Raw genomic sequence first — 132,051 nt, forward strand, 5'->3', positions numbered from 1 at the left:
ATACATTTACCCTGTTATGTTTTGTAGTTATGCTAGATTCCTTCAAAGAAATGCAAAAACACCGTTGGATGACACATTTACTTTGCACCTTTCTCTTGTTTAAAGTGCTTTATGGGAACTAACATGTAGGAGGGAAAAAAAGCACCTACAGTCACGTGAAAAAGTACAACCTCTTTCAATTATGCATTTTACTTATCGGGACATAAAAATCTGGTCTTAGAAGGTCTTAAATTAGGTGAATACAACCTCAGATTAACACCACATGACATCCGTCTATCCATCTGTTATCCAACTCGCTGTATCCTAACTACAGGGTCACGGGGGTCTGCTGGAGCCAATCCCAGCCAACACAGGGCTCAAGGCAGGAAACAAACCCCGGGCAGGGCGAAAGCCCACCGCAGACATCACGTGACATATTACACCATATTATTTAACAAAAACTAAGCTAAAATGCAGAAGCAGCATCTAACAAATTAAGTACCCCTTTGCTACTTCCATAGAAATTAAGGTGGTAAGTAGCAGCTAGCAGACGTTTTGACAGTTTGCTGGTTTAGAGCATTCAGGTGTTTGTTAACATAATGCCAAGGATGAAAGGCATCAGTAATGATCTTAGAGAAGCAATTGTTGCTGCCCATCGATTTGGGAAGGGTTATAAGGCCATTTCTAAACAATTGGAAGTCCACCATCCTACAGTGAAAAAGATTATTCACAAGTGGAAAACATTTAAGAAAGTTACCAATCTTCCCAGGAGTGGATGTCCCAACAGATTCACCCCAAGGTCGGACCTTATAATACTCAGAGAAATTGCAAAAAAAAAAAACTCAAGAGCTACATCTCAGACTCTACAAGACTCAGTTAGCATGTTCAATGTTCATGACAGTACAATCAGAAAAAGACAAGTATGGCTTGTTTGGAAGAGTTGCCAGGAGAAAGCCCCTTCTCTCTAAAAGGAAGATGGCAGCACAGCTTAGATTTACAAAGTTGCATCTGAACAAGCCACAACACTTCTGGAACAATGTCATTTGGTCAGACAAGACCAAAGTGAAGATGTTTGGCCAAAATGCACAGTGCCATGCTTGGTGAAAACCGAACACCTCATACCAAACTGTCAAGTATGGTGGTGGAGGGCTGATGATTTGGGCTTGTTTTGCAACCACAGGACCTGGGCACCATGTAGTCATTGAGTCAACTGTGAACTTCTCTATGTACCAAAATATTCTAGAGTTAAATGTGAGGCCATCTGTCCGACAGCTAAAGCTTGGCAAAAACTGGGTCCTGCGACAGGACAATGATCCCAAGCACACCAATAAATGTATAACAGAATGGCTGAGAAAGAAAAGAATCAAGGTGTTGCAATGGCCCTGTCAAAGTCCAGGTCTCAATCCGATTGAAATTCTGTATTGGGACATTAAGAGAGCTGTGCAGAAATGAATGTCCACAAACTGCAATGAAATAAAGCAACGTTGTAAAGAAGAGTGGGCCCAAATTCCTTCATAATGATGTGAGAGACTGATAGTTAAACAAAAAATGATTCCTTCAAGTTGTGGCTGCTAAAGGTTGCTTTGAGTCATGGGCTTTTCACACGTGGCTTCTCCATTTTGGCATAATTTTTGTTAAACATGTCTGTTTTGCATTTTACGCCTGACATTAGATTCAAGTAATTTTAGAACTTGGTAATGATAAGGGGCCTCATGTACCGGTATAATGCCTTGTGTAGAATTCCTACTAAAAAAAATGGCGTACGGACAAAACTGGAAATGTGCACACGCACAAAAGAATTCAGATGCATAAAACTGTGCGTAAGCAAAATTCTACGCACTTCACCTTTATAAATTTCTATTAATGCGAATTTTAACACATATGTATGTCCCTGTGCCCCCCCCAAACTCCTCCCAGATTTACACCTATTTGAATATGCAAATCAATATAATTTGTCCCTTCTGTTCAGTATTAAGTTAGTGGCAAAAACACATTGCAGGAGGGGAACTGAAGTATAATTTCAGCAAATGTGAAATGGAGGTCCTGCTCAGTAAAGTGTAATCAAGGAAAAAAGTCCTCTTTTGTGGCTTAAACAGTGGTGTAAGCAACAAAAGGAAAAATTGGAGTGGCACAGCATGCCAGAGGGACTCCAAAGTTCAAGTTCAGAAAGTCAGTGTCCAAAAAAAAAAATATATATATATATATCACGTGAAAAATGTAGCCCACCATCAAAATAGAAAGGTCAAAATTTCCACGTTAATCTACTAGTTTATTTTCTTATTAAAGTAGAAAGTCAAACTTAGATGTTTAGTTTACTAGAGTTTCTGAAACCCCATTGCAAGTAAAGTAGCAAGTTAAGCGCTTCTTATTCCAAGTGTTCCCTGACCCCGTCGTTAATTACTACGTGCTTCTTAAATGGACTTCCTCTTATGCTGAAAGGAGTGCTCAGGCAGTGATGGCGACAGAAAATCCATTACATTCATGATATTACAGCTCTTTGAAAATTTTAGGATACGAATATGTATACTTGATTCCATTTTCATGATGAAATGCATGGGCTCAGTGGCTCACAGTATTAGCAATATCTGGCGCCCCATCCAGGGATTTCCTGCCTCTTGTACGATGCTTGCTGGGATGGACAAACCCTGGATGGAATGATTTATTGCAGCAGTACTGTGTCTGTCAAACGTCCCAACCTCCAATTCCTGTCCTGCTGCTTTCTTTTTCCATGTAACCAACCGATCGCCACACAATAAGCGTCTGTAACAATCGTGAAACCAGCTTTAAGTTTAGAACGTCAGTACTTCAGAACTTTTAGGGAACATTCAAAAAATTTTACACGTTTAGTTATTCCATCCATGCACCCATCCAGGGTTGCGCCAATCCCAGCAAGCTTTGAGTGCGAGGCAGGAATAATCCCTGGAAAAGGGTACCAGCTCAACACAGGGTGAATACAAACACACACATACACTAGTAGTGTCAATTTAACATCACCAAATCACCTAAGCCGCATGCCTCGAGAAGGAAACCAAAGCATGTGGGGGAAGCCCACCAGGAAAACAAACTTCTGCTGCAGCACCATACTTCCACATGTTTAATTTTGAATTGTATAAATTTAATTGAAGTTAATTTCTGTAAAATGCAATATACACACTTTAAAGCATTTCATCCTAAAATGATATGAAGTATACATCCTAGTATTCTAACAGCACACAGCTCCAAGAGAATAGCTCTTGGAAATCTAAATCGACTTAAAAGCATCTTCATGGGACAGGAAATCATTATGATCTATAAATGTGCTCTCTTCTAATTCTTCCATTTGTAATGTCTTACAGTGCTATAGCAGCCATTGGAGTTGGAATAGTTTGGCCATTCTGTGCACCATTATATAGTTACAGAATGATTACAATCAAGTGAATTAAATTTATAAATGATATTTAATTAATTTCAACGTATTTAATAAAGCATGTGTTATGGATGTGAATCTAAAGGAAGGGAGGCCACACAGAAACAGTAGCACTGCTTTGACACTGGATGCTGCCCATTTGCAAAACTAAGCAAAAAACGTTCGTAGGTTTACGGCAAGTTTAGTTTTTATATATCTCGAACTGAACACGGAAATGGGCATATCCAACGTGTGTACACACCAGTAATAATAAAAAATTAGGGAATCATTTATAATGTCCTGATATGTAAAACCATAAAACTGTAAGGGGATATAGTTTTTCCACATGACTGTATTTATTCAAGAGCCCAGTGGTAAAAGTATACTGTACACGTCTCCATCCATCAAACAGGACTCAGATGCTACAAAATGCTTAACTAAAATACAAAGAAAGGAGGAGTCACCATCCTAAATTCAAACAAAGTTTTAATTAGGGTAACATATAGTAAAATGGAAAGCTGTGTCACAGTGAAACTGACATAACTACAGATCAAAATTTACAGTTGAAATGTAAAAATGTGAAAAGCTGAAACATATTTACTCATGGATTTATAAGATGGACGTCCTTAGTCCATGCTTCGTGTAACTTTGAAGATTTTGTATGAAGTCGAAAGACTCTTTGAGAAGTCCTCTTTCTGCCTGATAGCCTCTAGCCAGTCAGGCAACCAGTGTGGCAAGGAACAATGGACTAATAAGGACCTTTCAAAAACTACCATACTGACCATCAGAGAATGCCTCTGAACACTTGATCTAGAAGTGATCTCCGGTCTACAAAAAGGACAAAGCTTCACTACAGAAAGTCCAGAGAAGAGCAACTAGGCTGGTTCCAGGGCTACAGAGGAATGGATTATTAAGATTAAAAGAGCTGAGCCTTTTCGGTTTAAGCCAAAGGAAATTAACAGGAGACAAGAGCGAAGTGTTTAAAATTATAAAGGGAATCAATGCAGTGGGTCGAGATGGTGACTTTAAAATGAGTTCATCAAGAACACAGGGACATAGTTGGAAACTTAAGGGTAAATTTCACACAAACATTAGGAATTTTTTCTTTACACAGAAAACCAAAGACACTTGTAATAATCGACCAAGCAGTGTGGTACTCATAGGACTTCATCCATCCATCCATCAATTTTCCAACCTGCTATATCCTAACACAGGGTCACGGGGGTCTGCTGGAGCCAATCCCAGCCAGCACAGGACACAAGGCAGGAACACTTTAGGGACTTTCAAAATTCAACTTGATGTTATTTTTAAGAAGAATTAAGTAGATGATTTGTTGGACTGAATGGCCTGTTCTTGTCTAGATTGTTCTAATTTCAGATGATAATGGGACCATGATATTTCTTTTTAAAATATATCTTCTGGAAGCAAGGGGGCAGACAGCACAGCCTAGACCTCCTAGATTGCGAGTGTAAAGGTGTGGAGGGCTAGCAAGAGGCTGCCTTTTTTGATCAATAGGTAGCAGAATGTCACTGAGAGGAACATGCCTTTTAAATAATAACTATCAGTTATCCAGTAAATTATATAAAACAGTATATATATATATATATATATATATATATATATATATATATATATATATATATATATATATATATAAACTAGAGTATGATATTTTTATAATCCTTCTATGTCTTTTCTTATTTGCAGTGAAAATGACCTGGAAAGATGCTGTTGAAAATGTCCAGAGGATTCAGATTAAAGTCCCTCCCTATAGTTGTCCTGAGATTCGCAGTGCGTTTATTAACTCAGGAGTCCAAAAGCAGAGTGTTCGTTCAGCAAATATTGAGGATAGCTTCAACATGGCTAGTAACATAGTGACCGAGTCATCGACCATAAAAACACATCATGGACTCAACACCAAAAACAGACCTTTCAGCTGTACTGAATGTGGCAAAAAGTTCATAAGGAAACACCACCTGCAACGCCACAAGACAATCCACAGTGGAGAGAAACCCTACTGTTGTGCTGACTGTGGGGAAAGATTCATAAGGAAATATCACCTTCAACACCACCAAAGGATTCACACTGGAGAGAAGCCCTATTCTTGTCCAGAATGTGGAAAAAGATTTGTTTTTAGAAGTGATCTTCAAAATCATGGCAGAGTTCACACTGGAGAAAAGCCATATTCCTGTGGCAGGTGTGGAAAATTGTTTGCGAATAAGAGTAACCTTCAGAAACATGAACGCGTTCACACAGGAGTGAAGCCCTATTGTTGTACCCAGTGTGGAAGCAGGTTTGCACAGAAAAGTGACCTTCAGAAACACCGAAGGATTCACACTGGAGAGAAGCCCTACTGCTGCAATGAATGCGGAAAGACGTTTAACCGTAGAGCTAACCTCCATCTGCATAAACGCACTCACACTGGAGAGAAGCCATATTGTTGTCTCGAGTGTGGAAAGATGTTTGCACATAAAAGTTACCTCCAAAAACATGGAAAAGTTCACACTGGAGAAAAGCCATTCTCTTGTGCGGAATGTGGAAGGAGATTTTCTCGGAAAGATGGCCTCCAGCAACATCGTAGACTTCATGCTCATGCTGAGTTTCACACATCCTGATGTTGGATCTTTGAATCTTAGGCAAGAATGTTTGCAACTGAATATTGTTTAAAAAAAAAAAAAAAATTATGCATCATCTAGATTTGCACAGAAGACACAATTTTGTATATTCAAAAATAAGTCTTTTGGGTGCTGCATTGAAAAATTGTAATACGTCCACTCCACTACTTGCTTCAGAAATCAGACTATGGTTAGTTTACTCTGGTTTAAACAAGAGCTGTCTGGTTACTAAAGATGGTTACTTTAATGTAATACTCTTGCTAGTTGTAGCTTCATATTCCTAAGACTTATCATTGGTTACTGTGAACATTGGTTTCCTCCTCAGATATCCTTTATCTAATCATTCAAATGCAACAAATTGGCAGTCCTGTCAAATTTGAGATTCGAGGAAAACCTCAAATGATCAGGAGCTTCAGCTAATACCAAGATGACTGAACTTACTTCAGAAATGCAAAAACGATTGTCCGGAAAACTGCAATTTTTTTTTTTTTTTGGAATATTACATTACTTTACCTTGAAAGCCTTGACCACTTTAGCAGTTTGCCTTTACAAATTTGTTTAAAAAGGGAACGCTTGCCAAGGCAAAACAATGAAGATTGTTGAAAGTTTTTAATGAAAACTTTAATTTGATAGATAAGCAAAGAACGACAGAATTGTAGCAGCATTGATGACAGTTATTTGCGGTCTTGGAAGAATCGGTTTTCAATATAAACTTTTCAAACAGAACGCGTTCATAAGATTATTAGACTCAAACAGTACGTTCCTAGGATTAAAAATAAATATTTAGTTGCAACTGAATCACTGGGTTTGCTGTGATTAAGTTATACACATCAAATGCAGTTAAAGTTTTGCCAATATAAACATTAAACTGGTTTCAAAAATAAACCAAAGGCAAAACAAGAGGGGCGGCACTGTGGCGCAGTGGTAGCGCTGCTCCCTCACAGTAAGAAGACCCGGGTTCACTTCCCGGGTCCTCCCTGTGTGGAATTTGCATGTTCTCCCCTTGTCTATGTGGGTTTCCTCCCACAGTCCAAAGACATGCAGGTTAGGTGCATTGGCGATCCTAAATTGTCGTTGATGTGTGTATGTGTGTGCCCTGCGGTGGGCTGGCACCCTGCCCGGGATTTGTTCCTGCCTTGCACCCTGTGCTGGCTGGGATTCGCTCCAGCAGGCCCCCGTGACCCTGTATTAGTATATAGCGGGTTGGACAATGACTGACTGACAAAACAAGAGACGTTGGTTAATAGTATTTTACAGTTAAGACAAATAGCAAATATGCAGACATTTGTTTTTTTCAATGAATTTTCAATTCGACCCCTAGCTGTGGCTGTGCAATTTTTGCTACAAATACCATATATACTCACGTATAAGGCGGGTCTTGAAACCCGAAGAATCAATCATAAAAATCAGACCCCGACTTATACGCCCATTCAAAAATGCGACACTTAATTCTTCTTGTCTCCTCCAATCACGTATCAGTTTCTCAGACGCATTGAACTTTGTAGCAGCAGCGCCGCTTCGATGACATTTAATTTAAAACCAGCTTCATATTTTCTTCTGATCGAATGCTATTACAATTAAGGTGTATGAGGGAGTGAGATATAAAGAAACACAAATCGGTGCAAACGTTGCTTCAGAAGAGTTCAGGTATTAACGTGTGGTCACGCAGGCACAATAGAGAGAGAGAGGTTAGGAGTACACGCAGATACAGCGCATTGCCGCACCCACATAGAAAAAAGGCCGTGTGCTCCATGGTTACTCTCTCAGGTGGGCGTTAGCATATTATAATCTCTTGGACCAATAGTGTGAGTTTTCCGCATTCGACTAATACGACTGACATTTTAAAATACCAGAAATTATACAGTAAAATCAAGTCCCGACTTATCCGCGGGAGAACTTATGCATGAGTATATACGGTAACTATTTTAAATGGCATGGTGCTAGCCATTAATCAGTGTCAAAAAAAGAAAATTACTACTAAATGAACAGGTTCATCTTTACAAAAGATTCTTGTTGTTACTGTTGTGCCATTATGTTGCAGTGTTTCATTATTTTTGCTCCTGTGCTTAAAATTCCAGGCCACTAAGTGTATCCTTGAATCACCATAAAAAGATCCAGATCCAGCTGGAAGAGGGCAAAAACCCCTCCATTTTTGCTTAACAGCAAGAGTTGGATTCCAGTTAAGAAAATGGTTTCAAAGTTATAAAACTACGTCAGCCCCCCAGAAACTGACTTTCCTGTCTTTCCTATAATTGGGAAGAGGAATACTTCACAGGTATCCTTATAACTGACATCAAATATCTTACCTTGAAAACCTGAAAATCTCTTTAGATAGATACTTTATTAATCCCAAGGGGGAAATTCACATACTCCAGCAGCAGCATACTGATAAAAAAAAATTAAATATAATATACTGTATATAACCGACAATAACTTTGTATAATGTTAACGTTTACCCCCAAAGGGGTGGAATTGAAAAGTCGCATAGTGTGTGGGAGGAACGATCTCCTCAGTCTGTCAGTGGAGCAGGACGGTGACAGCAGTCTGTCGCTGAAGCAGCTCCTCTGTCTGGAGATGATCCTGCTCAGTGGATGCAGTGGATTCTCCATGACTGACAGGAGCCTGCTCAGTGCCCATCGCTCTGCCACAGATGTCAAACTGTCCAGCTGTGTGTGTACAATAGAGCCTGCCTTCCTCACCAGTTTTTCCAGGCGTGAGGCGTCCTTCATCTTTATGTTGTCTCCCCAGCACACCACTGTGTAGAAGAGGGCGTTCACCACAACCGTCTGATAGAACATCTGCAGCATCTTATTGCAGATGTTGAAGGATGCCAGCCTTCTAAGGAAGTATAGTCGGCTCTGACTTTTCTTACACAGAGCATCAGTATTGGCAGTCCAGTCCAATTTGTCATCCAGCTGCACTCCCAGGTATTTATAGGTCTGTACCCTCTGCACACAGTCTCCTCTAATGATCATGGGGTCCATGAGGGGCCTGGGTCTCCTAAAATCCTTGGTTTTGCTGGTGTTCAGGTGTAAGTGGTTTGAGTTGCACCATTTAACAAAGCCCTTGATTAGTTTTCTATACTCCTCCTCCTGCCCACTCCTGATGCAGCCCACGATAGCAGTGTCGTCAGCGAACCTTTGCACGTGGCAGGACTCTTGAGTTCTATTGGAAATCCGATGTATGTTGGCTGAACAGGACCGGAGAAAGTACAGTCCCCTTCGGCGCTCCTGACCACAATGTCAGACCTGCAGTTCCCGAGACGCACATACTGAGTGAGGTCTGTCTGTAAGATTATTAAACTACTTAACCAGCAAAATTTTCCTATTACAGTTACACTGGTAAAACTTTAGGTATTGCAAAAAAAAAAAATAACTGCATGTATTACTGATATGATCTTATGTAACAAAACTTTAACAAAGGCATCTTTTGGTGCTAATGACACAAAGCATCAATATACAGTAGAGGCCATTCATCTCCACAAAGTGACCTACTAAAAAGTTCACTTTGGAACAGTGAGAGGTAGTTTAGGTGAAACACATCTGTTGATATCATGTACTTAACGTCTGTGAATCCTTCATATTCTAAGCAACTTTAACATCATATCAAACACCAGACTCCATAGAGATGAATAACCCTTTTTATTGATGCCTTATAACCTTATTTAACACTAAGAATCCTTTAAGGTTTAGTTACATTAGAGGAAATTAGTCATAAATGTAGTTTTACACTACCTAGAGCAGGCATGTCAAACTCGCACCATTGGTGGGCCGCTTTCACTGCCATACATGCGTCAGCGGGCTGCACTGTAACAAATATTATTATACAAAGTTACTGTAGCTTTCTTTCCAATACTGAAAACTTTAAAAATGCAACACTTAAAGTTTAAAGAAAAGCAATTTATTTCCATACACTCTTCGTACAACAGCGTAAAATTATAGCTAGGACCTTATATTATTATATTCATTGCTTATAGGAGTCTTACAGTGTGAGATCTATTTCTTTTGTCCCAACACTTGGCATCCAGTTCGTCAATATCAAGCTTGAAATCTTGTGCAGCTTCAACTATTATGAGGGATGAAATGCACTCGACAGGAAGTCTTGAGCGATGTGGGGTTTTGGTAGCTTTCATGAATGAAAACAATTGCTCACAAAGGTAAGTGCTTTCGAACATAGACAGTACTCTCGATGCCAACTTACGGATCTGCACATACGAGGGTGGCAGGTAAGCATACAAGCCTGGCACACCAACTTCGTTGTATTTTGCCTTCAGAATAGAATCTGACTGCAGTTCAATCAACTCCATTTGGATATTCTCAGGCGCCTTCTCAACGTTGTAAGAGAACAGCACAAAGTCCTGTTCGTGTGAACTGAAATCACGAAAACGCTCACTGAATTAGAGTTGGAAAACAAATCCTCCAAAAATCAAATTTTACTTTACTAAGTTTACTTCAAAGTTTATATTGTAAAATAAGCCGATATGCAAAAAGCCTCCTGACCTACACTAATTTTACAAACTCAAAATCACAGAAATCTGTTAATAAACAACTCACCAACTTCTCGTGTCCACTTCAGATCTTCAGCTGTAGTCTGCACTAACTGTTCATTACAATACTAGCATAAAATTACATAAAAACTAGAGCAAAAAAACGTGAAAATATGTGAGCTATTACTTACTCGTGATGGTCAGTGCTGCCTAGTGGCCAGTCACAGAAGCCCAGCCAGTAGTATAGCCAGCGCAGGGGCGGCTCTAGGCTCGTGGCGGCACTGGGCAGAGAAAGAATTGGTGGCCCCTTCGCCCGCCAATGTCAAAATCTTATGCACGGCGGATGGCCACGTCCGTTGCGGACACTGCATAGCCGCCTTGTGCTCATGACACGCTTCTATATGCACATATCCGTAACTTGAAAACCAAGTGGCCCATGATATTATCATTACGGCAGAATGTTATAATACTACATATAGCTTACTGCTCCGACTCGAGCGACATTAGTAAATACAGTGTACTAATTAACAAGAAACACAATGTTTTTCGGCCACATTGCCATCAGCTGTGTTGTTATTTTCTCTTTCTGTTTTATATTCAATATACTGTATATTGCAAATATTATATATTATGAATATATTATGAATTTCCCCTTGGGAATAATAAAGTATCTATCTATCTATTGGCGTGGCGGCCCTGTGCAGGTGCACAGTTTGTATGTGCCTAAGGCCACCCATGCTGCAGCCTAGCACTGCAGTTGTGACGTCTCGGCTCATTAACTTTGGTCAAGGCTCGTGGCTATACTAGCAGATGACGTTTCCGGTACCGTAATGCCATGGGAAAATGCGCTTTTGTCACAAGGCAGAAGAAAGAAAAGTCAATAAGTAACGCCGAAGATGCAGAATGATTCCATCACAAACGACAGTAATCATTTTGTACAAGTTCAGTGCTAACTAGGATCTGTCATGCGCCTCACAGATTTCTGTTACGGGCCAAGTGTTTGACATGCCTGACCTAAAGTATTACTGTTCCACCTTTAAACATTAAAAAAAATAAAAATCTTCACTCACACTTTAGTTCTGTTTTTATCCACTTTATCAGGGCAACTCTCAAAATGTAAACAGAGGAGAGTTTGCATCACATGTATGAAAAGCACATACGCCATTTCAAATATTGCTCACATTGTAATGAAACATTCATTTTATTTATCGTCAATGTTGACAAATAACTGGTTTTACCTGCAGAACCATTTGAAAATGGTTCAAATTAAACATGGCTAGTTGGTTCTTCTATAATCTGCAAGTACATCACCTATGCAAAGGAGCAGTTTGTGTACCCCTCAAAGTAACTGGCACATATAAAAAGTGGGTTTTGCACAATCACGTTACTGCACAAAAGCACATCAAGGAGGTTGTAGATTTGTCAGACACTGCAGTCTAGGAGGAGTGAGCAAAGTGTTGTGGTCGGGCAATCAAAAAAGTGCACTGGGTAGCAACCTACCTGAAAACAGTCTTTGCTGCAGAAATGAATTCTTGAATAAATTCATAATTAGAATACTCTTTGTGAAATCCACTAGCAATACAAGTAGGTTTAATCCCAATGTAAAATGAGAACAGAGATCAAGAAATGAGAAATATATTTAGAGCATTCCAGTCGTTGACAAAAAACACAATGCATTTTTAGCCCAACAGCTAAAAAACTAACACCAAAAAAAGTTTAAATGGTCCAAAGAAAGATGGATTGTGAACAATATGCACGGTGGTATTCGCTGTGATCTTAAGGTTTACAGAACACAAACATACAGTCGATGAAATGCTTGTCCACATCTTGGACTCCAAGCAAGACATTCAGTTGTTTGTTTGGAAACACCAAGCATGTATAGTAGAAGCATAAGGGAAACATTGTACTGTACCTCAAGTCAATGAAATGCTCTTAACATCCAGGAATGCAAACTAACATTTAATACATTGCCAGTGCAAAGCAGCTTGTTGAATTAATCTTGTGAGAATCCTCCGAGATAAAGAACAGCTGGAGGATTTGGTTGCAGGGGAGGGATTCCAAAGTATATATGTATGTGTATGTATATATATTGTGAACCTTGCCCCGGACACAGACAGGCAGACACGCTAATGTCACCCACAAACACACGTTTATTTTCCATCTCTTTTTACAATTCAGCTCACTAATCCCCAATACCCCTCAGTCCAGGCCTCTCCAATGCCTTCTCTTTTCTTCTTCTCTTTTTCTGTCTCTCTCTCTTTTCTTCTTACCGCCTCCCTCCTTCTCCAGACGTTGCCACTCTTCCACCCGACTCTTGTCAATGACTGGAGGGAGGCAGCCCCTTAAACGGGAACCCGGATGGGCTCCAGCTGCTTCCCGGCAATCAATCCTGGCCACACCCCAGTGTGGCGGAAGTGCCGGCTGCGCATCCGGAAGCCGTCCAGGTGTCCCCTGTCGTCTTCCCCCCAGCACTTCCTACACATATACATATGTATATGTATATATATCCATCCATCCATTTTCTAACCCGCTGAATCCGAACACAGGGTCACGGGGTTCTGCTGGAGCCAATCCCAGCCAACACAGGGCACAAGGCAGGAACCAATCCTGAGCAGGGTGCCAACCCACCACAGGACACTCACAAACACACCCACACACCAGGGCCAATTTAGAATCGCCAATCCACCTAACCTGCATGTCTTTGGACTGTGGGAAGAAACCGGAGCGCCCGGAGGAAACCCACGCAGACACGGGGAGAACATGCAAACTCCACGCAGGGAGGACCCAGGAAGCAAACCTGGGTCTCCTAACTGCGAGGCTGCAGCGCTACCACTGCGCCACCGTGCCGCCTCTTATATTTATTTATATATATATATATATATATATATATATATAGAGAGAGAGAGAGAGAGAGAGAGAGAGAGAGAGAGAGAGAGAGAGAGAGAGAGAGAGAGAGAGAGGAAAAAGACCAACACAGAACCTAGGATTGTTTCAGATACAAATAAACATCCAAATATTTAGAATATGTGCAAGTCCAAAAATCACACAAGCCGTCTACTAAAGCAGCTGGCTTGGTAGTAGTTTGGGACTGACCAGGACTGAGGGTACAATAAGAGAGGCACATGTTAAAAAATAAGGTAATTTTATTATTCCACGATAGAAAAGAGAAAAAAAAAAACAGTTGCTGGTATTAAAGGATGCACAAAAATGTATAAATATTCCTGTGACAAAACAAATCTAATAATGAAAAAAAGGAAAGACGAAAAATAGAAATTACCCTAATATATATACAGTAAATTCTAGTCCATGTAAGGGCATCAGCAGCTTTAAAATAAAACAAAACTTGAATCTGTTTCATTCCAGGTCAAAAATACAACTCCTCAAAAAAAAAAAAATCTCAGGAGCAGTTTTTGGTCCTCAGGAGTCAAACCCACTCCTTTACATCAACCAGTAGCTCAGCCACCAGGCACCTCGCACTACCTAACCCTTCTTCTCAGTTCTCTCCGAACGATCGTTCCCCCTGTTGTGGCCACAACTACTGTATATTGTACTTACAAAGACTTCTCCATCTGCAGGGTCTGCTTGCCTAAACATAGGGAGATACCATTTCGGGCCTGCTGGGGAAATAATGCACTTCAAGTAATAATCAAATAAATAAAACACTAAACAACAAAAATATTTATACCTAACCTCGAGTTTACTAAAATGCAGACGGAAACATTACGGTACACGTACAATAATTTGACTCCTCCTATAGCTGCCTTTCGACCTTCCCAAGCAGCCGTGACTGCGTTTAGCTTCGGCGCCACCTTTAAAACGCTGGTCGGTAAAAGTGGAATGTTACGCGCGAGGCTTATACTAATAATAAACGGCGGAACATCCGATAAAAAAAACCGAAACAAACAACCTGACGGTAAGTCCAGAAACCTTGTTAAAGTATTTTTTTCCCTTTGTTATTTCCTGGCATTTTGCTCATTGCGGTTCATACTTAAAACTTTGAGAATCTTGCCCCAGTATCTAGCTGTACTATACAGTATTAGCGTCCCACACATCCACATTAAAGAAAGCGGTGAGCAAATAATGTTTATGATGTTCTGATATAATTATACAACATGCCCTTTTGGCTGTCAAATGGACTTAATAAGCAATACTGACAGTGGCCAACTATGAATGCGCAATGTACAGGACTTTTAGTTCACCAGGATCTGGATCTTATTTGGGGAGCAATACAAATCACATTTTTCCAAGAGTGCACTTTTCCAACAAGTGCTTTAGATTTTTGTTGTTGAAGATTAACATAAATGGTTACACAGGCTTCCATCTTCCACTGTAGGTGCTTGTGGCCATCAATGTATTTTCTTGAAATTTTTCCTCGTCTGTCCTCTGCACAAGCTTGCATTAAACTTAATTTTTTTTTTGTGCATGACTGTGTCGCACTTCTTTCCAAATTAGTCTCCAATTGTTAATGCAAGTTTTCTATTTCCAGTTCATTTTGTTTCAGGGAAGTGATTAGAGAGCATGTGGCTTTGTTAATGAAGGGATGTCCTTGGAAAAGAAAAGCTGCACATGTGAAATACTGGATTTTATCTCACTTCTCCCCAGTTCATGTGGATTAAAGTCATGTAGTTTATTTTACATTGGTAAAGCAGATCCAGATCTGACCTAAAATGGCAGAGTAATGTGTGTGTGAAATTACAAGTACCTGTACAATATTTTTGTGTACTTTTTAAAAAAAAAAAATAAATTACATGATAAACTCTAAATGAGGTAAAACTGTGTACAAACAACAAAATAACAGCTTACTAACAATTAGCTTTTGTAACCTCCATCCATCCATCCTCTAACCCGCTGAATCCGAATACAGGGTCACGGGGGTCTGCTGGAGCCAATCCCAGCCAACACAGGGACCAATCCAGGGCAGGGTGCCAACCCACCGCAGGACACACACAAACACACACTAGGGCCAATGTAGAATCGCCAATCCACCTAACCTACATGTCTTTGGATTGTGGGAGGAAACCCACGCAGACACGGGGAGAACATGCAAACTCCACGCAGGGAGGACCCGGGAAGCGAACCCGGGTCTCCTAACTGCGAGGCAGCAGCGCTACCACTGTGCCACCGTGCCACCCTTTTGTAACCTGTTTTTTTTTTTTTTCTCAACATCTAACAAAAGGTTTTAATTTGGACGACACACGTTTCTGAATGCAGATGTTTAGGAGGAGGGAAGGTTCATACATGGAAAATAGTGACCACCCAGGCGATTCCCTGAGGGGGAACCACATAGTGTATCCATGGAACGCAACCCCAGAAATAATTAATGTTATACTTCTACTGTGCTGTTTAGATTCTGGATGGCTATCCATATCTAACAGGGAAACACTATCTTAATGACTTCAGTTTTATAGCCTAATATTCCAGTGTACTCATTTAAAATAAAGGTGTATATTTTACTACACACACACAAATGTAAATGTCACAAAATGTCACGTCAGTTATGTCAAGTGATGTATTAAACACTCATTTTGTAAAATGCTCTGCTTTGAGAAGTTTTAATTTCAGTGAACTTTAATGTCAAGGAATACAATTGTTACATTGAAAAGTAACCATCCAGGAAAAGCTTGTTTCACTGCTGGAAAAGGTGTGAGCAAGACTAGCAGGGGGCACTTACCCTGCGCTCTGTGTGCGAATCCCAAAGCCCCAATTGCAGTGACACACCGCTGTAAAAATGGCGCCATCCTCTGGCCGAGTAAACCCAAGGTCCTAACTTTCTGTGGTCATATAAATTCCTTTGCATCTTTCCAAAAGTAGGATGTATCCCTATGCCCTCATCATTCTGGCCCCTTAATCATCCCCTGACTCCAATCGTCTCTCACCACTTCACCACCTAACAGCTAATGTTTGGCGAGTTTACTGGCGCAAAAATGGCTACCATCGTATCATCCCGGTGGGTGATGCATATTGGTGGTGATTTGTGTGGCTCCATACTCAGTATGCATGTGCTTTGAGAAGTGACAAAAGCATTATTTACATAAAGAATTATTATTTAATGCAAAGAATTAATTAGTTAAGTTGAGAGTGTTGTCAAAAGTTGACAAAAACTGATTAATTACATTGGCTATGAAAAAATGACTCTGCAGAAATTTTAACACTTGAATGGATACAGAACTTCCATACACAAAAAAGTGTGTCTGTATGCAAACTAGAGACTAGCATATGCAGATTTTTAAATGTTCCTCAGAATGGAGGGTCTATAAGGAGTAAATCAAACAAACAAAAAAATAATCCAAAAACTGCCATTAAGTTTCCAATGAAGACAAATGCAATCTTGCTAGCATTGAGGCCCAGGCTGAAGGAGGTTTGTCAGTGAGCTCCTGGTAGTCGGGAGCCCCCATGTAAATTCAAAACCTGCAATGAGAGGTTTGGGTGGGGAGTGGGACAGGTTCAAACTGACCAGAAACAAAGGACTCTTGGGATTTAAAATAACATTTGAGTGACAAGCAAGGAGTACTCAAGGATTGAAGATGGTTAAATAAGATAACATTAGAACAGATGAAAATGTGACCTCTACTTCAGACACTGAGTTGAAAGGAAAGTTTAGAGAGATTCTTTACTTTTAGATATCAGCCAGTGTGAGAGGTTTTATATCTATTTTGATTTAGAAATCTAGAATTACATTTCAGAGGGCAAATTTACTTCTTACTCTGAAGTAGACAAATGGGAGAGGCTCCCGGCTAAATACCATACTCTTGTACACAGTCTGTACAAGAGACTCACTTTAAACACAACTAAAAAGTTGCAGAAAGGAAAATTAGATGTGTGTTCACTAAACATCTTTTCAGTGTAGTTGGCCTTCTTAAAAAAAATGGACCTGTTACTTGAGGTCCTGCCTGTAACATTATTGGGCAATCAAACAATGACATGGATGAATGCAAGCGAGATTGTGAGTAATTGTCTTCTTAATATTAGATTATTGTCCATAACAAGCATCAATTCTGAACACAAGGCTACTCAAAGTTTACCTTGACACCAAGGTAAAGGAGAAGGTGTGCGTTTGTATCATCTCCTCTCATCTGGCCTTATATTCTAGGTGCTCCAGTAAAGGGTGGAGGGAAGCAGATCGCTGACCACTCTGACAACTGCCATGTCAGTTTGACAGGCAAGGTAAAGACTGGCAGTGACAGTGTTCTGTGAACGCCTAGCAGGTGTTCCTTTTGGGGTTCATTGATTGTTGAACTTCTGCATTGCAGAGGGTGTTACATTAGTGGAATGTGAATGAGCACTTGCCACTCCCCAGGATCTCACTTTGAGGTATCTCACGACCTAAGAATGGATGATAGAGATGGAGAACCATCTGGGCAATCACAGGCAGATGAGATTTGAAAAGAAAAGAAAAAAAAAAACACCCTACACCAGACACACACACAGTACCAGATTCAGAAAAGCCGTAAAGGTTATTAAAAATGTTGACACTGTCCTTTAACTGATCTCCTTTAAATTAACTTTCCCCTCCCCTCTTTCTGCGAGTAAGCACAATGGTGCACTTTCAACACTTCTACAGTATTTAGAAATTTGACTCTTTGCTATAGCTTTAATCGTTTAACGTTCTTATGGGTTTTCTATTAATTTGTTCCTTTGTTCTGTTGAGTCCTGTACGCTTCCTTAATTCTATTATAAAAAATTAGCAACAAGCAGAGCTGACACCTTGGGAAACAATAACAAATCCTGAAAGGTTTATGCATTAGTAAACTGACTAAATAACCAGAACACCTAGAAACGCACACTGAACGAATGGGAAATTAAAACTTATTCTCCATGTACAATTTATAAATATTTAAAAAGAAAGACATTTAAATTAACCCGGGACCAGATTAACCCATCGTTTAGCAAAACACAAAAGTGGAGAAGAAAAACGTGACAGGTTAGTGGTGGGGAGGCGGAGCACATCACGTGCAAAACATTAACATCGCAAACGAACCCGAATCGTTAAGCCCAAACGTACATACAATGAAACAAATTGCACTTTGCAGGCTACATATGGTCACACGATTACAAGACACTCAGAGGAGAGAAAGCATTCTTAAAAACATCACAGGCTGCTGTAAAGGACACAACTTGTTTTTAGGGGCTCGTCTGAAATTGGCCAGTTAGACCATGCGTGCTGAAACGTTTTTCTATAACATAAAGGACAGAACTAACTGGAGTGACATTTATTAAAGCACGATTTCACAAATAAAAAGATACGATCAGACCCAACTATTTTAGTTGATTCATCTCCTGAACTGCAGTTTTTTATTTATTTATTTTTTTTTTAATTTTGAGAACTCGTTCAATTAACTGACCTTTAATGTCTCCCATCAGACCATACACACATAGCTCAACTTTAGTACTGATTACTGAAAGAGAGATTTGCTTCTTCAGCCTGGTAAATAAACTTACAACCTTGAATGACTTCACTAATTGCAACAGTAGCTGGGCGAGTGAGGCTCTGGCCAGTTGTTTAACTGGGTGATTAAGTAGACAATTTGTGCTTTATTAGAAATAAATGTCTGTAAAGATTTTTAGATTTTAAGTTGATCAGGGTGAGGAATTCAAAACACAAAAAAGTGGATAGGAGTTATTTTAATAAGCAATCGTATAAATTCATTCTACAGAAAATCAGTTTGACATTTGCTCTTTTTCACTTTCTTTTCCAATAAGTGCTTGTCTCTTGCCTTATGTTTATCATTTAGAGCAAACCATTTTAAATCTATCTATTATATATTTTAAGGAGACAGTTTTCAGTATTAATTAAGAAACATATAAAAGAATATTTACAAGAATGAACGAGAGCGAGAATCTGAATAAATAAATATCTAGAAAGTGAACCTAGCACCGCGACCTAGACTGCGTATTACACACGTGTCTATCGATTTTTTTAAATAAAATTGCTATGCTATTATTATTGGGGTGGCACAGTGGTAGCGCTGCTGCCTTGCATCAAGGAGACCTGGGTTCACTTCCCGGGACGTCCCTGCGTGGAGTTTGCATGTACTCCCCGTGTCTGCGTGGGTTTCCTCCGGGCGCTCCGGTTTCATCCCACAGTCCAAAGACATGCAGGTTAGGTGGATTGGCGATTCTAAATTGGCCCTAGTGTGTGCTTGGTGTGTTTGTGTGTGTCCTGCGGTGAGTTGGCACCCTGCCCAGGATTGGTTCCTGTGTTGGCTGGGATTGGCTCCAGCAGACCCCCGTGACCCTGTGTTCGGATTCAGCGGGTTGGAAAATGGATGGATGGATAATTATTATTATTATTATTATAAGCACTTGAAAATGTATTGAAAAAGTTAGAAGTCTTTTTTTTGTCATAGTCATGTGCCCCCCGCCTTAAAGTACATGTAAGCCTGTGCATTAACCCAGGTATGATTGACTCCAGAACATACAATCTGGGAAATAGCAGCTTACTTAATTAGGCTAGCAGCCCAATTATAAACAAAAGTCAGTTAGAGTAAAAACCTGTGACCAGATATGTCCCTACGAATGAGTCTGAGAATCCATGCTCCAAAATTTAACATCTCAGTCCTGTGAACTTACTGAAGGGCACTTCACATTTCTAACAGCATTCCCCTGAATAATGCAACATGGTCCACAGAGGGCTCTGTCACTGCAGGTCTGAAACCAGACCCTCTCTTTATAACTGACTTGCTTTTTAAAGATTTTCAACCCTGAATTGTTGTTCCCCCCTAACTATAGCAGCCAAACAATAAAGAGATGCAAAGTTGGTCAACAGGTGATCAGTCCATTGTGGGAAAAACTCACTTTCTAGAAGACCACCATTTTCACTCCAACAAGTTCCTTAATTAGAATCCACTTAAATTTTTCTTCCTGTTAATTCATATTATTTAATTGGTGGTCTATTAGTGTTCTCATTTGGATAAAACCAGACAATTAAAAAACTACAGCGGTTTGTTTTTCTTAGAATACCATCCAAATATTTTGTTGGCCAGAGTACATCAATATTTTACAGACCTTTATGTTTTTCTTTTCAAATATTTTATTGATGCAGATGTTATATGATGTACATATGGTGCAAATGTGATCAAGTTATTTGGTTGACTTCCTTTGTATCTCATTATTACTTGGCTACAGGTTATTGAAAAAAATGGAACAATGAAGGGTTAAGAATCTTAAAAAGTAAATGAAAGCAAGTTAATTAAAATGAAGACAAAACAAGTTGGTTGCATTTGAAGCAGTAATTGTCCAAATTGGAAAGAGGTGGGAGTGAAAACCTGCAATCGCAGCAGCTCTGTGTGAAACATTACAGTAATAAGTTTATTATTATTATTACTATTAATAACAATAATAATACATTTTATTTATATAGAGCCTTTCCCATGCTCAAGGCACTTCACAGAGTTTAAGAAAGAACAGCAGAGTATACAGTATATAGCATTGTACTAAACCAGATAAATAAATAAAGATTAAGATAGTAAATTCAGAGAAAAGCCTAACAGACAACATAACTGATGGTCTCGCACACACACACACAGGTTACAAGTGCATCTTGACATGGAGGTAAACTGAAAGAAGGGTAATAAAGTCAGGTAGAGCTAAAAGCCTTCCTGAACAGATGAGTTTGGAGTTTTTTTTAAATAATTCATGGAGTCCGCTGATCTGATTAATTTCGGTAGGTCATTCCAGAGTCTGGGCGCTATACAGCTGAAGGCCCTGCTGTCACCCATGGAGTGTAGATTAGTGTGGGGTACAAGAAGATTGTCAGAATCAGAGGACCTTAGTGGGCGGGCAGGCACATAGTGATGGAGAAGGTCACTGATGTAGTTTGGCACGAGGTTATTTAAGGCTTTGTAGGTTATTAGTAGTTTAAATCCAAACACTGTGACCCAGGGAGAGGGGTGCACAGAGCAAAGAGCATGGACAGAAGATTTTGATGAATCAAGCTATTCTATATTGTTTCTTAAATTCAAAAGAACTTCATTGCAAAAATTATACAAAATAACAAATAGCATAAACATATTTAACCTAACCTGTTTCAAATTCCTATGTACAAAACAAATTAAACTACTTCACAGTAATAGTTTTTGCCCTACTCCATTTCACAGAATTAAAGTTTTTGCAAGACAGACTAATGGAGCACATATCAATTGTATTTAAATGAATGACAAATAAACAAAAAACACAATTTTTTCAACTAATTAGACTTCCTATCAATCAATACAAATTATACTTTTATATTTATATATAGTTCTTCAAAATATGGACCATATACAACTCAATTAATAATAAGTAATTACAAATGCAATTAACGTATCTTAAAACGAATTGCTTTTACAGTCCGACTATAACTAAACCACTAGGCGTTATCATGGTGTTGAGACGGCCCTCCTTAAAGTATTCGATAACATCTCTATTATTACTGACTCAGGTGGCGCTGCAGTCCTTGTCCTCCTTGACCTCCACTGCCTTTGACACTATTGACCATGAGATATTGCTGATGCGGCTTGAACATCTTGTTGGGCTTAAAGGGGCTGCTCTTAACTGGTTCAGGTCATATTTAACTGGTGGACACTTTTTTCTTCTTTTTCGTCTACTGCTCCTCTTAAATGTGGTGTTCCTCAGGTATCCATTTTGAGTCATATCTTATTCTCTATAATCCTTCACCATATTGGAGCGATTTTTTAGGAAATTTAACATTTCTTTTCACTGCTATGCTGATGATACTCAGGTTTATATTCCCGTCTGCAACTCTGCAATGAATCAACTGCTCAACTGTCTTTCTGAACTAAGATCCTGGATGGCTAATACATGTCTTAATCTGAATCAAAATAAAACAGAGGTGCTTATGGTGGGTCCATCAGTTAAAGTCCAAATTGGTCTTGGACTTTTCGGCTCTTTCTCTGTCTTTTCCAAACCTCAATTCCACAATCTTGGTGTTACTTTTGATAGTAACTTCTCTTTTGAGAAACAGGTTCATTCTGTAGTCAAGAGCTGCTTTTTCCAGCTTCTTCTATTAGGTAAGATCAAGCCTTTTTTTTATCTCCTAGGGATCTTGAGAAAGCTACTCATGCTTTTATCTTTTCTTGCATCGATTACTGCGACTCGTTGTATTCTGGGATTAGCAAATCCCTGATAAACAGGTTACAGTTGGTCCAAAATGCTGCCGCTCGCTTTCTGGTTGGGGCAAGAAAGTCTGATTCTGTTTCTCCAATATTAGCTTCTTTACGCTGGTCTCCTGGCAGTTTTCAAAATGATTTTAAAATCTTGTTGCTAGTTTTTAAATCTTTACATGGGCTCGCTCCTGCCTATTTAGCCGAATTGTGTGTTTTACACCAGCCATCCAGAGTGCTTAGATCTTCTGGTCAGTTGTCTCTTGCTGTCCCTCGTACCAAGTGTAAAACCAAGGGGGACAGACAGGGCTTTTACAGCTGCTGTCCCTCGCCTGTGGATCTCTTTACCTCATCACATAAAGGAGTCGTCTACAATTAAACTGTTCAAAACGAGATTAAAGACTCATTTCTAGTCACTTGCATTCCGTGACCTTCAGTAATACTGATGGCTTCCTTATTGTGATTATGTAACATTACTTCTATTTATTATTTATTTTATTTATGTTCATATATTTTATTTCTATTTATGTTTTTTATGTTAATTGTATGTTTTTCTTGTATTCTACTATTGTAAAGCACTTTGGCCACAGCATTCCTATGTTGTTTTAAATGGGCTATATAAATAAATTTGACATTTACACTAAAACAAAGCTCCTTGTTAAAAACAGGTTTACTGTTTAAAAATAAACTGTCATCTTTCAAACGGCAAGTTTTTATAGATAAACTACTCAACTCTAAAGGCACAACAAAATCTTCTGTCATTTGAACGCAAATGTAAAACAGGATTCGCACAACTTATTTTTGAGAAAATATTTACTTTAATAACGTGTAAGTAAACCTATAAACACGGTTTCACCTGTATAACATTCTCATTGTATCGAGTCACAAATTATTACCTACAATATAAACACGTAAAGCAAAACACTCAACGCGAAAATTAAGCCCAGCCTTTGTAACAATACGAGGAATTCCACTTGCAGAAAGAGCACGGCAATCCAGTGAAATCACACTCAGAGATTTGAACTTCCCAGAAATCAGCACGCTGTCTGAGTGAGAAAGACGCATGCGCAGTACAGCAACTTATGCGGACGGAAGAATTCTCTGAGCAGCTGGTAGTAATCTTCTGATGAAAAGGGTGAAGGACGCATTTGGCCATTTCTGATTTACAGTATTACAAATTTGTAAGTATTGATTTGTAAATATACCAAGAATACAAAATAATTCAGAGAATAATCGACAAAAAATGTTTTCTAATAAATTCTATTGTATAGCGTTGGTGGTATAGTGGTTAGCATAGCTGCCTTCCAAGCAGTTGACCCGGGTTCGATTCCCGGCCAACGCAAAAATATTTTCTTAATGTTTCCAATGTAGGTTATCTGCTGTATATACTAGCAGGAACGAATGTCAGCTAATCGAAACCCAGTATAAGGTCATGTCATTCTGAATTCTGGGTGCAAACGTGACACGCTCGCATATAATAATGCCATATTAGTGAAGCTCCAAGTTGTATCACATGTGGGCTGCAAGACAAATTAACATCTAAAGATATCTCAAAATTAACTTCTGATATATTAAAATTCACTTTACTTTTTAAGATATCTGAAACTCGCTTTGCGATATCTTAAAATACGTTCCCTTATATTTTAAGTAGGGTTGGGCAAGTTAACGCGTTATTATAGCCTTAATAATAATACAATTATTTTATCGCGCGTTAACGCAGTTTTTGTTATTATTATTATCTTGAAAGCCTCAGCCCCGCTAGCGGCCGATAGAGATCCGTGATCTTCTTTTTACAGCGCTTTTCGATACGCTTTTACCAGAAGGAAAGTTAGCTTTGTTGATTTGACCTCGATTCCCTGCGCGTGCATGAGTAGCAAAGAGCAAACAGCTTCTTAAGGATTCCCTGCGCGTGCATGAGTAGCAAAGAGCAAACAGCTTCTTAAATGCCATGTGGAGAGACACTAAATTGAACGCTCAAAGCAAAATAATCCGTGGATGACTTTTTTCGTATTATCGCTGAATCCGACTCTGATTTGTCGGCCTCCGATTTTGATGCAAGTGATCTGGAGATGTAGATCGAAAACGAATGTGAGGTACCGACATCAGCTGATCTCTCCCTAGCCGATCGTGGTGCTGAACAGATTCGTGTAGCTGATGCACCTATCGCAACTTTCGTCAGCGAGGACAGAGACATACGATGACAGGAGGTACAAACCATATTGCGTATCACACAGACAGCCAGGCAGCCTGCCCACCGTGCATTCCTGCTAACCGTCGAGCCGCCCCCCCCCGCAAAGCAGCTGCATTCGCAAACTGCAAACAGGCGCCGACAGCAGGCACAACTGGCAGCAACAGACTTTTTATCTTGATTTATGTGTGAAACCATTGCTTTGTGCACTTTTCAGAAAACTCAGTTTTTTGTAAAAAAAAAATATTAGCCTTTGCTGCTGAATAGAGACTGTTTCTGCTGCTCCCTGATAAAAGAAAATGTTTCTGCTGGTATCTGTTCAGATAAAAAATAAAACTGATTTAGAAATGTTAACTTGCTGTTGCTCGGAAGGTGCCTGTTATAATGTTGTGGTCGTGGCTTTGGACTCTGAGGGTTGTTTTTCTGCCACAAACTAGATAAAACGTTAATGCCTTAGCAGTGGCAAATACCCATGCCCGAGGAGAGGGGGATGCAGCCGGTACATCGCTCCGGGGTCTATGATGCTCAATGGGGCCCATGAAGCCCAACGCTTTCCATAATTTTTATTATAATTTGAACATTTATTTATTTAATTCATTTATTTTTTATTGTATATATATTTTTTTAATTTTGCAAGTTTGTTTAGTTTCAAAATTAAAAACTTAGTACTTAGCAGCAGTCAACAGTTTATGACGTAACATACATTCATGAAGGCCGCCATGGGAGTGAAGTCACGTGGTATACAAGTGTATTCCCCGCTCGATGGGAAGTGACGAGCAGGAGGGGATTCCGGGAGCAGTCAGAAAAAAGTCATCAGCCGGCAAACAAGTACGTCACGTAGTCGCCGATTCATCAGGGCCCACACACCTTTTTTGCACTGGGGCCCGGATTTTCTCTTGGCCTCCCTGCAGATACCTTTGGTTTTATATTTGATTTGATTACATTAATGCTGAAGTTGAGATTGTCCCTCTTCTTTATGCTGCCTCCCCAGTACACCACCGCTTAGAAGAGGGCACTTGCCACAACCATCTGGTAGAACATCTGCAGCATCTTATTGCAGATGTTGAAGGACGCCAACCTTCTAAGGAAGTATAGTCAGCTCTGACCTTTCTTACATAGAGCATCAGTATTGGCAGTCCAGTCCAATTTATCATACCATTTATAGGTCTGCACCCTCTGCACACAGTCACCTCTGATGATCACTTTAGTAAGATATCTTAAGATGAACAGGAAGTGATATCTCAAAATGGTTTTGAAATATCTTGAAATGCATTTCAGATGTCTGAAAATGTACAGCGTATCATTTCATGACAGGGATGTACGGTCAGGGTTGGCATCACCTGTCATAATGAAAAGTAAAAAAAAAACTAATAATGACAACATAACATACAATGTCTCCACTGGTCTGTGCTATAAATTTGTTTTCTGTATGATTCCAATAATTGTGATCATTTTTATAGTCAAAATTGCTGAATTGGCGCATTTCCTGTTCAAATGCATGGGGAGAATCGTGAGGTGCGGCAGCGACAAGCCTCACCTCACCTCGGACTGCGCTCTTCTCACACACTGGGTTGATACCTGCAATTGCCATGTGCCTGCTGCTGTCTCTATGTATATCGCCAATATAAGGTTTGCAGACACGTTTATTATACACACTGACTCTCCACAATCAGGCTAATGTCTTTAAACAATGTTTGTGACATATTCAGCCTTGCTGATCAGACATAAAACCGCAGTGAAAAGGCACAAAGTGAAGCAGACAGTACCGTGCCACCTTGAAGGGGGCGCATGTGAGCCAAACAGGTGCTCGTTGCTGCTGTTCTATGCAGACGCCACATAAATTAGCGATATCAGAAAGTTAAGTTCATTGAAGCGGTCTGTTTATTTATTTATTTTTTTGTTCCGACTGACTTCCAAAATAGAAGGTTAAGATTTTTAAAATTAAAGGAAAATAAGTAGGGACTTTTACAAGAAATTGACGTAGATTTTCATGGAGAAGGATAGGCGCTTGGACTTCATTTAGAAGACAATCTTATACTTAAATCTTATACTTATATTTAAAACCTAAATTCTGACCTTATATAAAATATTCTTTTGTTTTTCTTATTATCCTTTTGTTGATCAGTTTCTATTAAAATTGATTAATCAGTCTCTATTAAAATTGATTAAAGCATCAGAATAAAAAGTTTTTTAAAAAAAAAAAAACTAAATATTTCAATTAAGGTCAAAATTGAAATCCATTTTGTTTTTCATTCAATACTTTTTGTAGTTAATGAGTATGAATTGTAGAATTCCAAGGGGAAATTTAGAGCACAAGGAGGGTGTAGAGCAAATGTGCTCTCTCCCACCGCTATAAATGTAATGTTCTTTCTTAGCCAAATACTGTATGTATATATATATATATATATATATATATATATATATATATATATATATATATATATATATATATATCCAGTATATTGTCGGAGATGCCTGGGGTGGAGAACCGGCCAGGATGCCCAGGGGGACCGGAAGAGGTCTTATGTCCACCTTAGACCACGTAGGGGTGACCACCCTGGTTCCTTTGGGGACCATGGGTACAGAGCTTTGAAGCTCTACCCTTTAGGGGCCCATGGTCACTGCCAGGGGGCGTCCCTGTGCCTAGAGAGCCCTGGACCTCTGCACTTCCGCCACACCCGGAAGTGCTGGGGGGAAGAGGATCGGGGACACCCGGAGTGCTTCTGGATACACAGCCGGTGCTTCCGCCACACAGGGGCGTGTCAGCGGAAGGTCACTGGAGGACACCTGGAGCACATCCGGATGCATATAAAAGGGGCCACCTCCCTTCATATGATGGCTGGATTCGGGAGGAGAAGACAAGGTCTTGGAGGAGAGGCAAGGAGGCAGCCTGAAGAGAGTGAAGGCATTGGACTGAGTGGCCAGGACTTTGGGGACTTTTGGGGTTTGAGCACTCATTTGTAAATATGGACTTTGTTAATAAACGTGTGTGGGGTGAGTTTAATGTGTCTGCCTGTCTGTGTCCGGGTCATACTCCACAATATATATATATATATATATATATATATACATAAATTTAGATACAAGTGGTACCTTAGTATACGTCCTTAATCAGTTCCAGGTCCTTGGACTTATACCAAACAGGACGTATACCAAATGAGTTATTCCTATAAGAAATAAAGGGAAAATAATTAATCCATTCCCATGAAAATAAATCCTATTTTTATTGGCATATTATACATTGATGGGGTTGTATAAAATAACTTAAACACTGCTTAATACTAAAATACATAAATACAAAAGCAATTAGATGAAATAAATGAAATTTTAACCTCACTTTACTTTTTAATAACGTCTTTGTTTTTTTTACAATCATAGATACCGTAGTTCTCAGCATACGGTATGAAACAGCCAAGTCCTGGATACACATGCCGCCTTCATACTTTTCAACAATCAATTCAAATTTACGCGAAAAAACACAAAATCACGTGAAACTTCACAGAGAGTTATAGCACGGGTTGTTCACTCAATTCTAGCAACTGGCATACTGACGCTCGTGGGCAGTCGTGGCTTTGTCTCGAGAGAGGTAACAAGGGTAGCACATGGTGTTCTAGCACGTGAGTCGTATACCACGCAAACTTTTTTGCGCCCAAACAGGATGTATACCAAGTTGGATTTATTCCAATGTGGACGTATACCGAGGTACTACTGTATATAGAAATTTCTCACAAACCTTAGAAAGATTTTCTTCACACGGAGAACCACAGATACATGGAATAAGTGACCAAGTACAGTGAAAGACAGAATGACTATAGGTCCTTCAAAACTAGGTTTGATATTATTTTTGGAAAACTAAAGGGATAGGACTGGCGAGCGTTGGTCTGAATAACCTGTTCTAACCTAGATTATTCTAATGTTATAAAATAAAGGTGCCAGTCATTGGGCTTAATCCTCCTTTGGTGTACATCTTGGCCTTTCCATCTTGGTGCTCATCATAGTATTATTCTTGATGTTGTCGCAAAGTGGCAACAATTATGTGCAGTTTATCATAATATCCAACCTTATTATGTTTTCCTCCTGCTTCTCACAGTACTTTCAATATTATTATCATCATCTTTGTGGTGAAGCCTTTGCATTGGTATCAGAAAACCAGAAAACGCTATTATAAGTGCCAATTTGCGACTCAGGGTTCCATACAATCATGTCATCATTCACTCTAAAATGTGGCCTCCTACACCTTTCAGGAGCTGGGAGTAGGCTCTTTGTAACCACGTCTCATGTCCTACTCTGAAGTAGGACAAATTCTTATTCTAGTCAGACTTTTAGTGTAATTCCAATTACCAATTTTGACACGCTTGAAACAAATGGGTACAGAATAGGGTCTCTAGCAGTATTATTTATATCCGCTAAGAATCAATGTTTCAAACTATGTTTTACCAGAATTTCCCCCCTGCTGGCTTCACTCCCTCACACAGCCCAAAAAATTTACAGTTTAGATTAATTGGCAATTCCAAATTGGCCCCATGTCTGGTGTGAGATGAGCTCTTTCATGACTTTGCTCCAAGTGCTGTAATGACAGGCTCTGGCCCCCACAACCTTGAATTGGATTGAATGAAAAGAAGAAAGGAAACATTTTTCCACATACGACCTACTTGTTTCATGTCAACATGAAGATTGTGATGTCACTTCACCCTTGTGCTTGATCATAGATGAATCTCATTCAGTTATCTCTTAACACTTCAGTGAATGACTTCTCCAAGTAGAGCCCAGATCACGGTTGTCTTTTATTTCAGGTTGGGATTCTGTTCTAAGAGTCTCTTCAAATAATGTTCTCTGACTCTCATGCCCTGATGTTAAACTGGAAACAGATGCAGTGTAACAAGTCTCTTGTTTAATAGGGACACATTTAGAGGAACAGACCTCTTACTTAAGTGAAAGAACTTCATAGTCACAAAATTCTATTTAACCAAGGTCACAGCTGGGTTTCAAATGTCTCCTCTTTAATATGAACATTTCCTACTAGAGTTTTCTTCTTCACCTTTGATACATCTGTGCCTCATGGCCTTGTCTAGTAGACAAACAGACTTCCCTGTATCCTGCCTGTCCTCTGTAAAACAGTCGGTGTGCTCTATGCTGACATAGTCTTTCTCTTCACTTGAACTGTCCTCTGAAGATCTCTGCAGAACTGCAACCGACCCTCTGTTAAGGGTTGATATTTCATTTGCAAGGACAAAGGCAAATGGTTTTCACCTAGCCATGGAGCTACATATAAACTAAGATTCTTGTGGTTTGCTTTAATGTTTCATTTTGTATTGTTTGTTAACTTAGTTACTTCCTGACAAATATTCTTTGCTTTGTACTCCAGTAAATACAAGTTATTCCCAACTGTCCTTCATTCACTCAGAATACGAAACCAATGTAAGAAGAACTTCAAGTTAGAGAAGCTTTTATCTGTGGCACCTCTACATGATAACCACCTTTTTCTACGTATGGCATTAAATAATTTAGTTTGTAAATAACATTTTTCATCCTACAAACAATTGCACTCCAAATTTAGCTTCCCATCAACACAATTGTTCCACTATCTCCAAATGATAAACCTTGCTAAATGAAATCTGCCCTATTTTCCTCAACTCCCACCTAATTCTATTTCAGAAGAAATATTGATGAGTCTTGAGGACACAGACTGCACCTCCATAATATATAAAAACATTTTAAAGTCCCTCCCTTTCAAAGGATCCCAGAGTACAGTGGGAAAAGGATCTCTCACTCAACATCTCAGAAAAGGAGTAGAAAGCAGCAATGCAAAGAATTCACTCGCGCTCCATATGCGCAAAGCGTACAATCATCCATCCATCCATTATCCAATCCTCTATATCCTAACTACAGGGTCACAGAGATCTTCTGGAGCCAATCCCAGCCAGTGCAGGGCGCAAGGCAGGAAACAAACCCCAGGGAGGGCACCAGCCTACCACAGGGCACACACACCAAGCACACACTAGGGACAATTTAGAATCACCAATCCACCTAACCTGCATGTCTTTGGACTGTGGGAGGAAACCCACGCAGACACGGGGAGAACATGCAAACTCCACACATGGAGGACCTGGGAAGTGAACCCTGGTCTCCTAACTGTGAGGCAGCAGCATTACCACTGTGCCACGTACAATCATTCAACTCAAAATTATATATCGAGCACATCTGTCTCATTAAAATTGCTCAAAACGTTTCCAGGGCAAGATCCAATGTTGCGATCAAGTTCCAGCCTCACAGGGCCACATGTTTTGGGCCTGCACCAAATTAATTTCATTCTGGACAAACATTTTTAAATGCCTGTCAGACAGCCTTGGTGTCCCAATCCCTCCTAATCCACTAACATCTGTATTCGGTGTACTTCCAGAGGGGCTTAAAGTGGAGAAGGACAAACAAACTGTAATTGGCTTCACGTCACTATTGGCACATAGACTTATTTTGCTCATCTGGAATTATCCTTGCCCACCTATTCTAAGTCAATTGGGTAACTGATGTTATATATTATTTGAAACTGGAAAAAATCAAATTCTCACTTGGAGGATCTGTGCAAAACTTTTTCAAAACCTGGCAGGATCTCATCATCAATAACATTTCAGAATAAGCATTTAAATTGGAGAGAAGGACTGTTTTCCCTTTTTACTACTCTCAAAGTTTTACTCTGGCTGTTGGCCTTCCTTTCCTTCTCATGGGTGAGAGTTAAACTGAATTTAGCTTTGTTAAGTTTGACTTGTATTGAAAGTTAAGCTTTTAATTAATTCAATAAAGTTTTTTAAAAAAAATGGTTTCCTGACAAAAACTCAAACTCACTTTACTGATTTTTTTGCATGCTGTTTTATTGCTATATGATTGAGAGACATGGACACAATCCAGCAACCTGAGACAAAGATTGAACTCCTTTGGTATTGTGTGTGTCTCTTCGGAGAATCCTTGGGTACCGCTGGTTTGGCGTCTCCCACAGGCACGTAGCCCTTCGCAAGCACCCGAGCAAGTTCACCTGAGGAAAAGCCGGCAGCTGACCAGTAGAAATAACCGGCAGTGAGAAATTAAAGTCGATCGCTCAGCGGGTGGTGGAAACTTAAAGTGACGGTGATTCAGCTGAACACGGAAAGCGCCGAAGCACCTATAAAAACGGCAAAGATGACTTCAACACTTAATGTAAGTTCTATCTGCTCTCTGCCCATCAAGGTCACGTTTATATGTTGTGTGTCCTGCAGTATGTACAGCTCAGGTTTTCCGGCCGACAGTGCAGATAGCTTCACCTGCCAAAAATGTTTAGTTAATTTAGAGTTGGTCGGGAAAATACGCGAATTGGAGGACCGCGTTAGGAATCTGATAGCGATTAGGCAAACCGAAAATTGGATCGACTCGGTTTGTTTAGACAATTCGCTACATCTGATTCGCTTCAGTCTCTCCAGGTCCCACTGTAGTCAGTGCGGCCGAAATCAGCAGCACCAATTCAGCCACAGGGCGAGTGGGTAACAGTAAGACAGGGGTCTAAGAATCCAAAATTTAGTCCCCCAGCACCCAGGTCACCAATTCGGACCCAGAACAGGTTCTCAGCTCTCCGCAGCGCGCCTGTGGAAACTGAGAATAATAAAGTGCTCATAATTGGCGATTCCATAGTGCGGAATGTTAGAATTCCAAACTATGTTAAACCAGCAGTTAATGTTAAGTGCCTTGCAGGGGCAAAGATTTCTGGCATAGAGGCCGCATTGGACCGTGTTTCCGGTACCTTATTGCTGCATGTCGGCACTAATGATATTTATTTACAGCAATCTGAGGTATTAAAGCGAACTTCATCTCTCTATGCACCAAAGCTAAAACAAAATGTCGGAATTTAATTGTATCTGGTCCCTTACCAAGATTATATAGAGGGATGTGATTTATAGCAGATTGCATTCCTTTCACTGCTGGCTAGAAACCTGGTGTGCAAATAAAAGCATAGCATTTGTGAACAATTGGGATGATTTTTGGGAAAGGCCTGGATTTTTCAGAAGAGATGGTCTTCATCCTAACTGGAGTGGATCTTATGTATTATCCCAAAATATGGCAGCAAAACTGCCTGGTTGACTGATTAGAGCACCATCCAGGCCGCAGTCATGTGATCTTAAATCACAGGCTGTTCTTTATCCCACCTGTTATTTTCCTGAAGCTGTTACCCATAATCCCTGTTGTGGGGCATCCAGTAAATTTAGTCTTGATACAAACCATAAATTAATTGATAACCAAAAATAAGGTGTATAATTAGACCAAGGGATAAAACCAGACACTCCACCAGGGGCATCTGTAATAGAAATTTAATTCAAATTAAAACAAAAATATATCAGCAGTTCAGAAAGAACCATGCAGTTTTAAATGCTGTTTATTGAACATTCGCTCTCTTGGCACTAAAGCTGTTTTGGTAAATGATATCATATTAAGTACAAAATCTGATCTGTGTCTTCTTACTGAAACCTGGCTTAGTAAATGTGACACTGTTCCCTAGCTGAGGCGTCACCAGATGGATACTCGTTCCTTCATAAGTCTAGAGATTCTGGTCGAGGAGGAGGCCTTGGAATAATTCATTGTAACAAAATGCAAATCACTCCTAAAAATTTAGGCAACTTTACATCCTTTGAGGCATTCATTTTAAATATTAAAACAGATTCCAACACAATTATAGTGCTAGTCTACAGACCACCAGGGCCATATTCATTGTTCATGACTGAATTTAGCAACCTTCTGTCTGATTTGGCTATAAATTATGATCACGTAGTTCTGATGGGGATTTTAATGTACACATTGATGTGGAAACTGACACTTTTAGCAAATGTTTTACTTATTTGTTAAATTCAGTAGGATTTTGTCAGATTGTCAAAGGTCCAACTCATAATCATAACCATACATTAGATTTAATTATAACTTACAAAGTTGAAATTCAAAATTTAAATATTACTCCATTAAATGTAGTTATTTCCGATCACTTCTTAATTACATTTGATTTAGTTCTGCCCATGCCAGCACTCGCAGATTAAAACAAAGACAGTGCGACATCTAGATTGTAATTCTGCTTCAAAATTTATAGATACCTTGAGTAAGTCGAGTGTAATTGTGGAAAACCATTTAGATCAGTTAAAATCAAATGTAAACGTGGAAAACAATTTAGATCAGCTAATATCACATTATAATGTGACCTTGAGAGATGCTCTGGACACAGTGGCTCCCCTAAAAGCAAAAGTGATCAAAGCACATAGAAACTCTCCCTGGTTTAATGAAAATACTCGAGCTCTTAAATTAGAGTGTCGAAAACTGGAGCGCAGATGGAGAACAACAAAGCTACATGTCTTTCAAATTGCATGGACAGAGAGTGCTAATAAATATAAAAAAGCCCTCTTTAAAGCTCGCTCACAATACTATTCTACATTAATAGATAGCAATAATAAAAATCCTAGGGTACTTTTAGAGCAGTGGCTAAATTAACAAATGGGAATTCAGATCAACAGTGCAAAATACCAACAGATATTAGCAGTACAGACTTTATGAACTTCTTCAATGAGAAAATTAAAAATATAAGATCCCAGATCTCAGCATCACAGTACAAACCAAATACTAGCTTAGCAGACCCTGCCACATTGCATTCAGCACTTTAATAATTTTAATCCTGTAACTCACCAGGAAGTCTTAACTTTAATTACTAAAATGAAGCCCACTACTTGTTCCCTAGATCCAGTGCCAACAAAACTAGTAAAAGTGCAATGGATGTTCTTGCAGCCTATTCTAACATTATCAATAGTTCATTACTGCATGGCACGTACCTGATGCACTAAAAGTGTCAGTCATTAAACCTTTACTTAAAAAGTCAGACCTAGACCCACACATACTAAATAACTATAGGCCTATTTCAAATTTACCATTTCTCTCTAAAATACTAGAAAAGTAGTCGCCAGTCAGCTTCAGTCACACCTTACGCATTACAATTTATTTGAGAAATTCCAGTCTGGCTTTCGACTGGTCATAGTACAGAAACGGCACTAACACGGGTTGTAAATGACATTCTGATATCCTCTGATGAAGGAAATTCCACTGTAATTATGTTGTTGGACTTAAGTGCAGCATTTGACACCATTGACCATCCTATTTTACTGCACAGGCTAGAAAACGATGTTGGGCTTACAGGCCCGTGCTCGCTTGGTTCAGTTCTTATTTATCAAATCGATTCCAGTATGTACAGAAATGTGCTGACAGTACTCCATCATTATACACAGAAGTTCAATATGGTGTCCGCAGGGCTCAGTACTGGGACCTTTACTGTTTTCACTTTACATGCTTCCACTGGGATCTCTCATTAGGAAACATAATGTTAATTTTCACTGTATGCAGATGACACCCAGTTATACCTTTCATTTAAATCAAATGAAGTTTCTCCGATGTTGTCTTTAATTAGTTGTGTTAGTGAATTAAAGGAATGGATGAATGAGAACTACTTGTCTTTAAATACAGATAAAACAGAGATGTTAATTGTTGGAGGGAATGACGCTGATCACAGCAATATTTTGTCGTCATTTAACTCAGTTGGAATCCCAATTAATTTTACTGAATCAGCCCGCAATCTAGGAGTTATCTTTGACTCTAGCATGTCATTTAAAGCACATATTACAAAGTCGTCCAAAACATGTTTTTCCATCTTAAAAATGTTAGGAAATTAAGGCGCTTTCTAAATAAACAGGATTGTGAGAAATTAATTCATGCATTTATCTCTAGTAGGATTGACTACTGCAATGCGGTGTTCACTGGCTGTTCAAACTGTTCTCTATACAGCCTCCAGTTAATCCAAAATGCGCTGCAAGAATTATTACAAGAACAAGAAAATATGAACACATAACCCCAGTTCTTAAATCTTTACACTGGCTCCCAGTTAAGTTTAGGGCAGATTTCAAAATCCTCCTTTTAACATATAAAGCATTAAATGGCCAAGGTCCGCTTACTTGTCTGAACTTATCATGACTTACAAACCTGAGCGCACATTAAGATCTCAAGATGCCGGTCTGCTTAGGATTCCAAGGATTAATAAAATAACAGTGGGAGGTCGAGCTTTTAGTTACAGGGCCCCTAAACTGTGGAATGGTCTTCCTGCTTCCATAAGAGATGCCCTTCGTCTCAGCCTTTAAATCCCGGCTGAAGACTCACTACTTCAGTTTAGCATATCCTGACTAGAGCTGCTGATTAACTGTACATACTGCATCTCTGTTGTTAGTCATTAGCACTATAACATAAGTAACATGATAATTATATTTGAATACTAACCCTCACCTATTCTGTTTCTTTCTCGGTACCCAAATGTGGCATTGGTGCCACGCCCACCTGCCAAGTTGTTTGCCTGCCTATGGTAAAGTCATCCCTGATGGAGGATCACAGGAATCATGGGAAAGAGGGTCCTTTCATCGAGCAACGTTTCAGCCGTGGCATGGCCAAATGGGGAGGCAGCTAGATGGATGAGGTCTCCAGGACTCTAAAAATATCCAAACCTAATTATGTCATATCATCTACTGTTAAACCGTACTTCTAAAATTTTATTATTATGCTGTCTTAAGGAATTGTTCTGTTCTGTGTATTGTATTGTATTGACCCCTACTTTTGACACCCACTGCACGCCCAACCTACCTGGAAAGGGGTCTCTCTTTGAACTGCCTTTCCCAAGGTTTCTTCCATTTTCCCTACAAGGTTTTTTGGGAGTTTTTCCTTGTCTTCTCAGAGAGTCAAGGCTGGGTATTGTCAAGAGGCAGGGCCTGTTAAAGCCCAATGCGGCACTTCCTGTGTGATTTTGGGCTATACAAAAATAAACTGTATTGTATTGTGTCAGTCGGTTGCTCGTGGAGTCCCGGATGTGCCACATTACCTGCATTGTGACGGAGAGTCAGTTGCACCAGGGCCATGTGGCGCGATTCCCAGAGGGTGATCCGGATCGCAAGATCCTCATTGTTGAGGACCCGAGTGGCTGGACCAGGCCAAGGGGATGCCCACGTAACACCTAGCTGTGGCAGATAGAGGGCCATTTCTGAAGAGTGGGACTGGAATGTGTGTCTGCCTGGGGTTTCCCAAACAGGATCCAAGGCTGTTTCGTCATGTGGTGGGCGCGGCAACGTGCTGTAAATATTAAAAAGAAAAAGTTAATAAATACAATTAAAAGAATGAATTATTATCAGTCTAACACATATACTGTAAATAACTGCTCGATATAGGAATAAAATATTAGCATAAGCGTTTTTAATATTTGGGCTAATTAAAAAGAAAAAAAAAACAAAACTAGGTAACGACAGCTTAATTAAGTTAGGAAGTCCAATGAAAAGCAGAAACCGGTTGTGACAAAAAGTAGTGGCATAGCAATCCATCAAAACTGAAACTACAGAACTATACTAGACTTCATAAATTACATACATTTGTAACGGGATTTGGGTGAGGGGTTTGCAAGCACGGTTGGTGTCCGGCCGGACAAAGTTTCTTAGTACATGTTTGATTAAAATCCATCCCTGCAACGGTGTAAATTATTCAGAATAATAAGGATTCATATGGATGGTGGCTGACAGGAGCCGATTGAGTTTATTTCTGATATATTTTTATGTCATGTCTTGTTTAGTAAAAAAAAAATAAAATAAAATCTCTTCCTAATTTGAGGGAAGGTAGACGTGTTTTGCGGCGAACACTTTGACAGCACCACATGCTCGGCGGAAGTGGCCCCTCCGTTCCGTAACGTCCTGCGAAAAATCTGACAAACGGAGAAGAGATTGCTTTAGGAAAAATGTGTGAGTTTCTCATCTCTTTTGATTTTAAGACGCGATGCGATGCTTTTGAAGCTGAAGATATTTTGACTAAAAAATTAACTCGAAAGCTTGAATCAGTCATCCAAAATATCTGAGTGCAGGGGAGAGGGATTTACATACAAGATTTTTAAACGAGCACTGCATAGAAAGGTAAAACTGCGGCTCTGGAGCCGAAGATGGAAATGGAAGTGAAAATGAGAGTAAGAGACTGGAAATGTGAAAGTCAAGGTGCGTTTAAACTGCGTTCGAGAGAGCAGGCGCATGTGACCTGGAGTCTAAATGAACGCTAGCAGCTTTTAATCATCGTGTATTGGGTAAAACTTTGCATAATGCGCTGTCGCGTAGCAATATCAGCTGAGACACTTCATTTTTCGTTATATTCTATGTAGCTGAAAACGATGGTTCCTGCTAATAACTGATATTACATAAAAGCCCTTCTAACTGGATTCGAGGAAAACAGCTCGTACGGCCATGACATACTGCTCGCGAAGACGATGTTTGGAAGGCCTGGATAAAACGATGTGCCCGATACCATCTGGCGACAGCCACATTGGTTTCTTCAGGTAGGGGCGGCCGCGGTTGTAACAGTCTGTAGAGTAGTCCGACAAAGGGGCGGTGCTATGCAGATAGAACTGGAGGTGCGTTTGTCATTGGACAGGGTGTGTTAATGCTTTGCGCGCTTCTTCCTGCCAATGAACAAGCTGCGGGATTTTCATGTCTAAAGTGATTAAGTGTAGATATTTAGTAAGCAGGTATATGCTGTTAAATATGAAGCTGCCAATAAACGCGAATATTGACGTTTCATCCTAATAACCTAATGTAAATTTCCCATTGGGATTAATAAAGTATCTATCTATCTATCTATCTATCTATCTATCTATCTATCTATCTATCTATCTAATAACTGGAAGGTTAAACACTGTTTTATATTAGTACACATTTACTATACGTTACATAAATGATAGAAATAAAGTCCACATTATGTTTGATTATCAATAATGTGCCTGAGAGTGGTTAAGCAACGGATTATAATCAGAATTTCCTTTTGCACAGCGCCATACCAAACACAAAACACCGTCGAACACTTGTAAGGTTGCATTGCGAAATTGTTTTATTTTCATTTGATTTTTCATTTCCACCTGTTTTATGAATTGAGCTTATATACAGTGCATCCGGAAAGTATTCACAGCACATCACTTTCTCCACATTTTGTTATGTTACAGCCTTATTCCAAAATGGATTAAATTCATTTTTTTCCTCAGAATTCTACACATAAACACCCCATAATGACAACGTGGAAAAAGTTTACTTGAGGTTTTTGCAAATTTATTAAAAATAAAAAAAATGGAGAAATCACATGTACATAAGTATTCACGGCCTTTGCTCAATACTTTGTCGATGCACCTTTGGCAGCAATTCCAGCCTCAAGTCTTTTTGAACATGATGCCACAAGCTTGGCACACCTATCCTTGGCCAGTTTCGTCCATTCCTCTTTGCAGCACCTCTCAAGCTCCATCAGGTTGGATGGGAAGCGTCGGTGCACAGCCATTTTAAGATCTCTCCAGAGATGTTTAATCGGATTCAAGTCTGGGCTCTGGCTGGGCCACTCAAGGACATTAACAGAGTTGTCCTGAAGCCACTCCTTTGATATCTTGGCTGTGTGCTTAGGGTCGTTGTCCTGCTGAAAGATGAACCGTCGCCCCAGTCTGAGGTCAAAAGCGCTCTGGAGCAGGTTTTCATCCAGGATGTCTTTGTACATTGCTGCAGTCATCTTTCCATTTATCTTGACTAGTCTCCCAGTTCCTGCCGCTGAAAAACATCCCCACAGCATGATGCTTGCCACCACCATGTTTCACTGTAGGGATGGTATTGGCCTGATGATGAGCGGTGCCTGGTTTCCTCCAAACGTGACGCCTGGCATTCACACCAAAGAGTTCAATCTTTGTCTCATCAGACTAGAGAATTTTGTTTCTCATGGTCTGAGAGTCCTTCAGGTGCCTTTTGGCAAACTCCAGGCGGGCTGCCATGTGCCTTTTACTAAAGAGTGGCTTCCGTCTGGCCACTCTACCATACAGGCCTGATTGGTGGATTGCTGCAGAGATGGTTGTCCTTCTGGAAGGTTCTCCTCTCTCCACAGAGAACCTCTGGAGGTCTGACAGAGCGACCATCAGGTTCTTGGTCACCTCCCTGACTAAGGCCCTTCTCCCCTGATCACTCAGTTTAGATGGCCGGCCAGCTCTAGGAAGAGTCCTGGTGGTTTCGAACTTCTTCCACTTAAGGATGATGGAGGCCACTGTGCTCTTTGGGACCTTCAGAGCAGCAGGAATTTTTCTGTAACCTTCTCCAGATTTGTGTCTCGAGACAATCCTGTCTCGGAGGTCTACAGACAATTCCTTTGACTTCATGCTTGGTTTGTGCTCTGACATGAACTGTCAACTGTGGGACCTTATATAGACAGGTGTGTGCCTTTCCAAATCATGTCACATCAACTGAATTTACCACAGGTGGACTCCAATGAAGCTGCAGAAACATCTCAAGGATGATCAGGGGAAACAGGATGCACCTGAGCTCAATTTGGAGCTTCATGGCAAAGGCTATGAATACTTATGTACATGTGTTTTCTCCATTTTTTTATTTCTAATAAATTTGCAAAAATCTCAAGTAAACTTTTTTCATGTTGTCATTATGGGGTGTTGTGTGTAGAATTCTGAGGAAAAAAATGAATTTAATCCATTTTGGAATAAGGCTGTAACATAAGAAAATGTGGAAAAAGTGATGAAGCGCTGTGAATACTTTCCGGATGCACTGTAGGTAATGGGCACAACCCACACCTCCACTGCATTCTGGGCTGCCTACTTTGGCCCCATTTTTGACATTGTTGGATAAAACAAATTACTACATGTATTGTGATACTGAAAATATTGTTATAGTGAGAAACCTTTACCAGGTTCACTCCAGAATTTTTCTAGCAGAGAATATGCACTATTTATAAAATATGAAAAAATGAAAAATATTTATTTACTAGCAACTTGGCGCGCGCTACGCTGCGCGTTGGATGACCACAGTTGAAGGACTCCCTGTTTAAACGCGGCTGCCAGTCGTGAACTGGGTCCTTTATCGCACCACATTTATGTCTGTGAGTGGTGAGTGTCAGTTTGAGAGCGTTCACTGGGAGTTTCTTGCGAGACCGCACGTTTCTGTATATTACAGTTGTTTTGCAATCTTAAGGACCTGTCGTCGGGTGTCTCATTGGCACGCTTTTGCCTCTTTCTTTGGCGATCACGGCGTAATGTGTCCTCTCTCTCTGTAGGAGTGTGTATATTATGGTTGTTTTGCAATCGTAGGGACCTCTCGTCGGGTGTCTCATTGGCACGCTTTTGCCTCTTTCTTTCGCTGTCACGGTGTAATCTGTCTTCTCTCTCTGTAGGGGTTTCAGTTGCCTTTCGTTGTGCGGCAGAGACGCGTAGTTGAGCTAGTCTGTGTGAAAGCTGAGTGTCCGTTTCTTGCGAGCGACTGTCACGCCTTTGCCTCTTTGCTTCGTGATCACTCTGTGATGTGTCCTCTCTCGCAGCAGCAGGTTTAGTTGCGTTTCATTTCGACATTGTTCCGTAAGGTCTCCTCCGTACAAGTGCACATGGGTAGCTGAAGACGGAAAGGCATAGTGAAACACACAAATTGGTGACCAGGGGAACCATCCGACTCAGATTCGGGGCTCGAAATAGTCAAGTGCACGTTATTTATAATTTTTTTTTTTTTGTTATGAACTTCCCCAAAAGAGTTGATCCCTGTAAATAGTTAATAGTATATGAACAATATAATCTGTTGTAGTACGGGTGTTAATTAGCGTCACACCTCATAACCGGCATACACCACGTGTTTGGCTGTAACGCCAGAAGCACAGTGGACGCTGTAAGGGTAGGTTGTAGTTTCTGTTTCTTTCATGATTTTTTTATTTTATTTTATTTATTATTTAGGCAGGGGGAGAAGACGTTAATGTGATGGTCTGTCTTTTTCTTTACTTTTGTTTTGAAAAGATTTTCGGGAACAGGAACAATAAAAGCAAAGGGGAAAGAAGGGAGGGGGGTAAGCAGGAATTCTGAGAGGGGACGGACTGGGGCTTTTCTACGGGGCGGCTATACAGCCAAAAGGAACGCGGACCCGGGCACGGACACCGCGCTGGGCTTTTATTATATAGATGCCCTCACACAGATTTTTGTTGCTCATTTAACAAAGTCTTCTAGACTCTTAATGGAGTACAGGTTTTGTTGACCAGTTACTAAAATTTCTGTCTTCATAGACCCAGCTAAAAAAATATGGCCTCCATTTGACTAGTCTAGATATGAATCATGCATAAAATAATAGGACTTCTCATTTTCTGTCTCAGGGAACTTTCTTACATTTACTGCTTGATCATGTGCTTTATCAACCCCTATAAATCTAAATCTTTTTGTTTTTCTTTCTACTAGGGGGCTTTGCCCCCTCCTCACTTCGCTCGCCAACGATCTTCATTATGCCAATTATGACAGTCTTGGTGATTGCATTCCTAAAGATGCATCTGAGACACAAAAAAACTCAGGAGATTCTCAACTGCTGCTGGAACCAAGAAACAGGAAAGGGCAGCTGCTCAGCAATGGCAGGGGTTTATTTTTAGGTAGTGAGTTGTTTTGCGGAGAAAAAAAAGTAACGTGCGTGGTGGTGTGTTTTGAAGTGTCTTCATGTGGAAAATATGCAGGATGTCACATTTAAAAAAAAAAAACCAAAAGTTCTGTGCTCCTCAGAGGTGATGTGAATGAGAGGTATCAATGGAATTCATTAGGCAGCTGTGAAAAATAATACCCGGAAAAACAAGAGTGTGAATATGACTTTAGGGATTATATATCTTGTTTTCCATCTTTAAAGGTGTAATACCCTCCAAAAGACTTATATCTTGGTGAGTTTTGTGTTTCGCGATTGCAAAATTGCCTGTGAAATTAATTTTAGTGTCAGTTTGTCAAAACATTTTGCGAATAGAAACATATCTGTTTCTCTCTATCATTACTTGCCATATTGTTTAATTAAAAACTTAAGAAATTTACATTTTATTTTTGTTTTATTTGTCATTTTTGAAGGCTACCTACTGGTAACATTACACATTTTATGCTTAAAGACTGAACCTAATTTTTTCCCCTGAGAACAAAAGTTCATTTGTCTAAGTATTTGCTCTGGTTTACTTATATAGGACCACCAGTAGCCTCCTTTGATGTGAAGAAGAGAAGAACTGGGCTTAATCTCAGCCCCTTGAAAACTGAAGACATTTTTGAGCCAGTTTCTGTTAACACCAAGCACAATGAACCTCAAGAGGGGTTTGTTGTAGCTTCTCACCGGAATGCATAGCAGGAAATTGACATCATTAAAGAAGAGGAAGAATTGTGTAATATTAAAGAGCAGATCTCAGAGGCTGGAAGTTTGTTTCACTGTTAATAAACAGATGCTTGCTATGGAGTGTTTATCTGTAGATACATTTGACCTCAATAAAGTTAATGAACCCTCTCTGGTAGATATACAGTGCAAGACATTAACAATTAAGGAGGAGCGTAGACCTGGAGGTGAGTATGAACTTTAAATAAGGGATTAGTCAGTTAATCTGTTTGCTTTTTTTTTTAGGTTTACTTAAAGTTTTAGTTACTAGATTATTATACGAGTACAGCTGTTATGTTTTAGCTAGTGTGTGTCACAGGCTGAAATATGTTTTCCCTGTCTTTGGTCATTTCTGGTAGTTTGGGATTATTACTTTACATGTCTTTTTTCACTTTGTAATTTTTGCATTTAATAATTTTCTTTAAATATTATTTAGTATTGATGTATTGTGTTTATGCATTTCTTTGTTATATCCCTTGTTTTCTGGGAATAGAAACTGAGGAGGCCTTTGCAGGAGCAGAAAAGCTACCATTTGAGTTTTATAGCCAGGCTGCCCGGGGTGAGGCCTGCTCCTAAAGCTCAGTTGTAAGTTTATATCATAAAGTGGTTTGTGGACTCATGATTTGCGCTCCATTGTTCAACTTCAGTTGTGCAATTTACTTTCTTACTTGCATATCTCTCATACAGTATACTAATGACAGTAATGTAGAAAAAACAATTAATGAATAAAACACAAATGGTAAATACAATATCAAACATTACAACACTAGATAATAGAAAAAAAGTTGAGTTTTTTTGCAAAAATATTTATACTTTATAAATATATTTTTTTTTGTGCAGAGCTGTTTGAGGTCTATTCAGTTAAATTTGTTTTTATATGATCTTCATAGAGCGCAGGCTCAGACCACTGTAACAAGTTTACCGCTGTCCGACACATTTATAAAATGTATGCTCATAAAAATACACAGTAAAAGAGCAATTACCAATTGTTCAATATTAACAGATTGTGAAAATATACGTTAGTCAAGATTTTTGTCACATGCTGTCTCTCCATAACAAAAATATACACCCTGTTAAAATCATAATATCCGCAGCTTAACATAATGTGCTATGTCACATTCAGATACCCTACCAATATAACCACATTTTGGGCATTCATAAAAATACACTAGTAATTATCTATCTATCTATCTATCTATCTATCTATCTATCTATCTATCTATCTATCTATCTATCTATCTATCTATCTATCTATCTATCTATCTAATTTGAATATTGGCTATGTGTATGTTACTTATGTGTTTATAATATTTAGGTGTCTGTAAATTGTTCTATGTACTTGTGTAAATCAGATGCAGTGAATATAGCTGCATCAGGCACACTTTCAGGTGTGCAAACACAAGTTTCTCAAATTGAGCCTCTGAAGAAAGCTGGCAAACATTTACAGTAAATGTAATTGAACTAACTTCCAGTTGGGGGAAGAACATGTATTCCAGTGAGTGTGCCATTCGAGATGTGCAAAACAGTTACGATTCACACTCATGTTTGCTTCAGCAACATCTGGTCAGTTGATATACTTGCATGTTACTGTCAAAAGGCCATGCACTGTGGGAAGGGAGGAGAGATTTTACTCAAATAATCATCTTTTTTACCTTCTGCAGTGGTGGTGATCACTTAAATAATATGTTAATTTACTTTCCTTTGTTGTAGGAGGCAGTTTTCGGCCATTAGACTTACATCAAGGAAACTGAATCACACTCATTTTAAGAAGCGGAACAATACAAATCATTGATAAACACATATTATAGAAATATGATACCTGTACATATACACTACTGGTCAAAAGTTTTAGAAGTCAGTTTTTCCAGTTTTTCTTCAAATGTAACCAGTTGAAATGCAATGAATGACCTAAAATGGTGAAAAGGTAGGCAGTAAACTGCCAGACATTTAAATTTAAAGTTTAGGTTAGTAAAAGCTGAAAAAAGTAAATTTCAGAATATTACAAACGGGCCATCTTCAGAGAAAACTAATAGGTTCCAACCTACATATGTTCTGCAGCAATTAAAATAAATATAGCTTTGCAAGTTAAAGCAACCAATTTATACAGGTGTCCCAACTTCTTTTGATTAAATAAAAACCCTCTTCTGTCTTAAAGCAGAGTTGGAACAGATTGTGTTATTACACCCTCTGAAGTACTATTTGGACAATATTCCAGTGACAATGGCAAGAAAATGGCAATTAACAAAAGAAATGAGACAGAGCATTATTACCCCTAGAAGCATAAGCCCTTCATTTAGAGAAATTGTAAAAAAATAAATAAATCTAAGTGTCAGTGAGTATGGTGTCCTACAAAATCCATAGGCCATTGGAAATTGGAAGAAATTGAGTCTGCTATATCTCTTCCTATCAAAGTCACAACTCAATCGGAAGACAAGTTTCTGAGGGTCACCAGCTTGCGTGATCACAGGAGCCTCACAGCAGGACAGCTTCAAGCAGAGCTTAACAGTGCAGATCAAAAAAAGCAAGTGTCCCTATGGCACACCATGTGAACGCAGGAGGGGAAGGTAAAAGGTATCTCTCACAATTGCTTTCCCAGGCAATGTATACAAAGCTATGGCAGTGTGCTTTCAAGTAAGGAACTGGTAGTTGGTAGCTACCTAGCAGTCTGAAAATGGTCTTGTGCAATTAAAAAGTATTTTAACTGTTGATGTTGAAATTCTTAGATGCTACTCTAGAGGTTTTCAATACAATCTCTCAGAAATATCTGACACAGGTACAGTGGGGCAAAAAAGTATTTAGTCAGCCACCAATTGTGCAAGTTCTCCCACTTAAAAAGATGTAATTTTCATCATAGGTACACCTCAACTATGAGAGACAAAATGAGAATAAAAAAAATCCAGAAAATCACATTGTCTGATTTTTGAAGAATATATTTGCAAATTATGGTGGAAAAAAAGTATTTGGTCAATAACAAAAGTTCATCTCAATACTTTGTTATATACCCTTTGTTGGCAATGACAGAGGTCAAACAGTTTCTGTAAGTCTACACAAGGTTTTCACACGCTGTTGCTGGTATTTTGGCCCATTCCTCCATGCAGATCTCCTCTAGAGCAGTGATGTTTTGGGGCTGTTGCTGGGCAACACGGACTTTCAACTCCCTCCAAAGATTTTCTACGGGGTTGAGATCTGGAGACTGGCTAGGCCACTTCAGGACCTTGAAATACTACTTACGAAGCCACTCCTTCGTTACCCGGGCGGTGTGTTTGGGATCATTGTCATGCTGAAAGACCCAGCCACGTTTCATCTTCAGTGCCCTTGCTGATGGAAGGAGATTTTCACTCAAAATCTGATGATACATGGCCCCAATCATTCTTTCCTTTACACGGATCAGTCATCCTGGTCCCTTTGCAGAAAAACAGCCCCAAAGCATGATGTTTCCACCCCCATGCTTTACAGTAGGTATGGTGTTCTTTGGGTGCAACTTAGCATTCTTTCTCCTCCAAACACGACGAGTAGAGTTTTTACCAAAAAGTTCTATTTTGGTTTCATCTGACCATATGACATTCTCCCAATCCTCTTCTGGATCATCCAAATGCTCTCTAGCAAACTTCAGACGGGCCTGCACATGTACTGGCTTAAGCAGGGGACACATCTGGCACTGCAGGATTTGAGTCCCTGGTGGCGTAGTGGGTTACTGATGGTCGCCTTTGTTACTTTGGTCCCAGCTCTCTGCAGGTCATTCACTAGGTCCCCCCGTGTGGTTCTGGGATTTTTTGCTCACCGTTCTTGTGATCATTTTGACCCCACAGGGTGAGATCTTGCGTGGAGCCCCAGATCGAGGGAGATTATCAGAAGTCTTGTATGTCTTCCATTTTCTAATAATTGTTCCCACAGTTGATTTCTTCACACCAAGCTGCTTACCTATTGCAGATTCAGTCTTTCCAGCCTGGTGCAGGTCTACAATTTTGTTTCTGGTGTCCTTTGACAGCTCTTTGGTCTTGGCCATAGTGGAGTTTGGAGTGTGACTGTTTGAGGTTGTGGACAGGTGTCTTTTATATTGATGATGAGTTCAAACAGGTGCCATTAATACAGGTAACGAGTGGAGGACAGAGGAGCCTCTTACAGAAGAAGTTACACGTCTGTGAGAGCCAGAATTCGTGCTTGTTTGTAGGTGACCAAATACTTATTTTCCACCATAATTTGAAAATAAATTCTTTAAAAATCAGACAATGTGATTTAATGGATTTTTTTTTTCTCATTTTGTCTCCCATAGTTGAGGTATACCTATGATGAAAATTAAAGGCCTCTCTCATCTTTTTAAGTGGGAGAACTTGCACAATTGGTGGCTGACTAAATACTTTTTTGCCCCGCTGTACATATGGATTACAGATAGTGACGAGTGAAACAGGCAGGTTTCAGTTTATATACAGTTTCATGAAATTGGGACTAAAATTCATTTTGCAAGCAATTTCACAAAGGAAGATTTATTATTATTATTTTTTTTTAGGAATTTAAAAGTTTGTTTAAACAAACAACTGGAAAACAGGGAGTACTGCATCTGAAAGTGTACGTTTGGTATATTTCAAGTCAAAGTTATTTCTTTACAGACATTGTATATATGCATTTGCCATGCAAAATTGTGTTCTAAAGTTAAATAATATTTTGCCTGCACTGGTGCTTACATTGGAGGCTTTGGGTTAGAAAGGAAAAGCTTAAATACTTACTAAATAAATCTATTTTTTCAAGCCAAAACAGTTGTCAAGTATTGACCAATTCTTACAATTACACTCTGATTGTAAAATAGTTTTATCCATGTCATTTCTGAACAAAACCATATTATGAGATTCAGCCATTTTTAAAGAACACCAGCTGTGTGCCATAGCTCTGCACTAAGTCTTCCTGAGTGCACACCTTTCATCCTCCCCAAGGTGGTTTCCATTCAAAGACCAAATTACAGTAAATGTTTTGTCCCACATGGTTGGTTTTGTTTTGATTTACTTCTGCATTTATGTGAGAACTCACACAAGTGAATAGAAAGTAATCCTTAACATAGAAATAGTTCCTGGAGTATGCTCTAAAATAATAATTTCCAAATCTCTTTGGTTGTCACAGCCGTGTCGGAAACATGGAAGGAGTGGGTCAATTACTGACAACTTTCTTGGCTTGAAAAATTAACATATTTGGTAAATTTTTGAGTTTTTCCTCCTTGTTCTATACAGTACTCTCAATTGTAAAGCAACAGTGCGGGAAAGATATTTCTTTAAATTTATAGAAAACATTTACCTTTAGGATATAATTTTGCATAGCAAATGCATATATATATCACATTTGTGAAGAATTGAATTTCACTTGAAAAGTACCAAACTTACCCTTTAATGGCTTGTTCACTCTTCCATGTTTTCTTTTAGTTCTTTCTGCAGCCTTATAATACATGTAAACTAAGCCACACCAATACAATCAACTCCGTGTGTGCCTCTGTCTCACATTGCGGCGGAGAAGTACGGTATTTTTTTTTATGTAACGTGCTGTATTTTTTCCACACATAGATACACCAAAATACACCTTGAGCAACTTCACTCTGTTTTCTCCACATGAAAACTCACTAAAGAGAAAAATTGCCACTCCCTACCCTTATCTAACAATGGCCTTATCCTTGCTGAGGATATGCACATTTCTGGTGATTTTTGCTTCACTAGATATCTTTTTCAAATATTTAAGGACTGACATATGCATGCAGAATTAATGCATGACGATGGTTCCTTTCATCTTGTGTGAATAGTACGAATTTCACAGGAAATGAAACACTATTTATTTCACAGATTTTTTTCTTTCTGACACAAAACACTGACCTTCACTGTGAATTTGATTTCGCTCCTCACAATGTAGTTCACATTGAAAGGGTCATTTCTTCCAGGCCTATCATGTAAGTAATTGTGCTATTGTCTTTGGATGCTGTTAACTGTATCAGTTAGTTAAGATTTGGGAAGTATCAGAAAATGGGCAATATTAATCAGTTCTCTGAATATGTTGTCCATTCTGTTTGTGTCACTCTTATAAGCAACATAATTTGTGATATACATGAAATTGATAGGGCAGCACGGTGGCGCAGTGGTAGGTGCTGCTGCCTCGCAGTTAAGAGGTCCGGGTTCGCTTCCCGTGTCCTCCCTGCGTGGAGTTTGCATGTTCTCCCCGTGTCTGCGTGGGTTTCCTCTGGCCGCTCCGGTTTCCTCCCACAGTCCAAAGACATGCCGGTTAGGTGGATTGGTGATTCTAAATTGGCCCTAGTGTGTGCTGGGTGTGTCCTGTGGTGGGTTGGCACCCTGCCCGGGATTGGTTCCTGCCTTGTGCCCTGTGTTGGCTGGGATTGGCTCCAGCAGACCCCCGTGACCCTGTGTTTGGATTCAGCGGGTTAGAAAATGGATGGATGGATGAAATTGATAGAAACTCATTAAAGGCCTTTTTTTGGATGAAACAAATCTTATGTAATAACAGTTTTTATCGAAAAACAAAGTCATTACCTAAATTATTGTATCACTAAAAGTCAGTTATTTAATGTATTTTCATGTTACTGTTCATAAAATGCTCATTGAGTTAATGGAAACTTAGTCCTTGAAGTATTTTATAAAGAGAAGCAAAAATTAATTTTTAGTGTTTTGAATTTCTGAGCTATTGAGTTCTTAGAAATAGTCAGAGTAATCTCTATATATACTGCGTATATATATATATATGTATATTATATTTTATATATATGTATATTATATTATATTTTTATATATATATATATATATATATATATATATATTATATATATATATATATATATAATAATATTTAAAATCCATGTCTGTCTACTTTTCATGAGAAAACTACTTAACGGATTTAGATCGGGTTTTTTTTTCTATAATTTAATCATAGTATCATAGTTTGCTTGCAGGAACAATTTATTTGGATGAATCCGAGAGAGAGGCTGCAGGCCGAGGGAAGGGTGAAGCGTGACATCAGGAGTGGGGAGCCGGGCGGGGTCCTCCTCACTCACGTGCCACCCTCCATTTAAATCATCTCACGCCACGATTTGGAGCAGAGCTTGCCTCTGCTTAGCTAGTGATACCTGTTTGTTTATTGATGTTTAAAGTTTGTCCTGTTTTACTACTATGCGGGTGGAGCCACGAGGTACAGCTGGTACTTTGTAAAAAAACAAAGTTAGTTCATTTGCCAGAAGAGTAATGTATTAATCTGAAGAGAAGCTAAAGGAATTCTGCTGTGGTTTGCAATATTAGCAATCAAGTAAAAATCAGGGAAATATGATTTTTTACATTGAATCTCTGTTCAAAATCATTTACTTCAGTTACTCCAGACTGGACCATCTTTAGCCTGTGATGGCTATTGTGAGAACATTGTTTCAAGAGCTTCCAGAAAATTGGGCCAGTTGATATTTTAGGCTATGTTATTTTTTTTTTTTTTTTTTTATCCACACACATTGTCTCAGAATTGTGTCAAGGGCTGCCCTGATCTAATAGTTACATCTCACTATTGTAAGACAAAAAATCAAAAACGAAAAAGTCTTCCAGAATTTTTAGGTGAAGCAGTTGCCCAGTAGTACATAATCACTAAAGTCAATATGTTGATATTTATTGTTAAGAAAATGCCTGACATGGTTAAAGATATTAAAAAGGAGTCCCAGCCATAGTAAGGCATATATGCTCTCCCCAGCCTGACCTGACTTGACCTGATGGAGGTAACAGATAAGTTTGGTATTCTCAAGGCTATAGTTTTTTTTTTGTTTTTTTTCACTTGCATGATATATATTAGTCTTCTATTTGAAAATGCATTCTTAAGTGAAGCATATTTTATAAAATCTAAAAACATAACCAGCCCATTCTTGTGTTTTATAATTGTGATTAAAGGTGCCAGGGTCCTGAAAGCTTTAAAGTTTCCTGAATACATCCACTTCGAAACAGCATAGGTTTCGACTTATTTTGTCCTTGCTCTTCATTGTTAGCCTATTCAAAGGTGTCTAAATGCTTTTCTTTGTTTTCTTAATTATTTTCTTTTCTTGTATCACTGTTATCATTCTTGAGAATTTAAGTTTTTTGTCTCTGTATTTGATTTCTGCCTTCCATCTGATTGTATTATGGTGAGCTCTGGAGGATTAGGCGGGTTCCATCATGAATTAAAGAATGAATAGAAAACATTCTTTGTTAAAAAAATCTTAAAATCTTACCAGAAGTCATTTTGGAACTTCATAACTTGATGAAGCAGGCAGCTCTGCTTTTAGACACAATACAGAGTTGTTGATTGTAGTAACTGCTGGTCTAAAGTCTTTGTTGTTTATGCCCAAATTTAGAAACAAAGATGACATTTCCTGTTAATCTTACACAAGTAAAATCAAATTAACCAGTCACTATAATACAATAGATTTTTTTGAAATTTTCTTGGATTAGTTTTTTACAGAGGTCTACATAGATAGAGAGATAGATAGATAGAACAAATGTTATTTGTTCCTGGGGACAAAATTAGTTCAATTACATTTACTGTAAATGTTTGCCAGCTTTCTTCAGAGGCTCAATTTGAGAAACTTGTGTTTGCAGACCTGAAAGTGTGCCTGATGCAGCTATATTTACTGCATCTGATTTACACAAGTACATAGAACAATTTAAAGACACCTAAATATTTTAAACACATAAGTAACATACACATAGACAGATAGATAGATAGATAGATAGATAGATAGATATGATAGATAGATAGATAGATAGATAGATAGAACAAACGTTATTTGTCCCTGGGGGAAATTTGGCATTCTTACCATTATAAAGCCGTAAAAGCATTGTAACAAAATGAGTGTAAACAAATGAATCATTTACTCAGACATACTGCTTATCTATCTATCTATCTATATATATATATATATATATATATATATATATATACTGTAAGTCAATGTGTGTATGCTCCAGCATCACTTCTGAACAGCAGGAGCGATTTTTATGAAACTTGGTACACAACTTTCTCATTAGTCGACTAAAAATACTGTAGGGTGAAATCAACAATAACCCACCCCATTCTGGGTAGGGTGGGGGGTGATCTTGCGATCTTGTATGCACGTTATCATTCAGTTGAACTGGAGGTGACTACCAGCATTCTTTATGTTTGTGCTCCACCGCGTGCCCCTGTTGCTTTTGAAAGTAGAGTTGGCCGGTTACGAGCATCAAGTGGATGATAACATACATACCAGTACAAGACCATAAGACAAGCACATTAGTGAGTCTTCATTGTTTGTTAATTTATTTTTATTTGTTTTTTTTTTTATTATATTTTTCTCGAATAATTTTAAAAAATAACACTTCATTTTCCTCCCGGGCAATGCCGGGTATTTCAGCTAGTTTACTATATATGTCCAACTTCAGCTTTCTTGTTTGTTCCACCACCACCTCGACCACAGTACTTGCTTTGTATTGTCTGTCATAGCTTTCTGTGCTACAGTCAATAAAAGTTGTCCATGCAAAACTGGTTATTTTTTTATTGTTATTTATTACTCATGAAAAGGTTGAACATTTACTTTAGACTTGTCATTTTTAAAGTATATTCTTTATATTTATAAATGTTTGCTCTGTTTGGTTTTGCTTTTTTCCATACAGGAACTCCTAAAGATTTTTTCCATCATGTGGAGAAATCCCCTCACTCTAGCTTTGGCCTTCTGAAAACAGAAGAGGAGATCTCCACGCCTGGTTCTGGTTACAGTAAACATGATGACACCCCAATGAATGTTGCTGTGGTCTCAGGGTGTGGTGTTGAGCAGCAATCCATTAACATCAAAGTGGAGCAGTCCATCAATATTAAAGAGGAGCTCTCTGAACTGGAGTGTTCTTTTGTTAGTCAAAGACAGTCGATTGCTGTTGAGGGCACAACTGGAGATACTTTTGCTAACAAAGTTAAGGAAACCACTTGTGAGGATGTTCAGTGCAAAAGGTTATCCGCTCAACAGGAAGAAGAACACGAAGGTGAGTCTAAAAATATATTATATATATAATATATTTCGGGCGGTATGGTGGCGCAGCGGGTAGCGCTGCCACCTCGCAGTTAGGAGACCTGGGTTCACTTCCTGGGTCCTCCCTGCGTGGAGTTTGCATGTTCTCCCCGTGTCTGCGTGGGTTTCCTTCGGGTGCTCCGGTTTCCTCCCACAGTCCAATGACTTGCTGGTTAGGTACATTGGCGATTCTAAATTGTCCCTAGTGTGTGGGTGTGTGTGTGTGCCCTGCGGTGGGCTGGTGCCATGCCTGGGGTTTGTTTCCTGTGTTGGCTGGGATTGGCTCCAGCAGACCCCCGTGACCCTGTAGTTAAGATATAGCAGGTTGGATAATGAATGGATGGATAATTTATTTCACCCCTTTTTTCTTTAGCATAATTTTGCTTCTGAACATTGTCAAGAACATTCAATTTCAGAGTGTCAGCTCTCTTCTACATTGTTAACCTCTTTTTTTTCACACAGGTTTTGTAGTCCTGCTTTTTCAAATAACTTTAACATAATTAAAATGTATACACTTTGTGACCACACTGACCTTTATGCAGAGTTTGAAACTTTTTCCAACAGCATAGAGTGATTTTATTATGGTATGGACTATAAAATGTTCCAAAAGTGTGATGCCAGAATGTTGACTCGTGTCAATTTGTCCCTTAGACCTTATTAACCAGTTCAGTTTCTGTCCATTTTATACTACTTTTAAGGTTTGTTAAATCATCTTTCACTTATGATACCTCTTCAGTAAATCAAAGTAATGGGAATATACATTTAGTGAAGGAGTTATGTTGTGAAGGTATATTACATCATGACATATTTCTATTTCTATTCAAAAATTCTATATATTAGCAATTGGAAATAAGCATACAGAAAGAAGTATGTTGTTTATGTTAATCTAATACATAGTATTTTAGCAAGAGGAAAAATTAATTCATGTGAAGTATGAAAGAATTTATTGCATTTTCTAGTTTGCATAGAAACATTATACATTTTATACTAGCTGGGGTGAGAAACTGGAAAGATGGAAAGAGAAAACGTTATTCTCCTTAAACTTGCTGCATTTAGCACATAACTGTTCTTTATACTGGAAAGCTTCTCTGTTTTCAGTATTCTTGCTTTTTCCTTCTGGTACAAAGAACCTCAGATAGCAATAAACACATCCATAGGCTGCCTTGGGCTGTGACAGAAACAGTAAGAGGAAAGATTTATAAAAGAAGAAGTTAAATGTAAGGCCAGAATCAAACCTGGGTTTCTGAGTTGAAAGACAAGGATTCTAACCATCACAACCACAGTCGCAATCTGAGTGGTGCTCTTTTTATGTATGTAGATCACACTATAGTAATTCAACACTGTTTCACAGCTTTTTCTGATAACTATCTCCAAACTTTGCTGTAAATCTACAGTATACTGGGAAAAGTAATGGTGTTTAGACTAATGATCAGTGATTGCAATGGGGTGAACCAGCTGTAGGTTTATGACCACATGTTCTGGTCTACAGCCACCTCTGCTTTTCACCAGTGGGACAAAGTCAAAAGTTATATATCAAAAACCTAAATTATTGTAAGAAGTACAGGGGATCCAGAAAGTATTCAGATCCCTTCACTTTTTTCATATTTTGTAATGTTTCAGCCTTATACTAAAATCATTTAAATTTACTTTTCGCAACATCAAAAAACATTCAATACCCCAGAATGCCAAAAGTGAAAACAGAAATTCAATTGACACAAGTATTCAGACCCTTTACTCCATACTTAGTTGTAGCAGTGATTCCAGACTGGAGTCTTCTACGGTGTGAGACGACAAGCTTCACTCACCTAGATTTGGAAATCTTCTTGCCATTCTTCTCTGCAGATCTTCTCAGGCACTGCCGGGTTGGATGGAGATCATTGGTGGACAGCGATTATCCAGAGATGTTTGGTTGGGTTCAAGTCTGGGCTCTAACTGGTCCACTCAAAAGACATTCACAGAGTTCCCCCTATAAGCCAATCCTGTGTTTTCTTTGTTTTGTGTCATGTTGGAAGGTGAACCTTCAGCCCATTCTATGGTCCAGGATGCTCCTGAAGGAGGTTTATATTAAGGATATCACTGTATTTTGACCATTTGATGAGATCATAACTACATTTTTACACTGTGAAACACACAGAAGCTTTCTATTATACCACCTTTGGATTAATACAGCTATTTTTACACTGGATGTATAGAGCATTCAATAACTTATCTTTGGCTTGCACTTATATGACTGCTGTGACATTTATCTTATGTCATGAATTTATATACTTGCAACATACAAGTACCACTTTAATGCATTTGTAAATAAATTAATGTTCTGATTTTATTATTGTGTTAGTTTGTTTTTTTAATTTTTACTTTTTAACTACTTACCGTATATAATGTATACAAAATGAACCTGTCCCCTTTTGTGCTAGAGCAAGAGTTCCCAAACTTTTTTTGACCGCAAACCCCTTTACCAAAAACTTTTAAAACCGTTGACCCCTAGTCATTTACTTTATTTACTCAAATTAATATATTTGTACAGTACTCAATATTAGATATTTCACTAGATATCAAACTTTGCATTTTAATCACTTGTAATTAATGATTGAAAAAGATAAAATGACTACAGAATATGGTATTATCTTATGCAACATTTAATATCGAAACCTGCATTAACAAAAATTTAAGCAAAAAAATAGTTTTTTTTTACATTTTTGACAATTATGAAATAAATATGTACTGTAAATTCAAAATAAGTACAAATAGTCCAAGCTGTACTGTCTGCGTTTCTTTTTTGGTTCAGTCATATTATTATCTGAAGAAATAAAAACTTTTATTAACAAACAATTTCAACAGCCGCTGTGATATAAAAAAGCAATAAAGTATGTACTTACTTGAAACAGAAGATTTTTGTTCAAACTTGAATAAATAAACTGTGTCCTCTGATTTTCTTTTTTGTAGTACTGCTCCTCAATAAATAATTATATTCAAAGTTCAAATCACAAAAAAGTACATGTCACATCAAAGAAACCAAACCAATTTATAGTGTTTTATGAAAGCATGGCCGTACAAGACTGATAGATTCTGCTAATATTGAATATCCGTCGTCTCGTCCCACTGCGAGCAACTGCGAACGTACAACGGTTTTTCATGTCCGCGCTTGATTTGATACATTCGATAAGACAATGCACAGACATGTCTGTGCTACGTGTATTTTCATGCATTCTTACGTGTGACTCTTTTAATGACACATTTTACCTTTTCGTTTGCAAGTTTGGTATGTAATGTGTTTTTTGAATTATTCTATTTCTTAATTAGGTACCTATTGGAATCATAGATATTTTGAAGTAACAAACAAATAGCAGTAGTACTGGGGTCTATGTTTGCTGTCGTCGACCCCCAAATTTTTTTATCGAAACCATCGACCCCTAGAAAGTTCAAATCGACCCCGGGGGGTCGATATCGACCACTTTGGGAACTCTTGTGCTAGAGTGTTGTTTGAAATGATGCATGAACCTTTATCACCATGTTCATAAGTGAAAATGTTCCTCTGCTGTCTTTTCACACAGGATCTCCAGAAGTGTCTTTCCATGCTGTAGTGGAAAAGGTTAAAGTTGCCCTCGGCCCTTTGGAGTTGGGCAGCATGACTTTGCAGAGAGCTGCAGACACTGGCACTATGAAAACTAAAATGGAAATCCCGGAGCAGATTTCTGATAACAGTAAGAAAGATGATATTCAAATGAACTTTTCTTTAGAATCAGATGGATGGATGCAGAAGCAATCCATTAGCATTAAAGAAGAGAAGTTAATGAAGATTAAAAAGGAGGATTCTGATGAAGAACATGTTTCCAGTATTAACGGACCAATGCAGCCTGTTGCACCTGAGGAACAGATTATTGTAGATAAATATAATGAACCTCAATTAGGGGCTTTGAATGGCAGTGGGTTCTCATCCCAAGAAGATGTTGGAACTGAATGGGAGCATTCAGATATAGAAAAGCTGAGAAACAATTTTATACAGAATAATTTGGAAAAATCACAACAGATTTGTGATATGAGCAATCTGAAACATAATAATGATAATTCCTCAAAGGCCATTGCTAAAGTTTCCCACATCAAAAGTCAAGAGAGAACTCATATGGCAGACAAACCAAACCAGTGTTTGGAATGTGGAAAAATTTTCAGGCATTACAAAAGCCTAAAACGTCACCAGATCATTCACAGTGGAGAAAAACCATACAAATGTAACGAGTGCGGGAAGAATTTCAGGCAGATTACAAGCCTTAAGCACCACCAGGGAATCCACACAGGAGATAAACCATACCAGTGTTCTGAATGTGGGAGGACGTTTGGCTACAATAAAAGCCTGAAACGGCATCAGATAATTCACAAAGGGGAAAAATTGTACCAGTGTACTGAATGTGGAAAGAATTTTACGCAGACTGCAACCCTGAAGCGTCACCAGAAAATTCATACGGGAGAAAAACCATACCAGTGTTCTGAATGTGGCAAGACATTCATCCAATCGACCCATCTTAAATATCACCAGAGAGTTCACTCGGGAGAAAAACCTTTCCAGTGTACTGAATGTGAAAAGACTTTCTTTCAGGCCGAACACCTTAAATGCCACCAGAGAATTCACACAGGAGACAAACCCTACAGCTGCAGAGAATGTGGAAAGACATTCAGCCACAATAAAAACCTTAAATACCATCATAGAATTCACACAGGCGAGCAGCCCTACCAATGTCCTGAATGTGAAAAGACTTTCAAACGGGCCACAGAGCTAAAATCCCATCAGAGAATTCATACTGGAGAAAGGCCATACCAATGTACGGAGTGTGGAAAGACCTTTAATTGGGCTACACAACTGAAATACCACCAAAGAACTCACACGGGGGAAAAACCGTACCAATGTAATGAATGTGGAAAGGCTTTCACCGGGGTTCCTGGACTTAAGTACCACCAGAACGTTGAATCAGGAGATAAACTCTACCAATGTACTGAATGCGGAAAGACGTTTACCCAGAAGACCTGCCTTAACTACCACCAGAAAATTCATAATGACGAAAAACTGAACCAGTGTAATGAATGCGGAAAGACGTTTAAGTGGGCTGCCCAACTTAAATACCATGAGATCATTCATACAGGGTTAAAGCCATTCCAGTGTACAGAGTGTGGCAAAACGTTTAGACGGAACACCGAACTTAAGTATCACAAGAGAATACATTCGGGAGGAATCCAATACCGATGCAGTGAATGTGGAAAGACTTTCAGCCACAATTTACGCCTTCAGCAGCACCAGAGAATTCACACAGGAGAAAGGCCATACCAGTGTACCGAATGTAGAAAGACATTCAGTCGGATTGACAACCTTAAAGTGCATGAAAGAATTCACACAGGAGTCAAACTGTACAGATGTACTCAGTGTGGGAAGACTTTCAGTCGAGCTAAACGTTACAAGGAACATGAGCGGATTCATACTGGAGAAAAGCCATACCGGTGTAAAGAATGTGGGAAGACTTTCAATCGGGCTGATAATCTCAAAGTCCATCAGAAAATTCACACAGAAGAACACTGAGTGGTGAGAGATACTGTACACTTAACATTAGAGTACAGTAAATTATAGAATGGTAGATTATTGCCGGCCCTACCACCAATTGGTGCCTATATCAGCCTGTTAGTGGTCATCACATGTGTATAGCCTACCATGCTAAAGTGTGTATTGCTAGTTGTGTTGTAAAGGATAGGTGTTACAAATGTCGGCTACTCAAGCTATAATGTCCACTAGAAGGGAGCAGCTCTGTTTCCTAAAAGTTAAAACTTCACATGGACAGAAAATCATAATTCGTGAGGGTTTTGGGAGACCTAAATAAGCTCTTCTGGGCCATAGTGTATTTTTTTTACCTGTAAATACATCTCTGGGAAAGAACTGAAGTAAAAGTTACTTCTAATGTTGTTAAAACAGTTTTTTCTGTGTTGTTGAGTAAAGATGACCAAGTGATGGAACATTTACAAAAGAAAACTCTTCTGGGGAAAATCTGCCAAGAGATGCCTATGAGCATACTAGCTGATGTCTTTAATTTAAAGTAACTCTGTAGCTTGTGGTAGATCAGCCCTAACACAGAAGTCCCTAAAACACACACGTTTGTTGTTCTTTCCAGTCCTGAGCACAACACAATGCAAAAACCCAACAATGCTCAGTCCTTTTCCTTTTCTCTTCTATTATTGCCGCCTCCACTCCTCTCTCGCAAGCTCTTTCCTCCTCCTGCCGACTCCAGCTTCCCGAATGGAGTGAGGCGGCCTCTTTTATACTGTACCCGGAAGTGCTCCAGATGCTCCCTGGTCAACTTCCGGCAGCATTTCCGGGTGTGGCAGAAGTGCTGCATGCCAAGGCTCAGGAGCTGTCCAGGTACGCACTATTGGTGGCCACGGGCCCCAGCAGGGTTGAGTGTCTAAGCCACGGGTGGTGAACTTCGGTTCTGGAGGGCCACAGTGGCTGCAGGTTTTCATTTTAACCATCTTCTTCATTAGTGACCATTTTTTGTTGCTATTTATCATATTTTGCCTTTGTTTTATTTAACTTGACTCAGGCCCCTTAGTTGTCTCTTTTCCTTAATTAGCAGCCAAACAATGAGACACAAAATGAGCCGCCACATGACCACCTCACCTGCGCCTGTCACAAAATATCTGAAAATAAAGAAAGGCGAAGGCCTCAGTAGCATTAACCTCTCAGCTCACCAAAACATTTTGACGGTGTTCTTAGAAAAAACAGAAAAACAACAGTTTTCAAAATGTCTGCATGTCTGAATGACAGCAGCAACAAGCCATGGAATTAAATAACGGGTTTAATTTACAGCAAGAATCAGCTACTCAATAAGAGATTGGTTGGAGTTTGAAATCCCAGTTTTGCTGATCATCTGTTGGCTCGTTTCACGTCTCATTTCTGTTTGACTGCCATTTAATGAAGAAAAGAATCAATTCAGAGAACTGAATTCTTAACAACAGAGCTATTAAAATGAAGGGAAAAGGAGTTAATTAGCAGTGAAAACTGATCACTGATTAGGAAAAGGGTTAGAATGAAAACCTGCAGCCACTGTGGCCCTCCAGGCCTGGAGTTTGACACCCCTGCTCTAAGCTCTAAACCTGTGGCCCCGATGCAACCCAGGGGGCTGCCCTCTTGTGTCCCGGGGGAGGTACTGCTGTTGACATGTCCTCAAAAGGCCGTCCCGAATGGGCAAGATCCAGACTTTAATATTTTGCAGTCGATTTATTACAAAATGAGATACATTTGAAGAGTATTCTAAATGATCATTTCTCATAACAGGTAACACTCTACTATGGACTAATAAATTAATAAATGTGCAAATAAATAAAATTACTGTGAAATGTGAGCATAAATGAATAAATGTGTCATGAAATGTGACCATAAATAATTTGTCACAAAATATGTGTTTTGTTGCTCAAGTCCGTAATAGTCCTCCAAACACATCATGAAATACAGCTTGGAATAAGTAGACAGGGTGGACTGTAGCACATACTGTGCTTTGATTGTGGATTGAATATACAGGTTCAGCTCCCCATATCTCACACTGGCTCTTTCGCTTTGTGATCATTTTCTCCAATACACAATAAAGATCTGCAATCTGTCAGACATTCAAACCACATAAAAGAAAGTGTTCTATTGACTCAGCTGGAATGGCAAAAGAATGGCGTCCAGGGCAGGTAACTTTGTCATCTGAACTGACGTGTAGCCTGGTCTGTTGCACCAGTTCTTCGATGTTTTCAAAATAAGTTTCATTGATATCGTAGTCTAAAAGGGCTGCCAATATTGTAATTTCTTCTGATAAATTTTCAATTTTCATGCTGAAATACCTGATGCCTTCAGCAGAATCCATATAATCAGTAGTAAGTAGTAAGCATTATTTTTTTTATTAATTCGTATGCTGTCTAATTTCCCTCCATCACCCACACAGACATATTAGATAGATAGATAGATATGAAAGGTACTATATATTAGATAGATAGATAGATACTTTATTAATCCCAAGGGAAAATTCACATAATCCAGCAGCAGCATACTGATAAAAAACAATATTCAATTAAAGAGTGATAACAAGGCTCTGGCCCTCTGTGGACCTGAATTAGAAGTAAATTCATGTTTATGTGTTGGCACTTTTATTCTTCTCAGTTTATTTAAAAAGATGTAACAATTTTTATTCTTTCTCTCCTAAGTTACTCAATTCTGTTAGGAGAAACCAAACTGTAAGAGGCAATCCTAGAAAATGAATGCTAATATTACATTCACATAAATTTTTGCTTAATTAAATAGATAGATAGATACTTTATTAATCCCAAGGGGAAATTCACATAATCCAGCAGCAGTATACGGATACAAAAAATTAATATTAATATTAAATTAAATTAAATTATAATACGGTGGTGCAGTGGTAGCGCTGCTGCCTCACAGTTAGGAGACCCGGGTTCGCTTCCCGGGTCCTCCCTGCGTGGAGTTTGCATGTTCTCCCTGTGTCTGTGTGGGTTTCCTCTGGGCGCTCCGGTTTCCTCCCACAATCCAAAGACATGCAGGTTAGGTGGATTGGCAATTCTAAATTGGCCTTGGTGTGTGGGTGTGTTTGTGTGTGTCCTGCAGTGGGTTGGCACCCTGCCCAGGATTGGTTCCTGCCTTGTGCCCTGTGTTGGCTGGGATTGGCTCCAGCAGACCCCCATGACCCTGTATTCAGATTCAGTGGGTTAGAAAATGGATGGATAAATAGTAATAAAAATGCAGGTAAAACAGACAATAACTTTAATGTAATGTAAGTAATGTTAGCATTTACTCCCCCAGGTGGAACTGAAGAGTCGCATAGTGTGGGGGAGGAACGATCTCCTCAGTCTGTCACTGAAGCTGCTCCTATGTCGCTGGAGATGATCCTGTTCAGTGGATGCAGTGGATTCTCCTTGATTGACAGGAGCCTGCTCAGCGCCCGTCGCTCTGCCACGGATGTCAAACTGTCCAGCTCTGTGTCTACAATAGAGCCTGCCTTCCTCTCCAGTTTGTCCAGGTGTGAGGCGTCCCTCTTCTTTATGCTGCCTCCCCAGCACACCACCGCGTAGGGACGCCAGCCTTCTAAGGAAGTATAGTCAGCTCTGACCTTTCTTACATAGAGCATCAGTATTGGCAGTCCAGTCCAATTTATCATCCAGCTGCACTCCCAGATATTTATAGGTCTCTACCCTCTACACACAGTCACTTCTGATGATCACGGGGTCCATGAGGGGCCTGGGCCTCCTAAAATCCTTGGTCTTGCTGGTGTTCAGTTGTAGTTGGTTTGAGTCGCACCATTTAACAAAGTCCTTGATTAGGTTCCTATACTCCTCCTCCTGCCCACTCCTTATGCAGCCCATGATAGCAGTGTCATCAGCGAACTTTTGTACGTGGCAGGACTCCGAGTTGTACTGGAAGTCCGATGTATGTTGGCTGAAGAGGAACGGAGAAAGTACAGTCTCCTGCGGCGCTCCTGTGTTGCTGACCACAATGTCAGACCTGCAGTTCTTGAGACACACATACTGAGGTCTGTCTTTAAGATAGTCCACGATCCATGCCACCAGGAATATTGAATTAGGCATGAGTATTCTACACAAGGAGATTCACCAATCAAAGCACGGAATATGCTAAAGCCCTCCATCTCAACTTTGATGAGTGAAAGTGACAGTTTTATTTCAAGCCATATTTCATGATGCATATGGAGGATTTTGTGGGAGATGCCCGGGTGGGACATCCTGAAGATGGAAGGAATGGGGGAAGGCAGCTATTTGTGAACTCTGCCTCCCCCAAAATACTAGATGGCAACTCACCTTGGAATGCAGCGGTGCACCAGATTCCTGCAGGACATCCCTGGACTTGGAGTTCAGTTTCTCAGCCCTGTTGGGTGTCACGGGTGCTGCCAGGGGAAGCTGTGAAAGGATCTGGGGAGTCACGCTTCCCTTGTAGCCCCAAAGCACTAATGGATTACGAAAACGGAAGCCTTAAAGTACTTCCGGGCTGATTAAAACCTGAATTCTCTGACTGACCCAGAAGTGCTGGGAAATCACATAGGAGGAAGAGAAGAAGCACTTCTGGATCAAGAACTATATAAAGGACGACTGAAGACCCAGTAAGCAAGCTGGAGTTGCGTGGAGGTGGACGAAGCTTACTGGGAGGTGTGGAGGAGAGAATTGAAAATATCATTGTGCCTCTTGGAGAGCACTATTTAGAAAAAAGAAGAAAATAAATGACTTCTTGGTGTTTTTAACCTGTGTCCTGCGTCTGCCTGTTGGGGTTAAAAGGGGCAACAGTGACCCCTAGCGACCACTCATTTACAATTATTATGGCCAAAATTAAATAGGCAACAAAAAACATATTTCGTGACACATGTATTTATGCTCACGTTTCAGGACATTTATTAATTTATGCCCATATTTCATTACACTGTCATTTGTGCATTTATTTATTTAAATTTGTCTGTTATATTCTTTCAGGATGCTCAGTATTTTACTTTAAAAGGCACAGCGGGCACACATTTCACTTTAATGTCTCAGAACTTGAACTCATGAGTATTTTTGTCTGTAAAGTTTCCAATATTTTAAACAGTTGTCATTTTGTCATGTTGTTTTTTAATTTAAAATTTTAAGCTACAGATTGTATAGCCCTGTAATTTATTGTAATAACGTGACTAGGATGACACAGAGCCGTTTTGGATTAGCACTTCTCTTCGTATGCCTATCATTATTAGGCTGATTTTTTATCACTTTTTTTAATGTGCTGTTTTCACAATAATATGTTTATTAAACTTTTATGAATTTGCCAGGTTATGGTGCTGTTGTAAAATAAAAAGAATGTGGTGATCACTGTTTTAATCACAATAAGAGTTTAATGTCAATTAAAAATCCTTTTATGAAAAAAAAAAAACAGCATCCTGTGATTCTTCATATCTCTTTCTATTTTTTTGTTTTACCTTTTTTTCTTTTTCATTCATCTTTACTTAAAGGATAACTTTGATATTTTTTCAAGATAAAGTTATTTTTTCGCAATCGTGGTAGGCTATATTTTAATTTGCCTCATACATTTGTGTTCTAAAATAAACTGTTTTTTTTTTTCTCATAAATTTTAAAAATTCCCTGTCTGTTCTTGCAGCTTACCCTGGGGTTCAAGGTTCATGTGAAATCTTCTTTAACCACACTGGAAAATTTAAAAAGAAAATCACTTGATTTGGGTACACTGTATCCTAATATGAGAAGCAATGAAATTAGTTTGTTTTTATGAACATAAATGAACTAATTTCATATCACCACCTAACAAATTGTGGCAGTTATACTAGAAATGGACGCATAAAGTTTACAAACACACTCCTCTTCAGCCGAATCAACTTAATAATAATAATAATATGGTGGCACAGTGGTAGCGCTGCTGCCTTGCAGTTAGGAGACCCGGGTTTGCTTCCCGGGTCATCCCTGCGTGGAATTTGCATGTTGTCTACATGGGTTTCCTCCGGGTGCTCCTGTTTCCTCTCACAGTCCAAAGACATGCCGATTAGGTGGACTGGCGATTCTAAATTGGCCCTAGTGTGTGCTTGGTGTGTGGGTGTGTGGGTGTGTGTGTGTGTGTCCTGCGGTGGGTAGGCACCCTGCCCAGGATTGGTTCCTGCCTTGTGCCCTGTGTTGGCTGGGATTGGCTCCAGCAGACCCCCGTGACCCTGTGTTCGGATTCAGCGGGTTGGAAAATGGATGGATGGATGGAATAATAATACATTTTATTTATATTGCACTTTATATTTTAGCAATCTCAAAGTGCTACAGAGTAGGAATAATAAAAGAAAAAACTTAAAGTAACTTTTACTACAAACCATTTTTTAAATCTTAAAAACATATTCATTTTGAGTAAAATTAATCAAAGATAATTGGGTAATGCCAATATTCTTTAAAATGAATTATATAAATGGTGCTCTTAAATAAAACAATGAAATCTATTCATATTGTTTATATGCAAATTACTCTTTTTAATATGACACACAAAAAATTTGAGTCAGTTTTGCTAGAAATGGATATGTAAAAACCTTTAAGACCTGCTCACTTTGAGCAAAGTCAATTTAAGTTTGCGGAGTAACAGCAACAGACCCCAAGAATCATTGTTTGAGTGGGTTTCAAGATGAAAAAGGCATTCTATTTGGTGGGTCATAGATGGGAACAACAACAATACAACATTTATTTATATAGCACATTTTCATACAAAAAGTAGCTCAAAGTGTTTTGCATAATGAAGAAAAGAAAATAAAAGACAAAATAAGAAATTAAAAAAAGACAACATTAGTTAACATAGAAAAGGAGTAAGGTTCGATGGCCAGGGTGGACAGAAAAAACAGAAAAAAAACTCCAAACAGCTGGAGAAAAAAAATAAAATCTGCAGGGGTTCCAGGCCACGGGACTGTCCAGTCCCCGTAATCCCCCCAGTACTCCCCGGGTAATATAAGAACAGGTGTTACTCTGTTAATAGTAACAGCTAGGCATTCAGAAGAAGCAAAAATGCCAAGACTGGAATCTTTACAGTTCATCTGACTTGAGAATTAATTTGCCAAGCCACCACCTTCCTTTTCTTTGGGGACAGAATGAATTTGGAATGGCTGCTTCATTTAGCATGGAAGCTCCACCACTGCTAAGCCATGTTTCACTCACAATAAACAAATCTGACTTTCTAGCAGTAAAAAAACATTATTTACATAAGATGTATTGCTAGTCAATGCTCTAATATTAAAAAAAAAAATTTAGAATGACACACAGTGGCACAGTGGGTAGCGCTGCTGCCTCGCAGTAAGTATGTGGGGCATAGTGATTTGAGCTCCATGATTAGAGGGGCATGGTAGGAGAGAACGATAACATAATACTTTCAGGATTTGATTGTGTGCAAAACATTGTTATCTGGGGCAGCAGGGTGGCGAAGTGGTAGCGTTCCTGCCTCACAGTAAGGAGACCTGGGTTCGTGGAGCTTTCATGTTCTTCCCATGTCTGCGTGGGTTTCCTCCGGGTGCTCTGGTTTCCTCCCACAGTCCAAAGACATGCAGGTTAGGTGCATTGGCAATTCTAAATTGCCCCTAGTGGGTGTGTGTGTGCCCTGTGGTAGGCTGGTGACCTGCCTGTGGTTTGTTTCCTGCCTTGTGCCCTGTGTTGGCTGGGATTGGCTCCCAGCAGACTCCATGACCCTGTAGTTAAAATATAGTGGGTTGGATTGAATGACACAGCTAACAGACTGCCAGACATACCAGTTAAGTTGTTCAGGTTTGCACCTTATTTGTTTCTGCAGGCGGAGTGGTGACTCTGTGGCTAAGGACTAGTTCTGGTATCTGGGAGGTTGTCAGTTCAAAACCCAGTTCTGCCAGAAGGGACCCTACTCCATTGGGCACTTGCACAAGGCTCTTAACCTGGAAATTGCTCCAGGGCTTCTGTACAATGGCTGACCCAGCACTCTGACCCCCAGAAGTCATGCCAAAATACAATTTTCCCTAGGGGATTAACAAAGTAAATTAAATTAAAGCATCAATACTAGTGTGTGTGTACATCTTTAATTACACAGCCTTAAGCTGTTTCGTTTCATATTTTAATATGTGCAAATGACTATTGTTAAGTAGTCTTGAATATGTTATTGCTTTGCTTAAATTGTCTGTGAGAATCCTGGAATCTTGCCTACTGTGTGCAGGCCATCCCATCGAAAGAAACATGGTCATTCCCAAAAATCCTATTACATTCACATAAATTTTTGCTTAATCAGATAGATAGATAGATAGATAGATAGATAGATAGATAGATAGATAGATAGATAGATAGATAGATAGATAGATAGATAGATAGATAGATAGATAGATAGATAGATACTTTACTTTATTAATCCCAAGGGAAAATTCACATAATCCAGCAGCACCATACGGATACAAAAAACAATACTAAATTAAAGAGTAATAAAAATGCAGGTAAAAACAGACAATAACTTTGTTTAATGTTAACGTTTACCACCCCCGGGTGGAATTGAAGAGTTGCATAGTGTGGAGGAGGAACGATCTCCTCAGTCTGTCAGTGGAGCAGGATGGTCACAGCAGTCTGTTGCTGAAGCTGCTCCTCTGTCTGGAGATGATCCTGTTCAGTGGATGCAGTGGATTCTCCATGATTGACACGAGTTTGCTCAGCGCCCGTCGTTCTGCCACGGATGTCAAACTGTCCAGCTCCATGCCTACAATAGAGCCTGCGTTCCTCACCAGTTTGTCCAGGCATGAGGCGTCCTTCTTCTTTATATTGCCTCCCCAGCACACCACCACATAGAAGAGGGCACTCACCACAACCGTCTGGTAGAACATCTGCAGCATCTTATTGCAGATGCTGAAGGACGCCAACCTTCTAAGGAAGTATAGTCGGCTCTGCACAGAGCATCAGTATTGGCAGTCCAGTCCAATTTATCATCCAGCTGCACTCCCTGGTATTTATAGGTCTGCACCCTCTGCACACAGTCTCCTCTGATAATCACAGGGTCCATGAGGGGCCTTGGCCTCCTAAAATCCACCACCAGTTCCTTGGTCTTGCTGGTGTTCAGTTGTAGGTGGTTTGAGTCGCACCATTTAACAAAGTCTTTGATTAGCTTCCTATACTCCTCTTCCTGCCCACTCCTTATGCAGCCCATGATAGCAGTGTAGTCAGCAAACTTTTACACGGGCAGGACTCCGAGTTGTATTGGAAGTCCGATGTATATAGGCTGAACAGAACCGGAGAAAGTACAGTCCCCTGCGGCGCTCCTGTGTTGCTGACCACAATGTCAGACCTGCAGTTCCCGAGACGCACATACTGAGGTCTGTCTGTAAGATAGTCCATGATCAGTGCTACCAGGTATGAATCTACTCCCATCTCTGCCAGCTTGTCCCTAAGGAGCAGAAGTTGGATGGTGTTGAAGGCGCTAGAGAAGTCCAGAAACATAATTCTTACAGCACCACTGCCTCTGTCCAAGTGGGAGAATTAATAATTCAGTAATTATAATTGAATGTTAGTTTTACATAGATATTTAGATAATAGAAGATTTAGTTTATTCCTTATAAGCTAACATGTTAATGGAACATTCTTAATACTCGGCTAGAAACAGAGAGAAACATGGACTGTTAGATACTACAGATTAGAAAGAATTTGCAAACGGAGCAAACGTACTGCTAAGTATGTCATATTCTATATGTATTCATATTCTATATTAATGTATGTACTGATGTATATCGTGCCAACATTGTAACTTAACGAAACTCAACTAACAACAACATTTATTTATATAGCACATTTTCATACAAACAGTAGCTCAAAGTGTTTTACATAATAAAGAATAGAAAAATAAAAGACACAATAAGAAAATAAAATAAGTCAACATTAATTAACATCGAATAAGAGTAAGGTCCAATGGCCAGGTGGGACAGAAAAAACGGCTGGAGAAAAAAATAAAATCTGTAGGGATTCCAGACCATGAGACTGCCCAGTCCCCTCTGGGCATTCTACCTAACATAAATGAAACAGTCCTCTTTGGATTTAGGGTTCTCACGGAAGGACTTGATGATGATGATGCTCACGTAGACTTCTGCCTTTTAATCCATCCATCATTGTTGAAGCATCATGAAGCTTTGAGTAGGTGGAGGTGGCGCAGGCCACCACCACAAAGAAACCGGAAAAAGAAAGTCATTTACTACTTTAACGAGTGCAGTTTCTGTGCTGTGATTTGTTCTAAAACCCGACTGAAATTTATCAAGAATAGCATGTTTATTGAGGTGGTCATTTAACTGCATAATGACTGCCTTCTCTAGAATTTTACTTAAGAAAGGTAGGTTAGAGATGGGTCTAAAATTTTCAAGAGCCGAGGGGTCAAGATTATGTTTCTTAAGAAGGGGTTTAACTACAGCAGTCTTAAGAAGTCTGGGAACACCCCCGTGTCTAATGACGAATTTACTATGTCAAGACATGAGCTTTAACCTCCTTGATCTTACAAGCCATACTTTTGGTCATTAGATTTAGGCTTGGCTCATATTTACAATTTTCATCCTCTGGTAGCAATTTTTTTAAATTCTTAGTTTTTGTTATGTCTTGGGTGAAATAGAAACAGGGAAAAACAGTGACCAGAAGATGAAAGCAGTAAATGTGAGCTCAGCTTAAATCTGATAATCAAAAGTATGTCCTATCTTTCAATAAAGCCAAGAACCCTAACCAAAAATCAAAGTCAACAACAAATCAAGAATTATTTGTACCAGAAAATCAAACATGAAAGCACACCAATGAAAAAGTCTTTCAATTTTATCCAAACCAGGATAACAGTAATTGAAAAGTGCCAACCTTTATACTGGTGACCAAATGACATCACAGGTTGGGACCTCTGGTCATCAAATAGTGGCAACCACCCCACCAAGAGTATACAAAGATATAAATAAATGGTGGTTTGTGACGGTGCAGATTAGCTCCATGCTCCCACTCTTCTTTGGGAGACCATTGATACCATAACCAAGATGAGCTGGGCAGACATACATAGCAAGGGGTAGGTGCAAAAGTTATAAAGTGCTTTTTTAAATTAATCCAAATAAACAGTGCAGTGGAAAAGATCAATAAATAATCCAATAAAAAACAGTGACTGTGGAGGTTAAAAGTTAATCCAATAAATTGTTTATAAAAACAAAGTTAAAATTCCCAGGCAGGAAACTGTCCTTTAAAACCCCATCCCCGGTGTGTCCCTTTAATATAGACGTCTCCTCAGCTTAGCCCCAAATGAGACCTTACAACCAAGAAGATACCTAACCTGACAGTTCAGCCAAGCTTCTCCACCAGTTTCAGGTCCCTCCAGCACATGGCTCCCAGTAGGACAACTCACCAAACCACCTTGCTTCTAGGCCTGGGCCCATGCAACCATCTGTGGTCCCAGCAGAGCACCATGCTGAGCCTCAGACTCCTGCTGCGAGGCTCACGTACGTGTGGTCCATGGCTCCCCCTTAGGCCAACACTCCGAGCCTTCTTTCACGTGCAGCTCCTGCTGCCTTTTTCCTGGACTTATATGGCAAGTTGCTCCATCAAGCACTGTGTCATTCCAGCTCCCGGATCACTCAGCTGGAATGATCTCGTTTAGCCCCTGAGCGCTGGCTGCCTGCCTTCTCTCGCTCGCTCTCTCTTGTTCGCTCGCTTGCACTGGCTCTCTACGCCTCCTGCTTTCTCTCTGTTCTCTGACCTCAGTCTCCATTATTTTTCCTGTCTCATTCCAGTTCCCTCTTATAAGCCTCCGTGGGCACAGCATCTCATTTGCGGACGATAGAAAGCCAATGGAGCAATCAAGACAGACCACATCCTCACGTGCAGGTGTGCTCCGTCTCAACTACCCCACCAACCTCCTGTAGTCGCTCGAACACGCACACCCACAGAGATTGTGCTGGCTATTCAATAATTTAATTATTTAAAAACAGACCCCAAGCTACTTGTCTTTCTTGAAAAACAAAATTGCATCGGAAAAGACACAAACTAAAATCAATATTGCCCAATATTAACCTCACATAAAATTCAAGTATAGAAATGTGTTCTGTGGTGCTCAAAAGCCCTAATGGGCAATTCAGAAAAAGAGACATAACAAAACAGACAGAATTAAATTGGAAATCCCATCATGACAGTCGCAACACCAATGTCCTTGAAGTATATTAAAAAAAAATGATAATTACTTTTAAGAACAGCCATAAAATTTAGTGGTCCAAAAGCACAAATTAAAAGTATGACTCGTTTGGTGCTAAAGCAGATGATGAATTATGCTGAGTAGTTTGCATCCAATCACATGATATAACAAAGCTTTTTTATTTGAAAACGAAGTCCAGAATGGACACTTTACTTCAATCAGTAGTCTGCTCTGATGTAAATTTTTTTAGGGATGCAAGTTCAATAACTAACCAAAGGGACGAAATTAAATGCTGGTGGAGTTCCATATTTTGATTAATTTTATTGTCTTATTTTTGAGAAAAGTAATGTCATCTGAATATCTATTGTCTTTTTCCATGGACACAAACTCATCGACGTTTCAGGAGGGATTCTGAGGGATGAAAAAATATGTTGGTTGACTGATTACTGTATTTTCACTCACATTAATAAAAACATAGTCCCAGTGTACTCCAGGGAAATGATGATTTTTCTGGTGTGTTTTACCATGCTTGTTATTTTGAGCGGACACTACTTTCAATTATGATCATCTCCTCCTTGCCTCAACATCTGCATACATTGTGTACCATATAAGGTCTCTCATCTTCAGAATGACCCGTGTCTTCCATTCTGTCTGGATCTGCTCTCCTTTTTCAGCCATTTGTTCTTGATGAAGCTTTTGTCATTCAAAGATCTTAACCGTCTCTTGAATTTAACTCTTATCTTTTCATTTGGAACTACTGATTTTTTTTTAATAAAAGGAGCTGTAAACAATTATCATCTTTACCTATTGATTTTCTGCTTGCGTGTCCCAGTTCTTCTCTTCCATCGTGGTGTCAACCCAGTCCGACAATAAACTGGAGATCTTCTTACTACAATAACTCAGCCTAGGGCAGTTGTCCAGACCAGTCAACTTTATGTTTTTGGTCAATATCTGGTATCCTTTTGAAAATTTTGTATACTGTATCAGTAGTTCCACCTCGATAAGGTTTTGTGTTGATTGATTACAAGTTAGCCCAGCACAGAACATTCATTTTAACATTACAGCATCAGTAATTTTTTTTTTTACTTTTTTTTATCAAGGAGCACGTTGAGGAAACACAGTTTGAAATTGACAACCATAATTTCATACTCATGTCTTCAGTTGTGTCTGTCTTCCACAAACTAAGGCTGCACCATATTGCCAGACTGAATACTCTCACATTACAGGATCTGAGCGAGCGAGCGGGAGTGTAAGTCTGGAGGAGATCAGTGAGGTTGTGGAGAGCTTTAAATGTTCAGAGCGGTATTTAGTATTGTATTCTGTAGTTAACAGGGAGCCAGTGAAGTTGAGAGAGAATAGGTGTGATATGTTCCGTGGATTTAGAACAGCAGGTTATTATCCTGGCAGCAGAATTTTGAAGAAGTTGTAAGCGATGGATACGTTTTTGTGGGATGACAAATAGAATACCATTACAGTAATCTATACGTGAGGTGACTCGGGCATTAACCAATACTTCAGTACTGTGTTGCGTAAGAACAGGACAAAGTCTAGAAATGTTTCTCTCAGTGGCCCTCTCAGGTCCGGACCGTGGACGTTACAATATGAATACATTTTTTTTAAAATGGAGTGCATCGAGCCGACTGTGTTTGAGATCAGTGTATAATTACGAAGCATTAATAAATTGTAACATTTTATCTAAATCACACATTTTATTAAAGTTACAATAATAATACTAATACTACTACTACTACTACTACTACTAATAATAATAATAATAATAATAATAATAATAATAATAATAATTGTATTCCCCCTATTCATGAGTTTTTCACAACTTTCTTTTCAATCTAGGATTGTTACCTACTTTGCTCTCCATCTATTATGGTACTTAACGTTTTGCAGCAGTCTACTCACTTGACCGCAGCGGAGTCGCGACAGTGGCGAACACACTTCCGGTACTTACGGGCGCCACAGTAACTGGAAGGACGCGAGAAAGGCGTTTGAAGTGCACGATCAAGCCCTCTCACCAAGAGAAGTGCCAGCGCACCCAGCTGCCGGAAGTTGGAGAGTGTGTGTGGATATGTAACTGAACAGAGCGCTGAAGCACAAAACAACTATCATCGCACTGCGAATCTTATGGAAGAAAATGGACGCGAGAGAAACATGTCGGGCAATGAGGGAACGACTCGCCGGTAACATGGAGCATATCATGAAAGCGACTTCCCGGACTATCCTGGACAAATTGGGAGAGTTGAGGAGTGAGGTGATTCACCTAGAAAGTGACATTTGGAAGACAGGAGACGCCTTTGATGACTTTTTGTACCTCGTAGCGGAGGGGGCTGTGCAGGCAGCGATGCAAATACTGATGATCGAATTTGAAGACTTTATAAAAGGGAAATTTGTACATTTCCAAACCAAAATATCAGAATATGAAACCGTAATTGAAAGGTTGCGGCAGTGTGTTGAAACATCCAGGAGTAGCCTGGGAGCAAAGCGGGGAGGTGTGATTTGTGCAGACGGGATCATAATACGACAGTCGCAGCCCAGGGAAGATCCCGGAGGTCCTGGAGCTGAAGACGGTCAGTCTGTCACGGCGGGCGGTTCGACGCGTCTGGCTAGTGGATGCAAACAGGAGCCTGATCTGTCAGACTCCGCGGAGATGAAGAGCAACTGTAGTTTAGTTGATCTTAGCACAAGCTGCCCGAGGTCTTACCGAAACTGTGAAATGAAGAGGAGCCACAGAAGCAGAGATCAAGGTGCGTTTGTGCTTAACACTGAGAGAGAGGGCGTGACCACGAGCAGTACAACGTGCAATTCACATCATTAATTATAAGTAAATCCTTTACTTTAACATCCGTTTTATGATCCTGATTACTGCATTAGTTGGGCGCAAGAGCCGGAGCCTGACCCGATGGCGACACGCGTAAGGCAGGAACAAACCTTGACTGAAATACGAGTTCCCTGCAAGGATATTTTCGTTATTTATATTTTCATGCGTGCTGTTTCGGCATCACAATTCCCCATTTTGCTTCTTATATATCATGATGCACATTTTCGTTTGAGCGTAATTCGATTTATTTTGATTAATAATTAAAACAGAAGAACACTGATTCCTGGCAGTAGTAAAGTATATGCACGCATAGATTATACAATAGCTTTTTAATACATGGCGTAGCCTACTTGATAGGATTCATGTACGGAAAAGTAAATTTTTTTTTTTTTTTAGCAACTTGACTTCCACAGTAAAGCCAAATTTACCTAAGCACACTTTAAAATGACTCAAAGCAAACAAGCAAACGAACCTTGGTGCCTAATTATGTTTAACAAACTACTAAAAGCGGGCATTTACTTTTACATCCTGTCTTATTTTTGTATATTTTAGAGGAGTTATTTTAATAGTGCCTTTGATTCCAGACAATAGAAATGTTTTGTGGTGAAGAAATTTCCCCCAAAAAATTGAGAAGGCATTTCAGTTTTTTTTTTTTTTTGTTTAAATAAAATGTATCCTTTTTTGGGGTTTTATTATGCACAGCAGTTTTCCCTATTTAAAATATACAGTATGAAAACAATATTAAAGAGTGATAAAAACGCAGTGCACATTATACAATGCAAGGTGGAGAGTGTGAGGCAGGTATAACAGACAATAACTTTGTATAATGTTAACGTTTACACCCCCCTGGTGGAAGGCTGCATCTAGAGTTGCTGGTCGGGCAAGTTGAGCGTGGTGGGGCAACGCTTTAGGTTCAAGTCCACAGAGAAATGTGTCACATGCTAATTCGTCCCGGACCCTGTGGGGGAAAAGTGCATAGCCTCGCCCCACCAGTCCCTGCACTTCCGTTGCAAATGTTCCTAGACGTTCTCCAGACCTCCGAGTTCATTCGTGCAGTTGCCTTTGCAATCCTAATATGGTTTCTGTTCTGTCCTCCCGAAACGACGCTCAATGGCCTTCAAAAGCAGTCCTAAGTCTGTTAAATCCTCCCGTGGAACATCCTCAAGGATTTTCAAAGCCTCCCCTTCCAACGCCGCCACCACTGCACTGCTCTATCCTCGACTCCCCACCTATTCGCCTCTGCAACAACTTCAAACCTGTTCCAGAAGGCTTCCCAGCTGCCCGTCCCGTCGTAGCGTCCCGGTTTCAACCTTGGTAAATCATGCCTTTCCCTCGCACCTCTCGGTTCTTCATGTTTGACCTCGGGTTCTTCTTTGCACTGCAGTAACCACCAGGGTGGAGGGGGAAATTCTTCATCTGCCATTTTCACATCATCTGTTTCTTGCAACAGCCGTCTCAATGGGATGCCTCATCCCACTTCTGACACCAGTGTAAGATCCCTTCCCAGACGGGCAAATGAATCTCGCAGGCAAGTGGTGGTAATTATCAAATAAAAGAACTAATCAAAATGGTTTTTATTCACTTTTTATCTTACTTCAACAAGCCGAATAAACAACAACGTCGTCAGGACAAAAAAAAAACCAGCAAAACACACCTTATTAAAACCCAACCCACATACAAGCACCCCACCTTCCCAGCACAGAATTGAAGCGTTGCATTGTGTGGGGTGGGGGCGATCTGCTCAGCCTGTCAGTGGATCAGGATGGTGACGGCAGTCTGTCGCTGAAGCTGCTCCTCTGTCTGGAGATGATCCTGTTCAGTGGATGCAGTGGATCTAAGAAGATGTACCGACCTCTTCATGTAAAGTATTGGACTTGGGAATTGTTTGGACCTTCTGCCCGTTAAGCACGGAAGGGCAACGTCCACGTTTCTCAGAATAATTTTTCTCTTAAATCACAGGCACGTAGTGCAACGTTGTCAAGCAGGTAGTTTACCCGAAACCACTGCAGTAGTACTCAATGTATCTTTACTTCTTAAATGTTAATGATTTACTCTTTAATAATTTATACACTTCTTATATATCATTCAAATTCTCTTATGGAAATGTTTTACTTTTAATAATGTATACGCTTCTTATATGTTCTTCAAATTCTTTTATCAAAATGTTTTACTACTTAATAACTTATTTTATAAATGCTACATTTTATTTTTTGAGCAAAGCCACTGGGAAATCAGCTAGTTATTACATATTTTTTACTTAGGGATTGATTTATTTTTTTCTTTGTTTATGTTTTGTTAAGGTCGTATGCATATGGATGTGACCTTCCTGTTGCCATTTCTCACTTGTTAAAAATGCTGATTCTTGGATCATTACTAGATTGTGTGAATATTAAGTTAAAGCATAATTTCTTTCTGGGAAGGGTTCTTTGCACTTTGAAAAACTTCCTAATATGTAGAAAAACCCGTATGGTAGGCTACCTAGCAGGACACTAACAAATTAAGAAAACTTGGACTTAAGACTTACCCTGTGTTATTGTATGCAGTAAGAGTTCTTTCAAAATCATGAGCCATTGCTATTTCACAAATTTGTTTCCATCTCTTCGTGGTTATTTACTGCATGGAGACTGTTACTGATCTAAATAAATTAAGGTTCTTTCTAGAACCTTCATGTGGATGGGTGTTTTGGGAACCAAAAATGGCTCCCCTATGGCATCACTCTGAGGAACCACTCTGCCACGTTGATATTGAAGAGTGCTCTTGACCAAAATGCACAGCTACAGAATATGACAATATGGAATAAATTACAGATGAAACAATTGGGGATCATGTATAAAAAGTGTTGTCATTTCTACAGAAATGTATGCATGTACCCTTAAATGAAAGTCTGCAATGTACACTTTAATCACATCTGAATTTTTTGATTTGTCTTTTTAAACTGTGGAGCAGAAGGGGAAATAGGCGAAAAAGGGGTGTTTGCCCTAAACATTATGGAGGACTGAAATGTATTTTTAACAAATAACACATATTAATGATTAGTCGTCTACGCAGGCAAGACTCTTCATCCATTGGAATGCTTGTTACCGCTGTGCAACTCAATAGCAGGTATTTAAATCTCTGTCTTTCTACTCACTCATCTGTGTAGCAGCGGAGCAAATGCAGGGTAAGTCTTCACATTTTCGTGTCCGCTCTCCTTATTTCAAACTTTCAGATTTAAATATTGTGAAAGCTACAGGGATGTGCAGCTCCCCAAACCCGGAAACAGACACTGTGTTAATTTCTCGTGGGGAAGCTCTATTTCCCGCTCCTCACTTCAGAGCACAGTACACAGTTAGCAAGCACACCACTACTGCTCAGTCCCTTTTTCTCTGTCTTTTTTCTTTCTTCTTTCTTTCTCCTCTGCCGTCTCCACTCCTCTCCCTGCAAGCTTCCAATTCTGGCTACCGGAATGGAGTGAGGCAGTCTCTTTTATAGTGCACCAGGAAGTGCTCCAGGTGCTCTCCAATCGTCTTCCAGCAGCACTTCCTGGTGTGGTGGAAGTGCTGTAAGGGTCCCCTGAAGTCCTTCATGTGTTCCCGGATCCTCATCCGTCAGCACTTCTGGATGTGGTGGAAGTGATGCAGTCCAGGGCTCTGGAACTGTCCAGACACCGCCTGGTGGAGACCACGGGCTCCAGAAGTGTTCAGCTTCTAAGCTCCCCAGGTGGGTTTGCCTTCTCGTGTTCCGGGGGAGGTATTGCCATGAACATGTCCTCTTTCCCGGTCCTTCCATCAGAGGTGCGTCCCGGCTGGCCAAGGGCCCCTGCCGTCCTACCACAATATACATCCATTGTCAAACCAGCTTAATCCAATGCAGTATTGGTGGGGGGCAGAGCTGGTATTCAGTCACCCATCAGGTTGAAGAGCACAGCACTCAGGCTAATATTCCTAAAAGGGACAGCCTCTCTTATTACACATGGTTCACAAACAAGTCCATACACAAAGACACCACCTTTAAGACACAGATTCAGTGAGAGAAAATGACATTTCCTGTTTTCTTTTCCATGCACAGATTTGCATGTTTGCTGTTTTTCCACTAATCTTTGACATACCAGTAAAAGATTTTTAATCCTGGCATCCACCCAACATAAGATTTTCATTTCATGTGCTGACTGTAGCCCATTCAACTGTGACTCAAATGCTTTTTATGTTAGGCACTGGTTCAGAGTTTCACAATTCAGTCCGTCAAACTTGTAGTTCCGTAGTTTCAGTATTTAATTCAGATGCTGCAGCATGGAGGCACGGTGATTAGTACTGTTGCCTTGTGTATCCAGCTTTCTAGGTTCAAATTCATGCGTAATTGTTATCTTTGTGCAGTTTTCATGTTCTCCCCATGTTGTTTTTATGATGTGGTAGGTATATCGGTGACTCACATGAAAATGTCCTATTTTGTTTTCTTTTCACACAGGCCATCCGGAGAGCACTTTTCATGCTGCAAATGGCAGGACTCACTTCGGACTGAGACGTTCAGATGCTGTAAACATACAGTCTGGTGCAGATCCTGGCGTTAAAACAGAAGAGGAAGACTCTGAGTTGGTTTTGCGTAATACTGTCCAAGTGGATACTCCAGTGGACATTGCTGTGGTTTCAGACGATGAAGTGGAGGAACAGAAAGCCATCAGCCATAATAAGGAATGTGTGAATGTTAAAGAAGAGAGCGCAGAGGTGGAACTTTCATCAAGGCCAAAAGTTGCTGTGGATTGCATAGTGAAAGATACATTTCCTGTGAGTACTGTTAAAGAAAGGCATCAGAACTGTGGACCTGTTGAAGAGAATGCACCCTTTAGAATCAGAAAGGACTGTATGCAGATGGGAGGTATGGAAAGGCTACAACAAGTTCAATTTCTTGACATGCAGCACACCTCTGATGATTGCGCAGACACTTTGGGTAATGTATATCTCATCAGGAAACACAAGAGAAGTCACTCCATTGATGAACCATACCAGTGTACTGAATGTGGGAAAATGTTCAGGTGGACTGGCAGTCTTAAAATCCACCAGAGAATTCACACAGGAGAAAAACCGTATAAGTGCGCTGAATGTGGAAAAACGTTTAATCAAGCTGGACACCTTAGAAGTCACCAGAAAATTCACACTAGGGACAAGCCATTCAGTTGCACCGAATGTGGAAAGACTTTCAAGTGGGCTTGTAGCCTTAAAATTCACCAAAGAATTCACACGGGAGAAAAACCATACCAGTGTATAGAATGTGGCAAGACATTTAACCAGGCTGGGCACCTCAGTAGTCACCAGAAAATTCACACTAGAGACAAGCCGTTCAATTGCAGTGAATGTGGAAAGACTTTCAAATGGGCTTGCAGCCTTAAAATGCACCAAAGAATCCACACACAGGAGAAACCTTACCAGTGTACAGAATGTGGGAAGGCATTCAACCAAAACGTGAACCTTAAACACCACCAGAGAGTACACGCGGGGGACAAGCAATACCAGTGCGTTGAATGTGGAGACACTTTCAGAATGTTTCAGCATCTTCGATATCACCAGAAAATTCACATGGGAGAACAACGGTATTAGGAAATTAAATTTACAAAGACAATGCTCAGACTGAGAATCCTAAATTTCATTAGACAGTACAGCTACTATAAGAGATGCCCCTTCGGTCTCAGCTTTCAAATCCCGGCTGAAGACTCACTACTTCAGTTTAGCACACCCTGACTAGAGCTGCTGATTAACTGTGCAGACTGCATCTCTATTGTTAGTCATTAGCACTAAAACATAAGTAACATGATAGTTAGAATTTGTTACTAACCCTCACCTCCACGAGTTTCTCTTCTCGGTACTCGGATATGTCACTTGGTGCCACGGCCCACCTGCCAAGTTGTTTTGCCTATCTAAGGTAAAGTCATCTGTGATTGAGGATTGCAGGAATCATCGGGTAGAGGGGTCCTTTCATTGGATTGGCTGGCCCAGCACGGACCCAGCTGTGGAACGGCCAATAGGGGAAGGCAGCTTGATGGCTGAGGTCTCCAGTATTCTGAACAAATCTGAATCCTTTTATGTGATATTATTGACTGTTGAATTCTGCTCTGTACTTGTAACATTTCTATTACACTATTATATCGTATTGATGATTACTTGTGTTCTCTTCTGTGTATTGTATTGTATTGACACCCACTGCACGCCCAACCTGTCTCTAAACTGCCTTTCCAAGGTTTCTTCCATTTTTTTCCCTACAAGGGTGTTTTTTGGGGAATTTTTTCTTGTCTTCTTAGAGCACGGGTGGGCAAAGTCAGTCCCAGAAGGCCGCAGTGGTTGCAGGTTTTTGTTCCAACCCAGTTGCTTAATTAAATACCAATCCTTGTCAATTATTTAATTTCATGGCTTGTTAGTGCGTTAACTCTGCCACGTCAGGTCATTCTCATATCCTAGATTTTTTTTTTCCTTTCTAAGGATATCATCCAAATGATATGAAGTCTAAAACAGACTAGTTATTCTCAGTGCTTCACTTTTTTCTCTTCACTTTCCTTCCAAGTATTTAATTAAACCCAATAGTGCATGATAAATACACACAGAGGTGTAAATTGTAACAAGCTAAATGGAGAAATGCTGGTTTCCTTTGTCATTTGCATATTATTGCTAATAAGGAGCAATTAAAAACCAAGACTACAGCTATTTAAGACTAAAATAAGCAATAAGCGTCTAAAATCTTAACGAGCGAGACAACTAAAGTGAAGCAGAAGTGTCACTTGAGCATAAGTGCTTCTTATTAAAAAATTGGATTGGAGCAAAAACCTGCAGCCACTGCGGCCCTCCAGGACTGAATCTGCCCACCCCTGTCTTAAAGAGTCAAGGCTGGGTGGCTATCAAAAGGCAGGGCCTGTTAAACCCCATTGTGGCATTTCTTGTGTGATTTTGGGCTATACAAAAAATAAATTGTAAAAAAGGAGAAAAAAATTGTAGACGTGTCGCCACCGGTGGGAAACTTTACAAATGTATTGCAGTGTTTCATCAAGAAAGTGATGCTTAATGGGTGGTGTTCATTACTTTCTGTTTGGAAGGATCCTGTCCTGGAGTTCCTTATTAGAGAACTGGGACAGATAAATAATTTTAATAGTAGTAGTAAAAATAATTAAACAATTGGGAGAATATCTCTTTACAACAAACGTGTGCACATTTTTAATTGAATTAGAGTAAAGTGTACCCACAAAGAAGGCAGGCATACATATTTTTAACTATATTCACTGCATCAAGGGGGACATACTGTCACCTATTTAGCCTGCCTGAGACAAGAACATACAGAACATAAATATATAAATTCAGAATACAGTCACAGCTTTGAAACTTTAAAATGGTCTCATACTGATATTGTGTATGGAAAAATTTTGAATTCCATACAATACAATTTATTTGTGTATAGCCCAAAATCATACAAGAAGTGCTGCAATGGGCTTTAACAGGCCCTGCCTCTTGACAGCCCCCCAGCCTTGACTCTCTAAGAAGACAAGAAAATAAAAATGGAAGAAACCTTAGAAAAGGCATTTCAGAGAGAGACCCCTTTCTAGGTAGGTTGGGCATGCAGTGGGTGTCAAAAAGAAGGGGATCAATACAATAAAATATAATACACAGAACAGAACACGTGTAATCCTCAATACAATATAATATTACAAGTACAGAGCAGAATTTAACAGTAGATGATATTCCATTATTTTAACAGAATGACATTTAAAAAACATGTACAGTATTTGATATGCTCTATTAATACATGCAGTGCATTCTATTGTTACTGTTATTTAAAAAAAATAAGTTAATGTTACAGAAATATAAAAAAAAAAAAAATCATCACTTTTTAATGACGTAAATACAAATGAAAAATGCACCTACTTTCAGAACAGTTACAGTGCCTATAAAAAGAACACTGAATGACAGCAGACTGAATTTGGCTTTTTTTGACGCAGATCAATAGAAAGGGACTCAATAATGTCAAAGTGAAAACAGATCTCTGGTGTTTAAATTAATTACGAATATAAAACCCCAAATTAATGAGCTCATCAGTCTTCACCCCTTTGGAAATTTTCACATTTTATTGTTACTATAACCCAAAATCATAATGAATTTCTCTACATAGAAATATTTAAGGTTTGTGGGGAAAAAATAAAAAGAAATTAACAGAATTATCAGAAGGAAACTGCACACAGAAAAAACATCTAAAGCAATAATGAAGCTAGATATTTTTAAACAAACTTAAGACCAACATAGAAAAATAATTGCAAAAGGCTTTTTTCCTGTTCCTATAAAGTGCCTATATAGAAAGTTATTTATTTCCTTAGAAGGTTTACCATTTTGTTGTTTGACACGGATCAAAAGAGAAAGACTCTTTAATGTCAACATAAAAACTGATCTCTGCAAAGTGAAGTAAATAATTCCAAATATTAAACACAAAATAAAGGATTACTGTACATATATATCCACCCCCTTCAAATCAGCAGTAATGCTTCATTTTATTTGATGTGGGAAGTCAGATTTCCAACTCAGAAACTCGGTCTGTATGTCAAGTCTGAATTGGTCCAACTTCAGATCATGATGTCAGTCCAAAATGTCGACATACACTGCAAACTTTCATGAGAGCTGTAGCATTAAAACTGTTTGTTAGCACTTCTCTCTGTTTGTGTCTGGTTCAGTCTGTTGTACACACAGTATTGTCCATCAGCTGCTATTTAATTTGATGGAACCATAGTGGTTTTCCAAATGTTTTACTGGAACATGGTTCAACTTGGGTGTGACGTCATTCCCAGATCCAAATTCGGAGGTAAATGGAATAGAGCATAAGTATTTGGCAGCCATGTCTGTTGAGTCTGTTCTCACAGGTCTCTCTCTCTCTCTCAGCTTGATCATTCCCCGCAACCCCAAATACTTGTTTGAAGAACTGCTTAAGCTCTGTCAGGTGTCATGTTGATTGTGAGTAAACAGCCTTTTGAAAGACCTGTCATAAATTCTCCATTGGATTGACATTGGGACTCAGACACATACACTCTTCGTGTTTTCTTTTAAAGTCATTCCTTTGTAGCATTTGCTTTATGCTTGGGGTTGTGGTCTTCATGATAAACAAATCTTCTTTCAAAGTGCAGGTTTCTTGCAGATTGCATCTGGTTGTCCTCCATGATTTTCCCATATTTTGCTACATTCATTTTACCCCCACATGCCGTACAGGGCTTTCTGCAGAGAAACATCCCTGCTGGCTGATGTTGCCACCACCATGCTTCACATTGTGGATGGTATGTTTGTGATAATGTGCAGTGTTCAAACATGGTGTTTAGACCGATGGCCTAAAAGGCTCAACTGTGGTCTCATCAAACCACAGAACCTTCTTCCAGTTGACTTCATGATTGAAGTGTTTAAAAGTATGAAGGGAATTAGCCCAGTGGATCAAGACTGTGAGTTTAAAATGAGTTCATCAAGAATATGGCTGGGTCACAGTTGGAAACCTGTTAAGGGGAAATTCTATACAAACATCAGAAAAGTTTTGTTCCCACAGAGAATCACAGACACTTGGAATAAGTTTTCAAGTAGTGTGATTGATAGATAGATAGATAGATAGATAGATAGATAGATAGATAGATAGATAGATAGATAGATAGATAGATAGATAGATAGATAGATAGATAGATAGATATACAGATAGATATGAAAGGCACTATATAATAGATATAAAGATAGATATGAAACACACTATAATAGATAGACTAGAAAGCCACTATACAGAATAAGGATGGACAGATAGATAGATAGATAGATAGATAGATATGAAAGGCACTATATAATAGATAGATAGATGTGAAAGGCACTATATAATAGATATATAGATATGAAAGGCACTATATAACAGATAGATAGATAGATAGATAGATAGATAGATAGATAGATAGATAGATAGATAGATAGATAGATATGAAAGGCACTATATAATAGATAGACTATAATACCACTATACAGAATAAGTATTGATATACAGATACTTTATTCATTCTGTCAGGGAAATTCAGGTTTCCTAAACAACATAAAATGCAGTCTATTGTTTTGTTCTATACTAGTGTAGTAAGCTTTGTGTGGCTGGGTCTTTCAGAGATTCTTTTTCAAAAAAATTAACTGATCCATATGCTCTGGAGACAGAACACTTCGTTGTGAATTCAAAATGTCCCCTGCAGTGCTGAATACCCACTCTGAGGGCACACTTGTTCCAGGAATACAAAGATATGTTTTTGCAAGCTTGGCCAGCAGTGGGAAATCAGACTGGTGGCCTTTCCACCAGTACAGTGCATTACCACTCAGAATCAGAGATTTGGTCTCTCTATACTTTAGAACCTCTGCATGGGCCATTTGCCTGCAGGACTTCATAGACTGGTAGGGGTCAGCAGTACAGAAATCATCACCAAAGAGGTCTGTTAGTGTCTTTGTCTTCTTTGGAGGAGAAATATATTCTAAAATGATATAAAAAAAAAACCAGAAAACATTAATAACTAATTGTTAAAATGCAGAATGGCATTTCACCCTTTGGAACACCTCTGACATCCAGCCAGATCCAAAAAATTACCCTCCAATACAATTAAATGATAATTGTCCAATGGCCCTCACATTACACTTGGTAAAGTGCTAGGAGTTGCTGGTTCTTATTCACCTTATTTTAGAGGTCAGTTCTTCTTTAGAACCATTGTAGTTTGCTTACAGACAGCACCATACACTGGAGGATATGGTTGTTACTGATCTTCATACCAGTTATATACATTTGGAGAAACCCCAATCCTTTGTGAGAATATTGCTTATTGATTTTACTTAAGCCTTTAACTACCTGAACCCTGATATCCTTTATAATAAACTGCAGGTGTTACAAATGGATCCCCATCCCATCTCACCCTATGGATTATGGTTTAATTTCTCCTTAACAGGGAGCAGGTTCTTAAGCGAGATAATTACATTTCTACAGTCCACTATAAGTTGATAGCAGCTCCACAAGGCACAGTGACCGCCCCCATACTCTTCAATGTCTATAACCTGAGAGGATCTAACAGAAATTGTTTAGCTGCAAAGTCTGCAGATGATACCGCCCTGACTGACACCTCTAACAATGAGGGCATCTACACACACAAATCTGTGTTATTTGGAGTAACCTGGTTAAGACTAAAACCTGCTTCCCAAAAAACCTCAATTTACATGTGCATGAACATGTATGGAGTTCTTCTTCGGCAAAATGTTCGGATGTCATTAAACTGCACCAAAGAATAAATAAATAAAAAGTTAAATATTATCATGAGCCGCCATTAATCTGAAAACAAGCATTTTTTTTTTTTTATGAATATGTTTAGTCCTTCATATGCTGTGAAATAAATAACATCCATCCCTTTGTCCAGCAGGGGGCACCTGCTTCCTGGGATTGTGTTGGTTTACAAATGCAACTCATGCTTTGAACATGTACATATACCCCTTCAGCAACCACAGCAGGGAAGAAAAGGGAAATATGGTACAAAAGAAAGGATATATTAACTTGCTTTAAAATGCAGCTTTCTCTCCCTATATATATATACAGGTATATATATATATATATATATGTATGTATGTATGTATTCATGGCATTCGTAGTCTGAATCACAAACTATTCAACCATTCTATGATCTGTTTCTCGCAACTGAAAGAGGGCACCGTGGCGGATGTTTGCAGGCTCGCAGACCAACCACAAGAGTTACCTGGTAGGTAAACACTCATATAATCAGATTGTGATTCAGACTACAAATGCCATGAATGTAACTACCCTGATCTACATACTGTCAAATAAACGAATCACATGCCGTGGCGCAACTCAAGAGCCTTCGCCTCTATCTCCGAGGTTCGATTCCCCGAGAGGGGGTGCAGTGAGTGTGTACACCTGATGAGCCCAGAAGTAGGGCGAAACACGTGTCGCGTACTCTTTGCATTATTTGACGGTAAAAATATTCAACCATATATATATATATATATACATATATATATATATATATATATATATATATATATATATATATATATATATTATAAAAAAGTCTTGCGACAAGACATGATCTTTTGAAGAGAGACAGAGAAACACTTTCATGTCCCGCGAAACGGACAAGTCACGTCATACTTACATCCTTTGGAAACCAGTTCCGTCATACACATGCAGAGTAGGTTAGAGATAATGGAAGTAGGAAAATTCGAAAGTCTCAAAAAAATGAGAGTGAAGATCGCATTAGCTCAAACAAACGGCAAATATTGGTGAAATAACGGAACAGCAAAAAGAGATCGAATAGTGTTTGAGGATGTTTGGGGCGAAGAAAGACATGGCAGTGAGAGAAAAGGACAACTGCTGTACAGTCTTTAAAACGTTCAAAGCGCCGCACGCCATGCAGATCACAAGGCACAGCAGCTGCAGCAAACCAGCAGTTGATCGAGCAAAGAGGAGGTAAAAAAACAACTGTTATTTGTTTTCCATTGTATCACAGGGGTTTCAGAGAAGGGACTGCATCTCCTTGGAGTGCGTTCAGCTCTCCTCTTTACAACAGCATGTAGCGCTGGCAAGGGGGGTGGTTTGAGTTGTTTGAGTGAAGTGCATAGGGGGCAAAGACCCCTAGTAAAGAATTAGAACATGTGTTATACCCAGCAGACCCCCGTGACCCTGTATTCGGATTCAGCGGGTTAGAAAATGGCTGGTTGGTTGTTATACCCAATTTCTAAGAGACCAATACCCTGGCTTCACTAACTAGAACAGTGTTTCTCAACCTTTAAGTATTTGCGACCCGAGTTTTCATAACAGTTTTAATTGTGCCCCCTAATGTTTTTTTTTTAAAGGAGCCCACTAATACCAATTTGTTCTTTTTAAATTAATGATATATCATAGATGCATATTTTATTATACCTACTTAACTTTAAAAGACATTTATCTAACTCTATGTTTATATTTCTAGTATCAGAATGTAGTTTAAGTTAATATGTTTTGGTTTCAATAGATGTATTTTTCATATTTTCAATTCTTGTTTTTTTTTTTATTTCACATCTTTGCGCCCCCTTAGGGGGGCCCGCCCCACAGCTTGAGAACCACTGAACTAGAATAAGAGTTTACATGGCATTTTAGAAACCAGCTCTCTGTGAACAACCAAGTTATTCAAGTGCATGTAAATGAACTGATTGTGGCATCTTTTGAGGAACAGGCAAAGAGGATGAAGAGGTGGTGCCAGGAACAGAACCTCCAACTAAATGGAGAAGATGCTGATAGAGTTAGTAGCTTTGAGCAGCTGGGAACAATATTGGATAATAGTTTGAACTTTAATGAAAACACACAATACATCTACAAAAGTACCAGTAGCACAGCTGTTTATTAACAAGGCTGAGAAAGATGAACATTTCAACTAGTAGCCTACAGAACTATCGTGCAGGTCATAATGAAAGCGCACACACTTTTCATTTCTGGCCTGGTTTGGGGGACTGTCTTTGTCTAATAAAAATAAACTTAGTAAAATTATCATTTTGAGGCCTGCTGTTTATGGGCAATCATAATTAGATCTTCAAGAACTGTATAAAAAAAGAGCAAAAAAAAAATATATATATATGGTTTTAAAGAACAAGGCATGCTGCTTAGTAATTGTTTCTAACTTTAACCTTCTGGGAAGAAAATAAAAATAAAAGAAATAGTTTTATAACAATGGCAGTAACATGTTAAATAGGTCAAATCCAATCTTGACAAAATAAGTTATTCTATTATTTCTTTAAATGTATAAATTGGTCACAATTGTTTTTATTTTATCACCTGCTTTGCATGTCCGTATGTGCATGTTGTATGTGGCAGACTGGACCAAAGCAAATCTCCGCTTGTGGACACTAAAAGTAAACTAACTTACTAACTAACCCTCAACAAGCAAACAAGGGTCGGATTAACACATACCTTCCCCCGGTGCTTCAGGCTGGGATACGGTTTCTGAGGTCGTGTCAAGGGGTGAAGCATTAGATGTCTGCTTGACTGGTTCTTGAATTTCTGATGCATCCTAAAAGTGTATACGACAGTTGAGTACATAAAATGAGAAATAAAGTTATAAAATAGCCCGCATCTGAACTGAAAATAAACACAACATGCCATTTGTATGTTGCGCTATTAGCATAAGCTTACTTTTTTATGCCACAGAGTTTCTGCTTCTGATATTAGGCTCTCAAAGGTGGCCTCTCTCTCCTCCTGGCTCAAATAAGGCAGCTTTTTAAAACGGGGGTCGAGAGCAGTCGCTTTATTTAGGATCAGCTGCAGATCTAAGAAGCTGTCTCTCAGGTCTTTGACCATTGCATGTTTCATTTCTCTTACAATGGCAGAGTCGTCTTCTGAGATTTTGAAGTGGTCCAACAGTTTAGCAAGAAGCGGCGCAATCACAGATAGTGTGGGCTGATTTTCATCGCACATGATGGTAGCGGCAGTTTTCACCGGCTCCAAGACCTTAACGATCTCCTCGGCAGCTGTGATGTCGTTCGGCTCCAAAGAGTACAAGTCGCTCGACACTTTTCTCAGTTGTTTTTCCAGTAAAGACGCGCACACCGCAGACTGCTGCTCGAGAAATCTCTGCAGCATGTCATACGTACTGATCCAGCGAGTGACGACGTCGCTGATCAGCTGATGTTCAGGAATTGCAAGGCATTTTTGTTTGTCCAGCAAAATTGCACTGCCAGTCGGGCTTCGACGAAAAAAAGCCACGATGCGCCTCACTTTGTCCAGGACACGTTCGGCGCTGTCACATTTCAGACCTTTCTGTGTTGCCGAGTTCACAGTATGCGCAAAGCACATTATACGTGGGGAGATGTCCGCTTCGATTCCAGCTAAGGACGCGTTACTGGCGTCGTCCGTGACCAGCGCTGTTTTTTTACCGCCTATCCCCCACTCGATGCAAGTCTCTTTCAGCAGCGCCCCGAGGTTTTTGTCGGAGTGCGCTTCATTTAAAGCTCGGGTCTGAAGCACGTAGTTTTTCAAGCACCAGTCAGAGTCAATAAAGTGACAAGTTACTGTTACATACGAGTCTGTTGATAAAGACGTCCACCGATCTGTTGAAATGGCAAAGCCCTCTGCTGTATCCAAGTCTTCTTTTACGCTGTCTTTCACTTGTTCAAACAAACGAGGGATGCATTTCTCGCTAAAATGCTGTCTGTATGGCATAACGTACTTGGGCTCCAAAGTATGTATCAACTCGCGAAATCCATCATTTTCAATGACTGAATAAGGTCTCAGGTCTTTGGCAATAAATTTCGAAATTGCTCCAGTTATACTGGAGGCTCTCTTCGAGTTGGCGCTCAACGTTTGTGGAAAAATATTTGATACTGTGGGAGATTCTTGAGGCGAAGGTACCTTTACAGAAGCCGTCGCTGCCAGGTCGAGGCCATGTTTTCTTTTCAAATGGGATGCAAGGTTCGTCGTGTTACTGTGATATTTGATGTTCATTTGACACTCGTTACATGTCGCGTGCGTTTTGTCTATTTTTCCCTCTTTTTTTCGGAAACCGAAATATTTCCAGACTGTGGACTTAAACCCCAGTGGAGTGTATAATTTGACTTTTTTCGCACTTTCATTCTGCGGTGAAGTCATCTCATTGCTGTTTAAGATTTGCTCTCACTTTCTTATGCTTGATGCGCAGATTTGAATCGATGAGCTGTTACACTCCTAACATATGCTGTAAATACATATATATTAACTAGAAAAATCGCATCATACGTCGATACGGACTTTGCAAACAAAGGCCACCCGTGACCCAGCCTTGAATTGTGAAAGCATCAAGTAGAGTCTTCACTTTTCGTGAAACACGTTCGCCGAGATGTTGTGTGTGAAAAACAACTCCGCTGTTATCCCTTTTTCCGGTGCGAACGAGTCGTTCTTTTACTATTTCCAGTGGATCATACGAATCGATTCGCGATCACGAACGAATCGATTCAGTGGGAATGCTACAGCGCACGCGTGTCTTTCGTGATGTCAACAGCGCCGTCTGCGGACACGTCCAGATGTTTAAAACGCATGCGCAAGACCTGCAAGACTTAAGAATACAGTACTACAAAAGGAAATACGGTTGCGGGAGGGTTATCTGACTCAGGGGGCGTTTCACGACTGACGTTGTGGGCGGTCCGTGATATTGTGGCCGTTACACGCATGTCATAACTTTTGCGGTCTTCAGTTAGAATGCACCTCGGCGACTCGTTTCACTTCGATTGTTTTGAGTTCAAGCTACATTCATAGCTCATGAAGGAGTCATTCATTACACAAGTACAATAGTAAATCACCTAAAGAAGGCGTCCTGAGTTTCCTCGAAAGCTTGCATATTGTAATCTTTTTAGCAAGTCCAATAAAAGGTATCATTTTGCTTGACTTTTCACCACATCCATAATGGCTAACACGGCACAACACCCTAGTACTACAGTAAATCACATTCAGAATAGAGAGTATTAATTGTTTTGTATTGTACAATTTGCTTGAATATATAAACACTATGAAAACTAATACATTGATGTTCCTTGGTATAATTAAAAAAATAACACAAAAGTGAACCGTTTAAAAATATCCAACTTCTAACAATTATTTGGGTTCACCTTTTTTTTTCTCACTTTTTTTAAAACTTACTGACTATACTGCGCATGTATAATTTATTATCTGTTTTTTTTAGTAAATTATTATTGGTGTAATATTCAGCATAAAATGTCTGAGAAAATTAAAACAGAAAAGAAGCATTAAACATACAAACTTCCTACATATATGCATAGGGGTATTTTGAAAATGTTACACATTAAATGTCATTACATTGAAATTTAAAGTTTTATTTATGTACATTGTACCCTTTGTATAATTTAATAATTTTAAAACAAACCTCTTGGATATTATTGGTAATTTCTTGAGATATTTTAAGCTTCCATCCAATTACTATCTTCAAGCCGAAAAAGTGTGACACTTTTTGCTGAAGGGATTGCATTTTTCTTGCAAAGTTTCATGAGAGACTTATTGTTACAGTTTTTGTCTTTCCTATACATTTTGCTTAATTGCTTGGGACATTGCTGTATACACCAATCTTGACAACGCCTCAACTTTGCATTAAAGTATTCTTCTACTGAAAGATGAATCCCTCATTAGCCAAATATATAAAATGGTATCAATTAAGGGGAGGTAAATGAGTAGCGCAGTGGCTCTGTAGTAAGGCTGCCGTCTTGCAGTAAGGAGACCAGGGTTCGCGTGCCGGTTCCTCCCTGCGTTGAGTTTGCATGTTTGCCTTGTGTCTGTGTGGGTTTTCTCCCGGTGATCTAGTGTCCCACCACAGTTCAAAGACAAGCAGGTTAGCTGAAGTGGCCCCAGTGTGTGTTCACTCTGTGATGGGCAGGCGCCCTGTCCAGGGTTTGTTCTTGCCTTGTGCCCTATGTTTACTTGCTGCTGGGGTGGTAATTCAAACCGATCCTTTCTATAAGTGCCTTTGCATATTTTAATCTCAAAATAAGAAATTGAATCTCTAGCTGTAACACTAGAAATTTCTCTTAAATCATTAGCCCTGTCTTTTAAAGCAAGAAGTTCACACGTTTTAATATTTGTAGTTAAACCTGAAATTAAGGGCTGATAGTGCTGTACCATTTTCTCTCTCATCACTAAAAAAATGTGCTTGTGTCATCTGCTGACTGCGAGCTTTTAATCTCTTGGTCACATATGTGTATACATTGAAACAGATTAATTTTAAAGAGACACATTACCATTATCTGATTCTTTTGAGTCCAAACTGAATCATAACTCGAGACCCAGTTGCACTATTCTCATTCTCCTCAGATTATATGTAAGGTAACAATTTATTTTAATTATGCATCTTAAATGTTATCATGCTTTGTGTACTGAAACAAGACAATGCCATATGACTTATTATCATGTTTTATATATAGGATGGCATGGTGGCACAGTGGTTGCGCTGTTGCCCCCAGTAAGGAAACCAGGGTTCACGTCCCTCTGTTCCTCCCTGCATGAAGCTTGCATATTCTCCCCATGTCTGTGTAGATTTCTTTTGGGTTCTCCGGTTTCTTCCCACAGAAACCAGACATGCAGGGTAGCTGGAATGGTGACGCTAAATTGGCCCTAGTTTGTGTTTGGGATGTGTGTTTGTATGCGTGTGTATAGGGTGATCCAGATCTAAATATGCAATTTTCATTACGCTCTAATTTATTAAGTTTATTGCATAGAGAATTCACAAAAAAATTATTTTTGTTTTTGATAGATGGCAGCACCTGCCCTGCATTCCAAAATGCCGGGGAGACGGTTGTCAGTCGACAGCCGGTGCGATGTGTTCGCCTTTTCATAATTGCATAATTATATCTGGACCACCCTGTATATATACACTTATATAGTATACTGTACACACACACTACTGTAGGAGCTATATATATATATATATATATATATATATATATATATATATATATATATATATATATATATATCGACCACAAGACTTTATTCGCCAGCGTCTAATCATCTTAGCCTAAAATTGAATCAAATTAATACAAAAAATCGATTTACTTAAACGGATAGCTCGAAAGATTCGATTCATTAAGTAAACGAAATATGCATCCTTATTTGCTTCTGCTACTTCTGTGTACTCACCTGAATAGATGAGCGTGTTGCTCCCTTCACCGCACCAACCTAATACGTTGGCTAACGATTGGCTAATGAAAAGTTCAAGTTCATTCAGTCGAACCTAGAAACGCGGAAGCTTTCAGCAGAGGGCGCCGTTAGCAAATGTCCCAGCTGCACGCAGATAATCACCCGAATACCATAGAAATTTGCATTCTTAAACAAATTCTGACAAACACATTACTAAACATAATTTAAACAATTAAATGTATTTATTGGATATAAAATTAAGTGTTCACTTTCAAGTCAATTTGTGATTCTAAGTTTTTACGAAGTGGGACAACGCCGTAGCGACCGTAGTAGATTAAAAACTACGTGGCTGGTTTAATGCTGATTCAAGATTTAGAGTACATTTGTCTTTTAAATGTCAGATTTACATACGTTTGTTGAAATCAGTTGTAAGTGAAGTGAGTGCAGACAGAACTACAGTATGTCATAGTCTGCGGGTGACTCGTCTAGAATTTCAATCCAGATTTCTATTGACGAACGAGCTGTTCATCCATTGCTTCCGCTTTACCATGTTTGGCAATTCGATACATAACGAGACTAAACACAGAGTGTATAATGGCTTCTTATACAACCACGGAGTATGTTTGCGTAAATGCGCAAGATTTTATTTATTTTTTCATTTAAAAATGTCGAACGATTTACTCCTGTAAGCAGAATGCCTCGTTTCCAAATGTTTTTGGAAGATAACGCCATTGCTCGCCACACTCAACTTTAAACGTACATCTGTACCTTTGAAAATCTGGGTTTATGTGCTTTTAACATTCTTGCTTGTTTCAGGTTTTTTTGGGATGCATCTTGTGAGGCTTATATGGAACTGGAAGAGTTCGGAGGAGGTGATGGATCAGGGTCCATTTTCGTTGGCTTTCTTAATGAAGTGTACGGTGTATAACAGACTGTCATCTGCTCTGAACTGGATTTGTGGCAGTCGTTTTAACTCCCCAATATGCAGGAGCAAAAAGATTCTTGGACTGGGTGCAGGACTGAAGTGAGCAATTAGCAGCCCTATGAAACGTTAAAGCAATTGATGGATATCTGTTACTTTTAACTTAAACTGACGACCAATGTAAAGTGTCCAGCGCCCCACGGGTTGAGAACAGGAGTGGACTGCAGGTCTCAAAACCGGCCCGGGCATCCTTCAGCGAGTGAGGTGACAAGGTCGACCCACTCGGCCCATTAATTCATTGTAATTTTCTTAAAATTTGTGATGAGTATGCGGCTCGCTACTTGCTTGAGCCTATGATATGAACTCTATCTGTTGCCAAACGTAATCTGTACACTATTGTTTAGACACAACTTAAAATTTGACGACGTACTAAGAAATAAAATGTAATGAAAAATAAAAATTTAGTAACACGGATTACACGTTATTAGAGTACATGTCAAATGTCAATGCCATGTCCAAGTGCCAGTACCCTAGCTGCTCATTTACAATGGAATAAATTATAACCGCGGTTATAATGAAAACCTCACATGATCGAAATGTTCCATGAACTTAACGATAAACTATAAATGTTCAGTCCTAATTTGAAAAATTCCTATCCTGTGTTTTTTAACTTCATTTCATAATACAGATGATCGCAGCTGAAAACCACTAATTGTCGCTCACGTCGATGACAAGAGAAGAATAAAATGCACAATACATAATTTAAACTAATTATTAGTACTGGAGAATTTAAATACTAGATATGAGATAAAATAAATTGCAATAACGTATATGCTAACCGAAATGTAGCGGTATCGAAACAGAAATCGGCAAAAGGCAGTTTTGACCAGATTATTCGCTGCAACGTTGTGTACTGACAACTAAAACAACTCGATGACAATACGATATATTATATAGAACTATATAAATCACAGTACCGGACAGATAGTATTTAGAAGTTTAGTAGTTTAGAAAATTAATTTTAATGTCAAATAGTAACCGGTACATTAAATTTATTTCATGAAACGGCCGGCGACCTAGGTTCGCTTCCCGAGTCCTCCCTCGGTGGAGTTTGCATGTTCTCCCCATGTTTTTGTGGGTTTCCTCCGGGTGCTCTGGTTTCCTCCCACAGTCCAAAGACATGCAGGTTAGGTGCATTGGTGATCCGAAATTGTTCCTAGTGTGTGCTTGGTGTGTGTGTGTGCCCTGCGGTGGGCTGCCACCCTGCCCTGGGTTTGTTTCGTGCCATACACCCTGTGCTGGCTAGGATTGGCTCCAGCAGACCCCCGTGACCCTGTGTTATAGGATATAGTGGGTTGGATAATGGATGGATGGATGGATGGAAACAGCCAGCCCATGACCAGACCAGAGTCCACAGCCCACCAGGCATTGCCCAAATGCCCTAATTGCCAGTCCGCCCCTGGTTAAGAAACAAGGTTCTAGACCCAATCGCAACTGTGACACAGCACAATCAATCAATCAATCAATCAATCAACATTTATTTATATAGCACATTTTCATACAAAAAAATGTAGCTCAAAGTGTTTTACAAAATGAATACAAAAATAGAAGACACAATAAAAAATAAACATATCAACATTAATTAACATAGAATAAGTAAGGTCCGATGGCCAGGGTGGACAGAAAAAACAAACAAAAAAAAAAACTCCAAAAGCTGGAGAAAAAAAATAAAATCTGTAGGGATTCCAGACCACGAGACCGCCCAATCCCCTCTGGGCATTCTACCTAACATAAGTCAAACAGTCCTCTTTGGAATTAGGGTTCTCATGGAAGGACCTGATGATGATGGTCACGTAGACTTCTGGCTTTCAGTCCATCAATGTTGGTGCATCATGATGGTTTGAGTAGGTGGTGGTGGCACAGGCTGCCACAACAAAGATTGCCATCACCACCAAGAAACCGGAAAAAGAAACAGAAGAGAGAGTAGGGGTCAGTACGGATTTTGGAGCCACTGTGAATAGTTATTGTGATGAATTGAACATACAGTGTATCAGAATTAAGTTAAAGTGAAGTTATAAAAAGGCCACGTTAAAGTAATGTGTTTTCAGCAGTTTTTTAAAGTGCTCTACTATATTTGCCTGGCGAATTCACACGTGGTCACTGTTTTATCAGTGTAGCGCAAGTAAGTAGCAAAGCTGTGAATTGAAGCTTACGTGTGCTGGCAGAGCAAACTGCTTAACTACACGACTTTAAATGAGTCACTGAGTGTTCAAATTCAAGTGGATTCATTGGATTGTCCGAGTTTAACTGTTTCCACGTTAAAAGATATGCCAAGAAAGATCAGTGTTGAGTCTGGCCACACAGTATATTAAATGTCTTATATATTTAGAAATGTGTTTGTTACAATAATCCATTCATCTATGCAAGCAGTTTCTCCAACTTACAGGGAAAACTTGAGGACTTGGTGGCAGGATTGGCATTCCATCTGCCGCTGTCCTGGTGGTTAGTCGTGTGGTGGGTGCTTCCAACATCCAGCCTCTATTTCTTATCCTGCTAATTCAGGGCAGGATTGAGGGACAGCCGGAGTCTATCCCAGCAGTCAGTGGATGAAAGGCAGGGAACAACACCGGGACAGGTTGCCAGCCCATCCCAGGACGAACGTACAAACACTTGGGGACAATATGGTAACACACATTTGACAAACGAGAGAAGACCATTTAGTCCATCAAGCCAGTTTGTTCAGCTAATAGCTAAACTGTCCCAATATGTCATCCAGATTCTTCTTAACAGTTGTCAAGGTTTCTGCTTCAACTCCATGTCTCAGTTGTTTGTTCCCGATTTCAAGTGCTTCCTGGCTTCAGTCTTAAAGGCACTTCACCTGAATTTAACATCAGATCATCTTACCTGAATGTCTTTGGGAGAAAACTGCCATACCTGGAGAAAGCCAACACTGACTTGGGGAGAACATCCGTGGAAAATCCATACAGGAAGAACCCACTCCTTGTTTTAAGGCAGAAGAGCTAACACTGGACCACTGTGCTGCCTTCTTACAATATAAGTAGGGATGTTATATTGCCTTGTATTTTAAATCTACTCTTAAAAATGTTTTTGAATGATACATTTATTTCCTTAACAGATGCTTTTATCCAAAGTGACTTATAAAAGAGGTCAACATAATCAAAGAAACATCACTTTGTGGTCTGTTTGAGAACTCGTGTACAAAATGAACTGTCAAAAGTGAAGAGCTCGAAAACCAAACAGACCAACACAAGACAAGTTCATCTTTCTTTAGTTACCAGAACCTGGAAATATCAATCAACATAACTTTATATTATATTGAAAGATATATCGGTGTACTTTTTGGGAATATTTGCAATTCTCAAAGGGAAAGACTTGGTGTAATAATAATAATAATAATAATAATACATTTTATTTATATAGCACCTTTCCAATGCTCAAGGCACTTCACAGAGTTTAAGAAAGAACGGCAGGGTATAAAGTATATAGCATTGTACAAACCAGATAAATAAATAAAGAAGAGTGAGATAGTAAATTCAGAGTAAAGCCTAACAGACAACATAATTGATGGTCTCGCACACACACAGGTGGGTTTCATGGCTTCATAAGATACCTCGGCTTGCTTTTACTCTTTAGAGTCTGTAGCTGCTATTATTCATCATGAGGACAAGAGCTGTGCAAATGAAAGTCAAAGAAGCCATTATGAGGCTGGAAAACAAAAATAAAACCATTAGAGACGTCATCAAAACCTTAGGATGGCCAAAATCAACTGTCTGGAATATCATGAAGAAGAAAGAACACACTGGTAAGATCAGTAATCACAAAGGGACTGCTAAGCCAAGGGACTGCTGAGGACAGAAGAATCCTCACTAAAGTGAAGAAAAGCCCCCTAAGGCCTGTTTGACAGATCATCACAGTCTTCAGGAGGGAGATGAGGATTTGTCAAAGATGACTATCAGCAGAAGACTTCATGAACAAAAATACAGAGGACGCACTGCAAGATGAACACTACAAAAAACGGATGGCCAGATTACAGTTTGAGAAAAAGGACTTCAAAGAGCCTGCAGAAATCTGGGAGATGGTCTTGTGGACAGACAAAGATGAACCTGCTGTATCAGAGTGATGACAAGAGCAAAGTGTGGAGGTGACAAGGAACTACCTGAGACCCAAAACAGACCACCTTATCTGTTAAATATGACAGTGGGGGTGTTTTGGCCTGGGCATGTATGGCTACCACATCATTTTCATTGATAATTTAACTGCTGACAGCAGTGGCACAATGAATATGGAGGTGTACAGAAACATCTGATGTGCTCAAGTTCCAGTAAATGTCTCCAAACTCAGTGGATGGCTCTTTATCATACAACAAGATGAGGATTCCAAACACACTTAAAAAAGGAAAATTCTAGAATGGCTAAGCCAGTCATCCAACTTCAATTCAACTGAGCAGGCCTTCCATATGCTGAAGAAAAAACTTAAGGGGATAAGCCCCCAAAACAAGCAGGAACTGAAGACGGCCATATTAGAAGCTTGGCAGACCATCAACAGAAAAGTTCCTCAGCACGTGACAATGTCTATGCATTACAAACTACAAGGGAAAGTCCTAAATATGACTGCTTCAATATACTGACTCTTGTTATGTCCCCAAACATGGTGACCTGAAATGGGTGGGCCGTGTAGGAAAAGTGTTGTCATTTCTACACGGTGTGACCAAAATGTGTGCAAATCCCCTCAACTGAAAGTCTACAATGTGCACTTTAATCGTGTCCAAATTGTTTCATTTGTAACTTTAAACTGTGGAACAGAGGGGTGCATCAAGGAAAAATGTCTTTCTTCCTAACAGCATAGAGGGCCTGTAAGTTCACGATGCAGGACTGGGCCATTCCAGGAGAGCAAGCAGCAGGTCAGGAGCACGAGACTGTTGTGTTGCAAATGGACCCGCTGAATTTCTCTGTAGTGTGGTAAGATACTCAGAAATGCTATAATGGCTTTTTATAAAAAGGGTGACATAAAAAATCAGTATGCAATAAAAAGTTAAAAATGGGAGGAAAAAAGAATGATGGAAGTGCATAGAAATGTTTTCAGATGGGACCATCTGAAGCACATACAGCCTGGTATCATATTCAGTATTACCAAGAATAACATTTTAAATAACCCAACGCAGGCCAGAATCACACAATCGGGTCCATAAGTATTTGGACAGTGGCACAATTTTAATAAAAACAGGGGAACCATGTATAGAAATGTCTGCCATTCCAAAACAGCTCATACAATATTTTTGTTAAACCCCTTAAATTAAAGCTGAAGGTCATACCCTTCATTCACATAATGATTGCTTGATTTCAAATTCATTGCAGTGGCATACAGAGCCGAAATGATGGAAATTGTGTCACCGGCCAAATACTTATGGACCTGACTGCACACTAGATGGCAAAACATCTGTGGACACTTAATATAGCAGGCGATTTCATAAAGTATTTAGAGCCCATCACTTTCTGCTCACTTTTTTAAAAAATTAGATTTGCCATTATTTCTCATCAGTCCACACTCAATAACCCATCATGGCAAAGTGCAAACATGTTTTCAGAAAGGTTTGCAAATTTATTTAAAAAAAAAAAAAAATCTGAACTCATTTATCGAAGTATTCAGACCCTTTGCTGTGGACTGGGCCACCCAAACCGCCTCCATCTTCAGCAGTACATCATCTCCTCTTTAGATTTCAGTTGACCACCCAATCGCAGTGACCCATCAATTTTCTTTCTAACTAATTGGGTTTGTCTCTGTTGTGGCTAAGCCATGAACTAGACCGTGACAGCATGTAACTTCATTACAGGTCTTCCTCTCCTGCAAAGATACTCCATTAATGACACAAACCATCACCACTGCATATCTTTTTTTTTATTTTATTGATTTTATTAAAATAACATTCCATACAAATAAGTTAAGTTTTACAAAACTAGGTTTGAAACAAATTAACCACCACCCACGAGAAAGAGAGCTAGGCCAGCAGAGTAAAACTTTAGTAAAAATAAGTAAATAGACAAATTAATAAATGAACAAAAATAGAGTTTAAAAAAAAAAAAAAAAAAAAAGAGGGGAGAGAATCTGCTTACTCAATTTAAATGTTTATTCTAAAATGTTACCGATGAGATCCTGCCAGGTTTTTAAAAAGTTCTGCACAGATCCTCTAAGTGAGAATTTGACTTTTTCCAGTTTCAAATAGTATATAACATCCGTTACACACTGGCTTAGAATAGGAGAGTTAGGATTCTTCCAGTTGAGCAATATAAGTCTACATGCCTTAATAGTGACGTCAAGGCAATTCCAGTTTGTTTGTTCTTCTCCTCTTTAAGCCCCTCTGTGAGCCCACCAAACATGGCTGTTAGTGGATTAGGAGGGATTGTGACACCATGGCTGTCTGAAAGACATTTAAAGATTTTGGTCCAGAATGACGTTAATTTGGTGCAGGCCCAAAACATGTGACCCAGTGAGACTGGAACTTGATCGCAACATTCATAGGTTGGATCTTGCCCTGGAAACATTTTGGACAATTTTAAATGAGAGCGACTCACTTGATATATAATTTTAAGTTTTATAATTCTGTGCATTGCTGCCTTCCACTCCTTTTCTGAGATGTTGAGTGAGAGATCCTTTTCCCATTGTTCTCTTGGATCTTTGAAAGGGAAGGACTGTAAAATGGTTTTACATACTACTAGTAACGGCGTACTGAATGATAACGTGCAGTGAATCCACTTGACTTATAGTTTTCCTCCTCTCTCTCTGTACATTTACCTGCCGTTTGCTCAGAGTTTGATGTGCTTGCTGCTTCCTGAGCAGCTCTTCTTTTCTCCACCCTAGCGGCCTGTTTCTATTCCTCTTCTGTCAGCATCTTTTTGCATTAAAACTGATTAAGTTAGTTTTTGTGTAGCAATTACTTAGTACATTTTTCTTAAATTTTCACTTAAGTCTTCAATCTGCCTCAAGAATGATTTAAGATATGAAGAGGTAGGGGAAGTGACGGCGAAGGAGGTTGGGATGAGAACGGAGCCCGTACGCATGTGCCACATGGCCGCTCTGCTGGCTGCTGCCGAGAGTTGGTTTCCAATAAAATAAGAATAAAAATAGTAATAAAAATCATGTAGTATATGTGTACCACATTTCAGGTCAATAGGTCAAACAAGCAGTTTGCGAACTACAGCTGGTTTAAAATCCTGGACTGACAAATCGACAGCCATGGTAGCGTATTATATAAGATAATAGAAATGCTGTCCGAGTCCTCAAAACTAATCAATACTTTATCCGGCATAGAGGTAGGTGGGAGGTGAGGAAAATTGGGTAGGTTTTGTTTAACAAAGTTTCTAATTTGGAGGTAGTGAAAGAAATGTGTTGCTACAAAGTTAAATTTGGAGTGTAATTGTTCATAGGATGCAAAAACGCCTATGTACAGATCTCTAAGTGATCTAATCCTGAACGTTTTTGAGACATTCAAAACTGTGTACGTTTGTGATGGTAGAAAAAGGTGGCTGTCGTGCAGAGGTGCCACAGATAAAAGATTCTCCATCTTAAAATGCTTTCTACATTGGTTCTATATTCTGAATGAGTGAAGCACAATTGGGTTGTTAGTATATTGGCGATGAATTAGGGTTAGGGTTAGGGTTACTGCAGGATTTCATTTCTATTGCGGACCAAGCCTGTGTATGTTCATCTATTTATGTAAATGTCCAGGTTTTTATATGTTGTATGTTTGCCGCCCAGTAATTAAATTAAAAGTTAGGTAAAGCCATGCTGACTTCTGCCTTAGGTCTGTGTAGCGTCGCCCTTTGGATACGTGGATGGTTTGATTTCCAAATAAATGAGGTTAAGGTTGAATCTGATTTCTTAAAAAATGATTTATTGATGTATATTGGAATGTTTTGAAATAAAAAAGAAGCTTAGGAAGGATATTCATCTTAACAACATTAATTCTTCCAGCTAGAGTGAGATGAAGGGTAGAATGCTACACTATTGACTTGTGTTGATAAGGCTTCTCCCGAGTAAGAATTTTCTGGTGGAACTGAAGCTAGAGTCTGTTTATAAAGTGTTTTTCACATTCACTACAAATTTGCAGGTTGTCTATCATATGCATCCTTTGTTGTAGCTGTCAGTTTCATTTGCCAGGGGTGTACTTGATTTCCATTTCTGCCTTTTGTTGAATAAATTATTACTGTGTATAATTTATATTATTCTTTGTTAAATTAGCTCACTTTTATCTATCAGCATTGCTGCAGTAAAGATTAAATATCAATACACCCAAATGTGTAACATGTACCTTTAGATGGGGTGTACTTACTTCTTTACAGCATTCTACATCCGGAACACTGGGGCTCAGAATGGCTTAGACAATTTTAGCAGCTACAGTTATTGTCATCGTTCCCTGCTACTATTACATCTGTCTACTTCTGTTGGCCGACTCTCTCTCCACTATGAACCCTCTTGTGACGATGAAGACTGCTGCTGAATGTGAACCCCTTGCCACATTCAGTGCAAACATATGGCTTCTCTCCTGTGTGAATGAGCTGGTGAATTTTAAGACTTACTTTCTGAATGAAACATTTCCCACATTCGCCACAGTGATAAGGTTTCTCCCCAGTGTGAATTTTTTGGTGGGACAGGAGCTTGTGTTTGTTTACAAAGTGTTTACCACATTCATTACAACTATGTAGACCATCTAATGTATGTATCTTCTGGTGCAGGTGCAAGTTATATTTAACTGAGAACTTCTTCCCACATTCAGAACAAATATAGTACGGTTTTTCCGCAGTGTGAATTACTTGGTGTCTCTTAAGGCTACATTTATCTTTGAAACTTTTTCCACATTCAGAACAACAAAATGGCTTTTCTGCTGTATGACTAACTTGATGCCTTTTAAGGCATGACTTACCTTTAAACCGCTTTCCACATTTATCACAGCAGTAAGGTTTCTCACCAGTATGATTTTTGTGATGGAATTGAAGATTATATTTGTTTGTGAAACTTTTACCGCATTGAGTACAGCCAAACGGCTTCTCTCCTGTGCGAGTTACCTGTGGATGCATAGGAGAAATCTTCTTTTTGAAGCCCTTCCCACATATCCCAGAGCCGTACGGCTTTTTGTCCATTTGAGCCCCCAGGTCCAAATGAAGACTACGTCTCACCTCACATTTAGCAGAGCCATACAAGTTCTCTGTAGAGTGAATTTTCTGGTGGGACTTCCAATTATGTTTCAGCATGAACTTTTTTCCACATTCATTACAGCTATATGGCTTCCCTGTGTGAATTCTCTGGTGTAATTGCAGACTAGATTTCATTGTGAACCTCAAATCACATTTAGAACAGCCATGGGGCTTCTCACCTGTATGACTTCTCTGGTGTCGCTTAAGCCCAGATATTGTTTTGAACTCCTTTCCACACTGAGAACAGCTAAACGGTTTCTCTCTGATCCCCCGATGTCTTTGCAGGGAACCACCTTCTGAGAACATCTTTCTGCGCTCTGTGCGGTAACGCAAATTGTCTCCCGGATGAAGACCACCACTGTGAATTCGTTGGTGGCGTTTAAGTCTATAGTGCTCTGTGAAACTCTTTCCGCATTCAGTACAGCAATACGGCTTCTCGTCAGTATGAATTTGCTGGTGTGACTTGAGGTGATGCTTATGGACAAACATTTTTCCACATGTCAAACAGCAAAATGGCTTTTCTCCTGTATGAATTATCTGATGCCGCTGAAGATTACTGCTCTTCGAGAACCTCTTTCCACATTCAATGCAGCAAAATGGTTTCTCTTCCATGTGATTCTGAATATTAGGTCTTCTTAAAGCATTATCATGATCAGCATGTAGTCTCTCCTTAATGATAATCTTGTGTTGACTCCTCACAGATGCTGGCTCAAAGGCGCTTTCTCCTGCCGCATTCTTGCTATTTTGTGCAATTCTTATGTCATCTTGAAAATGTTCATCTGCTGGTTTAGACACATTCACAGTGCAAGAGGAGATATTTTTAATTTCATCTTTCCATGTCTCATTCACTATGAAAAATAAAATAAAAATAGATGTATTCATTATATTTGTCTACGTTAAGAAAAACAGTGAAAAATAAATTATCTTTACTAATGATCCAGATAACTACAAAGCTCATATGGATGCTGTATATTAGATACATCTCTTCATTCACCTTTTTCTAAACTGCTAATCCATAATATGTTTCTCTTAGGCATCATGAAAGATATCTTTATTTAAAATTTATTTTTATTATTATCATCATCATTATCATTATTATTATTATTATTATATCATAGCTTCATTTTGTTTAGCTTGGGCGCTGCCATTTTCCGTTTCTTTTTTTGTCATGATTAACACCATATTGTTTACCTATGGCCATTCACAGTTATTAATGATGCATCATGGGACCTCTGACATCATAACACAGTCACTAGAAAACATTCTTTACATACAAGTTTTGAAAAAAATATTTGAAAAATCAAATCCTTGCCTTGTGGTTAGGGAAAAGACCATTAGTCAATTTCAGAACTGCTTTGTTATTTTTGACTTTAACGTTTCACATTTGATCTCCTTTTGGTTTGACCTTAGCATATTTCTCAGATAACTGATTATGAGGAGCAGGCTGCAGTCATCTGCTGGCCATTATATTCAGACAAACCCTTTGGGAACACTGTGTCTAGCTAATTAGATCATTACACAAAAAGGGTCATGAGGAGTCAGTGCCAGCACCTGGAATAAGCCAAGAACAAACGCTGGAATGGATGTCAGCTAAGCACAGGCCACATTATACTTCTTCTCAATGTGACACTGATCTCCACATAGATGTTCTTTTCACCTGGTTTTGCACCCCCTGACACCATTGTTACCATTTGAAAGAAGGTTGGTTGATTGGTGTGCTCCATGGTTGTCACACTCTGATCCTGGAGGCCCACAGTGAGTGCAGGTTTTCCTTCCAGTCACTTTTGTTATTAATAACAAATTACTAGGCCTGTGGGAAGAAACTGATTCTCATTCCAGCAGACCCCCGTGACCCTGTGGTTGGGATATACAGTAGCGGGTTGGATAATGGATGGATGGATGGATGGCTATGTTAAAACAAAACTGCTGGTGCTCATAAAAATTGTTGCAGAAAAGACAGCGTGTCACAAATTTGTGCACAGATGATTGAATGCACATTGTTACCATGACTAACATAACCACAAAGTCTGCCTGCTAACATTCATCCTGGCAGGAGCAGAGTGTGGGGGGCAAGTTGACGAGACACCCTTTTCATGCAACATTACTTTAACATTACATCACAATAACACTTAAAATCACATATACATCCAGAGCCGTATTTATGTAGTATAGCCTTTAAAAAGTGTGAGAAATAAGCAAAGGCAAAACCGTACCTTACTTCAAGATGCATTATTTAATGTGTAGGCCCTGTATCCTGGACTAAAGTTATTTCATTGTTAAGAGCTGTGGTTTTATATTTTTCTCATGTACAATATGGGGATTAAAGATGAGGTAGGTTTATGTGTATTTGCACAATTAATCATTAATACTGTTGCTGTTTGTTTAAATAAAAAACGCAGACTGCAAAATATCTAGACAAATGATGCAATCTCATTTGCTGTGTGTACCTTAAGTACCAGAACTGGGTGTATTTATTTCAGCATTCAAATAGTGTGGAGTCTAATGCACTTACAGGACTCACTCTGTTTTTAATGGTGGTTGCTGCTACTACAAAAAAAAAATATATAAATAATGAAAAATCATCAATCATTTCCCTTCACATGCTTAACGTTTCTAGAAATTTGTGCTATGAAAATTTATATCCAATTCCATACCTACTCTCGGTTTAAATGACATCACAGCTTCATGTTTAGAGAGTGGCCTAACTGAAACTTGGTTGTGGTATGCTGTTTCATGCAGGCTGCACAGAAACGCCTGACATAAGTTGTATGTGGTATGTTTAACACTGTGCTTTGCGTTCTTTTCTTTTTCATATTAACATTGCTCCTGCAACACAAATGTAACTGTCATGGATTTATTTATCATACATGATGTGTGTTCATAAGAAGAAATTAAAAAGAGAGACCATGACTTGTTAGTACAGTTTTTATTAAACTGGGAGCTCAGCTTATTTCACCACAGCTTTTCAACATGCCATGTAGTTAACAGACATGTTTGCCGTTTACATATAACAGATTAAAAAGTAAAACCTGGGTTTGCACACCTGCTCACCTACGAAGAACTCCTTTGAATCTGCAGTTCCACTTAGCTCTGTTATTCATCTTGTGTGGGTCATCATAGCTATAACTTTAAACTGCTTTGTGCCAGATAATATTAAAGTAGTCATGTAATACGTCACAACAATTTCAGACTTAATTTTTTAAGCTGGGTAAATCTCCGGAGCCTAATATTTTTTTCTATGTGATAATTTAAGGTTGCAAGTTTCCCATGAAATAAAAAAAGGTATGTCAGAGTGCTATAAAATACCACCTAATGGCACTTCAAAGTAGGAACAACTTCAGATACTTTACATTATATTTGTTCAAATCCTTGTTTGATTTTTACTTTCATGTATGCAAAGTATTAGAATTGTCCAAAAATTCGACCTCGAGATCTTGATGAATCTTGAGGTTTTAGACATCCGAGTCTGAAAATACAATTTTTGAAATTATGTCTGTGTGACTGTTTGCATGTGTGTTTATTAACACGATAACTTGATTACATTTTCACTTAGGTACCTCGGTATACGTCCTTAATCCGTTCCAGGTCCTTGGATTTATACCAAATAGGACGTATACCAAACTAATTTTTCCCATAAGAAATAAAGGGAAAATGATTAATCCGTTCCCATGAAAAAAAAATCCTATTGCTATTGGCATATTATACATTGATGGGGTTGTATAAAATAATTTAAACACTGCTTAATACTAAAATACATAAATACAAAAGCAATTAGATAAAATAAATGAAAATTTAACCTTGCTTTACTTTTTAATAACATCTTTGTTTTTCACAATCGTAGATACCCTCGTTCTTGGCATACGGTATGCAGCAGCCATGTCCTGGATACGCATGCCACCTTCATACTTTTCAACAATCAATTCAAATTTATGTGAAAAAACACACAATCACGTTGTGACGATGCGGGTTTGCTGTATGCTCCCATCTGCTGTCTGGGAGCCCTTGAACCCTACACCGAGCATAGCAGTGAGGGACAACACAGCACGGGATGGTGAAAAAGGGCAAAGTGCTTTTATTAAAACAATCAACAAAACAAGGTGTTCAAATTAAAGTGTCCAAAGTTCCAATAAATAAATCCTTAAAATCAGAAGTGAAACGTGGAGGTTAAAAACAATAAAAAAAAAGCCTTCTTAAAAACAACGAGGTTAAAATACAGTATGACGCATTCTTTAAAAAAAAAAAAAAAAACCAACAAGAAGCACGGTGCCTTTTTACCTGGGCTTTAGCCCCCTCTGGGCTTCTCAACAGGGGAGTTGCCCTACTTGCAGCTGACCTTCATTCTGCCTACTTCAGCTGTTCAGTTCACCTCTCCGATCCCTGGCTCCAAAAGGCTATTCCTGACAGTGACTTGGGATCCACAGTGACCTCCTTCCGGTCAATCCCGCTCCATGATCACTCAGCAGGAGTGACCACTACTACTATTCCACAGGTGTGGCCCAACTCCCAGGCTCCCTGTTCAGCTGCATCACGAGCCTGCCTCTGCGCTCTCTCTCTCTTTCTCTCTCCTGCTTCCTCCTTTCTCCTGCAACCTCCCATCCGTTCTTTCTTTCTTTTTCCTCCCCTTCTAGCCAACTCGCGTTTCTGTTTATCAAGAGGGCATGGCAGGTGAAATTAGCAGCCCCAAGAACAATCACGAATGCGGCTGGTCTGTCACCTGTGCACTTAGGTGAGAAACGCCCACATCGCGAGTCGCTCTGAGAACCGCTTCAGCCCAGTACTATCCACTTGCAGAGCCACCAGGCCCACTCACCAAGCAGCAAACGCGGTGATTATTTATTTTAAAACTGGCCTTTGACAGGAGCTGTGGACCCACTATACCACACACGTGAAAATTCACAGAGTTATAGCGCGGGTTGTTCACTGAATGCTAGCAACTGGCGCACTGACGCTCGTGGGCAGTCGTGGCTTTGTCTCGAGAGAGGTAAACAAGGTTAGCACGCGAGTCGTATTCCAAACAAAGGTCGTATACCAAGCAAAGTTTTTCGCGTCCTAACAGGACGTATACCAAGTTGGACTTATTCCAAAGCGGACGTATACCAAGGTACCACTGTATTAGGTAAAAAACATAGATTTCTATCAACTTTTGAGCTATTTCCGCTATCCAGAAATGGTAGTTTTTTATTCATGCAGCTTTAGAGTCTGATTTAGTCAACTTTACTTTTATAATAATTGTTCAATATATTATTAATTTGATTTGATGTTGATGGTTTTTTAATGTACATAATATAAAAATATGATTATTGGCTTGCGGTTTACTCCTCAAATATCAATCCCCATATCTGAGTATACAAGAAAGTCTAGGGGAGACCACTCCCAATTTTTATTCACAGAAACCATTTTTTAATTGAAATTCCCTTTTGCATTTGCTTTTATTATTCTTAACTTGTTTACTTTAATTGTTGATTATTGTTATTACTAATACAATTTTCTGAATTATTTTTAGTTACCCAGATTAAGAATAGAGAAAATTGCAATAATCATCATAACCATTTAGCAAATGATTTAAATTTAATGGAAACTGTCAAGGAACCAAAATAAAGGTGCTCCCGCTACTAGATCAAATTTTTGTGACAAACAGTTAGGGGTCATTAAAAATCCTTCACATTAACAAATATGGTTATCCATGTGGAGATGTGGGATGGTTTAGGTTGGCTTCAAACTCCTTGGCAGTTTCTGGGAACCATTTGAACCCGGAACCGCCGATAACATACTAAGGATGACCTGTGCAAATGAGGACACAAACAGTCAGCAGAAGGTGCACGTGCTTAGTGCCTTTATTTACAAAAACAGCATCCAAAGTGCAGTGCAGTCAATAAAAAATTAAATATATCAGGATAAAAAAATTACCAGTGGAGGTTAGAATCCAATAAATGAATTTAAAACTAGGTTAAAATACATGGCAGGAAGCACAATCCCAACATTTCCTCTGCTTACTCCAGATGGAGTCTTGCAGTAAGAGGGGACATCCTCCCAAATAGGGACAGCCAACCCTTTAAAACCCAGAGCTGGTGCCCCCTGCTTCTGACACAGGCTCTTGGCAGGGTGCCATGCCGAGCCTCACTCCTCAGACTCCCTCTGCCACTCCTTGGCCTTACGAGGGGGCCCTTTTGGGCAATGGGTTGCTCCTGCTCATTCCAGGATACTCAGCTGGAGTGACCCTCTTCAGCCCCTTTGAGGATCGGCCATGCACTCCTCAGAGCTCTCTAACCTGCTGCCTGCCTCCTCTCTTAATGCATACTGTTTCACAATCCTCCCATTTCTGTCATCCTTTCCTTTACTCACTATCTCCCCCCCTTTCCTTTCTCTTTCACCTGTCCCACTTTGGCTGTCTTGTAAAACTCTCTGGGATGCAGGGACAGCAATCATGAATCTGGTGCTAATGATGGAACAGGTCAATTCCACACATGCACACTTGAATGCAGGATCGCCCACTCACACATCTGTCTCTAGAGGCATCTGCCATGTTATCCCTACACCCCACCTGAAAACATGAGCGTACTACTCACATTTCATTCATTCATCTAAAATGCATATGCCATTGATCTGCTATATCATTGGATATCAAAAAAACCAAAACTTTGGTACCAAGTCAATACGATAATTCCACAAACCTAATGTTTTTTTTTTTAAGCACAGTATCGGTAGTTCTGAGTGAGAGTTGGTACTGTATTTAGACATAACTGCAAGTAGACAAATTACTTTGAGAGGCACAATCATACATGAGGAAAACATGAATAAAACTTGCATATGAAAATAGCTCACAGTGGTAATGCTCCAGCACTGTATTAACATGTTAAAAACAAAAATGGCAGAAGTTATTCTTTGAGTTCAAGGCAGGGGAAGTTCGCCACACAACTGTGGGAATGAATTTATCAAAAAAAAAAATGATGTGAAAAACAACATGTAGCCATTTAACTTGTAGTGTAACAAAATTATAACAGGGGATGAAATGATGGCACAATGAATCACATTTAATACAATGGCAAACACAGTCCTGATAAAGGAAAGAAGGCTGTGCCTTCAATCACAGATTGTAATGTGCATGTCTACGATGTACATTCACGCATCCATCCATTTTCTAATTGGCAACATAGTAATAGTACAGGGGGGCAAGAAAAAACTTAACTGTGGGATGCGAGATGAATAACAGTTATAGCAAGTGAAAATTGAAGCAAGTTTCAAACCAGATGGGTATTTAGCTTAATATGTACTATAACTATATGGTACATTGGTGAATAGAATGCAGTCTCTCAGTTAGCAGTAACTGAATATAAGAAATATCGGTCAAAGTTTATTTTCTATTTCTGAATTTATACACAGACATACAAAATAACAAAATATAAGTCATGTAAGATTCCTAGAAAACAGCAAAACAAATACTGTTTTACAGGAGTTTTCAAATTAACAGACTAATGTAAAATTGAAAAGTTTGATTTTATACGTGCCTTAACGTTGGCACAAATGTTAAAAAAAAATAAATAAGAAAATTAAAGCACCTGGAGTTTGTGACACTTGAAATTTAAGTTAATTTGATCGATTCAGTAATTATTACTCTTTAGTAAACCTTTTAACCACATAATGTTGTAAATGTAAATCTTACAATAGCAAATTTTTGAAACCTAACAGAGCAACTCTCTGACAAATCAAATTTTAAAAGCATGTTGTTACAAAAAAAAAAAAAAAAACTTTAGAGAGTTTGTTTAAATGAAAATATCCTGGATATTTTTTGAAGTCATTAACACTGTCACACTGGAAGAATCCTGATGTGTATCAAAACAAAACCTAAATTTAAGCCCTGCTTAAATATTAATATTAATATATAATATATATAATTAATATATAGTATAAATTAATAATATTAATATTAATTAAGCCCTGCTTAAATATTGTGATATTTATGAATGCCAATACTATTTTACTTAAATGACAGGATGTTAACTACTTAAAAAATATTGCACAATTTTAAAGCTGTTCTTGTTGTTAGTATTTATATATTTTACTGTATATTGTTTTATAGAAAAAGGTGCAATATTGTTCACTTGAATAATGGAGGTACCTTTACCTCCATTTTTCTAAATGAAACGAACAATGAACATCTTTCGACTTAACTTTAACTGCAATGTGTTTTAAGAAGTAGAACCCTTAATTGTTTCTTTTATTTCTTAACCAATATGTAAAGCAATAATTAGGTGCAAAGTGAACCAACAGATAACCTGGATATCTCAGCTTTCTCAGACTCACTTTCTGGAAGGTCAACATCTTCGCTCCAAACAGATTTCTTAATTAAAGGCTGATTTTTGCTGTTAAGTAAACCCATTGTTTAATTCTACAGCTTGTTAGTGCTCTCATTCCAACACACCAGTGATCTACAAGACTCACTCCCCTAAACCCCCCGAGATCAACATTTCAAAAACATTGGCTTCTGTTTCTCAATATTTTATTAGCTTATTGTACTGGAGAGATAAAAATTGCCATTTTGTGACAGCAAACAACTTGTTTAGAAACCAACAATGGACTGCATTTTCTTGCTACATGTTTTGCTCAGAAAAGCTAGGATGAACTGCACATGAACTTTCTGGCCCTTTACCCACAGATGCTTCATACAGAGCAGCACTACAAGTCCCTATGAGCAGGACAGGAAGACTATTTAAGGTTCTGGGTCACACTTTGATGCTTTTGACTAAGTCTATGAAAATTTTCTTTCATCTTATCACAGTGTGTAACTTATATTATAATCTTAGGTCAAAATAGCTGATCAATTTATGAATCAAATGCCAGCTTGAATGTCACTTTTACCAAGGGAATTGGGCATAATATAGATAAACACTCTTGTCAAGATAAGGTTGCTTTGTACTCACTTTTATGTTTAATCCCTTTGGGACAAGATACCCATCACCAAAGTAGTTAGCCAACTATCTGAGTGGAACATTACAGGATATACTGTAGAATGCCATGTGCGAAATTTGGCATAAAGGAAGCATCACCCAAGGCTCGAGAGAGAAAGAGAGGCCATCAACCTGGACATTAAAGATGCTGTTCATGCATCAGCTCAACAAGACACTCCTTCTCTGACACATATGTTGCCTATGATGCTTCTCTTCAGCTTTTATATTCAATCAAAGAATTTTTTACACTTGTTAACTTTGGAACAAGAGTGTATTTTTTATCACTTTACATCCAGATTTTGCTATCACTCATTATCCATTTATTTTATTCATTATTTCAAGTTGATGGACATACAAGTGAACAAAACATCAAGTTAGGTGGTCATCTGTTGGTTCACTTTACAAGGGTTTTGAATTCTGAAAAGCAAGATAACTAAAATTGACGTAAATACACAAATCTTTGTGATGTACCAAAGTTATAGTTTTAGACCTGTTCCATCTGGACCAGACAGTGGTTGGAGAGTAGGAGCAGCAATAACAAATAAATGCCTAAGTATGCACATTATTAACATTTCTTAGTGATTTAAAACTCACTTGGCTCTGAAATAATGATTGCCACTTTGCAAACTACTTCACTCACACTACATATTACATGAGTAAACACAGTATACGGTACGCTTACTTTGTTACTTTGACAATATACAAGAGCAAGAAAGTGAATATCTGAAAAGAAAGAAGTATTTACACTATACTTTCTGAATGAGATAAAACTGTACAAAATTCTCAATGTATTCTCCCCTGTAATGGCCATTATGATATATCGGGTTTGCGGCTAATTGGGGAATTGGCTAACCATGCCACATACAAATGTGGAGGCAGGCGGATCAGCCAGGCACCTAAATGATGCCGCGGAGGAAGGTTGCTCTACACACATATCCAATTAAGAAGCAGATGATAAAGAAGCTTGTACAGAACAGAAGGGAGCGCAAGATTAGAAAGTAAATACAGAAGAAAAAGAATGAAGGTTAAAGAAGGGAAGAAGAGAGAAAGGCAGGAGTGAGAAAGAGGCAGTGTTAGATGAGAGGAAGCAAGCGGACAAGATTGGAACCCCAGAGAGGAGAGTGTGTGGCCAGCCATCAGGAGGGGGCAGAGGAGTTATGACCAGGTAGCAGGAGCGACCGTCGCACTCAGAAGTGTGCTCTCTCTGGGAGAGCAGCAGTTGCAGGATAGCACACTTTCACCAGGTGAAGCCATTCAGTAGTGGCGGCCACGGAGTGGAGCAAGGCCTGGCGGCTCCACGCGGAATGCCGTGGGATAGGTGGCGGGGAAACGGGCCGGTACAAAATGGCTGTCTGTGCCTGGTGGTAGACATCCCCTCAGACTGCAAGGTCCAAAAAGGGCAAGTTGAGGAGACATCAGTTTTAAGGGGGCACCAGAGCTCTGAATTGGAAAGGGCAGTTTCCTGTACTGTGTTTTTAAACTCCGTTTTAATGGATTATCTATTTGATTGGTTTTAACCTCCACGCACACTTTTTTATTGGATTATTTATTTATTGACGGTTTGATGAACTGCACTTACTGAACACTGATTTGTTTTTGATAGTTTTTAATAAAAGCACTTTGCGCCTTTATGCACCTACCCATTGCTATGTTTGTCTGTTTTGTCCTCATCCCCTGGCTTATTTCTCAGGTATGTTATCGGTGGTTACACGTTCAAAAGGCTCCCCGGAAGAACCTGGTAAAACAGGGTTGACCCGTATCCTCACAGCCCTATGAAATGCAAATAAGAATTTCACTGTATCCTGCATATGTTAATATAGAACATATAAGATGTATTCAGCCCCTTAGAATTTTTTATATTTTATTACTATAAAGCATTGAATCACAGTGGGTTTAATTTTTTTTTGTAAACATGCTTTTTTACACTGATAAACATAAAAACACTAATGTGAAAGTGAAAACAAATCAGTTTTCTAAATTAACTGCAAATATAAAACACAAAATAGGCATTCACTCCCTTTAATATGACATGTCTAAATTACCACTGGTATAGCCAATTTGTTTTATAGATCTCAAAATTAGTTTAAATACAGTTTATCTGTTTGTTTCTACCGACCATAGGCCAAATGCACCCGTACATGTAAACTTCGACTAGCGAGGCGTCCGTATAGTTGCCCGACCTACACAATGAAGCTAAAAGAACACTCTAAGTAACTCCATAAAAAGGTGACTAAAAAGTACAGTACAGGTCAAGAGGGAGGAAACAAGAAAATATCCCAACTCACTGAGTATCCAGTTAAATCAATCATTAAGGAATGGAAAGAGTATGGCATAGCTGTAAATCTGTCTAGAGCTGACTGTCCTCAAAAACTGAAGATAATGAGTCAGGGAGGCCACAAAGAGACCTCTGAGAACTTTGAAGAAGTCACAATCTACAGTGGAGACAACAACTGTGCATGACTACTTTGCCAGTTGCGGCTTTATGGCAAAGATAAGCCAATGGTTTTAAAGAAAAAGTAAAAACATGTACATGACATCTCGGCTAAATTTTGTCAGAAGGTACGTGGCAGCTCAAAGAAGGTTCTATAGACTGATGAGACCAAAATTAAGTGTTTTAGCCAAACACTGCACATTATGAAAAATACCCCATCCCCACCATGAAGCATGGTGGTGGTAACAGCATAGTGTGAGGATGCTTCACTACAGCAGGCCATGCAGAGCTGGTGATGTTAAAATGAATACATTCAAATACAGGGAAATCCTAGAGGAAAAACTGATGCTATCTGCAAGAAACTGTCATGTTGGGAGAAGATGCGTCTTCCAGAAAGACAGCGACCCTGAGAATAAAGCCAAAGTTGCACAGGAATGACATTAAAAAAGAAATACTAAATGTGTGAGAATTACTGGCTGGACTTGAAAAAAGCTGTTCACTTACAGTCCCTTAAGGCTGTCATGTCTGCCAAAGGTACATCTACTAAATACTGACTTGAAATAGATGAACATTTATGAAATTGTGTTTTATATTTGTAAATAATTTAGACCATATTGCACAGATCTGTTTTCACTTTGACATTAAAGAGTTTTCGTTTATTGATCAATGACAAAAAACCCAAATTAAATCCACTGCGATTCAATGTTGTACAACAAAAAATATGAAAAATTTCATAGGGTTTAATAATTTTTATATGCACTGTACATTGAGAACCATTTTGGGGAATACCAAATATTAAACCTCTAGTCAAATTGTTGTAATGTTAATGAAATATCACTAGGCTTATACCATGTGAATGCATGGAACAAAATGTGAGCCAGTACATCATGCATGTAAAAGATAGAAATTTTCCATTCCCCTCTCAAACCATCATAATGCAATTCTTTCATCAAGGTCAATTCCACTTTAGTAACATTGTGTACTGCAATGTCATCCAATGATACAACAATAACACCAATAGATCAGTAATGACAGAGCTTACAGTAGTTCAACTTACTTGCAGAATGTGCTGCCAACTCTTCCTCCTGCTTTACAGCGGTATGTTCTTCCTCATTCTGTGTCTTCTGTGACTTTGGAAGCCATTGTCTATTACATGCAGATTCCAAATCAACTGTCACTTTTTGATCTGTAAAAACCCCTTCACTTAATGTACTCATAGATTCATGCTTTATTGTTTTGATGGGTTCATACGTGGGCTGAAAATCCTCTTGTTTCTTAAGTGTGACACTTGTGTCACTGTGTTCATTTTTAAAAAGACCATATGCAGGGTTAAGAACACAGTCATATTCACAGATTTCCTGTTTAATACATTCATACCCACGGTCACAATGTTCCTCTTTAATGTTTACATGCTCCCATTCACAGTTCTCTTCTTTAATGAGGACCGAGCTGTGTTCATTATCCTTCATCTCAGAATGAGTCATGGTCAATACAATTTTATTATCATTCTTCTCAATATGGTATGAGCAGTTGACACTGGCTTTATGTTCAGCTGTAGTGTACTTCATCTCTGATGCGTCTGGCACTGTTTCAATGGACTCTTCTTTAACAGATGCCATTTCCTCATCTGCGACAGGTTCCAATTTATCTGACTGAGAAAGACAAAACCATTTAAATGATCAAATTCTTTTATAAACTCAGCCTAATTTCTTTCTTAATACCAAGTGACAGTTATGTTATCTTCAGGATGAAAAAGTACTTTAAAAACCCTGCAGAACTCTGGAAAAAGGTCTTGTGGACAGATGAGACAAAGATGAATCTGCTGTATCAGAGTGAAGGCAAGAGCACAGTGTGGAGACAAAAGGAACTGCCCAAGATCCAAAGCATACCACCTCATCTATTAAACATGCTGGTGGGAGTGATATGGCTGGGGTTTGTATGACGTCCAAAGGTAGCAGATGTATAAATGAATTCTGAGGTGTATAGAAATATCTTACATGCTCAAGTTCCAGTAAATGCCTCCAAACTCATTGGAAGGCACTTCGTCCTACAACAAGATAATGACCCCAATCAATCTGCTAAGGCAACAGACTTTAAAATAAAGAAAAAGGTGAAAATTATTGAATGGCCAAGCCAGTCTTCCGATTTAAATCCAATTAAGCAGAACTTCAATATGCTGAAGAGAAAACTTAAGGGGACAACCTCCAAAAACAAGTAGGAGCTGAAAATGGCTGCATTAGAGGCTTGGCAGAGCATCACCACCAAAGAAAATGTGTCATTGTCCCAAACAAAAATGGGGATGGTTCCTTACCTGGACGGGAAGGTCCGAAAAGGCAGAAGGGCATCCCAACCAGGAGAGGGGAAGCAGCCAGACCCGAAAGTGATGGCTTGAGTGGATGGACAGACAGCCCACCGGAAGATGTCACTGGGGACTCTATTTCCCCAGGATGCCAGTGGGCAGTGGCCCTGGACATCAGTGCACAGAATAGAACTAGTAGGGCATGCTGGGAAGTGTAGTCCAGCAACTCAGCCCTGCTGGTGTCCGCGAGTGCTGCAAGGGAGCTTTGCAGGGAGATGCACTCTCTAATAAATGGGACTTCCATATGACAGGGAAGTACTTCCATCGGGCAGAAGCCCTGGCACTGGAAGTACTCCCAGGTCTTTAATGAAAGGTACCACACTCCCTTATCCAGGCGAGTTGGAGCTGGGAGGAGGTGGAGCAACACTCGACTGGAGAGGGGTAGTGCAGTGGTGAGAAGAGAGAGAAAGAAAGAAAACCTGTGTTTGTGCTTGTGTTACTTTTTGGAGGTATTGTGTGGAATAAACCTTCCATTATTTGAACCCAGGACTCATTGACCATCCCTGTTCCACTAAACATATACACACACACACACACAAGTTGTGATTTTCGAACCTTTGCACTGATCAATAAACTGTACTGTTCAGTTTCTTTTAATGAGTGTGTTTCAGTTACTTTCATACAGGTTTAACAAATGTAGACCAATTCCTAGAACAGAGAAACAAAAGGTAACTGTTTCCATTACTATGGCAAAGAATAAAAGGCTTATGAATGAACCTTGATGTACTCCCACTTTCATGCTAAAGCTCTCGCTATCTTCACACACCGTACTGACAGTTGACTTAACACTATAGTACATGGACACGAACACTTTAACAAGTTCTTTCTAAACTCCCATAAACTGCATTCTACAAATCATGACTTCCCTTGGGATACAGTCAAATGTTTTTTTCTAAATCTGCAAAAGCAAAAAATACTGAGTTGAATTTCTCCTGATACTTTTCTGAACATGTCTTACAAGAAGTTCCCCTTCGTGGCATGATGCATTTTATCTATGTTTATCATTCCTTTGATTATTTGCTTGATGGCCTGTATGACAACCTTCATTTTGTGCCCGAGCTGCTTGATCATGCTTAGACCACACAGCTCATAGAATCCCCCTTCTCCTTATACATTAGTAGTAATAAACTTTTTCTCCATTCCCCTGGCACCTTAACATCAGCCACTGATTAGCAAGTGCCGGTCCCAAGCATGGATAAATTAGTACTGGTTGAAGTTTAAGTCGGTCTTACAAGCCTGCTCCAGTTCACCCTAAATAACTAGCAAAAAACAGTTCCCAATAAACCCCAAAAACAACATGTACCAAAACTATGACCGTTTCTTAGAGGGAATCGCTGATGCCCTAACCAAAATTGGTCTTTTGATGCTATATCAGAATTCTATGAAAACCTTTGAAGAACAACACAAGGAATATAGCCTTAAAAATAATAATTTAGAAATAATAAAAAGGAAAACACACATAAGCCAGAGAACAACTCCTGGTTGTAACATAATACCATGGTATACTTCAGTCAAAAACCAGGACAAATGCTATATAAATGTTTCATGATTTATGTCCTTTGTATTTGTTAGAATGTACGGATTTGTATACACATACTTTTTTTGTCTATGTTAACAGTACAGAGGCAAGTATTATGAAATTAATGTATTCAGGCATCATACAGACTACGTCGGTTTGACCTACTTGCGAGATGACTTAAAATTTTTACTCAACTTTGCTCTTCTTTGCCAGCTCCAAGGCAAACACTGCAATGTCACAGCTCAGATTGAGCGACTGTAAGTACACAGTGTCAACGCTACACTTGACAGAGAGCAGTAACAATAAATGTTGACTAAGATAAGATCATACACACTGCAACTGACCCTACAGATTTTTTTTTACTAAATTGAAATTGCATAATGGCTATAACTTATTGGAACTTGCAACAGAAACTAATTATAACACGTCAAACTAGTCACTCTACTGCAAATAACTAGTAATGCTGTATGTTTTGTGACAGCTTAAAGGCTTTCTCGCTCCCTTGTACCCTCAGACCACTCGTCAGATACCAGGTAAAAGTCCAGAATTATTATTTATTATAATAATAATGTGCACAAGCAACCTCCACTCCCCAATACTCAATTAACAATACAAATCAAATCACAATCCTCCACTCCTAGACACTTAGCTACCCTGCCTCCCAACTCAGCTCGTCCGTCTGGGATTTCCCAGAGTCCTTTCTAGTCCTTGACCCGGAAGTGTTTGTCCCTCAGTCCATGTAACTTTCTATCACTTCTGGGTCAGGTAAAAACTAATTTTCTTCATCCCGGAAGCACATCATTTCTTCTGTCCATGTGACTGGGACGTACTTCCGGGGTGTAGGAAAAATAGTCCCCGCGCCTCCCTGCAGCGACTCCTGACGGCCCCCATGGTATCCAGCAGGGCTGTGCATTAAAAGTCCACTGTCCATAATTCCCTGCTGGCATGCGGGGCATCTCCATGCTGCAAGTAGGGCTTCATCTGGTGGACTGGGGGTATTGGCCAGGATGAACGGCCAGCCATGTACCACAGTTTATATATCAGGAGTTTCCATGACTTAATTCAACCACAAAGATCATGTCTGAGATGTTTTAGAGAGATTATATAATAATAAATTATATGTAAACCTTGAAAAATAAGTCACTCTCAAACCGGCTTAATCCAAATTACAGTAACAGAGAGCTGGACCTTACTCCAGCAGCACTGGCTGCAATGCTGGAAAATCTGAACAACGTGCCAGTCCATCACAGGATGCATTCAAATACACACAGCCAATTTGGAATCGGTAAATTCATCTAACACGCATATATTTAGAGATGTAGAGTATCCAGAGAATTATATATCTGCAAACATGGGTATATGTGAAAACTTCACACAGGCAACCTCCGAGCACAGTTTTAGAAACTAGGGCTAATACATTAGTTTCAATAATTGCTGCAATACCAAGTCAACCAACATCAAAAATATGGCTAAAATAAAAGTTGCTTTTGGAATGGGCAATACAAACTCAGGGAAACAAGTGGAAAGATTTACTAGATTTGCAAATTATTATGAAACATTCATTGAGACTGGTTTCCTCAGTCTCATCATTAACAACAAAAAAGGCTAATACAGAATTTGTGTGGTCAGGTGAAGCTCAACAAGCATTCACTCAAATAAAATATATCTACATCTACCAGATGTGTTCAGGGGTCAAAGTAACTCGCTTTATGGGGGTCCAGCACAGTCCAAAACCCTTCCTCCTCCAACACAATCTGCCGCCCCTCTTCATGCACACATGAAAATACAAGTTTAAATAGAAATGACATATATATATGAAGTCAACTCCCTGCTGATACCAAGCCCACGACACATCACCCACAACTCTAACATCTTTATAACACAGAACGCTGCTCAAACCCTTAGACACTTCTGATTCCATATATACATCATGTTACACAAAGTTTACTGTTGTACAACAAGGCAGAGGAGGGGACTAAGCAACTTAAGTTCGACGTCTCAATTAATGTGCCATACTGCCAATTTTAATTTGGTCTTTCTTTATTCTTTATATAGTTTCACATGTAAATAAAAAATGTTCACTCATCCATAGTGTCCACTCAAGGTTACAACTACCTCTTTAGCCCCATCCTTTTTAGAAACACGTTGCTGCCTTGCGACAAGGATACCAGAGGTTGTGCTCCCTGTGTGGAGTTTGCATGTTCTCCCCAAGCCCGTTTTCCTTCCACAGTCATATAGATTAGGCGAAATGGCATTGTTAAATGGGCCCTAGTGTGTGTGGGCTGGTAACACCACTTTGAGAGAGACCTACCATATCATCAACTTAATTAAAATGGCAGGCTCAGTTACAGAATGCCCTCTGGACCCCTGGAAGTCGTAGTGAAGGAGAGAATGAAAACAAAACTGAGTGCCATTATGAACAATGTTACACATCTACTCTCTGAGTCATTAGCGCAGAGTAGTTTCAGAAAATGGATTACTCAGTATTATTGTACATAGAAATGCTTCTGGGGTCTTTCATACCAACGGCAATGTCTTTATAAGGCCTCACTGTGACTATGACAAGTCATTCTGGTGCATATTTGTGAAGCTGGTTGTTGTTTGCCACAATAATTATTGATCATCTCTAAAAAGTCAAATTTCCCCCAGGGGATAAATAAAGACCCATTTACCTAATTTTCTACTTGTCTAAGTCCTGCTACCACAGTATTATATGAGCAGAGAACAAACACTGCACATTTTCTGTATAATGACTAACAAAAATAGAATGCGACATCCATTGCCCTAAACTGCTAATTGTTACACATGTGCCTATGCTCATCGAAAAGCAGTTAAATAACAATTTCTACCATTTTTGCAAAAGATAATTAAATTCACAATAACGCACCTCCCAGCGCTAACACGTTAAGTAACATCAACTCTGCAAAAACAGCAACTTCGAGTGCAATAAATCCTTGGTAAGGGGCAAAGTAAACGTTTTTAGGGCGAATCGTGTCGCTCCAAATGCAGCTCGACCACCAATAATACAATATCTGGTTGCGCAGGTTACATTTCTTTTTTCTTTTCTTTTACAATTGGCCGAGGTGAAAGGTCAGCATTGTCTTTGATCTCGAAGAATTCAGGTAGCATTGATTTCTCCGAGTTGTAAGCTTTGGAGCTCCAACTTTGCCGAGAGGCCGGCGTGACATTTTTCAACTAGGAAACTCAGCTTTATTTTCTGTCCGATTGCACATGAACGTAGCATAATACTCTCTACAAATGTGGTTGCAGTGTGTGAAAATATATTCCTTTATATTATTTATTTATTAAACATTATTCTCAGCACTGTTTATTTACTTAAACACTATAACAAAATGCTCCAAGTACAGTTTGTACTGTAACACAACCTCTATCCTCTTTCTTAACACACCGTACAGTTCATTCTAAGCCTAGCTCGAGACCCTGTCTCCTCCCATCTTTCCCCCGTGATGTTAATTCAGGACTCACCAGCCGCGCTGCGGAGAAGGAGAAAAAATTGCAAGGACTTATCAAGCGTCGTGGTGAATGACATCAGACTTCTTTACTCAACGACGAAAGCGAGGTAGAGACACAAAACTTCAAGTTTATCCTGCGACAGGCGCACTGAGAAGAGACGCATGCGCAACTCTTCACTTTTTCTAAACACAGTCGGGAGAAGGCATGCCAACGTCTCGCCTCCAAAGCCAAGCGCTTGTTTGACCCGGAAACACTATAGAGGCTGCGCGCGTAAGCTTCAGTTTCAATATGGAAACAGCGTGTTACAAAAAAACAACAAAGAGAACTTCACCGAGTTAAGGTACGGGTTGTAGGGGCTCTATCAATAAGAAAAATACATTTCTGTCCATCCATCCATTCATTCTTTTAACACACTTATCCAGGGTAGTGTTAAGGAGCAGTTTGATAGCTCAAAGCCTTTACACCGTAAGCTGTTTCGAGGCTTATTTATTGTTTATTAAAGTCCTGGGTGCTCCCTCGTAGATGTTGTAGGTTTACTCAGTATGTGAATGGGTTTCCTCCCAAAATTCAATGGCATTTTGATAAGCTGGATTTTTTTTAAAGATAAAGGATAATGGATGGATGGGTAAACTTTATTAAACGCTTTGCACAATCAGAAAATATAACGCAGATATTCTATCATTTTAAATAAACAGAATTAAGAAAAACATAAGGAAATAACCAGTACTAAAAAAATTAAATCAAATGAAGCAGAAAATCTTGAACAAAGCAATAGCCTTCTTTAACTTTTTGTTTTGTCGAGATCACAAACTTATTAATGTGGTAGAATAATTCAATAAATCAGTGCGTACAAAAGATATACATAATGGCACCCTTCTGGAGAGTCTCAAATTGTATATATACAATTTAGCTGGCATAATAATTAAGTTCATAATGTTAGTCTGAGCTAAAGGAGGCATAATTAAAACATAGCTTTCAAAGGGCATCTCTCTACCAATTCTTTTCTTCGAGTCTGCGAAAATATCTAACCAAAGGAACTGTCAGATTCACAGTGAAAAAAATGAATCTTCAATAGACTGTATAGCCCTTTTACAGAACACACAGGCATCACTTACATCAAGAAACGTACAGAGTATTTTATTAACCAGTAATATCGGTACAATATTTTAAACAACTCTACTGTAGTTATTTATAAAAAATAAATAAATAAAACAATCTGGGATAGTGTCAAATATTTTACGAGGGACGTTTAAAAAGTTTCTACACTTTTTTTAACTCTTATTTATTTTATTAAGAATTTCAAAAACAAATGACATCGCTTTTCTACATTGTCACCTTCGTTTGCGATGCAATTTTCCCAGCGTCGTACCAGCTTTTTAATGCCCAATTACTACTCCTCCCGCCGTCACCGTTTCCAACGAAAATATACAGTAAAAGTGCGGACACTTTTTAAACGTCCCTTGTATATTCTCTTATTTAAGGAATATTACCAAATTTTAAACAACAATCAGAATAGGCAATCGTATAATGATTATTATTAAATGGTGAATCAATACAACATTGTTATTAAACCTTTTATCAAGAAAAGTGATATTCTTTTGAGGGTAATTTGTTGATTGTTCCTGAGAAAAAAATATATGTGGAGAAAAAGTGTTTGTAAATCGAAAGCCAATTTAGCAAAACTTACTTATGAAAAGCAGACAACTTTATAGGTAGCTTACAATTTTTGTAGTGGCATAAGGGCAGGAACTGCAACCCACCAAGTTTGCTAAAAATGAAATTGGAGATACAGTACCATTTACTAGAGGAATTTTAAAGAAATCTTTTAATTCCGCTAATTTTAATACTGTGGTTGAATGTAGAGAAATCAGTGACACCAAGTCCTCCATTTGAAACTCTATTTTTATTACATATTTTCGTACAGATCATAGTATTGCAATCAAATATTCATTAAGATTGACATAAACATTATATTTATTAATCATGTCTTTATAATTGTATACTGTATGTCACAATTATTTAATAATTGTTTTGACCCAAAGTACACTATTTTTAACCCAATTTTCAAAAGATAGTGTTTATTTATTTATTTATGTTTTCCTTTCTAATTTTTCTGGACCTTTCCCAGGTTTATCTTTTCCAGGGATGCTGCTAACTGGAATTTTTCTTATCCTCTTCTCTATTGTCAAATGACCATAGCACATAGATCCATAAGTTATTAATGCTGGTCTCCATTTATGTTGATCAGTTTCTAATACTATGTAAGTCGTATTTTGTAAAGCCTGCATTTGTATCTGCTTATGAACATGTCACAGTAATCAGTACCTGTGAAGAGTGTTGTATGAAGATGAAGTGAATTTAAAGAGAAACCAGGTACAGAAGTGAACATTTAATTACCTTTATCTGAAGTGTGTCATCAGCAAACTGGAAACATTTAATCTCTTTATCCTTTATTTAAAAACCTTGAAACTCATCATGTTTCCATTTGAGCAAACATCACTTGTGCAATCAGTAAGAGCAGACATGGGCTTATGGCATCCCTGTCAAATTTCCCTACTGTTATTAAATCAATAGGACGTTCCAATTGACTGGTCTGTTAATTGTACAATGTTCTTATTATTTCTTATTATTTAAAATGTTCACCAAAGTCAAAAAAGAGAACTTCAGCACTACACAAATGTTCAACTGTGTCAAATACTTTATTAAAGTTAAAAATAAAGTAAAGCTGTCCTGCGGAATGTATTTGCTGAAATGTGTAAGATTTAATACCAATCAAATATTGTTACATATATATCTTCCTTTTATAAAACCCAATTGTGATTCATTGGTATTTGAATCCAGGTTTTTCAGTTTCTCTGCAAAAATAGATGTAAAGATCTTTCCATTATTATTAACTAAACTGTCAGGCAGCCAGTTGTTATTCATAAAAGATCTTTAATTACCTTTGGGATTATAGTTATGAAACTCGGAGTCTTTGAAGTTGGTAAAACACCCTCCTGTTGCTTTTTCTTGGTATATTCCATCCAGTTTAGTAAATTAATTTCTAAACCTGTCTGAAAACATGTTTTCAATGTGTTATTGAGTATAGCTTGAGGAGCAAAAATGACAAATTTATCCATTTTGAATTAAATCTGCAACACAATAAACACTTTCTGAATCTACCATGCATGCAGCTGTTTGGCCTATATTGTGGTTATCAGCAGAATTACAAACTGGATTAATAATTTCTTCTTCTTTAAGTCTATTAACTTTTGCAGTATTTTTTCTGTATCCATCCATCCATCCATTATCCAACCCGCTATATCCTAACACGGAGTCACGGGGGTCTGCTAGAGCCAGTACTAGCCAGCACAGGGCGCAAGGCAGGAAGAAATCTTTTCTGCATTTAACAACAATTGTATTTACCATATACTTCACAAATTACACATTTTAGCTATAAGAAGTTGCCGACTGAGCTTTCCTCCAACATGTTTGTCTAATTTTTCTGCCTTTCCATTTGAAATCATATTTTTAATATCCTGTTATCAAGGACTTAAGGGTTTTTTTGTACATCCATTTTTGCTGAAATTAGCAGAAAGGCATACTGCTTTGTTATCAGTTCATACTGACAGCTTAGTACCCAAATATCTTGTCTTTGTTATGAATTTGAAGTTTAACCAAAAATCAGTTTTTGATTTTTTTTGGACTTGTACTTATTACATTGTTAAAACGTCTCTAGTTCTGGATATTTACATTTCCATATATCAGTAACACATTTTCACATAATCTGTGTATCGCCATATAAGAAGGGGGAAAGTTTGCAGATACAGGGAATCTTTCAATCATAACACCAAAGACTGAATTAGAATCACCAAGGCAAGCGCATACTTTCAATATCTTCAAAAATGGTCCTTCTTGTTAGTAACCACCATTTCATATTCATAAAATAAAGTGTGATGGTATTTCTTGTTATTGCATATTTCCAATACAAATATTTCCCCCTCAACATCCACCGTAATAATAACCCATCTACCTAAATGTTGAATCTTATACTAATAACGTTACCTTTAATATTGCAACACCTCTGAAGTAATAGCTACCAAATGATAACCAAACATTATCGAAATTTCGATGCATTTCATACTCAACTCTCTAGCGACATCTTCTGACCAGTTGTATTAACATTACGCACTTAGAACATTACAACTTAAATCCGTTCTGCTATACGCCGAACAGTAAAAACCGCAGACGAACCCATTGCTGGTGTATTACGATGTCTTTTTACAGGCCTCAGTATCGAAAAAATAGCATTATAAACACTGACACGCCGAGTTTAAAAAATATAATAATGTTATTGTTATCATTCCTGGTAATATCAATCCGTTTTCTTGAACTCACGTTCACTTTTTGCTCATTGTGCTGACTTCATTTATATCCAGTAGAGGGGAAATAAACTAAATCTCGATCTCTGGTGGAGATTGTTTCCACTTACACATCAAAAGTGCAATGAAATCATTCAAGAAAACCAGCTTGTGTATTTGCTATGATCTATTCTTCACCACTCGAGATCTGCGTAGCCTGACATTGCAAAGGGCCATAACAAGAACACTATACCAGATCAGACGAAAGAGTTTTGAATCCTGGATGTGTGAGATAGCGCAGCGTCAGCACCCGCGAAGGTCCTCGTGCGGGTCGAAGGGATGAGGATGGGACGGAGAACAATGGAGCGTGGATAAAACACAATCACCCTGATGCTTTTACGTTAGTCGCAACGAAGTACATGGTTTCTTTATCTTTGGCCACATTCACAACGTTAATGCACAATAATGTGAAAATGCTTCTTTAAAAAGTTAATTTATTACAGTCCAAACTTTCACATACAGTAAACCGCGCATCAAAACACCATAACGTGAAATAAAGTAACAATACTTAGGAGTTTCCTTGGTTCGAAGCCCACAAACTATAACGCGGCAACTACAAGTTAACGGTATTTACATCTCAACAGAAGACAGAAGAAGGAAACCCATTCACAAATGTGACTCGAAAAAATGGCTATTTGGAGCTTGGGTAGCATTTTATGATCCGATTAATTCAATAAGAAAACGAAGAAATGCTTTGACAGATGGAGTAAAACTCCTCGCAGCGACAAGCAGGATTGGATGGGCGAATAACTCCGACCCGCCCACATCTTACCATGCAAATGAGGATAACGTTACAAGGGCGGGTATGAAATCCTATACTACCACCTTGTCTGTCCACGATCCCCCTGAGCTCCGTCTCTACCCTGTTCCCCTTCCCGCAGCGAGGACTACTTGATAATATCAGCAAGAGGTATTACCAGTGTTGTATAAAGTACCCGACAGCCATAAGTGAAGAAAAGGTTACGTTTCCGTAAAGTGACTTAAGTGAAAGTAAAATTAGCCCATAAGAAATCTATTCAAGTAGAAATTTTAAAGATAATATTAAGTGTATTGAAATATCATAAAGTGTAAATAATTTTTCTCCCTGTTTCATATTCAGTCAAAAACAAATTTTACATATTTAAAATAATTCATGCTTACTTCTTTTTGCGAGCGAGTCATATTACGATTACTTAAGTTATAAGCCAAGTAGCTGCGACGTGAAATGACTCAGCGTGAGTGGACATCTCAATGCCTATACTAATTCACTGGGCTTATAGGAAAAGTGTAATGATTTTAAGAAGAAGTTAATTGGTTCCTGAAAAACCCTTTATACAGTGAAGTTTCATAACCTAATCACAATTAATTTGAAGGGAGAACATTTTTTAGGCATTTCCTGTTCCCAAAAGTGACTCCTGTTTTTGTTCAAATAACAGCAAGTTAAAAGAAAGTTGAGTAGCGCCGCGGAGGTAGAGATGCTGCCTCATGGCAAGGAGTCCAAGGTTCTCTTCTCGTGCCCATGTGGGTGATGGACTGGCGCTCTGTACAGGTGTTTTTCCTGCTTTGGGCTTGAAAATAGATGGATAAATGAAAACTGACGGAATATTTTTTTGTAATAAACTTAGTCATCCAAATTATTCCTCCTTAAAAATATCAATACACAGATGCTGTAATGACCGCTGTTCCCTATTACTGGCGATATGTCTATATACAGTATTAGAAAAAAAATATATTAGGTTATGGAAATAAAGCATTCGCAGTCTTAATCATTTTGTTAAACATGGCTCCAGAATACAACCGCATGAATAAGAAGACAGTAACGAAAAGCATCACTCCACACTTTTTCATCAAAAAGCAATTAAACACTGCCACCTAGTGACGGCATATTGTATTAACTGTTAAACTATTCACAGTATCCGATGAGTGTAAACTAGTGTAAACTATATTACTGTAGAACAGTATGCGCTGGCCTTTTTTAAGCGGTCTAGACGCGCTTGTAAACTCACAGGCATGTATGGAGACAGTCCTGATGTTAAAATCAAGTAGTATGCCAACTTTACCACTGGCCTGGCTATGATTTTTGTACCCTTATAATAACATACAGCTTTCTTTTACTGAGTTCAGATATTGTACTCATAACAGGGTACAGTGGTCATAGGCTCCACCAACAACTTGTGTCATCTTATTTTTTTCCAAGGTTGTGCAGTATGTAGTGTGCGGCAGGGGCTCTATCTAGAATTTGTTCAACTTTTTTTTATTTATGCCTATGGCTGATTTGCTGTTATTAGCTGTCTGTCCAATTGAAATTGGCTTGAGGCTCTTTACTCTCCATTGTTCTTGTATTTAATTTGGTACAGGCAGGCATTTGTTTTTGTAGAATTTCAATGATAGAACCTGTCAACTTTGCTATGTCTTTCTTGCTATACAGTATCTTGTTCAGTATCTCACATCCATTTGAGTGAAAGTTTTTAACTCTGTTTAGCAAGATCTGTTTCTCTCTGTTCATGCTTTAATCCACCTTGTATGCAGTCTGTAACCATCTTTGTATCAGCTCTTGATCCACATGCTGATTAATGAAGAGAATACTTTAAATGAGAGATGGCAGGGAGATGTATATGGTTAAATATTGTGCTGATTTAATATATTTAGGTAGTAAAGAATATCTTTGGTTTTAACCACAATACTAACCTAATGCCATTAAATCAGAAATAGTTTTTGAAAACCATAAAAGTAAATGGGTGGCATGGTGGCGCAGTGGGTAGCACTGCTACCTCGCAGTTAGGGGACCCGGGTTTGCTTCCCGGGTCCTCCCTGCGTTGAGTTTGCATGTTCTTCTCGTGTCTGCGTGGGTTTCCTTCCACAGTCCAAAGACATGCAGGTTAGGTGCATTGGCAATTCTAAATTGTCCCTAGTGTGTGCGCCCTGTGGTGGGCTGGTGCCCTGCCCAGGGTTTGTTTCCTGCCTTGTGCCCTGTGTTGGCTGGGACTGGCTCCAGCGTGTCCCTATGGTTAGGATATAGCGGGTTGGATAATGAATGGATAAAAGTAAACCCTTAAGTAAACCCTTAAGAGCAACTAAGTGCCTTGAGCATGGGAAAGGTGCTATATAAATAAAATGTATTATAATTATTAATTAAATCACACTGTATTTATCCAATCTCACATACTTAAGGAATGAGTGCAGAAACCTTTATATGGTCACTTTGGTGATATCACATGGCACAAAGTTCTGGTGCCTTCTTGGTATGATTGTCATGGAAACCATGACTTTGTATAGCAGAAAGTGTCAGAGCCAACAATAATACAAAGTAATGTTTTGATATAATGAGGATAAATTATCACTTTTTACAACAGCCTCCTAAGAATAAACTAATGTCGAAAATTAATTTCTTGAGTAGAAACATAAAGTAAAATAAAATGAATACACACAGGAAAGGTTCTAAAATTCTCACCATCAAATGCAAGTAAATCCAATTCATATCTCATGGTGTTGAAGCAGGAGATCAGGTCTTTTGTCACTGTAATTGTGGTCTTGTCAGCTGTTTTTTCTCTCTTTTCAACATTCAATCAATCAACATTTATTTATATAGCACATTTTCATACAAAAAAATGTAGCTCAAAGTGCTTTACAAAATGAATAGAAAAATAGAAGACACAATAAAATATAAACATAAGTCAACATTAATTAACATAGAATTAGTAAGGTCCGATGGCCAGGGTGGACAGAAAAAACAAAAAAAAACTCCAAAAGCTGGAGAAAAAAAATAAAATCTGTAGGGGTTCCAGACCAAGAGACCGCCCAGTCCCCTCTGGGCATTCTACCTAACATAAGTCAAACAGTCCTCTTTGTATTTAGGTTTCATGGAAGGACCTGATGATGATGGTCACGTGGACTTCTGGCTTTCAGTCCATCAATGTTGGTGCATCATGATGCTTTGAGTAGGTGCTGGTGGTGCAGGCCGCCACCACAAAGAAACCGGAAAAAGAAACAGAACAGAGAGAGTTGGGGTCAGTACGTATTTTGGAGCCACTGTGAATAGTTATTATGATGAATTGAACATACAGAGTATCAGTATTAAGTTAAAGTGAAGCTATAAAAAGACCATGTTAAAGTAATGTGTTTTCAGCAGTGTTTTAAACTGCTCTACTGTATTTGCCTGGTGAATTTCTATTGGCAGGCTATTCCAGATTTTAGGTGCATAACAGCAGAAGGCCGCCTCACCACTTCTTTTAAGTTTAGCTTTTGGAATTATAAGGAGACACTCATTTGAAGATCTAAGGTTACGATTTGGAATATAACATGTCAGGCATTCCGATATATAAGATGGAACGAGATTATTTAAGGCTTTATAAACCATAAGCAGTATTTTAAAGTCAATCCTGAATGACACAGGCAACCAGTGTAGTTTTGTTGGTCTAGTTTTTAAACTTCCTATTTTTGCTTCCTAGTAAGGAGAGGGGGATTCAGACATTCCCTCACTTTTGCAGAAGGTTTGACTTAGCTTAATAGAGGTTTGTTTTATTCAATCTCATGCTGAAGTACCTTATTCGCATAATGTTATTAATAATCTGTATTTGTAGTCTATTTATATTATGTGCCAACTGTTTTTGGATCTTGGCAAACACGTGAGTATCTTGAGTCTCTTATGCGGATTGATCTTCTGCTATGGGGCAGAAAAGAAAAAACACATATGTGTCAGTGTCACAGTGAAACCTCTCTTCCATACACCCTTTAAATCTTCCCTCATAAGAGATGCCTAATACCAATATATATTGGATAAGCCTCCTCTTAGCTCTGTACTAAAAGATATTATATACCTGACCACAAGGTTATGGAATTGAGATGTCATGTCAAGTGAAGTCAATTTTATTTATAGAGCACATTTCAAACAGTCAACCAAAGTGCTGTACAGCTTCTATAAATATATATATATATATATATATATATATATATATATATATATATATATATATATATATATATATATATATATATATATATATATATATATATATATATATATATATATAACACAGACACATGTATATGCACTAGGGGGCTCTGCCCCTTGCTCGCTTCACTCACCAACCCCTGGGCGGGCGCTAAACGCTAGCCACTTTGTGGATCTGCTGCTTGCATATGAGGAAGCAGATGTACAATTTAAATAGATTGTTATTTTCATGGGAATTGTTACATATGCATAATAGAACTAACTATTTTACATTACAGAGACTAATTAACCGTAGCAAAAAATAGTAAAAATGTAATAAATTGAAAGAAAATTATTTCTCATGTTGCGTTAGAGGTATTCATTGCATTTTATGCTCTTATTCTATTTGGCTTTGAAATTAACACGCAAATACTTTTTAAACTTACACTTTTACTGTGAAACTACAGAAAAACAATTTTTTGAGTTAACTTTACATCAAGATTGAGTTGAATTTTATTCTGTGTTTGAACTTACATCGTGACAAGGCAATGTATGACTGCCTGTGAGTGAATTTCCTTCTGTAAACAGTAATTCATGTGGTGGGAGACCGCACGGTGTTAACGGTTGTAGTTTTTCTTCAGGATATTTTAAATTGATATTTTCATGTTCCGCACGATCACCACCAACTGTTTCAGCATAGTCTATTGAAATGCATTTAACCAATTTGCCATTTAACCTATCGACATTTTGGCGTTAATTCATTTGACTTCATTGTTTCTCTGTGCTAAGATTGCCCATGCATTCATTTTTTCTGTTGATAACCCTTCGTGATGAAATTCTTCAATAAGATTTGGACATAATACGTCTTCTTTAATAGGGAACTTAAAGTGAGGAAAACGTTAAAATTTATAAGAGCTGAAAGAGTAGGAATTGTGTCTGACAAAAGCATTCACATGAATGAGAGGTGAGAGGACCATGTGGTTGAATATGGTTGAGAGGATGGCATGACTTGAAACAATCTCATGGCCAAAGTCTCATCTTGGGGGACTTGAAAACATCTCATCTCGTCGCAGGAATTTTTTATATAATAGAGAGACATAAGTTTTTTTTCTTTTACCCTATGCTCTGATTGGGGCTATTGGGTGGTTTAAGGGGTGGCGGTGTGTGTGTATTCCCTTCTTAATTTGCTTGCATTCGGTTTATTGAGTACACATTTCGCATTTGAATAAAAAAATCATCAACAAAAAAAAAAAAGTAAAAACTTTCTAAACAGTTAATCCATTCCTAAAATGCACCTTAATGTTATACAATGCATACATTTTTTTTAACATTTTAAAGAACTAGCTGTCCACTGCGGCTCCGCCCATGTAGTAGTGAAACAGGAAAAACTTTAAAAATCAATACAAAAATATGAGAAGGGCCCTGTCCGGCTCTCCACTCCTGACCTCTCACTTCCCCCTCCCCTTGGCCCGCAGCCTCTGTCTCGGATTAGCGCGAATAAATCGATGCCATAAGCAAACTATGATACTTAGCATGGTGAGAGAAATTGCAAAATCTACCAGAATGTTTAAGCAAAGTATAGAAGAAAACCCGATCTAAATCCGTTAAGTAGTTCTCTTGTTAAAAGTGGACAGACGTACATATAGGCAGACATTGAATTTTATATATATAGATATAGATGAGAAAATGCTTATTTTACTGCAATTATTATAAGTTTTCTTTCATTTAA

At 38.9% G+C, this 132,051-nt stretch overlaps 4 protein-coding genes and 1 non-coding gene across 12 annotated transcripts in view; 3 read left to right on the forward strand and 2 right to left on the reverse strand.

Annotated features, from left to right (window-relative positions):
* The window catches only part of LOC120528055 (zinc finger protein OZF-like), a 26,134-nt gene extending 19,221 nt beyond the window's left edge, over positions 1 to 6,913 (forward strand). The window contains exon 3 of the mRNA XM_039752037.1: positions 5,072 to 6,913. Coding sequence (XP_039607971.1) covers positions 5,072 to 5,979 — 908 coding nt within the window. The 3' untranslated portion in view covers positions 5,980 to 6,913. The remainder of the gene's footprint in view (positions 1 to 5,071) is intronic.
* A 16,752-nt stretch (positions 6,914 to 23,665) lies between these two features.
* On the forward strand, positions 23,666 to 79,218 carry LOC120528043 (zinc finger protein 345-like). 8 transcript variants are annotated; one of them, XM_039752018.1, is made up of 5 exons: positions 37,231 to 37,566; positions 42,803 to 43,169; positions 52,620 to 52,982; positions 56,563 to 58,572; positions 78,487 to 79,218. In XM_039752018.1, exons 2-5 carry the CDS (start codon positions 42,950 to 42,952, stop codon positions 79,080 to 79,082), a joined length of 3,189 nt encoding a protein of 1,062 aa, XP_039607952.1. In that variant the 5' UTR covers positions 37,231 to 37,566; positions 42,803 to 42,949; the 3' UTR covers positions 79,083 to 79,218. The 8 variants fall into 8 exon arrangements, with proteins under 8 accessions (XP_039607947.1, XP_039607951.1, XP_039607952.1 ...); XM_039752015.1 differs by lacking the exon at positions 78,487 to 79,218 and adding an exon at positions 43,475 to 43,566 and having other exon boundaries at positions 56,563 to 59,263; XM_039752013.1 differs by lacking the exons at positions 37,231 to 37,566; positions 78,487 to 79,218 and adding an exon at positions 23,666 to 23,747 and having other exon boundaries at positions 56,563 to 59,263.
* Positions 23,837 to 23,908, forward strand: trnag-ucc. The gene has a single exon. It is a non-coding gene; the product is annotated as a tRNA-Gly (tRNA).
* Positions 79,219 to 83,430: 4,212 nt separating the features above from the next.
* On the reverse strand, positions 83,431 to 89,497 carry LOC120528048 (E3 SUMO-protein ligase ZBED1-like). The gene is made up of 3 exons (XM_039752024.1): positions 87,673 to 89,497; positions 87,451 to 87,550; positions 83,431 to 83,983 (listed from the first exon to the last, which is right to left on the reverse strand). Exons 1-3 carry the CDS (start codon positions 89,122 to 89,124, stop codon positions 83,625 to 83,627), a joined length of 1,911 nt encoding a protein of 636 aa, XP_039607958.1. The 5' UTR covers positions 89,125 to 89,497; the 3' UTR covers positions 83,431 to 83,624.
* An 11,513-nt stretch (positions 89,498 to 101,010) lies between these two features.
* LOC120528047 (zinc finger protein 2-like) lies at positions 101,011 to 121,231 on the reverse strand. The gene is made up of 3 exons (XM_039752023.1): positions 121,026 to 121,231; positions 114,719 to 115,313; positions 101,011 to 103,133 (listed from the first exon to the last, which is right to left on the reverse strand). Exons 2-3 carry the CDS (start codon positions 115,278 to 115,280, stop codon positions 101,527 to 101,529), a joined length of 2,169 nt encoding a protein of 722 aa, XP_039607957.1. The 5' UTR covers positions 115,281 to 115,313; positions 121,026 to 121,231; the 3' UTR covers positions 101,011 to 101,526.
* Between the last annotated feature and the right edge of the window lie 10,820 nt (positions 121,232 to 132,051).

This window comes from Polypterus senegalus, chromosome 4, assembly GCF_016835505.1.
Source record: "Polypterus senegalus isolate Bchr_013 chromosome 4, ASM1683550v1, whole genome shotgun sequence".
NCBI classification, from domain to species: Eukaryota; Metazoa; Chordata; class Cladistia; order Polypteriformes; family Polypteridae; genus Polypterus; species Polypterus senegalus.

Bases quoted from the DNA above. Each gene is read 5' to 3' on its own strand.
- LOC120528047 (XM_039752023.1), bottom strand. From the start codon at position 115,280: ATGGCATCTGTTAAAGAAGAGTCCATTGAAACAGTGCCAGACGCATCA. The intron at 103,134-114,718 runs GTAAGTTGAACT...TATTTTTCATAG, and splicing joins GTTGGCAGCACATTCTGCAA to TGAATGAGACATGGAAAGAT.
- LOC120528043 (XM_039752018.1), top strand. From the start codon at position 42,950: ATGCATAGCAGGAAATTGACATCATTAAAGAAGAGGAAGAATTGTGTA. The intron at 52,983-56,562 runs GTGAGTCTAAAA...CTTTTCACACAG, and splicing joins ACAGGAAGAAGAACACGAAG to GATCTCCAGAAGTGTCTTTC. The intron at 58,573-78,486 runs GAGTGGTGAGAG...CCATTGATGAAC, and splicing joins AATTCACACAGAAGAACACT to CATACCAGTGTACTGAATGT.
- LOC120528048 (XM_039752024.1), bottom strand. From the start codon at position 89,124: ATGACTTCACCGCAGAATGAAAGTGCGAAAAAAGTCAAATTATACACT. The intron at 87,551-87,672 runs GTAAGCTTATGC...ATACACTTTTAG, and splicing joins AAACTCTGTGGCATAAAAAA to GATGCATCAGAAATTCAAGA. The intron at 83,984-87,450 runs GTATGTGTTAAT...ATATCATTTTAG, and splicing joins GCCTGAAGCACCGGGGGAAG to AATATATTTCTCCTCCAAAG.